Genomic DNA, 144179 nt, shown 5'->3' on the forward strand with positions numbered 1-144179 from the left:
GGTGACGTCATCCTTGTAGAGGCAGATGACAAGGGACGGTCTTTAGGTGGCAACTCTGTTCTTGTCTCCTGGTTGATCTTCATTCCAATCTATGTTTTTTTCTCCCTCTGCAGATCCCTTACTACTTGGTTATATACCATTTTTTCTCTCCACAGCCACCAGCTCAGCTTTTGTGTGTGAAACTTCCAGGGAAATTTCAGAGGAGGGAACTGATGGGGCTCAGGGCCGCCACCCCAAGATATGTCACTCCAGCTTGCAGATTATTTTGAGATGAAAAACATGAAGGCACAAAAGACTCAGGAAGAACCTTTGAACGTCCCCCCTTGCTGCTTGAAAGAGGAAAGTCGCTCCTTCAAAGCCTTCCTATTTTCACACAATAAGCAGAGATACCATTTTGGTATGACTGGGTTTATTAAACTGTGGCAAATGAGACAGCCTTTGGGATGTAGGTAAAGGCACACGAATCGCTTAGTAAGAGAAACAGCCTCACGACCAAAGGTGATCACTGGGTACCAGTTCCTGCCAGTATTTGTCACCGATGCCAGCTGTCACAGAAGCGTGCCTGGAAGCATCTAGTAAAGAGTTGAGTTTGGGAGTTGATAGTAATATTCTATCATTTCCATTGGAAGGAGTTTTCACAACGAGGGGCTGACTTTTAATGGGCCAGTTGCTCGTTCGAGCCGTCAGAGATTGGTTTTAGGGGCCTCTTTGAAGTTGTGCTGAGCCGGCTTAGCCCTCCACCAGGTCACCAGAAAGCCCAGAAAGCTCACGTGAGGAGGCCTGACTGCACCACTGGTCACACAGAGTCCATCCCGGCTTTACCTGGTAATTGGAGAGCCACCTGTGTTGGCTACTTGGCCTCATCCAGAGGAGAAACACACTCTCACATCTTTATGGCAGGAAGCGGTTGTGCAACTTGGAGCCAGGTGCCCACTGAACTGGAGGAGAGGGCACCATCTCCCTTAATGCTTGTATTTCAAAAGGAAGAGGAGGTATTTACGGTGATGCGTTTTCTAAGGTAAATGCCCTGAGGAGAAGGATGGGAGGGGAATCTCTTCCCCATTCTCAACAGGAAGAATTTTAGACTCTTATCTGTCCGTACACAGGGTCCGCTGCGTGTTGGGAACCCGGGCCAGGGGCACAGGGAGCGATCATCATCAAGCGCCTGTTGAATGTGGGTGAAAGGCCAGGGAGCGGGTGCAAAGTGGCCGCACGGCAGTGGGAGCCCTGCGAGGTAGTTGATGGAGAAATTGCAGAAGCCGCGGGCTCCAGGTCGGGGGAGGGTCAGGCTGCTTTTGCTTTGCCGTTGCTGTGAGCCTGGACGAATTAGGTCCGTGGGGACCTCCTCTCTTTCCCCAGCTTGCTGGCTGAGAACTACGCCACCAGCTGACCTTTCATGAGCGAGAGCAGCTAATGCTTAAACTACACTCCCTGCAAGCCGGGCTCTGTTCCAAAGCCTTGCCTGTGTTCACGAATTTAATCCTCAGAACAAACCAGAGATAGGAACTTTTCTACTGGGGATTACAGGGTATACAAAAATGTGCCAGGTATGTTCCCGGACCTTAATTAAAGAATATAGGATGCAAGAGCAAAAATAATCCCTGCCCTGAAAGAGCTACAGGGCAAAAAGTACATGCTACCCTTGTTCTGTGGACCGTGTTATGGAGAATGAAATGAAGTAGATGTAAAGTGCTTGGTAAAGATGTCAAGTACATCAAAAATGCCTGGTAGGGCTTCCCTGGTGGCGCAGTGGTTGAGAGTCCGCCTGCCGATGCAGGGGACACGGGTTCGTGCCCTGGTCCGGGAAGATCCCACGTGCCGCGGAGCGGCTGGGCCCGTGAGCCATGGCCACTGAGCCTGCGCGTCCGGAGCCTGTGCTCTGCAACAGGAGAGGCCACAGCGGTGAGGGGTCCGCGTACCGCAAAAAAAAAAAAAAAAAAAAAAAAAAGTGCTTGGTAACTGGCAGTATCTTATTACTGTTGCTAATATTTCACCGGTTATATCTTCATGCGTATAAATATTACCTCTCCAGCTTGACGTAGACCCTTAAAGGCTGGAGAACTTCCTATCTTACATGCCTCCCGGCCCTACGTCAAGATCTTACACAGAGTAGGTGCTCGATAATTATTCACAGAAGAGGAGAACTGTTGGTTCCTTACAAGTGGAGAGAACTTGCCATCTTCCCACTCAGGCATGGTGTCTTTTGGGGGGTAGAACTTTGACTGAACTTTTTATATCCTCCTCGGTTATTTACTTAGGATTTCTATTTCTTCTTGAGCCTGTATTGATTATGCGGATTTTGCTAGAGAATTGTGACATGTCATTTAGGTTTTCCTCCTTCATGGCATGAAGCTGTATATAGTATTAGCTCTCAGTTTTCCAATCTCTTCTGTAACTGTGGTCTGTTTCTATGTGCTCAGTAAATATTTGTTAACAGTTGATTGATAGTTTTAGATTATGATCGTGGAAGAACTGAGTGCAGTTGGATATCTGCCTCCTGGGGAAGACATCTGGGATTCCCAATTTGGATGGCTGGTGCTATGAGATACTCTCTCTGCCCTGGCCTGGGGGACGGCCCAGTTGGGTTCACGTACGAGAAGCAATTTCTGGCACGGGGGATCACTAATGTCTGGGACAGGGAGCTAAGGGGAGTCGTATTTTCCTATTGTCTAGCATCTTTAGGAGGAGAGATAGTCCTTTCTGGGTATCATACCTGGGCACCACTGGTGTGGTTTTCGGGCTCTCCAAGGCCCACTGGGGTGCCCAAAAGTGCCACATTCATCGTTCATGGTACAGACAACGGAGAGGGCAACCTTGACTTGAGAAGGACGCCAGGACATGACCATCTAGGAGAGAGAGAGAAGGGAGGACTTCCAGGTGTTTTGTCCAAATTCCTTATTCCTTACTCAGATAGCCCAGGTGTCTTGGAAAATATTTTGAGATCCAAGGGAATAGTGAGGTGGGAAGACAAGTGTTGGGGAGACATGGTAGCTGGGCTCAGTGAGGCCCTGTTGTGGGAAGAGACAGGAGGAAGAAGGGGGTGGCTGGCCCTGGGTCATCTGGACCTCTGTGAGTCTTACAGTTTGAAGAACACCCACAGATGACTTTTTATTGAATTATGGAACAAGGATGTTTAGAAAGGATGCCAGAAGAGATTTATTCACCCATCAGACATCCTACTGCTGATTAAGGATATAATAAAATAATGTAAGTGGTCAATCGAACTAACTGTTTGCGTTTGGTGTTGCTTTTTAAAATATTGTAAGTGCAAATTAAATCGAGCTCTCTCCCACCTTGGCTGGTAAGGTGACATGTAAGGCCAAGCCTTATGTCCAGTTGGTTTGACCATCTGCCATTGGACCAGTTGTAAGGCAGCTGAGCCTCTAATGGTGAAGAGGAGAAAAGGGACTGTGGTGGGTGCTCTCCTCACACAGATGTTCAGGCAGGAGGAACCATTTAGCTCTCTGCACAACATCATGGGGGTTGGGGGCGCCCAGCGGTGCCTGGGAACCCCCCTCCCTGCTGCTGTGGCCGCCAGCCTTCCCCATAGACCCGCAGTGACGGCCTCCCCCAGGCTGAGTCCTCCGATTTCTCCTCCTTTGCAGTAGGAAGACACTAATATGTCTCTTTCCAAATCTCTCTGCATGTTCTTCCTGGAAGAGAAACCGATCATTAAATAAATATTATCTCTGGAGCTTGGTTTCATAAGAGCATCTCAGGCTCACAGCACAGAATTTCTACCATCACAAACAATGCTGTGCTTCAGTGGGAAAAGGGTGACAACATTTTTCCATTTCAACAGCCACGTCTTATCTAAACTTATTAAACGGTGAGTGGAACTGTCCTCCGTAGACTTTTCCCAGCTGCGTGAGCGCCAAAGCAAACACCTGGAGTTCAGCCACCTTGCTTGCAGTAGTATAAGGGCCAGAGAGTCTGAATGGAGAAATGGATTTAGAAATAGTCCTTTCTGTATCTGCTTTCACAGCACGTCACTCTACTGACACAGAAACGTCTCCCCAGGCCTGTCCAGGGCCATTCCTGAACTAAGGAGGCACCCACAAAACAAACAGGACACCCAAGAATGTGTCATTTTATTATATTTTTTAATAAATTTATTTATTTTTGGCTGTGTTGGGTCTTCGTTGCTGCGCGCGGGCTTTCTCTAGTTGTGGCGAGCGGGCTTCTCATTGCAGTGGCTTCTCTTGCTGTGGAGCACGGGCTCTAGGCGCATGGGCTTCAGTAGTTGTGGCACTTGGGCCCAGTAGTTGTGGCTCGCGGGCTCAGTAGTTGTGGCGCACGGGCTTAGTTGCTCCGCAGCATGTGGGATCTTCCTGGACCAGGGCTCAGAACCCGTGTCCCCTGCATTGGCAGGCAGATTCTTAACCACTGCGCCACAAGGGAAGTCTTGCCATTTTAAATAAGAATATTGTATGCACTTTTATATGACTCCTGATGAATTTTCCTTGAAAAATGTATTTTCTGGAATAAAACCCATTAAGCCAATTTAATTCCTTAATCAATTTCTATATATTGGTTAAATCATTTTTATTTTTCTAAAATTAATTAATGAAACATTTTCCAGTTTGATTTTTCAAAAGTACTTTTCGTCAGGATAAATTCTTTTCTGTTTAGAGTTTATAATGAAGAGCTGATTAATCAATTAGCTTTTGTCCTTATCAAATTTTCCTGATTATAACTTCTGTCACTGAAAGTTTTCTTTTATGGCCAGATACAAAATTTCCTTTTGTTTTTCTTTGTTTCCCACCCCACCTTGGTCAAATACAGTTTTTAAGGCTTAAATTTTTTTAAATCAATTTTTTATTTTTTAAAATCAATTTTCAGTTGGTGACAAAGTGTGTAAGGTGCAGTTTTAGCCATTGTCTGTGGATAGGCTGTGTAGACTATTGCTACCTGTCATATTCATTATGAGTTGAATAAAACATGTTATCTAATTTGTGTGTGTCATTATATTCAGAATTCCCTGAGTAGTTATCCCTTCATGTAGGAATGAAATAATTAAATTATACATGAAATAAGTGCTGTAAATACAGTACATGTTTACAATGCTAATTTTTAAATAAAAGGAGAGAATATACAAGTCTAGATTTATTGCCTCTGTCACTGGCAATCTGAATTAACAGAATAGGTTAGGGGTCAGCAAGTTTTTTCTGTAAAGGGCCAGGTAATAAATATTTTAGGCTTTGCAGGTCATATGTTCTCTGTAACAACCATTCAAGTCTGCTGTTGTAGCCTGAAAGCAGCCATAGACTGTATGAAATCTACTGAGCATGGTTGTGTTGCAATAAAACTTTATTTACACATGGTCCAGATATGGCCCGTGGGCTTTAGTTTGCCAATCCCTGGAATAGATGTTCATTCTATTTGTTTTATAAAAGTATCCTTTCTTTGCCAAGATTGACCATAGAATACTATAAATAGGGAGGTCCTGGAATACACATTAGAAATGGTTTCTTTTCACCCAGTCATTCAGGATGACAGCTGTTGTTAGAAGACTGTACACATTAGAGAGAGGCATGGACATATATACACTACCAAACGCAAGGTAGATAGCTAGTGGGAAGCAGCCGCATAGCACAGGAAGATCAGCTCGGTGCTTTGTGACCACCTAGAGGGGTGGGATAGGGAGGGTGGGAGGGAGGGAGACGCAAGAGGGAGGGGATATGGGGATATATGTATATGTTTAACTGATTCACTTTGTTATAAAGCAGAAACTAACACACCATTGTAAAGCAATTATACTCCAATAAAGATGTAAAAAAAAAAAAAGAAGAAGAAGAAGTCTGTACACCAACAATGTGTGATTGTCAGAGTCATACCTAGTTTTCTTAGAAGACCTCAACACCCTGCAGTGCTAAATTAAGAACCATAAACCTCCTGGGAATGGATATAGGGAAGGTAACCATATTCCCACCTTATCGAAAGTGAAGGCAGAACGATTGTCCAGACCCTCATCACAGGGTTAATTATATGATAGAATAAAAACTAATAGCAAAGCAAGGTGTGACACTTACCTGGTTATTCATTCAAGGTTTAGAGGCATTAAGCTCATCTGCGCACAGCAGATGAAGTTCTGAACTTAATTGGGAAATTGCTACACTTCATTATACTCTGCATGCTGCCTTAAAATTAAAACCAACCGAAACAAATATGAAACAGAAAACCCATTACAAAGAGGCTGAAATTTGACAGGAAATATACTATACTCAATGGAGTCGAATTTTTAAAGAATGCTCTTCTGGCCTCTGGGTGGGAGTAAAAGTTGTATTTTTTAGGAATGTTTTCAGCTGCACATAACTGTCTAAAAATGCCACTAGTTGGGTCCAGACAAGTAGAGGTTAGAGACGGGCAGTTGTTGGTACTAGTGTAGCAGCTCTATATGTCAATCAAAAGCCCAGGTTTTTTCCATCGCTCTACTCAATCATTCTTGACTTGTTGGCCTTTGGTCCTTACGTTTGTTGTTTCCTGGTTGCAGGATGGCTGCTGTCTCCAGACATTACATCAACATTTGAGGGAGGAAGAAGGGGTAGAGTCTGAGCCAGTGACTCTGCCAATAAAAGGAAAGCAAAAGCACTTCCAGAAGCCCTCAACAGATTTCTGTTTATGTCCCACTGGCCAGAACTCTTTTATTTGGTCACTAACGGTTACAGAGGAGGCTAAGAAAGCGAGTATTTACTTTTCTCAATTTCTACATGGATGTGGACAAAGGAGAAAGGTGTAGGGGGAGAATGTGTTTTGGGGGTGCGTGTTTTTTTGAATTATGGTTTTCTCTGAAAAGTGGTAATAAAGTTTATGCCAAGCACTATTTACAATAGCCAGGTCATGGAAGCAACCTAAATGTCCATCAACAGACGAATGGATAAAGAAGATGTGGTACACATATACAATGGAATATTACTTAGCCATAAAAAGGAATGAGATTGGGTCATTTGTAGAGATGTGGATGGACCTAGAGACTGTCATACAGAGTGAAGTAAGAAAGAGAAAAACAAATATTGTATATAAACGCATATATGTGGAGTCTAGAAAAATGGTACAGGTGAACCGCTTTGCAAGGCAGAAATAGAGACACAGATGTAAAGAACAGACGTATGGACACCAAGGGGGGAAAGCGGGGGAGGGGGTAGGATGAATTGGGAGATTGGGATTGACATATATACACTAATATGTATCAAACAGAGAACTAATGAGAACCCACTGTACTGCACAGGAAACTCCACATCGCCGTACAGTAGAAACTAACACAACATGGTAAAACAACTACACCCCAATTAAAAAAAACAACAACTTTATTACTACTTTTCAAAAGAACATGCGACTGAATTCACTCATTGTATCACCTCATGTTAAAATTGATAGGGACAAACAGCCCACTTCTTATTTATAAAGCTGTAACTGGCGACCAAGAAAAGCCATCAGTTTGGCTATGGTCCAATCACAAAATTTCCCAGATCTCATCATCCCAAATCACCATCTTCTCCACTCCATGGTTTGCTGTGTCTGAAGTGGCAGCCACACTTCTGCCAGACAAAGGCGGCCTGCAGCGGTCTGCAGGGCACGGCCCGGAGCATTCTGAGAGGTCTAAGAGGGCTACACGGGGGAGCAGATTCCTCCTGGGGAAATGGGGGAGCTGGGACTGTTTTGTTGTATTTACCAGAAATCTAAAGCTCATTTGAGCCAACTGAGAAAACTCTTTGTATGTGAGTGTTTATTAGAAAGAAGTGGACTTTCCCCTAAAGAGCCCATGTTACAAATGCAGAGCCCTCTGGTCGGCCCCGGCTCTCCTGATGCAAGGGAGAAGCAATGAGGACTCAGGAGGAGTGGAAACTGTCCTTGTCGTAAATGGAAAACCTTGGACGTAGGACAGCGAGCCCCTCCCCATCCTCTGGTTCCAGTAAATGATGAGTTTAGCGGCCATGGGTCTTGCACAAGGCACGTTCATGGTAAAACAGTCTGGTCCAGGCAGAAACAAATCCCCTGTGAAACAATTAGTTTCTTCCTAGACGCAAAACTGGAAACCCAGTTCCTGTGTCGACCCCTCCTTGTTTCCTTACCTCGTGCTAGCTGGTTCAAGCAGGATTGCCTCACATATATAAAGAAAGCACCTCCTTCTCTCCTGGTTTGGCTCTGTTTCCTTCACAGTAGGAGTCTGTGTGTGTTTGTCCCGTGACTGGCTGGTTGGTCAGGAGCTGGGAAGGTGGGGATTCTGGTTTAGATCAAGCTTCATCTCACAACCACAGAATAGACTTGAGCCACACAGACGTCAGCCCGAGGGGCACCTTCTGACCAGAATGTCACCGCGTCTGCCGACTGTATCCATGGCTGGGTTCCCGGTCCGACTCTGAGAGAAGCCTCCTCCACAGCCAGCGCTCACTTTCATTCAAGTCTTTATTTAGCCACAGATAAACTGTCCCCAACATCCACTGCTGGGATTAAAGCACAAGAAATAGCACCTATTGCAAAGAAGTTGTCCTAAATCTGACTGGGTCAGAAGTCTGTGGTTTGTTGGAAGTGGCTGCTCTTTCCAGGGATAATTTACATTCTTGATAAAATGCTCTAGCAATTTTCTAATTTATTTTAATGAGCTTAAAAGCCTCACTTAGAAAACCCACCCGTCTGATAGTCACCCTTGAAAGTTGATGAAGGGCCTTGAACCAATAAAAGGCAGACGTCCTTTTATTGCGTCCAACCCAACAACGATTCTTTCCTTATTTTTCCCCTGTAACATGTCATCACCAAGAGAGAATTTTCTGCCTTGTTTTAGAGCCCCACTCTCCATGACAAGGCTGAAATGAATTTTGACATGGGTTGCGATCCCTGAGAAGCTGCTTCAAATATACTAAAAGATGTGTGATCGCGTGGCAGGCTCCCTCAGGGCTGAGGGGGGCCCTTGCCAAGCGGAGTTACGCCAGGGCAGGGTTTGCAGAAGCTCCCGGAGCAGCTGGAGGTGACCTGGGTCTGGGGGGGTGGTGGGCACGGCTGAGGCTAGAGATGGGGAGGAGAGCATTTGGTCTGAGGGCTCAGAGGACTGGCCGCCCATCACAGGCAGGAGCTGGTCCAGGCTTGAACTGGGAAACCGGTGAGTCCACAAACAATAAGATGGATAGAGGGGGCAGGACCAGCAGAGCCTGGACCCAGGGAAAGCCTGGAGAAGAGAGGAAGGAACTGGGCGATGTGGTGTCTATTCCCCTCCAGCTGACAGAGAAGCTGGGGTACAGGCCGGGAGACAAAATTCTGGGTGACCCAGGGAGGCGACATGTGCACAGAAGAGACACGGGATGGGCAAACACCAGTCAATATGCCCAGCTCCCCACCACTACACACACCACAACACACACACACCCCCTACTGCACACGTACGTACACACAAAAACATACAAGCACCACACACATACATGTACACACCACACCACACATAAACACCACACACATACACACACCACACTACACCGTACACGCACATACAGTGCATACACACACACCCCACCACACACATCACGTACCACATCACACACACAGACCATCACATACCACACCCCACTCGCACCCAAACGTGTACACACGCGTCACACAATACCCACACACCACTCATATGTACACACATCATACATGTACACACACACACACCCCACATCCTGCTACACACATACAGTGAGGAAACCTTGTGCCGGGCAGCAAGAGTGACCCCGTTACTAGATGGCCTTCCTAGACCTGGGATACTCCATAGGCAAGGGTCCTGGAGCTACTTGGACATCTGGTCAACCTCTGGTGCCACTTGGGGGGATGCGTGCACTGAAGGGGAAAAGCAGCCACCAGGGGCCACACAGGTCATGGTCCTGCCACCCTGCCGGTCCCAGGCACCAGAGAGCTTGGAACACTTAGAGGAAGATGCCCTGGAGCGTGGCTTGTGGGATCTAAGGCTGGCACTGTCGGGAGGCCCCTTCTAGTTCTGTGGTCCCAAGATTCAACTCTTCACACCTCAGTTTTCCCACTGCTGTTGGGCCATTTCGAGACGATGCAGTAAAACCTAGTTACACACATATTTGGAGTTCAGGGCCCCTCCCCCAAATTCACTAGTTTAATAAAAACCTCTGCATTATGATTTGTCTAGATAGCGGATGTCTCCCACCACCTCTTGATACTGTCATTTTTGTGAAACACTTGTGGTCCTTTTGGGAGCTGGGCTAAGACCCATTTCAAGGCGACATCAACAAGCACGATCTACATTTTATCTGTAATGCCCAAACTAAGTGCCTGAGGGCAAGTGGGCTGCCCAGTGGGAGAGCACTCTTCTCAGCCCAGACCCTCCCCTGGGCTGGTGCATCTTTCTCTCAGGGCAGGGAAATCTGTGTGGCCAGGTGAGTTAACAGGTAGATAAGGGACTCCTAGGGCTAGAAGGGTGCTTGTGGTCACTCAGGGCAGAGAGAGGAGTGAGGGGCAGCTCCCAGCCCAGCAGGACAGAGACCTGCCCAGAGGACTATGTTGTCCCTTGGTCCGTCCTGTCTCTGAGAGAGTCGTAGACTGTTAGACGTGGGTCCAGGTTGACCCCGGCCAGTGCAGGTCCGCGCCCCACCAACACTGCTCCCGGGGCCACTCCCACTCATCCTCAAGGCCTTGCCCTGCCTTCTCCTTTCTCAAAGTGAGTCTGCCTGACCGTACAGCCTAGACCAGGCTTCCTGTTCTATCCTCAGGTTGCACACGACTCTCCTTCTTCCTAACATTTATCCCAACTGCAAATAAATCATTATTTATGCAATTACGGATGAATTTTGACACTTTGCAAAACTGTAGGTTTCATGAAGGTGGCGACTGTTTCCAGTTGTCACCTCAGAGATGAGTTCCATTCTTGGCATGTATTCTAATAGGTTTTCCATAAATTGTTGTTGGGCAAATGAACAAAAGTGGTACAAAAAGAATGGGCGTTGGGGTCAGACAGACCTGGATTCCTTCTGGGTGACGTTTAGCAAATAGCTGAGCCTCTTTGGACCTCAGTTTTCTCTCCCTAGGTGGTGAGTAGAGTAAAATTTATACTGCAGCCATGTTGAAAGATTTATATACCTGGCATGCATCCACTGCTCCATAAATATTAATTCTTTCTTCCTTCCCTTTTAGAGTTGAGAATACAGAATAATGCCTCTTCTTTCATTATCACATTTCAATAAAAGAGGAGCTCACTGGACTTCCCTGGCGGTCCAGTGGTTAAGACTTCACCTTCCAGTGTGGGTTCGATCCCTGGTCAGGGAGCTAAGATCCCACGTGCCTCGCGGCCAAGAAAACCAAAACATCAAACAGAAGCAATATTGTAACAAATTCAATAAAGACTTTAAAAATGGTCCACATCAAAAAAAAATCTAAAAGAAAAAAAAAAAAAAGGAGCTCACAGTTGAATCTGCCCACTTCTCCTTCCACTGTCTTCTCAAACCATCTGAGCCTCGTCCCTCCCTCATCTTTCCCTGAGGCCACTCTCCAACTTGCCCATGGCCTCAACCCACCTCCTCTTGGCCTTTGACGAGCGCTAAAGGGTTAGTAAATGATTGATCAAAACTGCTTTGTGTGGACACATCTCAGTCCCAATGACTCTAAGCCATGTGACACCCTGCTCAGAAGACCTCTTTCAGGCTGTAACTCCTCACTTATCAGAACTGCCCCCTGGCCTCTGGAACTCCACCTCAAGCTTCTTGCACTGCCCCCTTGGACCCCTCCTAGGCTGGCTGACTCCTATCCCATTCCCTCTCCCCCTGGATTTCCCTAGCCGCTCCTCTCCTCACTTTGACTCTCCCTGGGTAAAACACCTCCTCCCACTGGCCTTGGATTACGTGCTGGTGGTGCACTTGTCTCCCGCGTCTGTGTCCCCAGCCTGGACCGCCCTCTGGAGCGTCAGAACCGTCTCCCCAGGTGCTCAGCACTGGGTTCCGATAGAAACCTCGGAAGAAACCCATCCAAACTCAAACTCTGAGCAGTCCTTCCCCAGAGCTCTTGTACCTCCCGTGTCCCACTCGGGGGTTATTGGTTTCATCATTCTCTCAGGAGCCTCAGCTTGGAAACGTGATGCCTGTACGTTCTTCGTCTTTCCTCCAGACCTCCTGTGACGGTATCGCTGTTAGAGTGAATTTTTCGAAGCAGAGGTCCAGCCTCATGCCCCCCGCTGTGCTCAGAGGTCTTCGATCCCTCCCCTCCGGGCATCGCCTCTACCCTCCGAAGCGGTCTTCGGGCTCTAACCAGCATCCTTCCTTCCCTGTCACTCACTTTACACAGCCCAGACCCAGGCTGGCATCTTGTGTGTCAACTCCAGCTCCTGCAGACTTTGGCCTGAAACTCTGTGTCTGGGGAATTCTCGCCATCCCCGGGGGGTGGGGGGCGCAGCCCAGGAGCAGCAGGAGTTTGGTTGCCATCACTGCCCCCCGCTTCCAGCCCCTGGGCTGGCTGGTGACCCCCAGACAAGCCCCATGCTTCCCCACCTCTGTTACTGTCATATCTGTCTCTACCCTTGAAAAGCGCTTCTTTAACCTCCAAGCCCAACTTATTTATCCTTCAAGGTTTGACTCAAGTGACAGGGAGACCCCTGAGGCCTTCCCCAGCTTTGAGGGGTTGATCTGTCTCACAATCTGAAAGCATTTTGTGGGCACCTTCCCACCTGTCTGAGTCTAGTTAGCGTCTAATGGTCCCCCAGGTAAATCACAAGCTTCTAGAAGATGTTTTTGCTGGGTTGTGTGTTTCTCCCTGCGCCTGTCAGAGGCCCTCGCGTGGAGTGGGCGCCCAGTGGCTATCTGGACAACGGCTGGGCCGCTCAAGGCCGTCGGGTCAGGCCACCCCCCGGCCGCCTGAGCAGGGCTTTCCCCTTCCCGCTGCGCCCATGAGCCCGCACATTTTTGGAGCCTCTCAGAAGCACACCCCAAGTGGACTCCGGCCCAAGGCTTGGGGCGCTGGCCTCGGGCCATCACATCTGGGGGCCGAGACGCATCACACCACCACACGGGACACTCCTGTGTCCCATAGCGACAGCCTCTGCTCGGGACAACTTCAGTGAATGTGTAACTCGACTGTGTACCGGCTCAGTCTGTCAGAGGCAACAGCGCGCATCGATCTCCCTGGCTTCCTGGACGGAGGCCCAGCATGAGAGTCGCCTGGCCTGGGGTCTGTCCCCCCAGGCGGGCAGCTGCCTGAGGCTCCCACCCCCATGGCCCGGCGCCGTGATGCAACCCCTCCCCCGAGCCTGAGCACAGGGCAGCCTGGGAACGGCACGGTCCCCACCCTTCAGACATAAATAGGGCCTCAGTGGCCCAGCCAGAGGAAGAGGCCACCCCTGTCTTGGGGACGAGAGCAGAAGGTAAGCGGGAGCCTTCTCCACACCTACCCCTCCCCAGCTCTCTCCCTGCGGGGGGCTTGTCCGCTGTGGGAAGAAAGCTGGGGGCTCTGCTGGGGGCAGGGGAAGAGCTGCTGGAAGGCCACCGCTAAACAGCACCCAGGACGCAGGCGCCAGGGGCCAGTGGTGACCTGGGCTGCGGCGGACATTACCGCTGAAGACGCTGAGGCTGTCTCTTCCCCCAGGCCTAGGCAGTCCTTCCTCTGAGCCCACCCTGGGTCTCACCAGGGGACCTGCTCCTGTCAGCGACAGGCAGGCTGGCCGGGTCCTCCGGTCCCTCTGAGCAGGGCTGGGTCCTGCGGGGCTGGCCTGGGAGAAGACTCACTGTGGTCAACAGTCCACTGGGTCCTCTTCTGGCCAGAGGGGCAGCAAGGCTTGTGCAGGCAGTGGAGCTGGGGGGAAGGGCAGGCTCAGTGAGCCCGGGCTGCGTTCGCACAGGGCTCAGGGGAGTGGTGGCCTCGTCTCCTGCAGCTCTGTTGAGGCAGTGCTGGCTCTGGTCCCGGGCTCCCTGAGCCTTGGTTTGCTCATCTATAAAATGGAACCAATGGCAACGCCTGGCCTCCCTTGCTCAGGGACTGTGCTTTAAATTAAGAGTGCTAATACAACCTGAAAGTGCTTCCTAAACTTTAGAATAAACGAAAAAGACACGGTCTTATTATTTTGGCTCACGTGTAGTATAGATTAGTGCTTAAGAGTGTGGACTGTGGAGTCAGGGGCTCTGGGTTTGAATACTAGGTCTGTCTCTTACTGGCTGTGTGACCTTGAGCAAGTCTCTGAACCTCTCTGTTCCTCTGCAAAACAGCACTAACCCATTCATTTAGCCACTACTTGCTGAGTACTTGTTGACACACTTTGGGGAATGTGGGACACATCCGTGAACAAAACAGAGCAAGAGCCTCACTCCTGTGGGATTTGCATTCATTGTTTAGCGTCGCAGTACACGCTAAACAGAAGAAATAAAAGAATAACTCAGTGATACAGAGTGTGGCAGGTGACCAGCGGCATGGGGAAGGGAAAGGAGGGCAGGGGGAGTGAGTCCAGAGCGCCTGGCGTGCCGGGGCCAGTCGCAGCATGAGATCTGGCGGCGGCGAGGCGTGGGCAGGAAGGTAGGGCTGCTGTGAGGGTCAGAGGACGAGCCTTGAAATCGCTACAACAGTGATCCTCCTTATACATGCCTTAGCTGCCGTCCTCACCATTACCCTTACGCACGGGGCCCTGAGAAGTAGGGAAGCCTAGAAGGAGGGGCTGGTGAAGGCGGAGGCCAAGGACGGGTGGGTGGAAGAGAATGGAACCCAAGGAGAGGGCGTCAGGCCAGGCCGGCCGGGTGCCGACTTAGAACCGGGGCTGCGGCCACGGACCACAAGTGAGAGCCAGTGGCAGGCTCGGAAATCACCTGGAACGGTGCTGTGCCCCCAGAACGCCAGCAGGGGGCTGCGATCACCTGCCTGGCCCCCACCCGGGACCCTCAGGCCGGTCGCTGAAGGGGTGCCGCACGCTCCGGCCCCAGCGCTTTCCCCGGCGACCTGACTTGCTGTGGCCTTTTACATCCTTTTACACGAGACGGCAGCCGGCAACTTGGGCCGCCGTACCAGGAGGGCCTATGAAGAGGGGAGAATCTTCTGTCCCTTGTTTCCGTGTCGTGTGGTTCCTCGTGAGAACAGTGGGTTGTGTCAAATGCCTTGGAAGGAGGGGAGGCAGGGGCTGAGACCAGAGGTCAAAGTTCTCTTGGCAACCCGGCGCCTAGAGCAGGGCGAGCACACAACGCGTGGGGGCTGGATGCCACGGGCAGTTGCAGTCAGCACGCCTGGGGCAGGAAAGCACGCTGACCGGCCGTGCATGGGTGTGCAGGAAGCTTCCAGGCCTCGAGGTGACCTGGAGGCGGAGGCGACGTCCCACAGCTCCAAGGAGGCCCAGGCCAGCTCTGGGAGGGCAGTGGGGTGGCGGGGGGGGGGGCGGGGAAGCTGAACAGTAGCCTGGTAGCACAGCACACCCCTTCAGAACCACGAGGGAGGTGTCGGTAAAAATGGCTAGAACTGAATGAAGCCGTACAGGCGGCATTCACCCTCTCAGTGAGAACCATCACAGAATAAACGGGCAGAGCTGCCCAGGGGCCTCCGCTCCCAGGGGTTCGGCCCACTGCCGTGCTCTTGGCCAGAGGTGAGGCTGGGGCAGGGTCGCAGGGCTCTTGAGCCCAAAGGGTGCTGGAGACTGTCCCGCCCGCCCCGGGTGAGCCGTGTCTAGGGAGAGGCTCTAAACCATTGCGGCACATCCGTGTCGCCTGGGAGAACGCGACCCAGACCAGTGAAATCGGGCTGTTGGTGGGTGGGGCTTGGCGGGGTGACAGAGCTCCTCGGGGATTCCACTCGCAGGGAAGAGGGAGCTGGTGTGGGGTTGACGCAGGTGAGGGATGCCTGGGCTTCCCCGGGCTGAGCCCACAGTGCTTCGTCCCAGCTGCGTGTTGAGACCACTGGGAGACTAAAATCCCCTCCCCAGACCCCTCCCCAGGGCCACTTAGCTAGCATCTCTGGTGGGGAGGCCCAGGGCTTCATACTTTCTAAGGCTTCCCGGGTGAGTCCCCTGAGAACCGGGGGAGAGTAAGGTAGGTTGGAATCGGTTGTCTGCTCCAGCCTTGCTGTATGACCTTGGGAACATTTCTCCACACCTTAGAACTCCCCTTTGTGTGTCTGCAAAGGAGGGAAACAGTTCCTTCCTTACGCGATCGTGTAATGGTTAGATAGGATGATCTATGGGAAAGGGCTTTGGTGAACTGTCACGTACCAAATGTAAGGTCTCCTTTCTTAGATTATACACCAGAGCTGGGAAACGAGGGGAACATTCCCCAGGGATACTACACAGCTGGATTGCTCTTGCCAGGCTGATTTATAACACAGGAAGAACCTCTGTGTGTGTTAGTCTTGTACTCCAAGCTGGTGTACCACCTACCCTGGGGCTTGGAGGCCCACAAAGACCTGCCGTCTGCCCCACGTTTTGTTCTCTGGGGAAAACTGATAGCCATAACCATGTGGGCATATCAGTGCCGTGGGCTGCCACGAGTACCACACACCGGGGTCTTAAACAACGGAAATCTATTTTCTCCTTATTCTGGAGGCTGGAAGTCCGAGATCAAGATGTTGGCAGGGGTGGCTTCTTCTGAGGCCTCTCTCCTTGGCCTGCAGGCGGTCGGTCTCCTGGCCGTCTTCTCCTTGTATTTTCGAGCGGTCCTCCCTGTCTGTGTTTTAATCTCCTCTTCGTATAAGGACACCAGTCAGATTGGATTAGGGCCACCCCGATGGCCTCATTTAACCTACACTACTTCTTTAAAGACTCTGTCTCCAAATATAGTCACTTTAAAATATATTTTTTAAAATATTTATTTATTTTTATTTTTTTGTTTTGGCCGCGTCAGGTCTGAGTTGCGGCACGTGGGATCTTTCGTTGCGGCGAGCGGGCTTCTCTCTAGTCACAGTGCGTGGGCTTAGTTGCCCTGCAGCACGTGGGATCTTAGTTCCCCGAGCAGGGATCGAACCTGCGTCCCCTGCACTGAGAGTCGGATTCTTAACCACTGGACCACCAGGGAAGTCCCCAAATATAGTCACACTTTGAGGCACTGGGGGTCAGGACTTTGTTGATGAAAATAATCAATAAACAATCTATATTAGGAATAGAAAACTCTTTGATTTGAGCCAAACTGGGGACTATAGCAGGGAGACATGGATACAGGAAGCGCTTGAATTGGGTTCCACCAGGCAACAAAATAGAGGAGGATTGTAAAGGCAAAAACTGCAAAATTACATAAGCTGTTTGTCAAGAATTAGGATGGGCACTGGCGAGAAGTAAGGGTGTTTGTTTAGCAAGGATCGGTTGGGGTCCAAAAAGGTGCATAGTTAACAAGGGGAGACCTTGAGACCATAAGGCTGCAGCTGGCCCCTGCTAGCTGATAGGATTTTGAGAATGGCTGGTGGTGTCCTTGAGTCTGATAGAGTTCAGAAAATTCAAGTTCTCAGTGATGCAGGAACATGTCTGAAACCACAACCGCAGTGGCCACCCAGCTCCACTTTGGATAAGCCAGAATGACTTCCCCATACCTCAGTATGTAAACATTTCTCCCATCGACTTCAACACTTGGATTTTTACATTTTTGCATAAATATCATGATACTTTTTTACTCAAAGTGTTCCTTTAAAAATAAGTTAAAATGTTTCCAGATTACTCTTCTGTTAAACATGTAATTATGACCAAAGCATCATATCACTAATTAGCACGAGGTAAAAATAATACAAGCCACTCACATATTCTTGAAGAAGAATGCTTGCGATATTTTGTGAAAACATTTGTTTACATTTTTTACTTGACTTCATGAGCCATTTCATATTTTTTCTTTAAAATCTACAAATGTCTTCATACTCAGGCACCCTCACCACTCTAAAATGTAAACAAAACAAAACCCAAACCCAACCCCAAAATAAAACCCCACGAAAGCACGACTCAGCCCATGACAGTGCGGTTTGCACCTGGATCATGTACATAGATATTTTCCGCAGAGCTTTGAACCACTTCCTCTCTGACATTTGTTAAGACATGGAGGGATTTCTCCTGTGCTGACTGGTTGTAGGGAATATGGCTAGAGGGCATTCAATGATCCTCTTTCACCCTTCACAAAATATTTCAGGGTCCGCAAGAGTGAGCACCCCGTCAGAGATGGTTCCTGCTGGCCTGAGCCTGGGGGCCTCCGTCCTTTGCCTCTTGGCCTGGGCTCGCCTGGCCCCTGCAGACCGGGTGTATATACACCCCTTCCACCTCCTTGTTTACAGCAAGAGCAGCTGTGACCAGCTGGAGAAACCCAGGGCGGAGTCGCCCCCAGACCCAACCTTCACACCTGTCCCGATTCAGGCCAAGTCGTCCGCCGTGGACGAGCAGGCCCTGCGGGAGCAGCTGGTTCGAGCCACCCAGCAGCTGGAGGCCGAAGAGCGGCTGCGGGCCGTGAAGGTGGGGGTGTTGCTCAACTTCATGGGCTTCCACATGTACAAGATGCTGAGCGAGACACGGAGCGCGGCCAGCGGGGCTGTGCTCTCCCCGGTGGCTCTCTTTGGCACCCTGACCTCTTTCTACCTGGGGGCCTTGGACCCCACGGCCAGCAGACTACAGGCGTTCCTGGGCGTCCCGGGGGAGGATCAGGGCTGCACCTCCCGGCTGGATGGTCACAAGGTCCTGTCCGCCCTGCAGACCATCCAGGGCCTCCTGGTGGCCCAGGGCGGGGCCGGCAGCCGGGCCAGGCTGCTCCTGTCCACGGTGGTCGGGCTGTTCACGGCCCCTGGCCTGCGCCTGAAGCAGCCATTCGTGCAGGGCCTGTCTTCCATCTCCCCTGTCACCCTCTCCCGCTCGCTAGACTTGTCCACGGACCCAGATCTCGCTGCTGAGAAGATCAACAGGTTCATGCAGGCTGTGACGGGGTGGGAGATGGGCAGGCCCCTGACAGGGGTCAACCCAGACAGCACCCTGCTCTTCAACACTTACGTCCACTTCCAAGGTAAGGCCAGCCCTCGGGGGGGCTCTGCCCCCGGCCGGTGCAGGAGGGTGGCAGGTCTTTGTCTGTACGGACTTCGTGTCCGACGTCTCAGTTCAGCTGAGCAGGGCTGGGCCTGGAGAGGGGCAGGGTAGCAGATGTGGAGAAGGACCTGGGGCCACCCTCACGGAGGACGCAGTTGGTGGATTTTGCAGGAGGAAGAATTGATGGTCAGGGGTCCTGGGGCTGAACTTCGGGGGCCAGGAAAGTGCAGAGCAGCCTGGGGCTGGGGCAGGGGCGAGGCTTTGGTGGGGAAGGGGAGGGGGAGGGGAGGGGAGGGGAAGGGGGTCTGCGGCCCAGCCCTGCCCCACGCCTTCCCTCTCCTGACTCTTCCCTTCCTGTCTCCTGCCGCGTCCCCAGGAAAGATGAAGGGGTTCTCCCTGCTGCCGGGGCTCCAGGAGTTCCGGGTGGACAACACCACCTCCGTGTCGGTCCCTATGCTCTCGGGCATCGGCACCTTCCACTACTGGAGCGACACCCAGAACCACCTCTCCGTGACCCGCGTGCCCCTCAGCGCCAATGCCTGCCTGCTGCTCATCCGGCCGCACCACGCTCCCGACTTGCGGCAGGTGGAGGCCCTCACCTTCCAGTACAACTTCCTGAGCCTGATGAAGAATCTCTCTCCCCGGTACGGCTCCGGGAAACTGCTTGGCCCCTCCTGGGCTGCGCCCCTGGAGTGGGGAGCTGCATGACGGCTCTGCCCGGGCGGTGGGGGGCATGGGTGGCCACTGGCGCGGTGTGGGCCGAGCCCTGGGCGCCCAGCGGGTAGGGTGGCGATGGTGCCTGAGCGCCCTCCACCCACCAGTGCACCCTCCATCCGTGGACCCAGCTCTCTGGGTCCCTCTCTGGGTGCAGGAGAGGTAGGGGAGGAGGCCCGCTTTTCCCCATGCTTCCGTTTACCTGCAGGCTTGGGTGGCCCACGGTCAGTACTCCCTCTGAGGGGACCTTTGCCGTGTGTGATCCGCTGTATTCCAACAGCTTCCTGGGGGCTGACTTTCCAGGAGCCCTGGGACCCCTTCAAGAGCCCTGGGAGTAGGCGGGCTTTCTCGGGGTGCTGCTCTTGACTCCAGGACTCCCCTAGTTTGCTGCCTGGGTCATCTGTTCCTCTTTCCTACTGCGACTGGGGCATCAGACTTGCTTACGTATCAGGCCCAGAGCAGCAGGTCCAGATTCCGAGACAGGCACCAAGGGGCACAGAGGACCTCCTGAGGTCAACTCTTTTTAAGTCATTTTTTAAAAACTGTGGTAAACACATCACATAGACTTTACCACCCGAGCCATTTTATAGTGTGTATCTCTGTGGCATCAATACCTTCACGTTTTTGTGCTACCGACCATCTGTCTCCAGAAACTTTTCATCTTCCCAAACGGAAGCTCTGTCCCCATTAATCACTAACAACTCCTCATTTCCCCTCGCTGCAGCCCCTGGCGACCACCCTTCTACTTGGTCTCTATGAACTCGACTCCTCTGCGTACCTCCTATAAGTGGTATCACATCGTATTTGTCCTTTTGTGTTGGGCTTATTTCACGGAGCATAACATCCTCAAGCCTCATGCATGTTGCATCACGTGTCAGAATGTCCTTCCTCTTTGGGGCTGGGTAGTATTCCAGTGTGGCATCTGCCACAGTCTGTTTATCCAGCCATCCGCTGACGGACACCTGGGTCACTTCCACCTTTTGGCTGTTGTGAATAGCGCTGCTCTGGACATGGGTGTACTGTCAACCCTGTAAGGGTCCGGTGCATCGCTGGAAACATCTATGGGCTCTCAGGGTTGCCCAAGGAAGGCAGAGGTAGTACATGGAGGTGAACTGACTTGAACTAAGTGACATGCCCAGCACAGAGGCTGACATCGTACCTTCTCCCCCTCCCACGGGGAGCTCACCACTGAAAGGTAGTAAGACACGACACGTTATTTTAGAGGACAGCGTTTTAAAATTAACCAACGAGTATGCTTTCAATGCAGCCAACCTAAAAAAGGAGTAGAAAAAAGAATAGACAACTATTCACATCAACCCCCAGAGAGCACCGTTGTTAAATACTGTACATCCCTCCCACAGAATTTCAAAGAAAATGAAGGTTTTTTAAATTGTATTTGTTGCTGAAAATTTTCCCGAGACACCCTAGCTGGGTGAGGCTAGCAAACGCCCCCTCATTCGGGGACACATGCCACCCGGCTTCCCGGGTCTTCCGTGAGTCCGGTGTGGCCTGGGGCCTCACAGCTGGAACTTGGTAACCGTGTGTCATCTCCCCAGGGCCATCCGCCTGACCATGCCCCAGCTGACACTGAAAGGGTCCTACGACCTGCAGGACCTGCTTGCCCAGACCAAGCTGCCCGCCCTGCTGGGCGCTGAGGCAAACCTGGGCAAAATCAGCGATGCCAACCTCAGAGTTGGAAAGGTACGGTGCCGCCGGCGTCTCTGGCTGATGTGGGCTGTGTTCCCAGAGTCAGGAGGCATGGGTGGGAGGGACACAGAGGCGGCCCGGGGGCAGGAGGAGAGAGAGGAGGGCGTGGCCGGGCGGCTGGGGGCCCAGGGTGGCAGAGAAGTGACCGGAGCTCTCTGGGGCTTGCCAGGGACAGCTGGAGAGCAGCAAACCTCTTCCCACCACGTGCTCTGGGCTCTGTCCCACCTGCCCAGCCTCGGGTCCTCCCCAGATCCTACAGCAGGGTCGGGACAGGGACCCGGGGACTAGTGCCTCTAGGCCGGCTGCTGGCCCTGCCACACGGCTCCTGGCTTCAGGGACGCACTTAGCAGCAGATGGACGGTCCTGGGGCACAGGGGGCGATGGACGCCCGCAACCGAGAAATGCCTGCACGCTGGGAGGGAGGGGAGGCCGGGTGGCTCACAGTCCTGGGCCCGGAGCCCTCTGCGCTGAGTTCGCAGAGAGAAGCACCTGCCCGGGACAGCAGGGGAAGGTGGAGACGGGCGGGTTTGGGGGACACTTTGGGGAGGAGCCGTCACACCGTGTGAGTCAGGCCGAGGGAGGGCGGGCAGGCTGGAGAGCGGTCCTCCCCCGGGCCCGGGCCTTCAGGAGCAACCCCCAGGCTCGCTGCTTTGCAGGTGCTGAACAGCGTTCTCTTTGAGCTAAAAGCAGACGAGGGAGAGCAGCCCACGGAGTCTGCACCACTGCCAGCTGGGCCCGAGGTCTTGGAGGTGACCCTGAACAGCCCATTCCTGTTGGCCGTTTTGGAGCGAGACTCGGCTGCTCTGCACTTCCTGGGCCGCGTGTCCAACCCGCTGAGCGCTGCGTGAGGCCCGCTGCCCGTGTGTCACCGCCGGTGTCACCACCCGTCCCCGTTCTCTTCCACGGAGTCCACCTGGGGCCCAGAGCGGCCGCTCCTCCTGGGAAACGCGCGCTGTGTACAATGAGCATCCTTCTCAGGCGGCTGGGGGGATGCAGGGCCATGAGCCCGTGTTCGGTACAGGCCACTGCTCCTGAAAGAGCTTGAACACACCAGCTTGTTTTCGAAACCCAAAATGGTTTCCTTTTTCATCGAGGACAGAAATCGGGCTTTAAAATTAAAACATCCCTTTCTCATTGCCCCAGGCTCACCTTTGGCTTATTGAGTGTGACAATGACCTGCAAGTGGTCCATGATGCGTTCCTTTCTCTGGCTTTCTCAGCTTTTCTTTCCCCTGATACTTGTGGTTTTTGAAAAACACATTACGAAAAACAACACAAGCGTCTGAATGTACGTTAGACTGTAATCCCATGGCTGGCTATCACTGCGGTGTTAATAAATGTCTTGCAACAGTAAGCAAAAATGAAAACCTCTTTCACTCAGCAGCAGCAGCGGGACTAATGTGTGCAAGGCAGCTGACAGGCTGTACCGACAAAAGGGCCTTTTCGGCCTTGGAGCCATGTCTGGACGGGGCTTTCGTGGAAGGCACAGGCTGTCCTCGCCTCATCTGGACAAGTTCCAGGTGCGCAGACCAGCTGCGCGGAGCCCGCTGGGAAGCACCGGGTGGCAGACAGCCAGGCCCTTCCTCCCGGACACGTCCCGGATTGCTGCTTACAGAGGCTGGGCTCGGAAGGTGGAGAGAGAAACCTTCACCCGTGAACGTGGGCACATCCCTCTCCGTCTGCTGAGTGCCTGCCTGTCCCCCACTTTCTAAGTCTCAGGCAGAGCCCGAGAGGGAGGTGGGCCCTCGCAGGCTGGCCCATGCTGCTCGCCCCGAACTGTGAAATGCACGCAGAGCACCTTCAGTCCCTGCCTTCCATGAACACTGAAAGGACTAAGCTGTCTTGAAGTGTGGCCCCTACCCATAAGGGCCAAGGAGCAGGGGAGGGAGCCGGAGGCTCGAGGGCTGGGAGTGGACGGCGTCTTTGCTCTGTTTGTAGGAGCTGCCCCGCCCACCCCAGACTGGGCCCCTGCATCTGCTCCAAGGGCCCGGCTCTTCCGGACGGAACTGTGGCAACGGGGTGGGTGTCTGCTCCTCCGACCACCGAGGCCGGCAGGGGACAGCAGCTCAGCTTCTCTCCCCACACGCCCAAGCCCCCCTCTGTAGTCTAAACACCTCTCCCTAGTTTCAATGTCAGGGGAGACCGCTGTCCTTCCCAGCCGTCTAGTCTGCTGCGCCGGGCACATAAGAGGCATCCCAGAGATGGGTGGCTGGGCAGGAAGCCCAGCTCCAACACTTACGAACTGCTGTGTGCCCCAGATCCAGTTACTTTGCCTCTCTGGGCCTCCCTGCCTTTATTTGTAAAATGGGAAACACCTGAATGAATAACTGAATAACCACCACCAATACGTCAATGGCCCTCAGTCCACACAAAGGCCACGACCTCCCTGTCTGGAAGTCCTGCTCCGCAAAAGTACGGCAGGAAGGGGGTGCCTATCTGTGGGCAGCTGTGGCAGGCTAAACAATGGCACCCAAAGACGCCCAGGTCCCAATCCCTAGAACCTCTGAATGTGACCTTAGATGGCAAAGGGGGCTTTGCAGATATGATTAAAGGTCTTCAGGCGAGAAGGTGATCCTGGATTATCTGCGTGGGCCCTGGGTGCAGTCACAGGCCTCCTTGTAAGAGGGAGGAACAGAGAGACTGGAGGAGGAGAAGGGAGATGTGACACGGGGCCACGGGGCAAGGAGTGAGGACAGCCCCGCGGAGCTGCACAGGAAGGGCAGGGTCCTCCGCTAGCGTCCGGGGGAGCATGGCCCTGGGAGCCTAGGAGAAAGGCAGGCCCGCAGGCCCCGCCCAGACCTCCTGAGTCGGAATCTGTATCTTTGCAGGAGGCCCGGGGATCACCTAGAATTTAGCACTGCTTTAAGCGATGCTCAAAACCTCCCCTCCAAGCACATGCTTCTAGACGGGAACGTGGCCACCACCCGTCAGGACCCACCACTTGGAGTTAGGGTCTCGAGGGGACAGAAGCATCTGCAAATCAGAACCACAACCATCATGGTGTCTTCCGTAATTCCTAAAACAACTTCAGACGAAAAACGGTTTTTATTTTCAAAACAGGTGCTGACTACTGGATTCAGAGCTGCCTTTCAAAACAATCCTCCCAGCACATGCCTTCCTGCATCTGCCAAATATCTGTGAGGGCCGCTGGGTGCCCAGCGTTGGCTGAAGTCGCCTGGATAGACCTGGGGCAGCCGCACCACGGCGGCCAGAGGACGAGGATGCTTGTGCCCTGGCCTTACTTCCAGAAGCAACCGGCAGGACACTAGCGGACTCGCCGCTCTCCGCTCCGGAGCTCTTTCTCAGGTGCGCAGAAGGCTCAGGATGCTGCAATACTCAGGACCGACGTCTTGTGTACCACTTGACACAAAGGATTAATGGGTTAACGGTAGGGGGTTGGTTTCTCTTACACATTTCTGCAGCCAACCGAGCGTCTTCCTGGGGTTGCAAAGTGCTTATCCAGTGACAAGGTCATCATCTGACAACTACAGGTCCCTTCAATCTGACATTCCAGCTGGGCACGAGCCCCGGCCCAAGGACGGCCAGGGAACGCACCTCACGGCCCCCAAGGGATGTCATCAGATCCCAAACCTGTTACCGACTCAACTCCTTAACTTCTGTTTCCTCACCTGCACACTGGGAACAACAGTGCTGGAGTTGGAGGGGCTAATAAACTGTATCCCTGTCCACCACGTCCTGAAACAACCGATAAAGGCAAAGCAGCCGGGGAGATGGGGACAGCGCCAGGGTCTATCGCTGACTGAGACCGGGCCACGTGGCTGCCAAGGCCCCGAGGGGGCCCGCGCGATGCGGAGGCAGTGATGCAGCGCGTGCAGCGCACCCCGTTACGCCGAGCTGCAGGCTCGCCTCCTGGCACGAGGCCGCGCCCCAACTCCCGGGTGTGCGTGCAGCTCCGGGGCGGCGCCGAGGGGCCGGCTCTCCCCGCCCCGGCCCCTGCTGCCCACGGGCCCAGCACCGCACAATGGGGCGCCGGCGCCCCCGGCCAAGCGGGCTCAGCCCCTTAGCGCCAGTCCCTGCCACGGTCTCACTCGCCCTCCTGCGCCTCTGGCCAGCTTCCTAATGTTACGCAGAGTTAGGACGCCCATCCGTCCAAGGGCGGGGCCCTCCCTGCGGGGAGCGGAGGAGGCCAGAGCGCTGCCCAGCTGCGCCCGCTGCCCTCCCGGGGGCTCCCCTCCCCTCCCCCGCCCCTGCTCTGGCTCCGCCGCCCAATCCCCGCTGATGCCTCCCAGGTCTGCTCCCTTAACTCCCGGTCACCCTTCTCCCCCACAGAGCTAACCTTTGACCAGACTGAGCCACGAGGAAACGCAAAGGCAGAGCAGGAGGCGTACCCGCTCTCGCATCGTCGTCGGGCTGAAGGGGCCCGTGCCACGGCCCGGCACGAGCGCTCGCACGCGCGTGTGAACCTGCGAACCGACGAACCAGCCACGCGCTTTCAGTACCTCTTTCCAGCACTCCCAACTCTTCTCCCTCCCCGACACGCAGGCGTCGGTTGCCAGGAAGGTGCGTCAGGTCACCCTCCCCTGGACCAGAACTGCCACGCGCCTGAAGGGAGGCTCTGGGTGGACAGGACCCTGCAGGTGCCAAGAAAAGGGGACGTGTCGTCAGAGGCATGACTGCGGAGGAGCATCTGACTTGTGCGGAATTCACACATTAGAGGTACACAGGCTTTGGCAGACTCTTCTTTTATTTAGGAGACCGATCCCCCCGCTGGTTCTTGCTCCTGACAGAGGCTTGGGTGACCTGCACTCTTCCTGAACGCCTAACGGGGGAGTGGGAGCCACCAGGACTGCGTCTTCCAGAAAGTCAGCAAGTGGGCAGTTACTTGCATCGTGGAGAAGGGCGTTTGCACACAGTATGGTCACCCCTCTGCAGCCGGCCACTTCTAACTGCAGGATCAGGGAGACGACTTTTTATATTCATATATATATTTCCTTCAATCATATTTTAGAAATCAGCTCTGCCACGCTAAGATTTACGATAAAAATAAAATAATTTGCTCTGTAAACTATAGTAGAAAGTTTCAAATGTCTTAGTTAAAAACTATCTTCCATACAACGGAAAAAGGCTTTTGTATTCTGTTTGGGTGAAAGAAAACCCAAATACGCTGCGGTGGGAGGCCGTCCTGGCGCGTTGCTGGGACCCTGTGCAAGCGCTTCTTGGCTGCAGGCCCTGAGAGGACAGAGCCGCTCTCTGCCGTGCAGGCGCCAGGCCCGACTTCCTCTCCCCTGGGCTCCTCCAAGATGCTTAAGGCTGCCCCGCCGTTGCCTGGTCCTTCGCAGCGGCAACAAGCTCTGTAAGAGCTGGAAAGCTTCTTATGTCCTTTGTCCGCAGGCCTATCTTTTCGATCTGCAAAGGCCACGGGGATGAATCAAGTTACTGCGATGTGAGCTAAACGTGGAGAAGACCCTTACAAAGAAGGAAACAAAACACGCACCCTCACCTCACCCTCCATGGAACCAGGAAAGGGCAGCTCCCTAGTGACTGGTAGGATATTTCTTCCTTTCAAATAAATGCAGTAAAAAAAAATTTCCCTATTGTAGAATTTATTTCGGGGGGTCATTCTAAGAAGCCAGTGTTAAGTTATCTCAGTTCATTAAATCAGACTCTCACCAGGATAAGAGCCTCTTTTGCGGACTGGAAGAGAAAATTCACACTAAGAGAAATAATAAAGTGATTTTTTAACTGAAGCATTTTCAAAAAACAACCGGCCTGAGACTTTCATTTCTTAGTGTGTCATCCACGAGCCTTTCTCAGAAGCTGATGCAGTCAGACAGCTTTGCACAGCAGCTGCTGTGGATTATTTCAGTGCCAGAGACGCAGCATGCAGCGTCCCTCCCACCTTAACCCAACAGCTGTCAGGAACTACACGCGCACGCGTGCACAAGCGGACCTGGAAAAACCCAGACGGAGTATCGAGTCTCTGCCGGTGTGCTGTGGCTCGTCTGGGGGCTGGGGTCGAGGACTGCCTTTTCCTTCCTTCCCCGGCCCACAACTCTTTTGCTTGTTTGCTCTTCATGTGTCCATAGCCAACCTTCCTGCCTGTCAAAAGACTTCTAAGTTTCTCTTGAGAAATAAAGAAACAAGGCAATGGACTTCTGCCAGAATGCATCTCTAAATTCACCCGAAAGGGGAAAAATTTAGATTTTTAGTGATGACCCTGAACTGTATGAAAGAGTGACTAGAAAACAAGGCATCTTCTGATGGGAATGTTATGATTCCACTTTTTCTCTAGCAAAAAGGTCTTCCTTGAGGATCTACTGCTATAGAAAACCTAAGCAGTTGACAAAGCCAGTTTCTGAACACCCCAAAGCTCTGACAGTCTGTGAGGACAGAAGGCCGTGCGCGGAATCCACACCTGCCCCTACGTGACGGTACCTACGTGAATGTCCACACGCCGTGACACAAAAATCTGTGTTTTATAGAAAACCTACAAAACGCAGGCAGGGAAGCAAGGAAGCTGTGCTGAAACATTTTTCAAGCACCGCACTGAGAAGTCAACGGCCTGACTCTTCTCCTGAAGTCAAACTAACAAATATCTCAAAAGACCCTCATCTGGCACGGCACGTTCCAGGCAGTGGACCAAAAGGACACCATCTCTGCCCATGGGCACAGCCCCAGTGGCTTCGGGAACATGAATGCCAGCGAGCCAAGAGGATGTCAATTCCCTGGACCTCAAAAAGCCTGTCTTTTCTTTCTCATGTTCCCTAGGGGCCCATCCTCTTCCTTCAAGCGTCTGGGGCCCTGGCCCTCTTTTCCAGCACCGGGAATGGACTCCCGGCTCCTCCCAGCATCTCTGGGCTCAGGTGCACCACCAGCTGGCTGCCAGGCCCTCGGAATGTGGAGTCAGGCCCCCTGGAAGGACGGCGGCGCTCGGGTCACCTGCTCTCCTAAATATGCGACGTCCAAGGCCAACTGCAGCCTGATCTTGTCGTCGTCACTCATGCCGCCGCCACTGGGCCCGGCGGGGGTGGCGGGAGCGGTCCTCCTGGCTTGTTTCAGCCTCTTCAGGCTCTCCTCCATCTTCCTCACGGAGTTCAGGACGTCCGACACGGTCTCATAGTACCTTGAGCACGAGACACACAGACTGGTGAAAGAGACACAACGCCAAACACGCCTGCGAGCTTTGTGGACCAAAACAGGGATTTTTAAGATAAAAATTCAATTCCAGTAAAAAAAAAAAGAAAACAACCAGCCATGGTAAATACTGTTTCTCAAGACTGAAAGAAAAACAGGGTCTTGACTGTCGTCTAGCACTGCATCCTCTCGGAACATAACAACTATGTACATGAATTCCGTCTAAAATTTCAGTCCTGAACACTAAGCGAGAATCACAGGCCAAACTGTCTTTCTCATATAAAGGGTGAACAGCTGCAGCTCGTTCCCCAAATGCAAGGAACAAACTCATTTACCATCAGTTCTAGGAACAGCTCATCTTCCAAAAAGTATTTCAGAACTTTTAAATAAAACTAATTGCCTTTAAATATTTTCAATATAATTTCCAAATTATAAATGAGTTATATTTCAAAATTTTGTTTACAAGCTGGTTATTTGGCATTTGGAATATATTTCCCCACAGAAATAGTATTATAACTCATTGTTACGTTCTAAGTTAACTCACAAATGCTGCTTAACTCATAACTGGTCGAAAGAAACAAAATAGTACTGCAAAATTAATAATTAAAAAAAATCCAACAATAAAATCAAATAATATACTTTCTGACATAACTCAGTGCTGGATTTGGGGAAAAGTAGGGGGAATCGGAAATGAAGAGATGCTCGACCACAGTGATACTGAACACCTCCCCTGTTCTCATTAGTTTTAGGATTTTGACACCCATCCTTCAGCAGTTGTAATTACACTGCACAATGAGTGTTTCCGCTTCCTTGATTACACGGGTCTCCCCAGCGCAAGTCTGCTGATTACGTGGCCTGACTGGAGCCATCATGGACTGACAGAGCTGAAGAGAAAGGACCTGAAAGGAGAAAGCGTGCCTGGACTCGCAGAACATTCCTGCATGAAGTGACGTTAAGGACAGTCCAAGGCAGTGTGCCAGGGGGACTGTGCAATGTACCTGGGCCTCGAAAGGTGTGTGAGCTGGGAGAGGCCAGGCAGAGCCTTGGGTAGGGTGGAGCGAGCACAGTCGGGGAGGGACTGAGTGCCCGCACCCTGCCTTGTCCAGCGATGAGGCCACTGGATGTTCTTACTACCTTATCTACAAGCAGCCTGTGATGGTGCAAGTGATGTCTGACTTAGGGCTTTTCTAAGCAAGTCCAGAATAGTCCGCTTTTAAGTTACTTACTTATGCGTGCTCTCAGAGAGAGCGCCTTCTAACCACTGCTGAATTATGGCTTGTTTGAGCTTATCCTTGTGCCCGCTCTGAAGCTGGTGCAACGGCTTCAGAGCACTGTCCACATAAGAGGAGGCTGTCGTTGGCACCTCCTGGAATAACGTTGGTAGGGGTTAAAGATGAACAGAAAAAAAAAAAAAAGAAGAAAGAGAGTAAGTTACCCAAACCTCACGTTCAAAAGGGCATTACGCAGGTACCAGTTTTGAGACACATACAAGCGTTGTCCACAGAAAGACCCCTGGAGACCAAGAGGGAGCCGTGGAGAGACAGCCGGGGAGGACGATGCCCGGAGCGACTGGACTCAGGCTCCCTAACCTGCTGTCCACACAGATCACCTGGCCACCCCGTTAATTCCGGGTCTGATTCGGTGTGTGTTGCAGGGAGGGGAACGGGGCCAAGTTTTGAGATGGCACATTTCTAACAAGCTCCCACCAGCGACCGTCCGCTGCTGGCCAACAGACCACCACGTGAGAGCTTAGGATCTAGGGTGTCTGACTTTTCTTAGTTTTGGTTTCTTCATCCGTGAGTAAGGACACGGACGCTCACTCTGTACGACTAATGAGGGTATAAAGTCTTTAGCACGGTGTCTGACCTACGATGCAAGCGCTCGGTAAATGTAACACCCCGTTGAAGAGAAAAGGAAAAGTTGCCAGATTCCTAAAGGAAAAGTAATGAATTTGGCAAAATAAAACAGGTCTCTCCCACTTCAGACCAGAAAATCGGGAGATAAGGTACTCTTGCTAGAAATGGGAATTCTGCTGGAGTGTCCCAGATTTTAAAAGGAAAAGGAGAAGAGCCCCAGCGGAGGTGAGCTGGGTCTCAGCTCAGCACTCAGCCCAGCCGCTCGCTGCACCCAGAACATGGGCAGGGCGGGACGAGTAACCCCGACAGCAGCAGACCAGACAGCAGCAGACCAGGCCGCAGGCTCAGCGCACAACAAAGACGCGGCCCCCGCCCAGGCGTGTCTGTAGGAACTCCGGGATGTTCCAAAGGAGCACAATGCTGCAGGAGATTCTCACAGTTCCTGAGAATAATTTCAGTTGTAAATGGCCTAAAATCCAACTATCAAACTGGGAGAAAAGAAAATCTAGAGGGAAAATAAGTGAGAACTGACAAGAATAAAATGAGCATAAATAAACGCATGAAAATGGGAGTTCAAGAGGGAAAATTAAAACGCTGGTAAAAACAAATCCCCCCAAATCCCCATTCTACAAAGTGAGGACACAGAACTCGACTCTGAACACCAGTGTGAGCTTAATTTTTCACCTTATAAATGCCTTTAATATTTTTTAATGCAGCTTTTTTTTATACCTTACCTAGTAAAAGACAGGAGAAAGCAGGTACTTCCAATGACAATATAAAAGAAATAAGGTAAATTCAAATCTTTTCAAGTATAAGATATGAAGACCAAAAGAAGGGTCGGACTTCAAAGTATTTTATTAAAATGCTTTCTCTGAAGATACGGTTTTTCCTTAAGGCCAGAAGTCCGTGCTGTGCAAGTCCAGCTGCCTCAGCTGTGTCTGTGCCACATCTACTGAGGAGCCCCCTTCTCACGGATAGGGTTTCTCTCCAGGAGACGGATTCTCCCCCCGAGCACCTATTTCTGTCCCTCGCCTAACCAATTCCTCCCTCTCTGGCCTTCCTGATATATACTTCCCAACCTCGAAACCCTTTTCAGTGAGGGCACTGACCTTGTTGGTTCTTCGGTACAGCCTGGGAACCTCCAGGGCACTTTTCAGGTGACTGAAGCAAGACTCACTCAAGTCCTGGGTGACTCTGTCACTCAAGGCAGGCACACAGGCAGACAGAGATAGCCGGGAGTCCTCCAGGGCTGCTGCACAGACAGAAGCATGTGTTTAATCACACTATCCAGGCCCAGGGGTGAATTCTATTTTAAACACCGTCAACAGATTTAGAGAGCATACTACACCAAACCAAATCAAATCAAATCATTAGAATTAAACAAAATATCTCATTCAAGGAAGTTATAAACACAGAACAGAATACAGAAACCACCAAGGACTTACAACTAGAGAAGAAAATGGTTAGTTAAAATTTATCCTACGGTCTCTAAAATTCTATTGTAAATTATTTCTTATTCAAAGATTTGCTGAATCTAAAGATTCATTTTTACCTGAGATAGAAGAAAAATTCTTAAAGCCAATCACTTCAAGTTTTGGCCTGATTGTTTCCAAGAGCTCTGGAAGCTGAAATAAATACGCACTTTATATATTCAGTTACTTTTTATAAATCAAAGGAAGAGTCAATTCTTTATGCATCTACGAACTCTAGAATATTATTAATGAACGATAAAACTAAACTCAGAACTTCCAGTGGTTTTCATCAGAAGAAAACAAAATTCCTAATTAATGCTTTCACTATGAAAGAATCCAACAGCATGGAAAATAGCATTTTCACGGCTATTAACAGACCCAGAAAACATGCGAAATCCTTTTCTATTCTGCAGCTCTCCCCAGTACCAAAAAAACACATGGTAAAGACCACGTTTTTGCTCCAAACATACAATATCTGTCCAAGCACCACAAAATATTCAAACTTGAGAAAAGCAGAATTGCATATCACAGCGCTTAAACACATTCATCCCACAAAGTTCTGTTAATGGTAAAAGCAAGAACATGGAATCTATTTGGAGAAAACAGGAAGACGTGTTAATAGGTCAGCACTTTCAAAGTATAACTGAAGATTACATATTACCCTGAAATACTGGGTAAGTGAATTAGAAACGATTAAAATCCAACCACTAAAGGTCATGCCTGCACAGAGTAAGCGGAGCTAACGCAAGAAACGGCGGTGCCTGGCGTGCTGCTAGACTGTGGCGTCACTGCTGAAGGGAAGCCGAGGCTCCGGGCTAGCACATCCTAGGCGGGACTGGCAAGCACGGGGGAGCGAGCACGCCGGGCAGGGAAACGAGAGCAACACCCAGAAGCGAGGTGAACGGACGTGCTCTCAGGGTGCCCTGGGCCCACAGTTCTGAGCCCCGTGAGGCCAGCCGCTGCGAACATTGAAGCCGGTACTTAGAACTCCTCCGGGACACAGGCTCACCTGCTCCTGAAGCCTGTCCAGGTCTGCGACCACGTAAACAAGCTGAGTGCTGGAGACGGGGACGACGGGCTTCGTCTCGGAAGGGCCGCTTCCTCGGTCTTCGCAGTTTCCTTGGGCGACGGAAGGATCTTTGCTGCCAGTTCCCGAAGGCTTTTTAATATCCTTGGCACTTTCATTAGAGATGGGCCTGAGTAAAAGCTGAACAAAAGGGTTTCAACGATTAAATGTGTTTCCACCAGCAAGATACATGCGCACTTATACAGGTCAGTGACTCACCATAAAATGTCAGCTGTCTACAAAGGATCCAGTGAAAGTTTACTCATGACAAACACCACAGCCCTCTCCCCAGGCAGGCGTGGAAAACAGAGAAACAGGACGAACTGCAACCCCCTGTGCATTTCCCCTCCTTAGGTAACAGGCAGAAATGAAACCACAGGCCCCTAAACTAAAGGAAAATTAAGATGTGGAACATCATAGGTTTTAAAAAATTAATTAACTGCTTAAGGTAAATAATGTACGGTATCTGCTTAATAAATTTATCATCATCATAAGGGTAAAAAAATCAAAATCTAAACCTTAATTATGCTTCAAATAACACAAACGACAGAAGTGTTCTTTGCATAATGGATTTTTACTACAAGGGGAAAAAACCTATGAGACATGCACTGGGATCGAGAAAAGAACGGAATATTCTGGATGTGAGAAGAACTGCTGGCTAGCATCTTGCTTGGGCGTGGCGTAGCAGGCCCAGGCCTAACAGAAGTGTACCAACCCGACCGTGCCCAGGAACGGCACGGTCTTCGTGAACAGTTTCATGGAGCACGGTGGTCTCCTGAGACCCCTCTGAGCAGAGAGAGGCAAAGGCGGAGGAGGAAAGGAAGTGCCGTGGAGCGCCCCTGTCTGCCAGGCCCCTGGGTTATCAGTTTGCTGGTCAAACCTCTCTCTACTCCTCACGACAAGCACAGACAGAAGCTGTTTTCCTCCTTTACAGATGAAGAATCTGAGACTCAATTTCCCTAAGACCACGAAATTAGATAAGGAGTGGCAGAGCCAAGGTCTGACGCTGTCACAAGCCTGCGCTCTTTCCGCTGAGACCCTCTGCTCCAGATGACAGAGTGCTTTCCTCTCCACGGATGAGGCCTTCCTCGTGTCGTCTTCCCTAAGCTTCTGCTCACATCTCTTTTACACTCATCACCTTGCCGTGGCCAGGGGGTGCGTCTGTCACTGAGCTGTCCGTGCAACAGGCATCTCTGAGACACGGGCGCAGGGCCTGGCGGGGCTGGGGGCTCGGCAGGGGGCCACACGAGCACTCCCGTGGCTTTACGCACAGTATCTAATAAGCCGTCAGAGGCGTGCGGACGCCGAATGCATCCAACTACTACTTCTGAAATGGAGGGAAGGTAATTAATTTTACTACCTTTTAATCTCAACCACTTGGAGTTTTTACACTTCCAAAGACTAGGTACTAAAGTGCGCATTTTAAAAATCATTTTCATTAGAATCATTTCATTAGAAATTTTCATTTCTGTTTTAGTCTGGAGGCAAAGATCCTGGTTTTCAGAAGGGAAAAGTGAGGTGGCCGGTGAGGGCTTTTCCAAACGACAAACCACTGACCACGTGACAGCAGACGCCCCTCGAGGCCACACGCACGAGTGAAAAGGAAACCCAGAAGCGAAACTGGGTAGCAACTGAGAAGCTGGCCTGCAGTCCCCGCATCAACCTCTCATGACAACACGGCCTTTAAGACTCTCAGCACGTTCGGCTTCACCCATCTTTAATTTGTTTCAGCCTCGATTAGGGATGAGCCACCCGCCAGCCCTCACCTCCTTGACAAACACGGAGTACCGTGCGAGAATCTGCAGAGTGAGTCTCCACAGACGATGCACCAGCAACGGCAAGAACATCTGGTCAGACCAACACCTCTGCAGGCTGCTCCACGTCCTGTGAGAAGCCAAGAGGCAATACGAACTTCCAGCTAGACAAAAAACATACGGTTAAGGAATCTCAGCTGAAGGGCCAACGGCTAAAATCTTCCACGTACACCCCAAGGGTGAAGGCAGCAGCCTTCTTGTCAGCAAAGCTTTAGGGAGGTCCTTCTACTTTTACATGGCTCCCCCTCCCAGGCATCTGACAGGCATTAGACATAAGCGGCGTTCAGAATCGCCAGCCAGCAGACACTTCGTACCAGATCAACAAGCACAAGCTGGAGAGACAGCCACTGGCAAGGGTTTCACCTTCGGTTCTGAATTTGTCCTGTCTTCTCCTTCCCTCCTGAATACGCTATTTCAACACAGGATGTCGATTACATATGGCCATTTTGGGCAAAAACAGCTGGAAACTAACTTTGAGGCTAAAAGAGTGCAGTTTAGATGGAACTTGGCTGCACGAAAGGGAGCAGAAAGCGGAGTGGAGCTGCCCCAAGACCCTTGCGGCTATAGGAACAGCCACCTACTAGGTGAGTGGCTACCGGGCATGGCTACAACGTGACACAGGTGAACGAGGCTGTAGGGATGCAAATGATGCAAACGTGTCTGCAAAGTGTATCCTAACCCCGGTCACCTGCGCACTGTCCCAGGACTGGCCCAAGGGCTCTGGAGGCCCGGGGCAAGGAGCCCCCGCTGTGAGCCATCGCCCCCCACCCCCCCCCCCCCCGCCCAGAGGGAAGGCCACCCTGGTCCTTCACCTCAGCTTCGGAGAGAAGTGGAGCGTGGCCACTTGGCTACAAAAAGGGCTGCTCCCCTAAGCACAGCAGCAGTTACATCCCCTTGACACGTTACACTGAGGAATGAAAATGAGGTCTCCTTCCTGTGTTCTTAAAGCAGCGTTTTTATCATCTCTGCACAGTAAGCAGCTCTATAAACCTTTTTTTTTTTGCGGTACGCGGGCCTCTCACTGCCGTGGCCTCTCCCGTTGCGGAGCACAGGCTCCGGAAGCGCAGGCTCAGCGGCCATGGCTCACGGGGCACGAACCCGTGTCCCCTGCATCGGCAGGCGGACTCTCAACCACTGCACCACCAGGGAAGCCCTATAAACCCTTTTTAAAAAAAGAAGTTAAAGTACACCTTTGGGTCTAACTTACTGGAAGACAGGAAAAGGTGAGCCCCCAGGGTACTGAGGTCCCCAAGATGACTTGGTGAGCCTACTTAACTCAGTGACAGCCTGTCATTTGTCACTTTGAGGAAGTTACCTGGTGCGTCTTCCAGGACATCTGTAAGTGCTGCTTCTAAGGATCCCGCTATTTCTCTAAATCTGAGAGAAAAACAAGAGTGTAAACTGTTGTTTTCTCTGCTGCAGGCGGCTGTCCCACCCATCCTCCCCTCTCCCCACGAAACAGGACCTTCCTCCACTGGCTTGTTGGTGAGGCCAGCACTGTCAAGAGATGCCGCACCAGCCCTGATGCCTGTTCTCCAGACTTTTTTTTACCGAGCAGGAAATAAACGTGTCTCAATTAATCCACTAGGAAGCCATTTCTGGCAAGTCCCACCAGCTATAATCAGGTAATCACTTCAAGGCCGTAAGACTGGTTTTTCCAATCCCCTTACATCAGACCTATCAGAAGAAAGTGAATGTCCCCCAAACTAAGAAATGAGAAAGCTGTATTCTGTGTCTTTGATCGCAGCTTGAGAAAGATCACTGAAGGTAGAGGCAGTTACACCAGAACAGCTCTCTGCCTGGCGCTCCTCGAACATCTGCTGCCCTGCTGCCGGTCTCTCACGTTGCCATGGTAACTGGCCCGCCGGCCCCGAGGCTCAAGATCTGCTTCCTGATGGGTTTTCTTTTTCCTCTGCTGGCCCACTTGTCCCCTCATACCATCCTGTCACAGACTTCTATTTTAATGACTAGTGTGGACACATTTTTATGACTCTGAAATGAAAACTTTGTGTGTGTGTGCGTGTGTATTTCCTTAACTAGCTGCTTACGTAGCATCTTTCTTCCCAACTATATAGCTCTTCCATCTTCATACTTTCTTTACCATACACTCTTCTGTCACCTGCTAGTTCCTTTGCTAGCAATAAATTCTGACACATGCTTCAATTTACTGAAGTCGTAATTCTGGTTTTTGGATAGCACTCACGTGCTTTTTAAAAGCAGTTCAGAGGCTGGTTTTCAGGAGTAAAAGCACTTCACACAAGGAGCAGCCACCCCGTCCGCCACAAAGGTGCGAGTGGCTGACAGCGGAGGACTCTGGACCGCCCTGGCCACTGGAGCTGGCCGGTGCCTGCAGCGTCCCTACACCACAGGGAGGGAAAGGACTCGCCCTCTGCCCCGCGAAGCCTGCGAAAGGCTAGTCTCTCCAAGCAGCAGGGAGAGGCAGAGAGAGAGCAAGTGATAGAAGGCAAGCGGGGAACAGAAGAGAGCGCCGGGGCCCAGCGAAGGAGGCGGTGGCCCCGAGCACAGTGAGGACGGGGAGGGGCTGCCCCGCAGTGGAGGGAGCAAACCAGCACCTGTGTCAGCCTCAGACCCTCAGCCCACCTTTCCTCCAAATCCGCAAAACACGGAAAAGGCCTGACAGCTAACACAGCACCATTTACAACGGGAACACCAGGCCCCAAGGAAGGGAAGGGCCTGTAAACGCGCAGCACATCCACGCTGAGCGCAGCACGAAGAGAGGTCAGCTCGAAGCTCTGCAGCCATGGGAAGAGCAGGTATAGTTCAGTGTAAGGAAAGACACGGGATAAAATTACATGTACGTCTGTGACAATTCTGATAAACACACAAACGACAAAGTGCAAGAAAAATGCAGCAGACCCGACAGCAGTGCATTTCACACAGACGTGCTGACTGCGTGGGACCAGCTGTTGGACCCTTGAAAGGAAAGCTGTCTATGTCACGTGACCCAGCTGTCCCCTTAGCCCCAAGGGCCAGGAGCCCAGCACCAGCCCCTGGCACAGCCTTGCTGAGCAGTAGCTTCCAAGATTGAAGTGATACGTTATACTTCTTAGAAAAGAAACAAAGTGAGATGTTACTTTGGTGGAATTTGAAAAGTTGTGCTGTAGTCTTCATGTGTCTATGGGATGCTATTCTACTCTTGATAGGAGATTTGTAAGAAAGGCAACCCCAAATACAAACACTCCCAAATTCTTACACTTGGGTTTGGGGAGGGTCTGGAGACGCACTTCCCAACGCATGTCTCTACTTCGCGCAGGCACACACTTGCGGAGGGTGGAGGGAAAGGAAGGTACGTTAGTGCCACACGGACTCCATGTCATAAAGGAGCTACACCATGCTCAGCGCGTGCTGAACGTCACAGACACAGAACACACGTGTGACCGTCCTGGGAGCATATAACATTCTAGCGAGATTTCAATTAAAAAAGACCTAACGCTTTGCCTGTGGCATTTAAAGGGCGACCAGCCCAGTTTCCAGGCAGCCACTGATTCGCTACCATTTGAGACCGCTCTGCGCACATGTACATTTAATCTCTTCCTATGAGAAACGGAGTCCTAACCCTACTTTCCGATACTCCTGTAAGAACAAATGAAGCGCAGACACAGTAGGGTACCAGGGGCAGGAGGGGTGCACAAGTGCTCACAGAACGGTGTGTGTGGGCCAGGGCTGCCTTTTTCCTGAAGGTGACGGGGATGCAGGCATAGAGTCAGACCCGGGAGCATCCACCTGTTACTGAGGGTGCAATATTAATACTTCTTCCTAGAAACATGTCAACACACCATCACCCCACTGGCTTTAGGCTTACTTTAAATGACTCTGAGGTGAATCAGGTAACACTACAACTCTGACCCCAGCGGTGTTCGCAAAACATTCTGTCATCCCTCAGAATAAACAATCTAATGCCTGATAAAAATCAACAGAACGGTGTCCCATAAAGTATTACTTGAATTTATTTCTTAAACGGAAAAGCAGATGTATTGAAAGTTATGAAGTTCCACACTTCATAACTCAAGCATAATTTTTTTTAAATTTTACACATTTTAAATAAAACTGTTTACAAAGAGAAGTTAACCAATCCCTTTGAACGCTATGGCTAAAATCTGCTGAAGGTGAAAACGTCTTTCAGGGAACTGGCTGAGTTCCGACAGAGTTTAAGGCTCAATCACCAGCTTTGAGAGAACGTATAATGAGAGGAGAACCTGCCGAGGCCGGGCTGTGCCGCCCCTGCGGGGCCCAGAGCTCCAGGAAACAAGGTGACAGTGCAAGATTACCAAGCAAGGGGCCCTGGGGTCTGGGGAAAACGACTAGAAAAGAGGGGTTCGGAGGCAGTAGACTGGAGTATGGGCTGATGGCATTGGATATCTAAAGCAATCTAACTTTGAACCTGGACTACAAAAGACATGGGACAGTTGAAACATTATTTCTCTACTGCAGTCTTATGCTATAAAGTGATGCTTCACCATTTTAAATTCTTCTCACAAACCAAAAGGGCTTCTTGCCCTGGCTTAGTTTTGATCATCACGTAACGACTACTTCCCATGCAGTCCATGAGTATCTTACACAAAAAAAATCCTTAATTTCCTACCTACAGGATAATGTAACCTTGAAAAATTAAGCATAAAACCCAGTATTGTGTGTAAAAGGGCATCTTACTAACAGTCTGACAGCTACGATTTCACTATCAAAAGATGATTACATACATTCTCAATCATGGCGAGTAATTACAAATCAAGGTATCTAGTTCTTAGTATATCTCCCTCTGTAATTATTCCTTAGAACCCTGGGGAAGGACTGCATCATAATTAATGAAAACATCCAACAATTTAAACAAAAAGCCTGAGTCTTGAAAGAGCATTCTAGCTCAAATGCTCTCGTTAACGCCGTGATCTCACTCAAGAGAAGCTGCACAAATGGCTATTATCACCTATTCTAAGGGAACACATATTGTTAAGAATTTATCCTAAATTTCCCCAAACAGTCTACAGAACCACTTACTGACACAGGTGATATCATTATGACATCTGGAAGAAACGTGTCAGCGTTTTCCAGAATAGAGAGAAAAAATGTCACAAAGTATTATAAAGGAATCCAAAACAATAGGTAGAATTACTATCAATTGCTAAGACGGAATCAGCTACAGAGACTACTTTAAGAGAGAATACTTCTCCCGACTCCCTCTGAGGACAAAAAATGTTCCAGATGAGCAAAACAACAAATGCAGGGTAGGTCTGCTATTTGAAGCAGGTGATGAGAGAGGAAAACGGGGAGAAAGAGCTGCTAGGTGACCCGCTCTTCCTGTCTCTTCAGGACGAACAAGGAAGTAGCACGTGGGAATGAAGCCAGGCCTGGTCTAGCTCACTCTGAGTCTAGTGTTCTCAGCTGTCTAATGACCAAGGAGTAAGACTTATCTTTCTGTCATACAAGCCAGAACTTTGGCAATCACGATACTTCTGTGCACTTCCACTCTACATTTTGTTTCCCAAAGAACAGTATGATGATCAAGAAGGGGCTGTTAGCTGGAGCCAACATACTTAACTGGTGCTCAAATTCTGTTTTAGAAGGGTGGAGGTGGGGGGGGGGGGTAAATTACTGACCTTATTTGAAAATACACAGGCAAGTTCCACTTATTATTGAAGCTGTGATAGGCGGGATGTGCTCTTAATCTTTTTACACTGGCCTGTGATCCACATTGCCGTTCAAATGTTCTTACAAAATCCATACTTATGGTATATTTCTAAAATAAGAACAAACAGGTGGCATTTTCATTTTAAGTGAACTAACCAGAACTGGGATCATATAGCGAAAAAAGCTGTAATCAAGATAAAGATCAACACACAGAATCATAGTTTCTGGATCTGATAAGGACCTTATGGGATCTTCCTTCCAAGGTCCCCGCTTAAAGATCAAGTAATGCCCGAAGTGGTTCTGTGACGTGCTCAAGGTCCTAGGTGGCAAGCCCGTCAGGAGACCCAGGCATCCTAAGTCCAGTGGTCTTTAAGCGACAGCTCTCCCCCATCTTCTAGGGCACCCCTAACCCAGTCCATTGGAATCACAAGAGATTGCAGATTAAGTGGTATAATTTTCATTGCCTCTCCAGAAGAAGAAGAAGTAGAAAATTTTAAAAAGGAAAGAAAGACTCAAACCATGTGAGTAATTACATCCTTTTTATAGATGGCACAGCGTGAAGATTGACAGGAGGAATCTAAAAACACCATTAAGAGCAGAAGCTAACACTTACTTAATATTTATCATCCTCACACAGTGCTTAAAATTGTCTTTCTTACTTTAACCCAGAAAACTGCCCTACCCGGTAACTACTTTTATATCATCCCCTATTTTATAAATGACGCTTCCTCTTCTGCTTAGGCTCAGAGAGAATTTACCCAGAAACAAAGCAAGGAAATGGGGGAAACAGAACCCTCGCCAGTCAGCAGTGCAAAACTGCAGTTGCACATTCCTTCGGCAAGGGCTCTATTCCCCAGTCCCCAGGCTCTGGGGAGGACACTGCAGGACTTCCCATGTACTTCTCATTAAGAGGGACTCTGTTCTGGGTCACCAAACCAATCACCTGAATATGATGATGTCTGTGCTTATGTGGGAATTTTAGTGCAGTAACACTACCACAGGTGTTCAATTTCTTTCAACTGGTTTTGAGCTACACTTACTGAATCCCCTGAGTGTGGTCTACATGTGTGGAGTTGAGACAAAGAAAGGTATTACTCATCCCTTTTGGGATAAAACTATACCCCTGCAATGGGTGTTGAAAAAATACAAAAATATTTTTCTCTTCACAAAAGCATGTCCCATTAAAACTGAAAGCTGAAAGCATTTCTTGCAAGAAATGTTTGTACCCGCAAACGTTAAGTATTGGTTTAGAATTCTAAAGTCGACACTCTAGCAGAAAGCTTCGTTTCTGAGCTGAAAAATCTCCTGAGCCTAACACGATCAAAATGATTCTCTAAAGAGGAATGAAAAGGGTCTTAAACTGCTAATGCTCAAGACCTCATATTGTTCAGTACACTGTACCATGGGCCAGGAGAACAGATCGGTGGTATTTCTGGGATAATAAAGCTCCCAGTTTGTTGTCTTCCCTGTTTTGAAGTCTACCAGGCCCCAGGCTCACCACACTCACCTTGTGCCTCTCTACACTTTAAAATTTAATAGGCAATTTGACCAAGCAGAGTTAGAAAAAGAAGCAAACAGAACTTCTAGAAACGAAAATAAGGGTAAATTGGAAACAGGTGAAAAGGAGTTTAGACAAATCTGAAGAAGGAATCAGTGAACTAGGAGAAAAGTCCCAAGAAATTACCCAGAATGAGCACAAAGAGACAAAAAATTAAAAAGTGAATTCAGGAAACACAAAGGATAAAGTGAGGAAGTCTAATCAAAAGTTCTAGAAGAAAATAATAGAGGAATGAGAGAAAAGCAGAACTGAAGAGTTAATGAATAAAAATGAGACAGAGCTGATTAAAAAACCACCAATCCTCAGATCCAGGAAAGCCAACAAATCCTAAATACGATAAAGAAAAAGAAGCCCACACTAGATTCTCATAATGAAACAGCACACTAGAGTCGCAGGCAAGATTTGGGAGAGACGGCATGATAACTACAAAGAAACAACAGTAACTATTTTCATAACGGAAGTCAAGAGACAATGTTCAAAGTGCAGAGAATTCCACTTCCATCAAAACTACCTTTCAAACACAAAAGGTATAAAGTTATTGTCAGACATACAAACTGAGGGTTTATCACAAAAAAGTGAAACTTATTATCAACAGGCCCTGCTAATAGATGAATTTCAGGAAGAAGGAAAATGATCCAAGAAAAAAGGTCTAACATCCAAGAAGGAACAGGAAGCAAAGGAAATGATAAACACGTGGAATAATTCTGAGAGGAGAACGATGACCACGTAAAACAATAAAAATAACGCCCAATTTGGGGGATAAAAAAAATCAAAATAGAAATAAGACCCTGGAAACAGTAATAGATACTATGGAATGGGGTGACTGGCATCAAAGTCCTCGAAGATCCCTGTGCTGTTTGGGGGGCTGAAGAACACCAGTGAGCTTTAGATTCTGTTAAGTAACCACTAAGGTTACTTAATACATAAAGAAATAAAGGGTAGAACTTCCAAATTAGTAGAGGGGAAAAACAGAATAAATGAGGAAAACAAATCCCCAAAAGTCCAAAATACAGAGAAGGCAGAAAAGGAATGAAAAAAAGAAGGGAGAAAGGAAAAGAAGGAACAAAAATGGGACAAATAGGAAGAACCAAAGAAACCCCAAATATATCAGTCACTACGATCATTGTAAATTTAACAAATTACCTAAGTGAAAGACAAAGATTGTCATGTTGAATAAAACAATCGAAAACCCAAAAATCAAAATCCAGAGCAGGAAGGAGAGGAGAGGCACCGAGGGGCTGAGCAACACGAGTACTGAGCAGGGGAGCTGGGCACGGACTCAGGCCACCTGGCCGAGAGCCTTTATTCTTCTCCAGGACGCTACGTACTGTCTTTAAAAAATGGTACAACGGAAAATTAACATACGAGTCTACTGAAATATCAACCGTGAAGTCTTTTAAATGATGTTTTTTTTTAAAAAAATGAAAATATCGAGGCCTCCTAATCTTTCAAATTATAGAGGACACTTACATATTGCATATTAAAATCCAATCCAATACTTCGTTTTCCTTCAAAACGGTACAGTAGATATCTACAAACTTAATTTTTCATGGAAAACAACTGCAAACAGCCTTGTTTTTAATGGTCCTTAGGATCTTTTTAAAAACTAGAATATTCAGATCTAGTCCCAATTGCATCTAGACTGAATTTTACTTTACATTCTAAAAAATATTCTTAGTCCTTGAAGTTATCAGAGACTATCTATGACTTGAATAAAACAGTGCGTGTTTTAAGGTAAATGCTTGCTACGTAACTCAGACTGTGGTTTTTCCTAAAACCACAGAACCAAGACTGTGCAGAAAAGATACAATTATCCTAAAGTCTCAGGTTAACATCTTCAAGAATCAAGACGATGGAGGAAAAGGTACCTGGTGAAAGGCATCGGGATTCCCAGCATTAAAAAGTGAGGGCAATTTTTCTTCTAATCCTCGTACTATTTCTGGCCAGACAGAATTCACCAAAAAATCATATCCGGGAACAGTATTGCCTTTTTCACTGTAAGATAAGAGGAAAATTTCAGTCAAATACACCAGAATCTTCTACTTCCAAAAAGCAAAATTCCACTGTGGTGCTTTTATTAAAATAAAAGTTCCTCAGGCTAAAATTTATTTCAACCTTTTTAAAAAAACGGTATCTGTCAATTAGTTTGTTCTTAGACCCAAACTTCTATTTCACTCCTTGATCTCATTCTCACCTTGAACCTGACACATCCTCTGTGTCCTGACTCCTACATCTATCTATCAAGTAGTAAGCAAGCTGGGGTCAAGGGTAATGGAAAACTACATCGACTTAACTTGGCACAATTTTCTCCCCTAAAATGGGCTACCATGTTTATACTCTGTCTTGAAAAAGAAGCAGTTTAATACCACAGGAAAAGCAGTCTTTGTGGGACTTCCCTGGTGGCGCAGTGGTTAAGAATCCGCCTGCCAATGCAGGAGACGCGGGTGCGAGCCCTGGTCCAGGAAGATCCCACACGCCGTGGAGCAACTAAGCCCGTGCGCCACAGCACCTGAGCCTGCGCTCTAGAGCCCACGAGCCACAACTACCGAGCCTGTGCGCCGCAACTACTGAAGCCCGCGCGCCTAGAGCCCGTGCTCGGCAACAAGAGAAGCCACCTCAATGAGAAGCCCGCGCACCGCAACAAAGAGTAGCCCCCGCTTGCCGCAACTAGAGAAAGCCCACACGCAGTAACAAAGCCCGAACGCAGACAAAAATAAATAAATTTTTTTAAAAAAAGAAGAATTATGTTACGTCTACTCTGCCTGTGCTCTGTAAATGGAACAATAATGCCTACAGGACAGCACATATATTTAAAAAAAAAAGAAAAGCAGTCTTGTATTCAACCTTAACACCACTCAACTCTAAAGCACTATAAATCACGCTAATTGCCCAATTACTAACAACTTCAGCTATCCCTAAGATTACCCTCAGTTCTAAAGTTCTCTGACTATTTTACGTAAAATCTCGATCACAAATCTTAATACAAAAAACTGATAACGGTAATGTTTTTTGTGTGTTTTTTGCGTGTGCATGCTTTATTCTGCATTTTTAGCCAAAAGGCTGGACTCTGGGTTTCTAATTCACAAACGTAGATGACAGACAACACTGAGATAAAAGCATGCACTTGGGAGCCAGAGTACGTGAGTTCAAATCTTGGGTCATTTACCTTCTCTGTGTTTTGGTTTCTTCATCTTCAAAACAGGGATGATAATGATACGTACCTCACAGGGTCATTATATGGATTAATATTTGTAAAGCATTTAGGATGGTGCCTAGCATACAATGAGTGCTATGTTAATAGTGGTTAAATACACAAGTACATAAACAAAAAAAGCAGGTTCCTTAAGTTTCTCTTGAACTTAAAGACCTGTAAGTAGCTTTAAGCAACACCATCTCACTGATCGGCCCACTTTGACTGCTCCGTTATTGATATGCTCTATATTAAGATAACTGTCTTTAAAACTGATCATCCATGCAATATACGGTCTCATTTTTTTAGTAAAACGGGGAGTTGTGTAGCTAAGTGGGGATAACAAATTGGCATTTAACATTCTGATAAGTATTAAAAATAAACAGTAAAAAGTTTTCATAATTTTCCTGCTTAGCAGAAACTATCAAGACAAATAGCTTATTCAGCTTTACTGTTCAGAAAGAGCTATCAGATAATCTCATTCTATAATAGGTAGGAATTGATGAGAAATTACTGGTGGGATTGGAGGAGGGTCCAGGAGGGAAAGAAGATGCCTGTGTCCCACATACCCAATTCCATGTATCATATCATATACTTTTAATCATAATAAGAAGTAGCTCTATTAAGGTATCGGAAGAAAGAAGGAACAGAATTGAAGATTTTAAAATACAAATGCACATAATCTGAACAACACTGAAGGACAAGATCGCCTCATTCCCAAAGTAAATGTCTAACTAAAGCCCCGAAGAGAAAACTTAAATCTGTGAGATCAACAGTTAGAAAAGCTAACCCACATTCTTCGGAAGATAAATCTTGAACGTCGCTGGTGTCCCCAGCTCTAAAGGGCACCTGGAGGCAGAAGCTGAGCAAGGGAAGGTGAGGAGTGGCGGGACGACGGGGCCTCAAGCAAATGCAGATGGCCCACCAAGGTGCAGTTTAGATTCCTCAGATTTCTGAGGCGTCTGCATGAATTCTGCCACACTGAAAACCATGGAAAAGGGCGCGTGAGGCTCTGTAACTTGACAGTTCAGGACCAAGACTAGGCCTGTCAAATCTAACGACTGGTTGTTTCATAACTGTGGCTTCTTTCAATTTACCCCATGACTTCTATTAAATTCTTACCCCAAATCCAAATCCAACTAAATCTTCATGGTTACTAAGCAAAAGTGGCAAAACAAGGCTTCATCTGAAATCGTGTACTGGAAATAGGGTACTTCACAAGTCAAGCAGCGTATTTGTTCCCCAGATTTTTTTTTCTTTTCAAAGAACAAAAATTCAAGACCAAATATAATGTTCACTCCATGAAGACAGGGACCTCATTTGCCTTTCTAATGCTGTAAATAGGTTAAGTCTTTCATCCTGCAAACACTGGGTAGTTACTGCCTTCAAGACACTGTGCCAGGAGGGAGGTGTGGGCCGTGCGGGAGGGGAGCACACTGTTGAGATGGAAAAAGTGAGAGTGACGTGCAATGGCCTGCAGAGAACAGGATTAAAGGTAGACATCAGGGTAAAAGATGGTCTCTTGAAGGAAGTGGCATCTGAGCTGGGGCTTCACGTGGAGTGACAGGTCAACAAAAAGAGGGATCAGGAAAGGCGGAGGGGACTCCGAGGAAAAACACAGACCCGCCTAGCGTGTGCTGGGGTGGGCAAGTGCAGCTGTGTGCTGGAAAACTGCAGGGCGAGGGTACCACAGAGCAGAGTGCCCCACCCAAGGACCACCGGGGCCAGAGCACAAGGGGCCTTGTGTGCTGATCAAGAAGCCTGCATTTTCCACAATGAGCAATAGGAAGCCACTAAAGACTTAGGAAGACAGGGCATGAATCTCAGCACTGTGGGTAAATGTGCCAGCAGAGGGGCAGACTGAGACACGCGAGCAGGTGGGGAAAACCTGTTACTGTGGACAGAGAAATGACAAAGGCCTGGACCAGGACAGTGGCAGTGGTGGAAGGCAGTGGGGTATTTACAAAACAGAACTGAAAACCATGGAAATCAGACAAAAGGAGGGAAAACTGAAGATGACTTTAACCACAATTAACATCTTATAAAACTTGTTGAATTAAACTGAATTGATATTTATTAACAGATTATGACATTAGGATAATGGAAGGAAACCAACTTTTATTTCAAACCTAGTTTAGGGAACTGACAGTGTAGGAAAGGGCAAAGCATGGGCTGTGGATTCAAGAGAGACACACCATTCTCCTCCGTTCCACCCACTACAGTTTCCTTCTCTGTAAGACGAGGCTAATGGCCCCTGCCCAGCTCAGAGCACTGTGCTCACACACAGACAGGAAAGGGCATCTGAACCCGGTCCACACGAGACAGCAAGAACCAGCAGGGCACGAGCGGCTCCCAGGCGCAGCCCCGGGCCGCGGGAGCTCTGAGAACAGCTGCTCAGACTACCTTGAGGTGGCTCCTCCCGTGACCTCTCGAAGGAGGCGGCAGTGGTGGGGAACGAACTCCAGGAGCTTCCTGTACATGAGCTGAAGATCACTCGGATGAGCATCGGCAATCTGCTCTACAATCACCTAGTAAAAGGAGCATCATTTTTAAAAAAGACAAGTATGAGTTACATACCACAGGGAAAAGAACAAAGAAAACCTGCAAAGTGTGTTTCCTCTCGCCCCCCTCCTCCCCAGCTGACATGTTTCCTAACAGCAACAGCCTCACTCAGAGCTAGTTCCAGGATTCGGGTGCATAGCTCTGACCTGGGGGAGACACAGGCTGGGTGCCAGAGACTGGCCTGAAGCTGAAAAGCCAGACACATTCGCCTGTTTCCCTCCTGAGCTTGAAAACGAAATAAAACGATGATTTCCCATGACAACAGCTCCTTGCTGTCTTGACCGTGGCCTTTTCTTCTAAATACCATTATTCAGATTAGGGGAAGCTTTGAGACAGAGAAAGACGGAAGGGAGTATATTTTATTTTACTTTATTATTATTTTATCTTTTGTGTTAAGGTTGAGAATCAAGAGGCGAATGACAAACATACGAATTTAAATAAAATTAAAATGTGGCCACAGTTTATTTAATATGCCACTGAAACATCAAACGTTTCTTTAATTTAGCACATTAGGTTCAGTTCAATGAAAAACAAAGGCATAAATTAGTAACCATTTTCACTTAGTGATAAAGAAACAGTGTAGGTAATTTGTCTTTTTCACTCCTATAGAGGACAGCTGTGAAATACAACAGGATACAAACAGAGGAAGATGACAGATCATTTATTTTTAGTAATCCTAATGAAAGCTGACTGGACTACTGAAATTAATCCTTAAGTTTCATTTTTATCAATGACATTCAATTTTCCCCATTTATAAATGGGAGACTTTCACCCCAAAGTCATGGTGAGTAGGGCTTTGTACTTACTGGACAGAAAGAGCGTCCACACTGATGTGGCACTGAAGAAAGTCTGCAAACACTGAGGACGGGCCTGTGACTTCCACCAGTTTGAACCAGACAAAGCTGCCATTTTTGCGCGTCGGAAAATGCTGAGTATTGGCAACTTCACATGGTACAATCTGTAATATATTCTGGCTGCTCAAAGGCAGAACGTGCTTACTTCCCAAATTTTAACTGTGTCCTCGTAGGTGAAGGACACTGGATAGCCAAGTTCTGGATTTAAGGTATTACGCTGCTAATTTGCCTATGAAAGCCCTTCATCTGTGAACATTCCCTCCCTCCCACCTTCCTGGCCCACACACTCCTCAGCAGTCTGTGAAGACAGCCCTCCACGCAGACCTTCCACGCTCAGGGCTCTTGGCCCGCTGTCCCACCACGAGGCACTTGAGCTGCGGTGCTGGCATCTGCTTTACTTGTTCCATTCTACCCACCAGACCAGTAGTTGAAAGATTCGTTTTAAAAACTTTATTGGCAAATAATCTACATAGCATAAAACTGACCTAAAAATGTTGATACACACCTTCTCCCTAGGGAAGACCTGCCCCCTACTAAATTAAGATAATCCCTGGGCTACAGCATCACTAGAAAATACGAGAGAGGGTGCCTGACTCCTGCACGCTGGCTGTAACCACCAGGGACCAACCTTTTCTTACAGCTGATGCTGCAGTAACTATGAGACTCTTCACAGAAGGACCTCTGATCCACCCTCACGCCCAGTGAAGCATCCGGGACACAGCAGACGCTCTCTGAACGCCTGCCGAATGGAGGCCTGGGGATGCACAAACCTCATCCACGTATGGTTTCACCAGGACTTGACCAACTAGCGCCTCCGCGTCCCGCGCCTTGTCGATCGTGGCGTAAGTCCGTAAGCAGTGCCGGATCACATCGACACTGGAAGTCCGCAGGCCTTCCAGAAGGAGGCCTTCCAGTGACTGCTGTAACATGGCCGTAATGCCAGCTATACGCTGCAAGAAAAGCAGGTAAGAAAGCAGCTGGAACAATTTCTAAAGACTCAAATATATACATAACAAATCTCTGGCGGCACTAGAAGAGAATATGTGTAAAATTAAAATATTAACATTTTCTGGAGCGTAACAATGAATCTTTCCTCCACCCCACATCTCTTTATAAGTAAATCTTTGCTATATCAAAGGAGGACTTAGACAGAATTGCAGAATGAGAAAAAAAGTTATTTTCCTCTTAAGCTACAGAGTCAATCTGACAAACATCATGAATCTAAAGCCCAGTCGAGAGTTGCGGATAAATTAACTCTGACTACATCATACGGTGTGTCAAGTTACATGAAGTTTAGAATTAATTTTACCCTTATAATTCGGAGAATATGCCTGTGTCTTCACAAAAAATCTACAATGTGTGATACTTAGGGGGCAGGGGTCCAAAAAACAAAAACTGAAGGAAAAAATTCAAAGCTAGTTTCAGAATCCCGCAGATCAACAGTTATCACAGGCATGACAGGCATGCCTTGGAGACACTGCGAGTGTGGCTCCAGGCCACAGTAAATCGAGCAGGACCACAATGAAGCGGGGCACTGGGATTTCCTGGTCTCTCAGTGCACGTAAGAGAAATGTTTACACCATACTGCAGTACGTTGTCTGCAATAGCATTATGTCTAAAAAGACAATTAAAAAATATTTTATTGCTAAAAGATGTTAATCATAATCTGAGCCTTCAGTGAGCTGTAATCATTTTGCTGGTGGAGGGTTTGAAATACTGTGAAAATTGCCAGAATGTGATACAAAGACATGAAGTGAGCAAATGCTGCTGGAATGGCACTGGTAGGCTGACAGATTTGCTTGATGCAGAGCTGCCATAAACCTTCAATTTGTTAAAAAAACAAAACAAAACAAAAACATATCTGTGAAGTGCAATAAAGTGAAGGGCAATAAAATGAGGTATGCCTGTATCAGGTAAAACCAAAATTATTTAGCAAATTCCTAAATACCAAAGTGTGGAAATCTAAAACAACACTTACTGGTCTTATTTTGTCCAAAAGAGGCATGCCTTTGCTTTGAACAGCATGAAACTGTAACTGGTTAAATTCTGTGGCAATTCTCTCCAAAATCTGTCCAGTCAGAAGTGGGCTAGTAGAGACAATTAGAGGAATTTAACTGCTGAAGGTTTTACGTTTCCGAGAGAACACATCACATGGCCAGCAATGCTGATGCTTTAGCCCCACTGTGTTTCCCACAGCCCCCGTTACAAGGTAGCAGCTAGAGCACCCTTCCTGCCATCAGCTTTCACAAGTCACATGCACAGCATGTTCTAGGACAGTGGGCAACTACTTCAGTATAAGCCACTGACGCTGCCTGGCCGCAGCCACAGGGTCCAAGCAAGAAGCAGGAGCTGCACCAGGCCACTGTGGGTGTGACGGGTGTTTCCACCTCCTCCCCCAGGCTCTCCTGTCCATGGCCTTCTTCATCTTTAACCTCCCTTCCCTCTCTTGCCCTATCCTATTATTTACACCTGAATCCCCTTCTACTGCTCTGTCTCACTCTCTCTTCCTCTAAAATACCTCCAGTACTTCTAAAATACCAAACACTGCTGTCTCCTTGATAAAATAAAAGCGGCCCTCTAGCGGCAATACATCAAGTAAGTCAGAAGAGCTCTACATTTTCATGTACCAAAGAGGTGAAAGAGCAGTCGACCTGTATTCTCTGGGTCCTAGTGGAAGGACATTCATTGTGTATCTGCCACAAGTGTAATAAATGCACTTCTTTCCTCTAAAATACACTGCAACAATACCACTCAAAAGGAAGCTGAACAGCAAAAGAAGAAAAATGTAAAGGCACTGAAGCGTCTGCTGGGCTTCTCTTGAGGCATCCTGTATCTAATGGTGACCTATCAGTGAGTGAGGGGAAAAAGTCCACATCACAAGGAAATGAAATGCTGTCCATTTCAGGTCTATCCAGTCCTGGATCTGTAGCATTCAAACTAGTTTAGGGCTTCCCTGGTGGCGCAGTGGTTGAGAGTCCACCTGCCAATGCAAGGGACACGGGTTCGTGGCCCAGTCCGGGAAGATCCCACATGCCGCGGAGCGGCTGGGCCCGTGAGCCATGGCCGCTGAGCCTGCGCGTCCGGAGCCTGTGCTCCGCAACGGGAGAGGCCACAACAGTGAGAGGCCTGCGTACCGCAAAAAAAAAAAAAAAAAAAAAAAAACACACACACAAAAAACTAGTTTAGAGGGAGAGCAATTCCCCTGCAAGACCAACCCAAAAGGTTAATCCCTCTTTCCTGAGTAACCTAGTGTGGATCTATTAATTATAAATTATCTAAACGTTTCTTGTACTAAGAAGCATGCTGTAGTTACCATTCACTTACATTGCCCTGGTTTTCCTCTCTCTACAGCTCAAAGTTGCTGATCTGAATTTTAAAAAGTACTCAAAGGTGATTCTGAGCAAGAAACAGCATAATATCTATTACATTGAAGATGGAACATTGAGGGACTTCCCTGGCGGTCCAGCAGTTAAGACTCTGCGCTTCCACTGCAGGGGGCCACAGTTCGATCCCTGGTTGGGGAACTGAGATACCACATGCCATGCGGTGCGGCCAAAAAGGAGAAAAAAAAAAAAAAAGATGGAACATCGCAAAGGAATAGTATCATAGAAAAAGACATCAGTGAGGAAGGGAGTAGGAACGGACCCAAGTGGAAAGAAAACAGGGAGGCAGGTATGGTGGATGTCGAGTGCAGACAAGTTGGCAGGAGCTGCCAATGCTGCTGAGGGTGAGAGAGACGCGGAGCAGCTCAAGACAAACGGCTCCACCGGACGGGTCAGAAGGGACGGGTCAGAAAGGACGGCAGCGGAGACCCTGGCCAGCGGAGGTAAGGGCAGGAGCGCGAGGACGGGGGGGCTGAAGGGACAGAGACAGCAAGTGCTGACCACTTGTTTGTACATCTTGATTATGAAAGGAAGTAGAGACCCAGGGCAGGAGAATCACTTCCTTTTTGGATGCCGCATTCCTCAATCTATACAACGAGAGATATGGAGCGTACTGCCTTTAAGGTGCTCCCAAATCTAACATTTTGATCCCTAAAATTAAGAAATCCAACATGCCTTTATCGTGTGGTAAGACTTTGGTATAGGTATATTCAATTTGGCTTTGGTTGGCTTTGCAGCAGATTATCCAATATTACTCAGGGAAGAATGTTACGGCTGTCCACGCGACTTTAGGAGAAGCTCTTGTCAGACCCAAATTAGATGTGTGAAGGCCTACGACATGCCGGGTGCGGGCTGCCGAGCTGTCAGACAGCCCTGCCAGCGGAGTTCCTATTAGCCTTACGCTGCCCATGACACAGGGAGCTGAGGTGCCATGACTCAGGCTGCCCAATGGTAGACGCAGCACAAACTTGTGCTCCTCCCAAGGCACCACGGTGCTGGTGTGACCTACTCATTTTCTGAGCCACTCATCCACCTGGCTGATTTAGAATTCACACTAGGAAGGTAGTAAGACGGTCACAGCGTAACAAAGGAAATGGTCATTTTTTTCTAACTTCACAAGGTTTCTTTCCCTTGTTTATAAATTTTAACTAAATGTGTCCTGTACTGTTTCTTAACGCTACAATGCTAGTGCAAGATACATGAATGGTGATACTCTGGGCATGTCTACATAAATTTATGAAAGATAAAAGCCATTCCAAACCTGGAAGGTCAAAGGATTTTGCCAGTGCTTACATAAGGCGATTCCAAAGATAAAAATCTTCCACTGAAAGCACACTCCTCTGACTCCCTGTAAGGTGATGTGTTGGAACAGTGGTCCATCACCACAAAGGTTTTAGAAGGATGTATTATAAACTTGACCATCTCATGCCCTCCACTTTTCATAAGCTACGTTCAAAAACACTGAGCCATAGACTTGCCTTTTCTTCTTTATCAGAAATGCGTTTTAACTAAAAAAAAAAAGTAGCCTGGGTGTGAAGTACTAATTTATGTGATATTTAGTGAAAAATACTTACCTGCTTGCTTCTAGTGCAGATGTTTCTTTAGAATGTTGAGAATTTAAGATTTTTTCAATTTTCTCAACTGATCGAATAACCTGTATAAGCCTCAACACACATATCTATAAAAATAAAAATGAAGCCAAAAAGAAGTTATCATGATGTTTAATCTTAATTATCTTATTTTCCCTTTCTAAATGCAGGGAAATACAAAGCCAAAAGTCACCTTAAAGTGTGTGGAGCACTCTACAGTTTGAATACTTCTACATAACACTGAGTTCCCAAGAACGTAAAACTTAATGTTAGCTGCCCAGAAGAAGCGTATTTCAATATTCTATTACAAGTTAATAGTTAAAAAAAAAAAAAACTAGACTTCTTTTGTTTTCTCATTTCCTGCATTTTTATTTCTTCTTTCTTTTCCCCATCTTAAATGAACCCCTGTATAGGCACTACATTTATTTTCTTATGACCCTTTTCTCATGTTTTAATTTTAGTTTCCGATCATCTTTATCCTATTTACATGTATACGACACAATTATATGCCTAAGCGTCAATTCATTAAAGACATTATTACACAATAAATATTATCGAAGAGGTTGAGGAATATTATAAAAACTCTCATCCTTAAAAGAAAGTCATTCGTTAAACAAACAGTTACTAGAACCTACTGTACAGCACAGGGAACTCTACTCAATGCTCTGTGGTGACCTAAATGGGAAGGAAATCGAAAGAAGATGGATATATGTATAACTAATTCACTCTGCTGCACAGCAGAAACTAACACTACACTGTAAAGCAACTACACTCCAATAAAAATTAATTTAAAAAAAAGACAAAAAAAAAATTAAACAAATAGTTCCTGAGCACCTATTGTGCACCAGACATTCTTCTAGACAGTGAGGACATGGGTGAATAAAACAGGCAAAAATTCCCTGCTCTCACAAAGCTTACAATCTTTTCTAGAAAGGCACTGCATTCTTGAAATCTTTGGACCAAAGCTGATATTTAAAGGAGAATTAAACAGAAGGTTTCAAAATAGGCTTCTTTCCCTTGAGATTTTGAAAAATATGCTAATAAATTTAGAAAACACTGACCGAGCACCAGGCTAGAATCAGAAGACTCAAATGCTAATCCTAACTCTGCCATTACATCCTTAAAGCCAGATAATAAAATTAAAACACAGGACCAGTAAAATGTAAAAGCAGTGCATGCAGAGGTACAGTTAACAAGTGGAAACAAAAGAAGAAATAAACGTGGCAGAATGAGAGCAACACACTAGTTTTTCAACCTGCAGTAGAACACTGGAAGAGTTGGTCTTAGAAAGCCCACTTACTCCCTAATGTCTAAAATTTTAATATTTTCTTTATAGGGGTGCTGAGAAATTAGTTATATGCCTGTTAAACTGTAAAGTGTTTCACGGATACCAGTTATTACTGTTTCTTCTTTTGGAAAAATTGAGGAATGTTAATTTTGTGACCACTTGGGTACATCTAAAATTCTGTCTTACTATTTCAAACAGTTGACATGACATTATAAGTGTAAGTGTATATAGATACATAGAAAAAGGCTTTGAGAAAAACCACTTTCATAGTACTGAAAAGTGTGAGAAGACATGAGGGAAGGGCTTTTAGCTGGCATGAAGCATAAGAAATCTACAGTTTTCTTTAAAAGTTTTAATGCCGTCATGAATAAATTAGCGCACGAGAAGAATACGCGATTTTCTTTGTCTTTTTCTTCTATTAGTTACTTTAGCACACCTCTCTTATTAACAGGACCTTAATCAGCCCAGGAGTGAGAAGACCTGGGCTTCAGCTCTGGCTCGACCCCTCGCGAACTTTGCTGAACACTGATGCCTAAAAATAAGGAGAGACCCCACACTTCCTCTCTGCCAAGGTACCAAGAGAAATAAATCAGACCACATGCGCGGAAGTGCCGTTAACTCCAAGGTGCTACCATGAAGCCATGTGCAACCTACCTTTTTTTTCCTAATGTCCTCTTGTTTAGACATTCGTTCATCTACTGCCCGAATTCCTTCACTGACAGATGACCTAAGACTCTTTAAAAGAATAAAGAAAACATACAGCAGAAACTGTTTTGTGACATTACGAAACTTACACATTTAATTAAATTCCACAGAACTTAATTTTATCTTCGGGCCGGTATTATGCAGATATTGACAAAAATACATAATATCAGATACAACTGCTGTCGAGGGCACTCATGGTTTGGGGGCAAAATGACATATAAAGCCAAGGTTATGGAGGATTAACGGCCGAAGGAATAATAATACATGTACCGTCAATGTCGTTCAAGAAATCATCTGAATCAAAGGAGAGTCTGGCACAGGGGATGGGACTTGAGTCTGACCCTGAGAACCTGTGGAAGCTGACGATGGTGGAGAGGAGGTTATCAGAAGACACAGGTGGGAAGACACAACTGACGGCGCACACTCAGGGTGGGTGAGGCATGCACCCGGGTGCACTGCAGGCTTCATTTTGCAGAGGAGTAGAAATAAACAGGGAGGGGCTGATTTAGGAGGACGTTAGATTCTACACATTTTAGGGAACTAGAGAATCCCGAAGCACTGATATTTCCTGATGAAATGCTGTTTGGGGGATGGCAGGAATCAAGAAGTAAGGAACAGAATGGCCAGGAAAAGCCAGAGGTCATAGGTGGAGAAACATGTCCAGAAGCTAATAAATTAAGCCAAGTATGAAGAATTGAGGCCAAAACGAAGGTAATGGAAACGATCAGAATAAACTAGATAAATCACAAAAGTTTTATAGAGAGGTGAATTCATTCATTCAATAAACATTATGAAATGTCTATTAAATGTCAGCTACCGTGGTAGCCAGTGAGGCTACAATGATGAATTAGACAGAAACAGTCTTATCCCTCAATGATCGTAGAATCTCAGAGCAGCGTCGTGAGTTGAGGTCAAAAAGGCAGGTGAGGTCTGTGGCTGGTGAGGAGAAAGGTGGCTATAAAGACAGCTGCAGAATAAGGGAGGCGACGTGGTACTGGCAGGTGGCAGGGCTGGACTAGAGCCCGGAGGCGTGAGAGCAACCCAGGAAGTTCAAAGCACAGGTCAGCAGAGCGGAGAGAGCGCACAGAGAAGAGTGGGAGGTTACCACAGGCTGAGGCCCAGGAGACGCCAGCCACGAGGCTAGGAGGTGAGGGAGCACCGAGGAGGAGGCAGGAGAGCCACGCAGAAGCTGCCGCGCAGCCCAGCAGCGGGCCACAAACCCCTTTCCTTCCACTCCAAGGAAAAGCACTGTAATGAGCTTTTGTAAAATTCAAAAACATACACTTTCAAACACATCTGCTAGTTCAAGGCACAGCTCAACACTTATCTGTCTTATGAAGTCTTCCCCGCCTACCCCTCCCCTCCTCGGGACTTCTCAGCTCTGACACTCCCATTACCCTGCACTTCCTTCAGTTCTCTCCAGGCAGGGCCTCTTTACCTACGTTACCTATTGAGAGCCTCGCACGTGCCAGGCGCGGTCTCGGGGGCAAGGTGCATGAGGCCACTTGGTCTGGCGTGGTCCAGTGGTGACACACACAGGAAGCGATGGTGCAGTGCATCACAACTAAGGGACAATGGAGGTCGGGGTGCCTAGCACAGACGAGTGGGTGAGGGGAGGGCAGGCCACACGGTCTCCTGTCAGAGGTGATGCCAAAACTCCCGCTCCACTGTTCATCCAGATGGGGTCGCTGTCCTCAAGGCTTACAGGCAGACACTCCCATTCCCACGGGAGAGAGTTTCTCCCAGAAACTAGGCGTTACATGATATTTATATTATCCTTCAGTTACATACAGGGGTTGAACAGCTTTTGTAGACTGGTCCAGGAACCTAACCACATGTAAAACACTGTCTGGGAAAACACTTGTAAAATTACAAATTTTAAACTATACGTCAGCCAGTTCTAAGTTGGAGACCACTTACAGATGGGGGAGGTGGTATTAACAAGTTAAATTTTGAAATACCCTTCTTTTCCGCCCTGACATTTAAAAGTGTCTACTCTTCGACGATCTGTCGTCTTCAAACCAAACACGTTTTCAGTCTGTAATATCACATGCAAAAAGTAGAGAATCATTTTCACCAGTTTTGAAGGTGAGTACTATAATCATGGACCATTAAACCACCACCACAACAACCTAACACATTAAAGGAGTTCTTCTTGGAGAAGGCAAACGAGCGTAACGTGCTTTATACATATAGACTGTTTACCGGCACCTGGGGACTTACCAGAACCTCTTCCCGTAACTGTCCCAAAGGCACAGAAAGCTGGCTGAGGGCTCTGTCCATGCCAACCTAAAGGCAAAATCACGTTGGCACAAGCACGTCAGAGTCAGGAGTGACAGTGAAGCTTCTGTTTAACGAGCAAAGCAGTACTAGACTTAGGTTATTCTTTCCGTACAATCACATATTGCTAATAACTAGATAAATAACAGAAATGCTATCTTACCACAAATATTGCTCACAGAAAGTGAAAAAATCTGTTGATATACATGAAACTATGCAAATAGGCAAAGTCGTAATAAATCAAAGATTCCTCGTGTACAGTTTGCCTCTGGATGAAATTTTAAATGAATTAAAAAAACTTTAACAGGAAAAATCGCTATCTCTGTACTTATGATGTTCAGCCAGCTGATGTGGAAGTCTGATGAGCTATATCTCTCCTAAGTATTATCAGAGCCTTTGAGAAAAATACAAATTAAATAGAATGGAAATAAAATTTTCAGGGTTTCTAATCCTACTGGAACATTTATCTTACTGGTGTACTTCCCAAAAGCAAACACAGCTCGTGATTCTTAATGCTTCCTGAAATTCCCATGGAGATGGCGACTTTCTATACTTCTTTGGATAAACAGATTTAACAAAAAATAAAGTATGAACAAGAAGACTTTTCCCAGTATTGAAACTCAAGCATTTCTGAACAACTTTTCCAAGTAACTGATGCGCTTCTCACAAGCCATTCCTATGTTTTTATAAAACCAGGCCACCTAAAGGTCAATATTGGCCAACGCTTCCTCAACCTATGTCTGGCTAGCACAGTGCCTGAAAGTAAATTAAGCACTTCCTTAAGAACAGTTGGTATCTGCTCTAGCAAATTAGTCTAAACCAGTGAGATTTCGTGGTAATCACTTAGCAACTAACAAAAACAACCACTCTTGAGATGGTTATCCTTTACTATTCACTACTTCTTAATAAGTCATTCAAAATATAATCAAACTAAACTCAAAACAAAAAATGTGTATCAAGAACGTTTAGTTCTTTTATTAATAAGATTAGTAATCTCTCCAAGTTTCTGGGGGAAAAATCAACTAAAAGGTTTCTAAAAACACTCAGCACTTTTAAGAATAAACATGAGTGAGAAAGAGAGTGTGCAGTACGTATGTAAATACACTGACTGGTAGGAACTCTGGATTTAAAGTTTACCAGGTTCGTTGACAGGTTGACGAAGTCTGCATAGTCCTTGTTGATGAGCTCGACCATGGCCGTTTTAAGCAGCTTATAGTAGAGCTCCAGGTCATCTCTCAGTGCTTCCAGCTGGACCCGCTTCCGACAGTCGGACACAAAGTGATCGACATCGAAGTCTTCCTGAAAATAAAACCAGAAAAAAGAATTACTGCAACGATATCACATTTTACACACAGAAATAAAAGGAGAGAAAGAATAAGAGATAAACGCCATTCTACTCATTTGAAAGGCTACTGCCGTTGGGAGAAAGTCCTTTTCAGTACACGTGACATAAAGGTGCTTGTGCACTATCAAGGCGCCAAGAGGGTGGCCCCTGACCAAGAGCATTCTCTCCTGTCGCCTACATTCTACAAGGGATTTAATTTTTTTTAACTACACATGTTAAATAGGCTCCTCACAAAACAGAAATTGCTCCTTTTCCCTTAGTTTTAAAAGTAACAAATGTTCACTGTGAAACTTTCAACCAACAAAGAAATACAGCCATCCCGCAGCACCCACGGGGGCCTGGTTCCAGGACCCCCTAGGACACCAAAATCTGGGGATGCCCAAGTCCCTAACATAAAATGGCGCAGTATTTGCGTATACTTTAAATCATCTCTAGATTACATAATACCTAATAAGATGTAAATGTTATGCAGATAATTGTAAATACAATGTTAATACTATGTAAATAGTTGCTAACTCAGCAAATTCAAGTTTTGCATTTTGAAACTTTCTGGAATTTTTTTTCCCAAATATTTCTGATGCATGGTTGGTCGAATCCACAGATGTGGAACCCAAGGAGAAGGAGGGTGGGCTATAATGACACAAAAGACAGACAGTAAAAAAAAAAAAAAATCACTCAGTCCTGATGCTCTACAGATACGCACTATTAATGTTTTTCTCACTGTTTAACATCATGATTCACATCCTTCCAGAATTTTTTTGACTTTCTCTTTAAAATATAAATTATATTTTAAATTGAGATACAGTTGACATATAACATTATATGGCTTTTAGGTGCACAACATAATGATTCCACATTTGTATCTATTATAAAATGATCACCACAGTAAGTCTAGTTAAAATCCATCACACACCATTACACATTTCCTTTTCTCGCTATGAGAACTTTTAAGATTACAAAGTGAAAAAAGCTAATCTGGAAAGGGTATATCCTATAGGATTCCAACTATATGGCATTCTGGAAAAGGCAAGACTATGGACGCAGTAAAAAGATGAGCGGCTGCCTGGGGTCGGAGGGAGAAAAGGATGGACAGGCAGAGCACAGAGGGGCTTTAGGGCTATTACACACAACACTGTGACTGTACATACAGGTCACTATCCATTGTCAAAACTCATAGAATGTACAACACCAGGAATGAATCTTAATGTAAATTATGCACTTTGGGTGATAATAATTGTACCAACTCTCCGCTGCCTAGGATTTGTTGCTGTTGCTGCTTATCGTAGTTGTTATTGTTTAATGGCTTTTCTAAACAGACTGAAAAAAAAAAAGGTTCACTCCCTTCAACTTTCAAATACACAACACGGTATTAACTACAGTCACCATGCTGTACACCACATGCCCAGGCTTACTTACCTAATTAACTGCAAGTCTGTACCATCTGCCCCCCTTCGCCCATTTTGCCCACTCCCCACCGGCTGCCTCTGGTAACCACCCATGTGAACAGTACCTGTGGGTCCATTTTTTCTTGCTTTGCTTTTTAGATCCCACACGCAAGTGAGACCATGACCATCTTTTCTCTAACTTATGTCACTGAGCACTAATGCCCTCAAGGTCCATCCACGTTGCCACCACAGAGGGCAAGAGTTCTTTCTTTTTCGTGGCTGAATAACATCCCAGTGTGTGTATCAGTTTCTTTATCCATTCATCCATCCATGGACACTTAGGCTGCTTCCACGTCTTGACTATTGCAGATAATACTGCAATGAACACTGGGGACCTACAAGCGTAAACCTCACTGGCCACCAGAGCCAGGTGACCTAAGAGGTGTCCCCAGGCAGCAGCTGCAAAAATCAGGGCGCCAGACCAAGTACACACGTTCCTTTCCAGGAGATACTGTTGAGCGGAGCAAGGAGAGAGAGAGCACAGCCCAGATGTGGGCGAAGTTAGAAGCCTGCCCCTCAGGCCGATGCTTTAAGATAAACAAGCCTCTTTCACAGCAAGTCTGGGCCCTTTTCAGTTGCTGTGTCTGTGTCAGGCCCTGGGGAGGGTAAGTTCATGCTGCCCCTTCAAGAACTGTTTCTCAGGTCACTGTAGCCTCATGGGTCTTCCAGATGCCAGCTCCATCGACTTTCAAAGCTAGATGTTTTGGGGGCTCATCTCCCAGGTGCAAGTCTTGAAAGTAGGGGTGCCAGGGGTGGGGTTCACACCCTTCGCTCCTCGGGGAGCAGCCTGGGATGGGAGTTCCCCGATTGTGGGTCACCACACTGGCGGAGGGGTGTATGGTGAGACTGTGTCTCAGCCTCTCCTACCCACTCTGATGTGGGTTTTTTCTTGTTTGCCAGATGTGCAGGAGTTGCTCAGCTAGTTTTGGGGGGTTTTCTCAGAGGAGGTTGTTCCATTAAGTAGCTGTCGATTTCGTGTGTCCATGCGAGGAGGTGAGTTCAGGATCCTCCTACGTCACCATCTTCAGCGAAACCCCAGACCTCTTCCTGTGTTCACACACACACACTCTTAATAAGCCTTTTCTAAGCTACTTTTCCCCATATAGAGATATAACTCCCATGTCTTTCCATAATACATATAAACTTGTACTGACATTTTATATGGATGTGAGTATTCCACTGAACAGATGTTCAGAATCTTTCAAAACCAACTTCCAAGTACTGGTCTCACAGGTTCGCTATGCCATCTCCCTTTGTAACATTCTGATGCCCCTGGTAGGCAGACATGCATACAGCCAGCAGGTTACTGTCCATTGCACCTATGACTCTGCTACTAGCTGAGCTGTTTAGTCATCAAGAATCAGATGTGATGATTCCCGAACTTGTTAAGGTCACTTGTACTTATCATCAAAATTACAGAATTTTATTAAACATTATATAAACCAACAAAATATAAGTGCAAGAAGATAACTGTTCTCATGAAAACTATGATGCTCTGTGAAGACCCGATGCTGAGAAATTGATAAGACAATTTTTCCTCAATTATGTATCACATGACCATGAACCAGGTAGGGCAGCTGGAAGGAGGGTCATACAAATCCTGAAGGATTCTATACCAGATTCTTTGCAGATGCCTTAGGGTTCTCACCGACTTAAAGGACAATCTAGAAATCGAATCAGCAGACGAATTTTCAGAGAGAAGAGCTTGGCGCCACATCAATGGAGAATAAATGTACACATGTATGAGTGAAAATAGAACGTTAAGGACTCAAGCACCATCCCTCGAGTACTTGTAAAAACTGACTTTCTTAATTAATCACCCAGACACCTGCTCTGATAGTGTCAGATACGAGGACTTCTTACCAAACTGTAATTTCACAGCCACTGAGTGAAAACCATCTGCTTCTTTACCTAGAGCCAGAATTAGCCCAGACATCTTGCTGCTTGAGAGGACCCCAGGTAACACCTTATATTCATAGTTACACAGCAATCGCAGCAAGAACGTGTGGGCAGGCCTCAGCCTGACATCCTGGCCTTGCTATTAACCAGCTGTATGACTGTGCAGAGCACTCTGCTTGCCTCAGGTACATAATCTTTGAAGGTATGAAATTCAGATGGATGAAGTTCAGGTGTGAACTTCATGGTGACATTCTAAATCATATAACTCAACTCTCACAAACAAATGCTATTAGGTAACATTAGCGCTCAACTTGCCATTTATATATTTGTTCTTAAACAAGCGTTGCATTGCACAAGACTAAATTACTTAGAACATCTGTGAATACTGGATTAGGAAGCTTTTGCTATGACAGCAAACAACCCCAAACTCAGTGGTATGTAACAACAGCCACATTTCATTTCTCAGAAATAGTTTTACTTTACACTGTAGATTTCCTAAACATTTAAAAAGAAAGAACTTAAAACCCATACATTTATAGTCAACTGATTTCTTACAAGGGCGCTAAGACCATTCAATGGGGAAAGAAGAGTCTCTTCAACAACTGACGTTAAGACAAGAGAATATCTACACGGAAGAGAATGAATTTGGACACCAACCTCACACCATAAACGAAAATTTAAGTCAAGATAGATCAAAAGACTTCAACAGAAGAGCTAAAACTATAAAACTCTTAGAAGAAAACAGGTGAAAGTCCGTGTGACCTTGAATTAGACAGTCATTTCTTAGATATGACACAAAAAGCATCAAGATAATAGAAAAATTGAACGCGATCAAAATAAGAACTTTTATGTGTCAAAAGACACTATTAAAAAAGTGAAAAGACAACCCACTGAATTGGAGAAAATATCTGCAAGTCATATATGTGATGAGGGTCTAATATCCAGAATATACAAAAACTCTTACAACTCAACAATAAAAAGACAAACAACCCAATTAAAAAATGAGCGAAGGATCTGAACAGACACTTCTCCAAAGAAGACACACAAATGGCCAAAAAGCGCAGAAGGAAGTAACAACAACTGGACCATTTGGCTGTAATGTGGAAGAGTGTGACAGGACAGACTAGAGGCAGCAGGGTCAAGGGGAAGAGACCAAAGCAAGCGTGTTTGAAAGCCAGTGGGGAGAGTGCAGGAGGGCCTGGGCTCCAAGCACGGGCGGAAGGAAGGAAGGAAGGAAAACCCCTCTACGTAACAGGCGAGGAGGAGAAAGAGAACGGGCACAAATACAAGAATGAGCCGTCATCGTCAGCAAGATGAAGGAGTTCCCATTCGATGGCACTATTTTTGCTATAAAACAGGAAGCGAAGTCGTACGCTGGGCTAGAAGGGGAAAGCTACGATTCCAATAGCACTCCTAGGTAAAGGGATCTAATTTATCTCTGTTAGCAGGCCGCTTTCTCTCCCTGATACCAAGATCTTAGGTCCTATTTCATCTGATAGCTGGCTATCAACGCGCGCTAAAGATTTCTGCAAGGTGACGAAGCTAACGGTATGATGTCACCACCACCTCTGCCCCAAGTGATTCTTCCATCTGCCACTCCTGTCTTTTGATCACCTCCATCTTCCACAAATCTGTCCCCTCCTCTTTCTCATTAGATTTCACAAGGACCACTGAAATAACTTTTTAGTAGTCTCTTTTTTTTCTGTGTTCAGAAAGGTAGTTTGCTATTTATTAAGAATTTATTAAATACTTTCCTAAAGGTCTGAGGTACCACTAAGACACTGAGTTAGGACTGAAACACATGTGCAAGAACGGTCCATATCAAAATATTAGCTCATCAGTTCAAATCCAACACAATTTTCCCTTGAGCTGGAACCCGATATCCACCTGAAGGAACCAGTGGCACAGCGCCCTCTAACGCTGCTCCAATGCAACAGACATGCCCACATCATCTGCTTTAACCGTGAAGGCAGCTCATGGAGCACAAGGCCCTCGGTGTAGCACACAGGGCCCCGTCCAACTTGCAACCCTCCCAGCTGCCCTCCTACCTTTGCGGTCTCACTCCTGGCCAGCCTTCCAGCCTCTCTGGACTAGGTCCAGTTTCTCAGCACACACGGTGGTCTTCCTGTGACCATACTCAACAGCCCAAACCATATCTTATGTACCCTTGTACTATCCCGTCTAGACTGCTGGTTGACACAAAGCAGGTGATCAATGAATGACTGTTTATTAAGTGAGCAACTGCTACCACTGTCCTAACAGGCCCTCGTCATGTCTGGCAGACTAATGACACAGTTTCCAACCCAACGACTGGATTTCAAGTAATCTCAACTCTCCTAATGCAAATAGGATATTCCCTAACTTTCCCACAGGAACAAATTACAAAATGTGCTGAATGAGACATAGAGGTAGAAATATAACCCCGACAGCAAGCTCTCCACCCACCATTTCTGCCATGGAACTAAAACTTATAAAATGTCTCTTTGAAGGAAACACAAATTGCAAATAACCTTTATCTCCAGGTCTCACCTAGAAAATCAACATTTAACACAGGAGAGCTGTCCTAGGTATTTTTCTTCTACATGTGAAGTGGTCACATTTATTAGCACTACAAACTGTAGGGCACGTTCAGAGGCTTAGGAGCCGTGAAAGAATAGGGCCATTCCAGCCACCTTCCCAGTTTGCCCTCTCCTTACTGCAGGTTCTACTTTAGAACTTATATTTTGAGGTTTCTGCTTTCTGCTTTCTGCAGCTGCTCTTGCCAAAGGCATTCTGCCATCTCAGAGCAAGAAACATGGTGGGGCTAGCAAGTCCGAAAGAATGCTGGTACTGAGCCTGAAGGAAGCCTTGAAGAAGGCAAAAGTTGGACAAGTTACGTTTTCTGTATTCTGAGACTCCTGAAATCAGAAGTCAGAACAAAGCCCCTGATCTCTGCTTGTGCCTTTTCTTCTTCCAGTGCGCCTCTTCTCATCATGGTCTTTCTTTCTACCCTCGCTCCAGGGCAGCTCTCAGCCAGGGGGTGGAACAAAGCGTTCCTGGATCAGCAAGTTCACTCCGCGGTCCCTTTCACACATCCCTGACAAGTTATGCTCTTCCTTGCCGTGGTTTAGCAGAAACACCACTGTACGAGAACAAGAGTACGTTATTCCTGGGTCTAGACAGCCCCACATACTAAAAATGATATGGCCACACTGGAGAGAATCCAGATGGAAATACTGTTTTTTACCACATTAAAAAAAATTTTTTTATTGGAGTATAGTTGACTTACAATGTTGTGTTAGTTTCAGGTGTACAGCAAAGTGAATCAGTTATACTTATATCCACTCTTTTGGATTCTTTTCCCGTATAGTTCATTACAGAATATTGAGTAGAGTTCCCTGTGCTATACAGTAGGTCCTTATTAGTTACCTATTTTATACACAGTAGTAAGTATATGTCAATCCCAATCTCCCATCTTATCACTTCCCCGGCATGTTTCCCCTTTGGTAACCATAAGTATGCTTTTAAGATCTGTGAGTGTGTTTCTGTTTTGTAAATAAGTTCATTTGTATCATTTTTTAAAATTAGATTCCACATATAAGTGATATCATATGATATTTGTGTTTCTCTGTCTGACTTACTTCACTTAGCATGATAATCTCTAGGTCCATCCATGTTGCTACAAATGGCATTATTTCGTTCTTTTTTAGGAACAGTATAGAGGCGCCTTAAAAAGCTGAATATAGAACTACTATATGATCCAGCAATCCCACTCCTGGGCATGTATCTGAAGAAAACCATAATTTGAAAAGTTATGTGCACCCCAATGTTCACTGCAGCACTATTTACAATAGCCAGGACATGGAAGCAACCTAAATGTCCATCAACACAGGAATGGATAAAGAAGGTGTGGTACATATATACAATGGAATATTACTCAGCCATAAAGAAATGAGATATAAATACTTTTAAAAACCAGAGATGTGATCTGAATGCAAATAACAAAAAGATTGAGAGACTGATGAACCTAAAATGAGAAAAAGCATAGTATGACTTAAAGTCATCAAAAAAGAACAGTAAGGGACTTACACTCACTTCCTTAAAAGTTTAGCGTCTACTGAGCCAAAACGTTTACCTTTTTAACACTGAAAACAGCCACTTAGTGGTATCAAACCCCCCAATCCTTAGATATAAAACATAAATATGTTTCTTGGTAGTTTAAGTACAGACCGAGAGGGTTACACCAAATAGGTATGCAAAGTTCCTCCTAGCTCTGATTCAAATCTTGGATATTTTCAAGGCTGTGCCTGATGAACCTTTATTATCCATAAAATGTTTTCGGTTTATATTGCTATTCTGCTTATGTAAGTTTATGTCCTACAATGACCTGCAGACCAACTTCGAGGTCACCCTATAAAGAGCAGTAGAGCAACTTTAGAAAAGGAGAATAGCTTGCTTTGTTGTATCGCAACAAAATGAGAAAATTCTCATCTTTTAAATATCTCATTCAGAAGCTTTAGACGAACGTTAAGGAAAAACTTTCGATTTAGTGCCTTTTCCCCCCACCTGATCCCTCGGTATGGGCGTGGGTTCGGAGATTTGGTCAATGCATTAGTACTGAGCTTTTAGGTGCAAGGCGCTGGTCAACAAGCGTCTGTCTGGCCAGGGGACTGGCAATCCTACTGCACTGCATGCTAACGGGGTCGGGTAATAATAGGGGCTTTTTATACTTAGCTCAAAACCACTTGCACACAACTTCGAGGCCTTTTCGCTCACTACGCACGATTTCACAGTGGTGCTTTCTCTAGGCTGCCCCGGCCACACCTGAGGCCAAGAGACCCACTGCGAGGAGCAGCGAGGTCCCGCCGGGGGCCGGTCCGGAACAGGCGCGGCCCGAGGAGGCCCCGGAGCGAAAGGAGGGCAGGCCCCCCGCCGCCGGCTCGGGAAGCGGAGCCCCAGCGCGCACCTTCATGAACTCGTCCTTGTCGAAGCAGAGCGTGTCCGGCCCCTTAGGTAGGTTCATCCTACTTTTCTCCATCCCGCCAGCCGCCGCCGCCTCTCAGCGCCGAGACCCGGACGAGGCGAGGAAGCAGGACGCCGCGCGCACGGACTCGGCGGCCGCAGCCAAGGTACAGAAGGCGCCGCTTCCGCCAACATGGCAGAGCCCGCGCCGCGGCCAATCAGCGAGCGCGCCGCGGGCCGGCCTCCGCCCGCCGCCGCCAAGAGGGGCGCCGGGACGGCCGCCGCCGCCGCCGCCGCGCTGCAGGTGCTGCTGCCCCCGTGCGGCGGAGGGCGGCCCTGCAGCTCGGGCCGGCTCCGACCGGGCGGTCTAGGCGGGGGCTGAGCGCTAAGAGCACGGGCTGGAGGACTCCAGGGCTCCCTCTCGACCCGCTGGCAAAAATCGACCTGCAAGCTCTTCCAGGGCGGAGGGAACAACCACGGCCGCAGTCGGCCATTCGGTCCTCAGGTCCAGGGTTGGGCTCAGATCTAGGTGGGCGGTCTGAGTGCAACTTTGGGTCTTTAAGGTTCTTAAAGGAGCGCCTCATCACCTGCCTAGTCGGGACACAGCCGACAAATACATGTGCATACATATTCATTTTTAATGTAAACCAGGAATGGGCAAATTTTTGTGTTTGTGGCCAGTATCGGTGCGATTACATCCCCCTCCCCCATTTCTCAGACTTTCTCCCTCCTCCTGCCCTCGTACATCCCAGTTTTATTTTGACGGTTTCTTTGTGTTTCTCTTTTTCCCATTGTCCCTCCCTCTGGCTGTGAATACCATGATCAAATGATGATGATTCATTTCTCTTTTTTTCTCCTTAAGACCCTGATAACCCTAACCACGAACCTCAGTAAACACTCTTCACCCTGCCACGTCTTTCCTTCCTGCAGCCCGTTGCCTTTATACACCAGGGTGTAGGCTGTTCCTCCCAAGGCTATTTTCTCCTTGGAGATAACGCTAACCCCTAAGAGTCCTTAAAAAGGAGATCAGCTCAGTGCTTCGTGACCACCTAGAGGGATGGGATAGGGAGGGTGGGAGGGAGGCTCCAGAGGGAGGGGATATGGGGATGTGTGTATACATATAGCTGATTCACTTCGTTATACAGCAGAAACTAACACAACATTGTAAAGCAATTATACTCCAATAAAGGTGTATGAAAATGAAAAAAAAGAAATGGCAAGCCTACCGGGGGAAAAAAAAAAAAAGGAGTGGGACAGAGGAAAGCAACACCTTAAGATAAGACACTTGCATTCAAGTTACTCCAAATAGGAAACTGGTGACATTTTTAAAATGTAGGTATAGAATCCAAAACAATATACTCCCTACCACTGGGACTGGCAAGTCTTGTCAAAGGGAATGTTCCCTGCTAATGTCTAGAGAAGCTGATGGATAGGATGAGAGGTGGGATCTATCTGGAAAATCAAAATAAATTACAATCATGAAAAGTACATCCTGCTATTCTTTTTAAAATGTGGAGCCAGAAAGGCTCATTATTTGTTTTTGGTTTGTTTACCTTATTATGAAAATTTTCAAGCGCACACAAAAGTCTGGAGAGCACAGGATACCTCACGCCCTTCCACGTATTCATCACCTTGCTTCAACAATCATCTGTCTTCTCCTACCACGGCACTACCACTCCCGTTTTTTCATCTGGAATGTATTTTGAGACAAATTGCAAACACCACATCATTTCCTGCTCCCCAAATACCTCTGTTTACAAATCAAAGAAAAAGAAGAAAAAAGATACTTCCTTACAAGCCCCCAATGCCATCATCACACCTAATAAAAATCACCAGTTCTAATACTGGCTCTGAGAGGCGTGACTTTTAGCCCAATGCCACGAGGTTACTGAGTGACAGTTGCAAAACCAGAAAGCACAGACTGCAAAGCCCACCCTTAACCAAGGCACCAAGATGGGGGGTTGCGGGGAAGGTGCTGGGTAGACCAAGTAAAAATGTCTGGGAAACCCTGCCTTTTCTAGAACTCTAAATGAACTAGAACTTGAACTCATTCCTTCCTTCATTATAATTGCCTTCTGAAATTGTTCCCAGGCCTTTAGTAAAGAAATGTACCTAAATTTATACAGGCTGGCATGCTAATCATGGGGATGCTGAAGGGATTAGGGGGTAAAGGAGAACAAGGGTCCCTGCTGCTGCCCGCCGTGGTTTTGGACGCATGCAGCAGTGAGCGAGCAGCGGCTTGAAGCGAGACCTTAGTTCCCTGACCAGGGGATTAAACCCTGGTCGCCTGGGTGGAAACCAGGAATCCTAAGCGCTAGACCACGGGGGCCAGCGGCTAGAATTTAAACCCCCAGTCCTTGTCTACCTTGAAAGGAAGAATCTGACAAGGAGACGGAAGGTATAGAGGAAAGTAAAGCGTTTATTAGAAAAGCAGAGTACATGCGGAAAGACGCACGGGCGAACTCAGCGAGAGAGTCAGGAGGGTCATGCCTTTGGGAAGGTTAAATCCTTTCTAAGGGGTCAGTCTTCTGGGTCTTTGCCTTCTTGGCTAATCATCTTGCTTTGACCCCATGGCTACTTTGTCCTGGGACCCTCCCCTAGGTGAGCATGCACCCCTCAGTCAAGAGGATTTCATCACACAGGCGTCTGGCATGGGCAAAGGCAACACTTATTATGGTCTGGCACCCCTGCCTTTTTGACCCCATGAGGCCGTTAGGGCATGGGTAGTGTCTCCCTTGCCTCAAGGACGGGAAATGTGTGATCTCTTGATCTCTTAACAGGCTTTAGCCCCTCTCTCCTCCTGCCATAAAAGTGTCCAATGTCCAGTTACCTACCCTATTCCTGTTGTTGTTTCTTATATCAACGTGCAGATCTTTAAATGCAGACAGGAGCCTGGTCATAAATACGTAGCCAAGAGCCCATTTGTCTCTTGTCTCAGGAAATGTAAATAAGAGGCTGGTAGTGAACAGTAGGCCTGCGGCCCATCTTCTTCTCACCCCAGGAGGTGTGACCTGGAGGCCGGTTGTAAATGACTAGTCTGGAGCCCATCTATCTCCGGCCTCTGCAGGAGTGGCAGGGAAGACCCCTGATGCTAGTGGAGCATCATGGAAAGGACAAAGTGAAGACGGAGATTAAGCCTGAACCTGCCCAGAGGACAGGTGTCACTCAGAGCTGATGTTCAGTTGGTACACATCGTTTCACTCATGCAAATGTGGGTGCGTGGCCTCTGTCTAGAGCCTGCTTCCTGTCCCCTTGCTGCCTTGAGCCCTTCCCAAGATCCCTACTGTGGCCTGGGGAGTCGATTGATGAAGGGTTAAGGCCTAGCTCAGCAGGGGTCCTCTGGCCAGCTTCTGATTGGTTCATTGTCTGTGCTGCTAAACATTTGAATATCATCTTTAGTGAGATAGCTATTTCATAGGAAATAGGAACTGAAAGATTAAATTAAAAGTAGATATAAAGTTCCTAATCAGTGCAAGACATAATAAGCAGTCAGCGTATCCTAATTTTCTTCTCTCATTCTCCTTTATTTAAAAATATTTATTTATTTATTTGGTTGCACTGGGTCTTAGTTGCAGCAGGCAGGCTCTTTAGTTGCGGCTCGAGGGCTCCTTAGTTGTGGCACATGAACTCTTAGTGCGGCATGCATGTGGGATCTAGTTCCCTGACCAGAGATCAAACCCGGGCCCCCTGTCTTGGGAGAATGGAGTCTTAACCACTGTGCCACCAGGGAAGTCCCCTTTTCCCTCATTCTTTGATCTGTACTTTTCGTAAGAGCAGGACTTCAATTTGACACATTTTTCTATCTTCAAGTTTCTCTCTTCTATTCCCTAATTTCACTCCTCTGCCTTTCATTTCATGCTAAAGCTCATGCCTGCTACTCCATTTCTAAGTAAATATTAGCCCCCTTTGACTTTGGATCTCAGGAAAGTTCTTAATTCCCTATTTTCAGTGGCGTCGTGACAGGTCCCCATTTTTCCTTCCCACTCTTCCCTATTTATACTTCTCACACTTTTGGCAGACTTGCCATGGAACACTTAAAACTTGCAAAGAGAAATACTGTGCTCAGGGAATTCATATGAGCATTTTCTCCAGTAATCATCAACGTGCTTTCTTTCTGATCCCTCCTGAACTGTTGTGCTAGAGCAGCGAAAGCTTCCAACAGCAACTGGAGTCATCCTTGTCCACTACCGCAGGAGAGGAGGGTTTCCATTTTTATATGGATCATACGCTTGAACTGAAGGCTACGTATATAGTCTGACACTCTTTCATTCCAAGAGGAAGGCAGGCATGGGCTGGGGCAGGGGCGGGGGTGGAACCAGCATCACGCTCCAGGCCTCCAACCAACTTGGCAAGCTCGCAGCGAGCTCACAGGACCATTTCAACATCTTCTGTATTTGATTGATATCCCACTACGTTCCAGAGTAGATTTGAGGTGGTTTGGTTTGAATCTTAGAATTTCCCATTCTAACTAAGAGACAGATTAATCCTAAGGTATCCCAAATTTAGCCTCATCTCCCTAATCAATTAGTACCCATGTTTGGGTATGGTAGTACTGGAGTATTCTTCCATGTGTATTTTATAACAGACCCAACTAATAAAAGTGGTAAGGCTAATTCTTTTTTTTGTTTTTAACATTATAGGGAAAAACATGAAAGACTTTGAAATAAACGTGGAAGAAAATAGAGTCCAAAGGAAACATAGGTGTTTTCTAGCACACCCTTCTGGGCCGATTCTGTGGGAGTGTTGTGTGCCTTTCTTGTCTTTGAGCTATGGACAATCCTGTAAACTGTAGCTAATTGATATCAATGCAAATTATTCTTATCTGCAGCTATACAAATGAATTTTGTCCATGGGAAGTACAACTGATCCCTTCTTTCCTTTGGAGGAATCCAGTTTTGCATCTATTTGCATCTATAAAAGCAAATTCTTTTAAGCATTCCTGTTTGTTTATGTGTCTACTCTTTGGATTCTCCCTTGGAGTGGTGGTAATGTCTTACTGACTTCCTTGTTAATTAATGAATTAAATAAAATCTTTACAAGTGTTCATTTTATATTTGTATGAAAGTCATAATTTTACCTTCAAAAAAATTTTCCCCTAGCAGCATTTCAAATAATAAGCTGTGATAGGATTCTAGCCAATGAAAGTGCGGAGAAATCAAATCAGGGTGAATTTTAGAATTAACTTCTGTGTGGCCAGCACTGCGCCAGAGGTGGGGAATGAATGAGGCTCCAGACCTGGCATCTGGCCCTGGGAAGCTGTGACCTGCTTTGTCATTGTCATGCATGACCAATGATGTGACTTTCCCACCAGAGTTCCTCCAGGCTCAGTTAACCTTCCTCTTCTGTGCTACCCTCTCCTGTAGTGATCTTAACTATGCCTTTGGTTTCAGCTCCCACCCACAAGGCAGCTCCTCTCCTATTGCCTCCCCACTATCCACTTCTTTCTTCCCCACCATGGCCAAGTAACGGACCACCTACTTGTGCTATTTCACGGTGATGTCCCACCGGTGCCTCAAACTCAGCACGTTCAAACCTTGATTCATCATCTTTTCGGAAAGACCTGCTTATCCTCCTTCATTTTGTTTCTTGATAAATGGCTTCACCAGATGCCAGCTGCATAGGCCAGACACCCAGGAATCATTCACACAACTGAGCCAACCTGCTGTACCACGACCTCAAACGGATGCTCAGCCCTGACTGTAGACTCGCCTGTCTCTCCAGTGGTTTGCTTCCTTTCCAATGGAAATGACCATTTCCCACCTAGGGGTTTGCCTCAACACCTAACCCCACCCCTTCTGAACAACACCCCCTCACTCTCAGCTCATGCCTAGTGTCAACTTTGAGAAAATAAAAGCAAATTAGGCAGGAATTCCCTTATCCTCACCATCAGATAAAATCTATAGCGGCATCTGTACCCATTTTAATCTGTTTTTTTAACATTTATTCAAGAAATATTTATTAAGCACCCACTGTGTGCTGGGTACTGCCCTGAGTGTTGGTAATTCAGGGATGAACAATACGGAAAAGTCCCTGTCATCATGGGTTTACGTTGTAACCAGAGAAATGTACCATAAACAAAGAAAAAGAGGGTGTTTGCTAAAGATAAAGCAGGTTGATGGAGAAGAGCCGTGATAGACTATTATGGGGGAGCATGTTTCCCAGCTGTCACCAGGGGGGCCCTCCTTGTGTTTAGGATTCATTGCTTCCAACCCTTTCAAGGCTTCCACGCCCAGAGTTAGCATCAACATCTCCTTTCTAAGGGAGCATTCCCACCAGCATACAAACCAGCTTCCATCTTTAAAAAAAACCAAAAAGCTTCCTTTGACCCAACATCTTCTCATTCACAGTATAACTTCTAAAATGTTTGCCTATACCTGTGGTTGCCCAACTAGGGTAACATGCACTTGAAAACTCTCTAAAGAATCCTGTGAACACAGCAAAGGAAACTATCAACAAAACAAAAAGACAACCTACAGACTGGGAAAAAATATTTGCAAACTATGCAACTGACAAGGGATTAATTTCCAAAATATAGGAAAAGCTCATACAGTCTCAATAGCAAAAAAAACAAACAACCTAATAAAAATGGGCAGAAGATCTAAATAGACATTTCTCCAAAGATGACATACAGATGGCCAACAGGCACATGAAAAAAATGCTCAACATTGCTAACTATTAGAGAAATGCAAATCAGAGCTGCAAGAGGTATCACCTCACTCCAGACAGAACGGCCATCATTAAAAAGCCTACAATTAATAAATGCTGAAGAGGGTGTGGAGAAAAAGGAACCCTCCTACACCGTTGGTGGGAATGTACAGCCACTATGGAGAACAGTATGGATGTTCTTTTAAAAACTAAAATTAGAGCTACCATATGATCCTGCAATCCCACTCCTGGGCATATGTTCAGAGAAAACTACAATTCAAAAAGATACTTGCACCCCAATGTTCATAGCAGCACTATTTACAATAGCCAAGACATGGAAGTAACCTAAGTGCCCATCGCCAGAGGAATGCATAAAGAAGATGTGGTACAGGGACTTCCCTGGTGGTCCAGTGGCTATCTGTGCTCCCAATGCAGGGGGCCCGAGTTCGATCCCTGGTCAGGGAACTAGATCCCATGTGCTGCAACTAAGAGTTCGCATGCCACAACTAAAGATCCCACATGCCGCAACTGAAGATCCTGTACATGGCAACAAAGATCCCACGTGCTGCAGCTAAGACCCAGGGCAGACAAAAAGAAAAAAAGATGTGGTACATATATACAATGAAATACTACTCAGCCATAAAAAAAAAATAATGCCATTTGCAGCAACATGGATGGACCTAGAGATTATCGTACTAAGTGAAGTCAGACAGAGAAACGCAAATATCATATGATATGATATCACTTATATGTGGCATCTGATAAATGAACTTATTTACAAAACAGAAATAGACCCACAGACATAGAAAAAAAAACCCTTATGGTTAACAAAGGGGAAAAGGGGGGGTGGATATATTAGGAGTTTGGGATGAACACATACCCACTACTATGTATAACATAGATAACCAACAAGGACCTACTGTATAGCACAGGGAACTATACTCAATATTTTTAATAACCTATAAGGAAAAAGAATCTGAAAAAGAATGTATATGTAATATATATGTGTGTGTGCGTGTGTGTATAACTGAATCACTGTTGTACACCTGAAACTTATATGACATTGTAAATCAACTATACTTCAACTGAAAAAGAAAGAATCCTGTGCACAGACCATTTTAAGGGAGTCCATTTCCAGATCCTCTACTCCTCTAATGCTCTTTAGTAAACCTGATATGCCCAAGTCAGACATCACAATTCTCCTTCTCTCACTTTACAAGAGAGCAGTACACCCCCTTCCTTCCAAATCTTATTACAGCGTTTGCCTTGGGGTGACCCCAAATTTGAAATATTGGTTTCATCTCAACTAACCTCCTTCAGTGGTTAATCTTGGTGACTCCCACCCTTAGGGCTTCCTCTCCTTCTAGTTAAGGTTGAAAGTTAGCATTAGAAAGAGGGCATTTGGGCCGATGTTGAAAGGCTGTGAAATCAGAAAAGCAGACTCAGTTTGGGTCAGTGACACTGATTCTTTTCAACTCTATTGTTTTGAGGGATTAAGATGTTTCCAGATACAATAGGAAAAAACCCAAACAAGCATTTCAACTGATTTCTTTCAGATTCAGTGTGGCTTAGTACATGATACAGTAGAAAACTAGGTTGTTGGTATTTTTAAAAACTCAAATTGTAACAGGAAAATTTTATTTCAATTAAGTCAATCCTTTCCTATTTCATTTTTTAATGTTTAATATTTCAACCTCTAATCAATAAGAATATGTAAACTTACGATGAAAAGTTTGTGATGAAAAGTTTCAGGCGTCAACCTAGAACTGTTTGCAGTGGTGCACAGAGTCTCTTAGCAAGCACAGGGAGGCACTCGGGGCTCCAGGCACTCACGTCCCCTTCTCTCCTTAGTGCCCTCTTGTCCTGGGTTTCTCTTCCCACCATCTGGACCTTCATTCTCACCCTTCTTCTCTAACTGGCCTCTACACTCTTAAATACCCTAGAGCTTGATCCTGGGTCTTCTCCTGTAGCCGTGCTCTCTCTGGATCAGGGTTGCACAACCTGGGCACTGTTGACACCTGGGACTGGATTGTTCTTTGTTATGGGGCCATCCTGTGCCCTGTAGGGTGTTGAGCAACGTCCCTGGCCTCCACCCACCAGATGCCTCTAGCACCTTTTCCCTCAGCTATGACATCCCAAAGTGTCTGCACGTGCCCTGCAACAACCCCCCTACCCTCAGCCCCCAGTTTAAGAACCACTGCTCTAGATGATTCCATCCAGTGTCGTTGAGCTCTAGACGATTCCATCCAGTGTCGTTGATTGAAGTACTTTCTATAAACTGAAGTTAGTACTTCAAACCCTAGCCTTTCCTTGGAGCTGAGACCCGTATGCCCCACTGCCCACAGCGCGGCTCCATGTGAATACACAGTAGCCATCTTACCTTCAACATAATTTCTAACCTGCTTCCTCCTGCTCCTGGCCTTCTCCAGTCTCCCTGGTATCCCCACCTGCTTAGTGGCCAAAGCCCCAGCCCCCGGGACGATTCCTCCCTTTCCCTTATCTTGATTTTGCCTCCAAAACAGAACTCAGACTCTGCCACTGCTCTTCATATCCACTGCTCCCGTTCAAATATATTTTAAACTCAGATACTGCCGTCAGGCTCTGGCCCTGCTACCACGCTTACACAGGTGTTTCACAAGGTCACTAATAACCACCACAGGGCCAAATCCAGTGGCCCTGGATCTAATTCTCAGGTCTCATATGACTCCACCTGTCGGTCCTAAACGACAGGCAGTCCATTCATTTAAACTTGCTATACGTGATTATATTGTGTGCATCTGGCGCTTCTGACCCTCCCTTTGTGTCCACTTTGTCCCTTTCAGTCTTCTTTGTTGGTCTTCCTGGCCTTTAAACATCGGTGTGCCCTGGATGAGGGCCTTCAGGTTTAGTTTTCTGTGGTGTTAAAAAACAAAATTCAGCGGAGTAAGTTTTAGAGCTCTTATTGGCTTTATTCAACAATTTGCGAGTCAGACAGCATCCAACCAGGCAGATAGAAAGGAGCTCCGAGGAGCCGTACGAAGTAAGACTTTTATAGGCAGAAGGGAGCGGGAACAAGGAGGTTATTCTAAGTAAAAATGGATCGGTTATTGCAAGGTGGCTTTCCTTTAGGGGAGGGCAGGGGTCTATCGGACAGATGACCTCACTAGTGCTGACCACGCGATTCCTGACTGACTGGTTTAAGATTCCATTTCAGGGAGAGCAGAAGTTGTAATTCCGTTGTTTTGGTTTGGTGACATGGGGCTTAGCATAAGCGACTCCATTTGGGGCCTACTGTCCTGTTTTTAACAGTTACTTCCTAACAAATGACTACAAGCTTCGTAGCTTTGAACAGCAGACGTGTATCGTCTCATAATTTCTGTATGCCAGGAGTCAGGGCACACTTAGCTGGGTCCTCAGCTCAGGGTCTCACTCAAGGCAGAAATGGAGATGTTGCCCAGACTGCATTCTCATTTGAAGGCTCGACTAGGGAAGAGTCTTCTTCCAAACTCACTTGGGGTGTTGGTAGAATTCATTTCCTTGGACTTGTATGATTTGAGGTGGAGGGGACCTTCTTCTGGCTCTTAAGTGGAGACCGTCCTCAGCTCCTAGAGGCTGCCTGCAGTTCTCTGCCACACAGCTCACTCCACAGGTGGTTTGAAACACATCTCTTTGCTTCTTCAAGTCCAGCAAGAGGGCCTCTCCCTCCAATCAGCAAAAACACAGTCTTATATAATAGAATGTAATCACAGAAGTGACAGCCCCTTACCTTGCCAAATTCTACTGGTTAGAAGGAAGTCCTAGACTCTGTCCACTCTCAAAAGACCTATAACAGAAGGGGAGAGTTGTCACAAGGCTGTCTTAGAATGCTCCCTAACACACCTTCTCTGATAGATATGTACATTGCTTTGCTCATTGTCTGGCCCTCCTCTTCAAATGGAACTTCACGGGGGGCAGCAACTTTTTCTTCTCTATTCCATCTCCTGGCACAGGGCAGGTGTTGCATAAAAACTGAAGAATAATTTGTTTCTATTTTTGCCTTCCTTCTATTTGTTCTCTACATAGCAACCAAAGTGATCTTTTAAAATGTGAAATGTATCTTACCACCATCCACTGACCCAGTGTAAACCCTTTCCGTGACCTTTCTTTTCTTCTTTATTCCCTCCCCAAGGGACACCAGAGGGTGCTACCTAGTCCAGGCTGTGGACTTGGTGTCATGGGAGCTACAGAAAAACCTGGCCCCTCTTGTCTGGGGCTATGTCAGGATTTCCTCGGCTTTCTGTTTTTTAACTCGATCCACAGTAAGAAATAAGTTTTACTTTGAGACCCAGTACATGTATTCATATTGTGTGTGTACATGTAGGTAGAGATAGGTATATATATATATTTACACATATACATATATACTTATACTGCAATAGCTAATTGCATGTGTCAACTTGACTGGCCATGGGGTGCCCAGATCAAACGTTATTTCTGGGTGTGTCTGTGAGGGTATTTCTGGATGTGATGAGCATTTGAATCTGTGCACTCAGTAAGGCAGACGGCCCTCCCCAGTGCAAGTGGGCAGCATCTAATCCGTTGAGGGCCTGAACGGAACAAAAGGTGGAGGAAGGAGGCATTCACCCCTTTTCTCCTCACTGCTCAAGCTAAGGCATCTCATCTCATTTTTTCCTGCCCTCAAACTGGGGTTTATAGTGTGGTAAATCCCCTGGTTCTAAAGCCTTTGGGCTCGGACTGAATCACACCGCCAGCTCTCCTGGTCTCTAGCCTGCAGATGGCAGAGCCTGGGACTTCTCAGCCCCCCTACTCGCATGACTCAGTTCCTTATAATAAATCAATCTCTCTGTCTCTCTTTGGTAAATATATATGTGTGTCCATTAATGTCTCTATCTCTAGCTCTCTCTCTATCTATCTAACTGGACCCAAGATTGCAAGATTTGCAGTGAAAACCATGAGAGTAAGTGGTCGATAACGTCCCCTCCCCCCTTTTAAGATGCAATTTATTTAAAGTAAAAAAAACAAAAGCTTATCCATTTTCCCATCCCCTACTCCCTGCTTCTGGTAACCACCAACCTGTTCATCTGTTCTCTGTATCTATGAGTTTGGTTTTCATGTATATATATATAAATATATATATATATATATATACACATATATGTACACACACACATATATATACACACATACATATACATGTATATATATTCCACATATAAAAGGTCGTATGTAATTTGTCTTTGTCTGACCTATTTCACTTAGCATGATGACTTCAAGGTCCACCCACGTTGTTGCAAAAGGTAAGATTTCATTTTTTTTATGGTTGAGTAATATCCCATTGTTTTATAAATATATGACACAATTCCTTATCCATTCTTTCATCCGTGGCCACCCTGGCGGCCCAGGTCACTTCCCCGGTGTTCGTCTGTCCCATCTAATCCATCACAACCGCTGGTGTTTCTCTCCTCCGCACACCTGTCCAGTCTGCCTCTGTGCCACCTCCATGCTGTCACCCAGGGCAGGTCACGTGGAAGCGCGCCGAGGTCATTACAGTAGCGTCGTAACTGCTCGCCCCCGCCGCAGCCTGCGTGACCAAGTCCTCACACTGCATCCACCACACACCAATATGATCGCACACGTTCTGCTGAGAAACCCGCAGCATCTCCCCAGGGCCTGTGGACAGAGCCCAGACTCCGCATGCACTGAGCTGTCTCAGTGTGGCCACACCACCGCTGAGCTGGGGACCGTGGGGCTGACCTCCCTGAAAAGCCTCACGGAGGCCCTGCCTGAAGCGGACCCCTCCCTCTGCACCTCCACTGGACCCAGCATTTTCCCACTCTGGCTGTGCTGGCCTCCCTCACCTGGCCTGCACACTCCTCCCGTCCTGTGGGGTCCAAGACGTGGAGGTCTGTGCAGGTGCTCCCCCAGCCCCCTGTCCCCCCTTACAGCGCAGCGCACATCCCACTTGGGTCTGCACGCCCTCCAGAGGCTTGCCCCTGTACCTCCACAGCTGAGCACAGGGCTAGTAACTAACAGTAAGCACTCAAATATGCTGAATGAATGAATGAAATGAAGACTTGATCCCAAACTCTGATACGAATAAATCAGGCCCGAGAGGTACAAAGAAGGACTAACTGAACAAGATTCTGAGAGGAGAGAAACTAATATTCGTGGAGTACGCAGCACTTTCATGTTATTTCGTCCTTACAACAATCCTTTGAAGTAGGTAGTACTACGTCCACTTCACTAGCAGGAAAACTGAAGAATAAAGACTGAACACCTGTCCCTGGGTTGCAGGGGCCAGCCGTCCCCTTCAGATTTCTTACCTCTCTCCTGTACCCTTAATCCTCACTCCGTGCTTTATTCAGATTTCCTTAGTTTTGACTAATGCCCCTCTTCTGTTCCAGGACCCCATCCAGGACACCACATTGCATTTAGTAGTCATGTCCCCTTGGCCTCCTTTTGGCTGTGACAGTTTCTCAAACTTTCCTTGCTTTAGGTGACTTTGTCAGTTTTTTAAAATTGAAGTATAATTGACCTACAATATTTCATTAGTTCCAGGTGTACACATAGTGATTCAATATTTCTATAAATTACAAAATGATCACCATGATAAGTCTAGTAATCACCTGTCACCATAAAATGTTATACAATTGACTATATTCCCCATGCTGTACACGTCATCCCTGTGACTCATTTATTTTGTAACTAGAAATTTTGTAACTAGAAGATATATATATATCTTCTTTATCCATTCATCTATTGATGGGCACTTAGATTGCTTCCATGTCTTAGCTATTATGAATAATGTTGCAATGAACATTGGGGTGTATATATCTTTTTGAATTAGTGGTCTTTTTTCTTCAGAAAAATACCCAGAAGTGGAATTGTTGCATCATATGGTAGTTCTATTTTTAACTTTTTTGGGGAAACTCCATACTGCTTTCCACAGTGGCTGCACCAATTTACATTCCCACCAACACTGCACAAGTATTCCTTTTCTCCGCATCCTAACCAACACCTGTTATTTGTTGTCTTTTTGCTGATAACCATTCCAACAGGTGTGAGGTGATATCTCATTGTAGTTTTGATTTGCATTCCCCTGATGATTAGTGATGTTGAGCATCTTTTCATGTGTCTGTTCACCATTCATACATCTTCTTTGGAAAAGTGACTTATCAGGTCCTCTGCCCATTTTTTAATGGGGTTGTTTGTTTTTATGATGTTTATTTGTATGTATTGATGTGTATTTTGAATATTAACCCTTTATCAGGAATATGATTTGCAAATATCTTCTCCCTTTCATTAGATGGCCTTTTCATTTTCCCAATACTTAATTGTGCAAAAGCTTTTCAGTTTGATGTAGTCCCATTTGTTTATTTCTGCTTCTGTTTCCCTTGCCTAAGGAGACATATCCAAAAAATATTGCTAAGACTGATGTCAAAGAGCATACTGCCTATGTTTTCTTCTAGGAGTTTAATGGTTTCAGGTCATATGTTTAAGTCTTTAATCCATTTTGAGTTTATTTTTATATAGGGTGAGAGAAAGTGGTCCAGTGTGATTCTTTCACATGTAGTTGTTTGGTTTTCCCAGCACCATTTATTGAAGAGGCTGTCTTTTCCCTGTTATATATTCTTGACTCCTTTGTCATAGATTAATTGACCATTTAAGTGTGTGTTAATTTCTGGCCTCTCTACCTTTTTCCCTTGATCTATGTGTCTGTTTTTATGTCAATACCATACTGTTTTAATTACTATAGCTTTGTGATATAGTTTGAAATCAGGGAGTATGATACCTCCAGCTTTGTTCTTCTTTCTCAAGATTGCTTTTGCTATTAGTGGTCTTTTATGGTTTCATACAATTTTAGGATTTTTTGGTTATATTTCCATGAAAAATGCCATTGAAATTTTGATAAAGATTGCATTTAGGGCTTCCCTGGTGGCGCAGTTGTTGAGAGTCTGCCTGCCAATGCAGGGGACACGGGTTCGTACCCCGGTCCGGGAAGATCCCACATGCCACGGAGTGGCTGGGCCCGTGAGCCATGGCTGCTGAGCCTGTGCGTCCAGAGCCTGTGCTCCGCAATGGGAGAGGCCACAACAGTGAGAGGCCCGTGTACTGCAAAAAAAAAAAAAAAAGATTGCATTTAATCTGTATATTGCTTTGGGTAGCATGAACATTTTAACAATATTAATTTTCCAACCCACGATCATGGAATATCTTTCCATTTATTTGTGTCTTCTTCGGTCTCTTTTGTTAATGTCATGTAGTTATTAAATTTATTCCTACATATTTAATTATTTTTGATGCAATTATAGATGGGATTGTTTCCTTAATTTCTCTTTCTGATAGTTTATTATTGTATTATCTGGTGCCCCAATTCTTGTGGCTGTGTCCTAGGGGACACCACTTTATTTCCTGGCTCTGGAGGCTGGGGGTGCTTGCGTTCCTGGTCCCATGGAACTTTAATAACTGGTGTCACCTGAAAGGCACTCATACCCTTGTCTGGTGCCCTGATTTTATGACTGCTGTCAGGGGACACCTGTACATCTAGCTCTAGTGGATAGCAGGGTTTATACTAATGGGTCACCAGGGCTGAAACCACTGGAGAAAGAGTTCTTAAACAACTATCATCCCCAGGGCACAGCAAGAGGCAGCAGACCCAGGAGCTGGGTCTTTCTTTGAAGGAGGTCTATTAGCTGATCACCATGACTGTGGCCTGAGGGGCAGGATTATAATTAAACACACATTTAGGGGCTTATTGAAATCCTTTCCAGAAACCTTGGGGGGGTGGGTGTTATCTTTGCACTCATTCTCTGCCACACTCCAGAGCACCACTGTCTTCTGGGGGATGGGGCAGAAGCTTTCTATGTGTCTAGTGCCCTGGTTTTTATGTGTCTGGTGCCCCAGTGTTTGTAGCTGCAGCCCAAATGACACCCCTTGATCACCTGGCTCTAGTGGTTAGGTGGGGCTTGCATTCCTTGGGGTCCCACAAGACTGTGGCAATTGAAGAGACAGTTCTTGGCAGGATATGCCCCCAGAGTACTGCACAGACAGTGGAATGAAGCATACTACACAGTTTTTCTGTGAAGGAGGTCTCTTTGCTTATCTTGGAGCTTCAGCTGGAGGGGCAGGCTTCAGATTTGGCACACATTTAGGGACATATGGAGCTGCTCTCCAGGAACATAGTCTGTGGATGCTCTTTTGGTTCCATCTCTCTGCCTTGCCCCAGCTCACCAGTATTACCCAGAAAAGAGATTATATACTCATCTAGAGCCCCAATTTCTGTAACTGCTGCCCAAGGCAGATTGCCTGGCTCCAGTGGCCAATAGGGCTTAAGCCTGTGGTCCCACAAGACTGTATATACTTACATACCTTTAAAAGCTGATGCTTTCTAGTCAGCCTGAATCTAGGTGCTGAGGTCCTCCCGTTTAGGACACTGACAGGTTTAGCACATCCTCAACTACTGGGAGCTATTAAAAATATAATAGGCTGGTTGGAAAAACACAAAGGTTTGAGAGACAACCAAGAGCTGGGGCAGGGTTGAACAACAAGGTTCATCTCTTACATGGTGCCACACTTTCACATCTAGGAGAAGTAACTGTTTCATCTATTGTATAGAAACCAGCACAGAGAGTCAAACAAAGTGAAGAAATAGAGGAATATGTTCCAAATGAAAGAATAAGATAAAACCTCAGAAAAAAACCTTAATGAAATGGAAATAAGTAATTTACCTGATAGAGTTCAAAGTAACAGACATAAAGATGTTGTTCACTGAACTGAGGAGAAGAATGGATGAACACAGTAAGAACTTCAAAAAAGGTATGGAAAATATTTTAAAAATATTAAAATATCTTATTTTAAAAATATTTTAATATTTTTAAATTAATTAAATTAAATTAATATTTTAAAAATATTTTAAAATATCTATCTAATAGAAGTCACAGAGCTGAAGAATACAATAACTTAACTGAAAAATACACTAGAGGGATTCAACAACAGACTAGATGAAGCAGAAGAAAGGATCAGTCAGCTTGAAGATGAGGCAGTGGAACTCACTCAGAGCAGCAAAAAGAAAAAAAATGAAAAACGTGAAGATAGCTAAAGGGATTTATGCAACTACATCAAATGGATTAACATTCACGTCATAGGGCTCCCATAAAAAGAAGAGATAGAGAAAGGGGAAGAAATCTTATTTGAAGAAAAAATGGATGAAAATATTCCCTAAGCTGGGAAAGGAAATGGACATCCAGATCCAGAAAGCCCACAGAGCTCCAAATAAGAGGAATCCAAGGATATCCACACCAAGACACATTATAATGAAAATTTCAAAATTCAAGGAAAAAAAAAGAGGATTAAAAGCAGCCAGGCTATAAGCATATTTTTCAGTAAAAACTTTGCAGGTTAGAAGGGAGTAGCATGAAATATTCAAAGTGCTAAAGGAAAACATTCCATTAAAGAATACTCTACTCAGCAAAGTTATCATTCAGAAATGAAGAATAGATAAATAGTTTTCCAGACAAGCAAAAGCTAAAGGAGTTCATCACCACTAAACTGGTCTTACAAGAAATGTTAAAGATCCTTCATTAAGCTGCAAAGAAAGGATGCTAATTAGTAACAAGAATACATATGAAAGAATAGCCCAAAACCCACCTATATGCTGCCTGTAAGAAACCCATTTAGATGAAAGGACACACAAAGACTGAAAGGGAAATGATGAAAAAAGTTATTCCATGCAAATGGAAACCAAAAGAAAGCTGGAGCAGCTATACTTATACCAGACAAAATGACTTTAAAATAAAAACCGTCATAAGAGACAAAGAAGGGCATTACGTGTTGTAAAGGGGTCAATCCAGCAAAAGGATATGACATTTATAAATATTTTGCAACCAACAGAGGAGCACCTAAATATAAAAAGCAAATATTAATAGACCTAAAGGGAGAGATATACAGCAATATAGTAGGGGACTTTAGTACCCCACTTACACCAATGGATAAATCATCCAGACAGAAAATCAACAAAGAAACTTTGGCCTTAAATGATACATTAGACAAGGTGGACTTAACAGATATTTACAGAACATTCCATCCAAAAGCAACAGAATAAACATTCTTCTCAGATACACATGCAACACTGTCCAAGATAGACCATACGTTAGGCCACAAAACAAGTCTTAATAAATTTAAACTGGAGGATTGAAATCTATCAGGCATCTTTTCCAACCACAACGGTATGAAACTAGAAATCAATTACAAGAAGAAAACTGGAAAATTTATAAATATGTGGAGATTAAACAGCACGCCACTGAATAACCAATGGTTCAAAGAAGAAATCAAAATAGAAATTAAAAAATACATTGAAACAAATGAAAATAGAGATGTGACATACCAAAATATACAGAATGCAGCAAAAGCAGTTCTAAGAGGGAAATTCACAGCAGTAAATGTTTACCTCAAGAAACAAAAAAAGTCTCAAATACAGAAACCCAAAGTTAGTACAAAATAGGAAATAACAAAAATTATTTAGAGCAGAAATAAATGAAATAGAGACTAGAAACATAAAAGATCAATAAAACTAAGAGCTGGTTCTTTGAAAAGATAAACAAAATTTACAAAACTTTAGCTAGACTTACCAAGAAAAAAAGAGAGAGGACTCAAAGTCCAAAACAAAAGAGATGTTACAACGGATACTATGGAAATATAGAAATATAAAGAATCATGAGACTACTATTAACAATCATATCCTGACAAAGTGGACAACCTAGAAGAAATGGAAAAATTCCTAGAAACATAGAACCTACCAAGACTGAATCATGATGAAATAGAAAATCTGAACAGACCTATTAATAGTAAGAAAATTGAGTCAGTAATCAAAAACCTCCCAACAAACAAACAAATGTCCAGGAACAGTTTCACAGGTGAATTCTACCAAACATTTGAAGAAGAATTAATATCAATTGTTTTAGAACTCTTCAAAAAATAGAAAAAGAGGGAAGTCTTCCAAATTCATTTTACAAGGCTCACATTACCCTGATACAAAAAGTAGACACGACTCTTTCCACCAGGTCAGTGGTCGGCAACCGGAAGAGGGCTCTCACCAGAACCTGACCATGCTGGCACTCTGCTCTTGGACTTCCTGGCCTCTAAATCTTTGCTGTCACATATTTCATGGAAAGGCTGATGGCAAAATCCCGAGGGGGAGAATCAGAGGTCCTGAGTTCGAATCCTGGCTTTGCCTTCTGCTTGCTGAGTAACATTGGGTGGGCATTGCATGTAGAAAAACTCTGGCATTGAACTATTAAAAGATTTATTAAATTCAAAATGAGCTGATCTTAGTACCTTTAATGATTGCACATGTTGCAATATGTGGTCCAAAATCTCATTGCTACGTCTTGATCAAAACTTGGAATGAGGATTTACAGCTAATGCTTCATGTATGGAGTCAAAATAGCAGAATAGGAGGACATGCAGTTTGCCTGTCCTCACACGTACATCAAGAATATATCTACAAATGGAACAATTCTCACAGAGCACGTACTGAACACTAGCAGAAGACCTCTGACACCTAAAAGGACAAGAAAAATCCCTGTGCAACTAGGTAGGAGAAAGAAAGAAAAAAAAGAAAAGGGGAAATGGGATGGAACCAGCACCTCTGGGGAGGAGCTGAAGGAGAGGAAAGGTTTCCACATTCAGAAAAGCCCCCTCATGGTGCAAGTATCAGCTGGGACAGAGAGAGACCTTTGGGGGATTAGAGGGGAATGCAGCAACTGGTCTGTGGAAGGCAGGACAGAATAAGACCTATGTGCATGGTCCCTGCTGCAGCCCTGTGCACCCAGCCTGATTCTTGTGTCTCTTGGTGTGAAGGAGGGCTGGGTTCTGGAAAGTGGGGTTTGGAGAGTGGACACAGGGAGGGGTCAGCTGCTGGTGGTGAAGAGACAGCCTGAGAGAACGGGAGTGAGGAGCTCCACAGCCAGGAAGGTATGTGGAGGAAGCCCGGGCCACCATAGAAGCAAGGCGCCATGGTTGAGTGGTGGCCGCCATTGTGATGCCCTTCCCAACCCGCTAGCCCTGGCCCCCATGGGCAATAGCAAGGATGCATGCCTGAGCAGTCTCACCTGCCCCTCAAGCCAAAGCCTCTCCTGTCCACCTAGGCCCCAGGGGGCCTGAGCACTGTCCCCACCAAAGCTCCCTCTGCACAAGCCCAGGTAGGCCCATGAGCAGCCCCCATGAAAGCCTCCTCCAGCTGCTCCAGCCCCGGCAGCCATGCCCATCGATGCCTGCGCCCCTGCCGCCTGCTCAGGCACGTGCGCTCCGGGACGGCTTCAGGAGCAGACGATGGTGGGAGGAACGCACACAGAAGTGGGGCTGACACAGAGGGTCCAGAGACCTACGTCGAGGCCTTGGAGGGCCTCTTGGGGAGGTGGTGGTTAGCTGTAGCTCACCATGGGGTCAAGGACACTGATAGTGGAGGCCCCAGGGAATTTTTGTTGTTGTTGTGTTTTTTTTTGTTTTGTTGTTTTAGTTTTAAATATATTTTTATTTTTCTATTTTTATTTTATTATGTGTTCTTCTTAGCTTGTTTCTTTGTTTTGTATTTTCTTTTTTGCTGTTATCTTTTGTTTTGGTTTCTTTGATGTTTTGTTTCATTTTTATCTTCTTTTTTTGTCATTTTTGTGTGTTTGCTTCCTGTTCTCTTTGCTATTTTTCATTTATTTTTTGTTTTCTTTTTTTGTTGTTGTTAGTTTTGTTTTTATTATTTGTTTTGGTTTGGGGGCCTTTTTTTGGTTGGTTGTTTTCTTGTTTTTTGCTTTCTTTGTTTTTTACTTGTTGTTTTTGTTCTCATTATTTGTCTTGAGTTTTGTTTGTTTTCTTTTCTTTTCTCTTTCTTTTTTTTTTTTCCCCAGATACGGAGTTGTTTTTGAATGTCCTAGTCTTTAATGTATGGCTCCCAAACGGGAAAATAGAGAAAAATGAAGGGAGAAAAGGAAGGGCCCTTAAAATCCCCCAGAAGTCACTTCAGCCAAATGGAGAAGAGCTTGAAGCAGTGAGGGGAGGGCTACCAATGGCTGCCTCTGCCTCTCCTCGAAGCACGCCCTGCTCCAGCCAGGTCAGCCTTCACATCTGTACAGTGGCCTGGCTAACAGCAATGCCCTGTCTTCCACCATATCATCACCTACTGTCACTCAAGGTTTTGAGACAGGTATTGTCCTCCGTGCTTGTCACAGAAAATTCAATTCTATTGCCTTCTCGGCATTTCTTGAACTCTCCTGACAAGCTCTGATGAAAACAAGGTGAAAAGTCGCAAATCCAGCAGAGAAACTTTTTCCAACGGATCTGTTTACTTTAAAAGTCACATAGGGTTACCTTTAAGGGGTCAGATTTCTCATAAAGAAGGGGCCTTGGTTTGGGGCCCCCTCTTCTTGGTGAGGAGTGAAAGCTTACACAGCGGCACCTTGTCCTGGGGCCCGAGGTGTTTGAGGGCGTTCCCCCAGCTTGGCACCCGGTGCTGCAAAGCTCACTTCCATTCCCTCCTTTGCTTCCCACATCCAGGAGGATGTCTCTACATTTTCCATTCTGCTGTAATGTGGCCAATTGTTCCTCCGTCTGGAGATTTGAAATATACAAAAGATCAGAACTTGAAATGTTTACCTGCTACGAAGAAGCTGTCTCCCGTGTCACCTTAAGGAAGTCTTGTGGGAGGGAAGACCCAGCCTTGAAGATGACTTGGCTTCTCCTGAACTGCTTTTTTTTTTTTTTTTTTTTTTTGCGGTACGAGGGCCTCTCACTGTCGTGGCCTCTCCCGTTGCGGATCACAGGCTCCGGACGCGCAGGCTCAGCGGCCATGGCTCACGGGCCCAGCCGCTCCGCGGCATGTGGGATCCTCCCGGGGCACGAACCCGCGTCCCCTGCATCGGCAGGCAGACTCTCAACCACTGCGCCACCAGGGAAGCCCTCCTGAACTGTTTTATTCCACGTGGAAAGTTAGTTCAGATTCTAGTTTGCTTACCCTTCCTCTCCCATTGCTCTGCTAGAACAGAACCTCTGGAGTAAATAAGCCCCAGGGAGAAGATTCGCTGAGTTTCAGGACAATGTTAAGGGTTGGCTAAATAGACCAAGGCAGGAAATAAATGTTTTAACCTCGTAATACTGTGATTGTTTACAAGGGCTTAAATTTGAACTATATAAATAATACATGGATACAGTTTCTTTGTGAAAGACGAAAACATTGCATAAAAGGCTAAGCTCCCCGTCACCACCATTCTCAATCCCAATTCTGCCCCTGCCCTTTCCAAGGGAGTCTTTTATCAGTTTATCAAGTTTCCTTTACAGACCTTCTTCTACGTAGAAACTATAAAGTATTGTTTTACGTGTGTAAGTGTGTTTTTAATGTAAATAGTATGCATTATTTTAATGTTTTACTATTGAATAAATTTGACATGTAACATTGTGTAAGGTTAAGGTGTACAGTGTTACTTTGATACATTTATATATTGTAGTATGGTGGCTGATATAGGGGTATTTATCACATTACATAATTATAGTACAAGAGTACTATGTTTATTATACTGTGCATTAGAGCTCTATGTTTTATCTACTGCTCATTATAAGTTTGTGACCTTAAACAGCATCACTCTAATTCCTCTCCCCACCATCTCCTGGTATCCAGCATTTTACTCTCGGTTCTTTACAGGTTTAACTGTTTTAGATTCCACATATAAGTGATATCATCCACTCCTTGTCTTTCTCCATCTGGCTTATTTCTCTTTGTATAATGCGCTCAAGGCCCATCCATGCTGTCCTAAGGATATCCTCCTTTCTCATGGTTGAATAATATTCCATTGTATATATAACCCACCTCATTTTCATTCATTCATCCGATGATGGGTATTTGGGTTGTTTCCATATCTTGGGCATTGTGAATAATGCTGTGATGAACATGGTCATGCACACATCTCATCAACACCCTGCTTTCGTTTTTTGGAGGGTATACCCGGAGGTGGAGTTGAGGGATTGCATGGTAGATCTTAATATTTTGAGGAACCTCCATACTGTTTTCCTTATCACAGAGGTGCACAAGGAGGAATCAGTTACATTCCCACCAACAGTGTAAAAGAGTTCAGTATGGGGTTTTTTTAATTATTATTTTATTATTATTGCTATGTCTTAGAGGTGGGTCCTTATTAACAAGTGCCTGAGCTCACCTCGTTCTTCTTAACTGTTTTGTTGTGTTCTGTGGCATAGATAAGTCAAAGTTTATTTAGCCATTCCCCTAAAGCCACAGTTATGTGGCTTTCAGGCTGCTGTTTGTTTTTAGCTACTGTAAATAAATGCTGCAAAGACCATCCTTATACAAAGCTCCTTGTGCACCTATGTGATGGTTCATTTCTCTAAGGTTACAAATAATTTGGTTTCTAGCCTCTGGGTCTCCAGGTCTTAGAAGGGCAGGTTGAGTTTAGCTACATGCCATAGAGGGTTTTAAAAATTGCCTCAAAATTGGAGGGAAGGAGAGAGTTACTCTTCAACCTCAGCAAAGCATGGCATTAACCCCCGCAAATATGGCTTTAATATTCTTTCTAATTTCTGTAGCTTGCATGTTAAATATGCATTTCAGGAATAAAAAGTCACAGCCATTTCGTATTTATATGAAACACCTACAAACCAAGACTTTCATCATAATGCAAAGAGCTACTCCGTGAGAATATTGTCTTTTCTTTAACTAAATGAACATTTAATGAACACATGAGAGGACTGAGACGTTCAAGGATCCATCCATTCCTTCGGTCAGGTCCCACCTAGGAGCCTCGGTGGGAATTTGGTCTGAGGACAGATTCCCATATCAGACATTGACTCAGCTGAGGCCAGCCCATCTCAAGGTGCCACCCATTCATTTGTTGACTGCACACAGGAATTTTGCCCAAGGCCATGACTCACAACTGGTCCCAGGTGACCTGAAGTAGATTTCCACAAGTGGCTGGGAAATGGGAGTCTCTCTTTAGGATGTCTCTCCTTGGTCCACTCTTTCTTTCTCACCACACAGAGGCTCGCGCACACACACACACACACCTTGACACAGTCTTAATTTCCTTTCAGCCTGTGATTATTTTTCAATTTAGCATTGATACTGTCCATATGAGACGGTAGCTTGACTTATCTCCAAAGAACCCCAAATGACAGATGGAAACAAAGATAGAAAACACACCCAGGGAGATTCGTTATTCTCTAAAAGCAGGAAAATTGTGGGTTTCAATCATAGCCATGCAGTGGCAGGAACTTGTCCACACCCTCACGTGCCTGCAGTCCCATCTCTAGCCCCGTCTCTCAGGGACTGAGTCTGCATCTCAAGTGCATGAAATTAATTGAACTTATTCATTTGATAAAATTTTGAACTTTCACATTAAAAAGCATAATTTCCCAGTAAAAATTTTAGTTAAATAAGAAGACTTTATTCATTTTTAGAATTTTGATAATTTGGAATGTGAGGGCTATATTTTTTAACCAACAGGAATCCAAAAATAGCTACTTGTGTTGTAAACAGCAGGTATTCATGGGTGTTTGTCACGAGGATGCCTGCAGTTACGTCCCTGGGGCACAGTGGGAAGTGTTGGAAAATTCCTTGGGCTCAAAGAGAAGCACAGGCGACCTTGAGAGAAGAAGAAGAAACATGCTTCTCCCCTGTGTTCTCTACACACTGCAGGGTGCTACCATCCACACAGCTACCAAAGCCAGGCGGCCAGAAACCAGAAGATCTGCTGATTTTTCTCTGTTCGGACCACCCATGTTGTCCCATTGGGGTGGGTTGATTCTACCATCAAATACTGCTCCAGGTCAACCCTCTTTTCTATCACAGCCCCCCGCTACTCTACATCAGCTGTTTCTTCCTGCCCTTAGGACAAGGGCAGTAAACATTCTCGAGCATTGTCTATGTATCAAGCAGTGTGCTTGGTGCAGGGCGTACAAATAGGACATGGCTTTATGTCTTCAAAGATTTATCCTAGAGGGAGAGACAAGCAGTTGAGAACGCTACTCAAGTACTTAATACGTGCCAGGCTCTGTGTTAGGTGCGGGGGCAGGGGGCAGACGGGGGGCAAATAAGACATTTCTCTCCTCTTTTTGTTGTAACAACAAACTCTCCTCCCCAAAGCAAGCAAACACACAAACCTGCAAACACCAAGGAAGGGCGGGGATGCCTCAAAAATACAACTATCCCCAAGATGATTTTCCACCTCCTGACTCTGTGTGTTGGCTTCATTTCCTCCTCATGGCAGCGAAATTCTCTAGAGTTTCACCCTTACACCTCCCTCCCCCAGAAATCATCTTTCTGTGACCCAGTTTGGATCCTGGAGTAGGAGTCCAGGTGGTCCAGCTTGCCTTGTGTGCCCACCCTGGACAAGTGAACTGTGAACCAGGGCAGAGACGTGGGAGCATGGGGGTCCTGGGCAGCCTGGAGGGGCTCCTGGCAGCAGAGGAGACAACAGGGAGGACACAGACACCCACCATGCTGCGGAATCGAGGGGCTAGAATGCCGTATGGGGGGGTACAGTAAGAGAGATATTAAGGATGCCAGGGTAGAGGGTCTGAACCCAGGCAGCAGCTGTAATGGTGGCAGATTCCAAAGGCTTAGGGGATGAGGTCAGTTGGACATGCTGAGCAGTTGTTTCCACAGGACATCCACGTGGAGATCTGGAAAGGTTTGGGCTGAAGCTGAGGAACTGGAGTTATCACAGCCGTCATCGTCAGTTAACAGCTGACTCCACGGGAGTGGATGTAATTGCCAAGAGAACAGGGAAAGTGAAGTAAGTCAGAAAGAGAAAGACAAATACCGCATGTTAACACATATATATGGAATCTAAGAAAAAAAAATGTCATGAAGAACCTAGGGGTAAGATAGGAATAAAGACACAGACCTACTAGAGAATGGACTTGAGGACACGGGGAGGGGGAAGGGTAAGCTGTGACAAAGCGAGAGAGTGGCATGGACATATATACACTACCAAACGTAAAACGGATAGCTAGTGGGAAGCAGCCACATAGCACAGGGAGATCAGCTTGGAGCTTTGTGACCGCCTGGAGGGGTGGGATAGGGAGGGTGGGAGGGAGGGAGACACAAGAGGGGAGAGATATGGGAATATATGTATATGTATAACTGATTCACTTTGGTATAAAGCAGAAACTAACACACCATTGTAAAGCAATTATACTCCAATAAAGATGTAAAAAAAATAAAAAGCAAAAACTATAAGAATACAAGTAAAAAAAAGAGAGAACAGGGAAAGCAGTAAAGGGCTATCACCAGTCAGCCTAGTGTTGGGAGAGTCCAGATCTAATTTCTGTACGAAACCCAGAAAAACTGCTTCCTCGTTATTGCTTCTCGCAGAAAGCAGAACTTTGACATTTTAGTGGCTAATGAGCATTCCCAGATTTCTCCTTCAATCCCTTTATTCAATAAGATAGGTAATTCAATTGAAATGATATGCATTTTAGGAGGCTCCGTAAAGTTATTTTTATTTTGGATGAAAAAAATTTTTTTCAGCCTTAAGCCAGAGCACTGAATCTAGGCTTAAAACAATAAATTCCATGACCTGCTGGAGCCCAGGAATTGGGGGGCAGGGGCCTGGGAGTGATGCCATCATTCACAGTGGGGCACAGGATAAATGTAGGTAGAGTAGGACCCTCTCCAGAGCCCCAGTGAAGGGCTGTGGAGTAGCTAATCTAAGGGAGGTTTAAGCAGGTGGTGGTATAGGAGCGTAGGAGGGACAGGGTGTGTTGGTGACACTTCTTTTGTGCTCCCCCAAGGCTGTGTGACAGTTTAGAATTGGAAAAAAGCTGAAGTGACCGATACTAATCACTACTGTACAAAGGCCGTATTCCCAAGGGCCTCTCCAGGTAATCAACATCTTGTCCCCTGGGGACTAGGGAGCCTTGTGGGTTATACCAGGAAATCTACTGGGCTTCAGTAAAAGGGGAATGATTAAGTTTCAGAGGTTACATCCCAAAGGGCAAACCTTGGCTCTCTCATATGTATGCCCTTCTCAGAAGACCCAGGATTGAACAGGAGAAGCCTCAGGTCAAGGGACAAATTCCCAGTCATCGTACCCACAACCTTGTCTGTGGTCCCCTGGAAGCGGCGTGTAGAATCGCCCGCCAATGCCGTCTCCTAGTCAAGAACTCCCGCCGGGCCAGGTGTGGCCAGCAGTACTTGGTGGTCAATCTTCTCAGCATCCACCTGGATGTAAAATTCCTGTTTTCCAGACGGACGGGCTGCAGGCTGTCACTGTAAAGAGACGTGACAACTTGTTGCAGTCAAGGCGGGCATGTTAAACCACCTGAAGTGACAGGATGATAGCACCCCAATGCTGAGCAGACCCTGTGCCCATAACAGCACCGTGGGGTGTCTCCCTCTGAGACCACGAGCCCCGCCCCTCCCCTTGCTGGGTCTAAAGCTTCTGAAAAGACCAGAGTGAAGGTCTGGCATCTGGATCCTTTGAACTGTCCTAGGGTCTCCCTAGATATGTGGTGATGGAAATGGAAAAATCGAGGGGGGACCATACCTGCCTTCTATTGGGGCTTTAAGTCCATTTCCGAAGGGAGACAAAATGCCTCTGGGGAACGTTCCCTTCACTCCCCACATTTCGATGGGCAGAAGGTGAAAGGAGGCCATGTTGAGCCAGAAGAGGAGCTATTTGTCCAAGACAGAGGAGTCCAGGTGCTGCCGCGTCAAGGGCGACAGGCAGGGAGGGCCAGAGCCCGGCTCCGGTACTTCCAAGCAGGAGCAGAGGCCCCGGTGCCCACCAGCTGTCGAGATTCACCAGCACATCCGTCACCTGGGAGACCAAGAGGCACGGTCCATAGGGGAGGACAGTGTCAGCACAAGTTACACCTGGGGACCGGAGGGGCCCCTCATCCTCTTCTCCTCAGCCATTGTTCTATGCCAAGGGGAGGGGCTGGAGTTGGAGGAAACACCGGTGGGGCCGTGCTGTGACTCCATCACTCAACAAACAGCGATGGAGCGACCTCTACGTGCCACAAAATGTGCCAGGCAGTGGAATATCCTGGTGGCCACCCCCATGGAGTCCCCATGTCGGGGGGAATACTTGCTTCCCAAACAAAATAAACAAGTGCGTTAAATAATGACAAGTCGTGGTAGGCTGTGAAGGAAATAAACAGGGCACAGAGTGGAGAAGGGGGTGGGGTAGTCTTCTTAGACATCTCTGAAGGGTTGTGAAGGAGAGAGAAGGAGAAGGCACTCGCCGTGCAAATGAGAGGTGGGCGGGAGTCGGGAAGGGAGGGTGCAGCAGGTGCAAAGGCCCTGAGTGAGCAGGAAGAAATGGCTGATGAGAGCAAAGGGGGGGGGGTGACTTAGGATGAAGTTGAATAGACAGGGGCCAGATAATGCAGGACCTACGGAGTCAGGGGAAGAAGTTTGGGTTTTATTATAAGGGCAATGCGGTGCCACTGAAGGGTGTCCGGCTGGAGAGAAACTTGGTCGTTCCCTTTCGCTTCCGTATGGTGAATGAAATGGAAAGTAAGGCAAAACTAGGGAGGCTATAGGGCTGGTATAAAAGTGGCCTCATGTTTATAGCTCAGTGACTTAAGACTGCTCACTAAGTCAGCTACACCTGGAAGCTTTCTCTGGTTCCCTGTCCCTGTGTGTTTTACTCTCTGCACTGGTGTTTCTCAAACCTGGCTGATTGGAATTACCTTATGCAGTTTGCAATGTTTACCGACTTTTCCTACCCTTTACCAGTTAAGTCAGAATCACAACCACAGACAAAGCTGACAGATAAATGACAAACTGGAATTTAAAAAAATTGTAACTTACGTTAAGACAAAGGTTTAATTTCATGAATTAGAAAAGTGCATTCTCTTTAGAATCCATAAGAAAAGAATTTTTTTTAACTAATAGATTAAAGCTAGGAGAAGATCATGAAGAAGAAATAGACGTGGCCAGTAAGCTTCAAAAGATGCTCCACTACTCTAGTAATTAGGGAAATGCAAAACAAAATCATAACGAGATGCAATTCTTCACCCACAAAATGGATTTCAAAAAAAGAAAACGACTAATAAGGCTCAGGATTAGTGAGGAGATATAGAAACAGGTGTGCTCAGAACCCGTGGAAGTATAAACTGGCTCGGTATGTTTAAGGAGTGGCAATATTTATTTAAATATAAAGAGTATATGCCGCCGATCCGGTAAATCCAGCAATTCCACTTCGAAGTTTCTCTTCTGGAGAAATAACGTGCATGTGCACTTAAAGGTGTGTGTACGAGTATGGCACTGATAGTGTGGGGTTTTTCTTAAGGGAAACTGACATCTCCATTAAGCGTGAAATAGCTAAATAAATCGTGGAATACTATTCTGCTCAGTTGTTTGAAAAAGGAGATGTTGATCTAAATACACTGGCAAAGAAATATGTCTCGTCTATTCTTCAGTGAAAGAAGCAAGCTTTAGGCTATCGTGTACAGTGGGACCCATTTATGTAATCCTGGAATATTTGTGTGCGTTCTATTATTTTGTGCATTGTTCGCAGTTTACTCCCTTCCTCAAGGTGCTTAGACGGTTGGTAATTTCTTGCTTTAGTGATTTTTGCAGGTAGAAAACAGAGGTCCTTAGAAGTCAACGCATTCAGTGAAGAGATTATACAAGGGCACGGTTTGAAGGTAAGAAAAGAGAGAGAGAGAGAGAATGCCTCCTCAGAGGCAAGAACAAGACAGAGATATCCCTCCAACTAAAAAGCAGCAGGAGGTAGGGGTTTAGGCCCAGAGGGAAACTTGATATTGCCCGCAGGATGGCAAACCTCAGTGAGGGTAGAGCCTGATGTGCCCTGTGGGGCTGGACCCAGGGAACCGGTATCTGTTTGTCAAAGACGCCAGTGTCCCAGCCTCCAGCGAGGCACAGGACCCTGGGAGGCACCGGACCTCAAGGGACCCTGTGGGCTCACACAGCAGCTGGTAACTCCTCGGCTGGCACAGGACCCTGGGATCTTTGTGCCACTCTGGAGTGGGAAAGCCCCGGGGATGGAGGATGGGGGCTGGGATTCAGATTTAACTTGATTAAAATACTAATAAAGGAATCTAGCATTTCATAGGACATCTGATTTGGAAGACTGACGTCTACGTGTTTCCAAATACCTAGAAGAAAGACCAGAGAGGCGTATTTCCACAGTGGTCATCCCCGGGGAGAGGAGGGAAATTGCTGGAAAAGGCAGGCAGGGACTTTCAGTTTCACGCTCACGCCTCTCTGCTGTTTGGATTTTTGACATTGAGCATCTATCACGTTTGCTTTTTACAACGAAGGAGCTTTCCAGTTCTGCGCGATCCCAAGTCCCTCCCACCTCACCACGAGCACGCTGCCTCGTCCCGCAGACCCTCCGGCCCCACCCCGCCTCGGGTCCCCGGATGCCTGCCCCAGCCCTGACTCCTGACCATCTCAGCCCTTCACTGATGACCCACCGCTCTGCAGCCACCACCCACGCTGACCCGGCCGCCCGGCCCAGGGCTCTGGGCCGCTTTCCTCGCCTGCTTTCTGTCCCTGCTGATGCCGAGACAACGTGAACTGTAGCTGCTGCCACCCGACAGCCTTCAGCCTCCAGGAGGCAGCATCCAGTCTCTGCGTTACAGGAAGTTCCCGGACTTGTTTTCACAACGTTTCTCCCCGGTCTAGTCAAATCAGCTCCTTTCTTTCGCTTGGGAAAAAACAACATCTGCACGGGTTTTTCTGGAGAGCAATGGTGGAGAAATAGAGGCTCTGGCGCTTTATATCAGGTCCCCTCTGCCAGAAGTCGTGGCCCTTTGGGGATCTTGGAGTAACTTAAGGAAGGTGATGACGCGTCTGGCTCCAGAATCGGAGGGGATTGTATGATGCCACTTGTTAGGGTGGACATCACTGCACCTGGGGTTTGGATGCCGGAAGAGGCGCTCTGAAGTAGGCCCTGTGTGAAGGAGGAAGCCCGCTTCTCCCAAATGCCACACCTTATGTCCTGCCAAAGGGCAGCTCACTTTGAGCACCGTCACCACCTGCATTGCCGGGCAGCCTGGCGAGAACTCTAGGTGGAGAGAAGGGAGGGCTTGGTGCAATGCTGGGAACTTTGCCTTTTGCTTGAACGTGTTTGTTTTGGGGGGTTCCCTTCTAGCTTCTCCCGGTGAACCCTTTTTACTGGGGATATTCAGCCCAGCCTCTTAGCATTTGAGTTCCTCTTGCAGGAAATCTCCAGGATTACACAGATCCCACATCACCAACCAAGGAAAGGGCCAACATCCTTCACGGAGGGAGTGTCTGGGACGTAATCACGGTGGGGGAGGGGAGCCCAGGGGGTTGTAGCATACTTCAGTCTGGAAAGCTGAAGCCAGACCCGTGCCGCCCGTTTCAGAGGGGGCCGCCCTCGAGAGCATCAGGTGGATTTAAATCTGTCTCTGCCTCTTAGAAGATGTAACCTCCAGGCAGCTCCTTCTCTCTCATAACCTTCCTGAGATAGGTCGCGGGTGTGCTTCCTGTGTCTGAGGATTAATGAAGAGCAAAGAGGCTGCAGGTGCAGGGCAGGTGCTGTGCATGTGCCACTCCCCTTCTCCAGCATCTGGGAAAGCGTTCCTCACCACGTCGACTGGTCTTCCCGATGTACGGCCTGGAGACCTACAGAACACTGACAGAGTCGCTCCAAAGGAAGCAGGGACTCTTCCCTCACACTTTACGGGACAGGATTAAATAAACATGAGTACGTTCGATCCTCAGCCACTGCTGCACGGGACCAAGGTGTCCTCGACCTGTCACAGGGAGACCCCCTATCTGTTGCTCATGGGCCATGTTTTCCCACTGTGTGTCTTTACAGAATTTCTACTTCTTTGATTATAGTATTTAAACAAGAAAGCATCAATTGCTTCCTCTGAGTTCCTGATTAACTAGAAAGATCTCTACATTCATCTCTTTTTTTGTTTTACTGTGGTAAATATATACGACAACATTTTCCAATTTAACTCTTTTTGTGTGCAGTTCGGTGGCATGAAGTACATTTACATTGCTGTGCAGCCGTCGCCACCATCCATCTCCGGAACTTTCTCATCTTCCCAAACTGTAACTACGCACCAGCAACTCCCATTTCCCTGCCAGCCCCTGGCAACCACCATTCTACTTTCTGTTTCTGTGCATTTGACTCTTCCGGGTACCTCACATCAGTGGACTCCTACAGTGTGTGTCCTTTTCTGTCTGGCTTATTTCACTCCAGGTCCATCGGTGTTGGAGCACGTGTCAGAATTTTCCCAGCCACTTTTTCAAGGAGAACTGGTTCTCTGTGTAGTTGTCCACGCAGCTCCCCAGAATTAGCTCTGTTCCCTTCTACGGTGAGGGAAAAGGCGTGGAGAAGGATGACTCATCCACACAGGCCTGCACATCTGTTTCCTGCAGGGCTACTTTTTTCCCAGTTATAGATGGGTTACCTTGGCAACCAATCACTCCTCTAATTTTTTGAAGGTTGCGAACAGATGACCAAGTTACAAGAGCAAAAGGTCTTGAAGACTGAGTTTACGTATCTGGAAGAGAACATTGTCATGATTTTTTTAAAGTGCAAGGTGATTGTGACATTGAGACCTCATACGTGGTCCAAGAACCATGTCTTGAGCCCAGGCACGTTGCTAAGTCCTGGGATACATGGTAAGCAGAATGGGACGTAACATCCATGGAGCCCAGTCTGCAAGGGGAGAGACATTAATCCAGTAATTACAAACACAGGTGACCTCTTGGAAGGAAAAGATCATAATTTTATGACAGCATAGACCAAAGGCACCTGACCTAGACTGGGGCACGAGAAAGGTTCCCCCAAGGAATTATTAATACATCAACCGGGATCTGAATGATTAGTGGGAGTCGAGCCTCTGCTGGAAGGGGAGGGGCGGCCTGAGGTGGCCGAGGAAGTGAGCTGCATGGAGCCTTGACACGACACTCACATCCTGCTAAGAACTCCAAGTCTTCCAGGAACAAAGGACACAGTGCTTTGTCCTCTACAGGTGGAGGCCGAGGTAAGGATGACAGTCGGCTGGGAAATACATTTTTGGGGTTTAGTCTGTCCTGCCCCCTGATTCAGTATGTTCTAGAGGAGGGAGTCTGGGCTGCTTTCAGCCACGGCAGTGATCTGGAGGCACTGGCTAGGCCAGAACCTGGATCAGGGTGGTCATGTCCCCTGATGGTCTGGGGGCCCCTGGGGACACGGAGGAGAGGGCCCAGCTCTAGGGCAGAGGGGAACCAACTAGTAAGAACATGGTCTGGGCCTTAACCATTCGCTGGTGGTTAGGGCTGGGCTCCATTTCAGGGGGGGAGGTGAGACTTCAGTGTAACTAGAAAATCAGAGTAGAAGCTGTCTGCCTGACAGATTGGGTGGACATCGTGGGGACACAGTGCCCCGGCCTCACACTATCATACTTGGGAGTGAGATGAGGCTCCACCACAGAAGTACCCACGGTCACTCTGACTGCTTGGCCAAGAGCGACCCTGGGCCTGGAAGGTGCCCGTCTTGGATTTTTCAGGACTCAGAGATCAGCTAGAAGGAGTGCAGGTTTGATAAAAGGGAGTGGAGGGCAACGTATTTCACAGCCTGGGGCTGTTTGGAGGAAGATCGTCTGGGTTTGTGCGAGAACAACATTGTGGTCAGGGGTCCCTAAGGCCACCCTCAAGTGAGACAGAAGGACCACCCTCGGATAGAGAGTTTGCCAGTGATTCACTAGAAAGACGTAGAGAACTCAGAAAAGCTGTTATACTCACAGTTACAGTTTATTATAGTGAAGGGAGGCAGATGACAACCAGCAAAGGGAAAAGGAGTGAGGGGATGGAATCCAGAAGAAACCAGGCTCAAGGTCCAGGTGTCCTCTCCCCATGAAGTTGTGTAGACACCACTTACTTTTCCCAGCAAAGTGACCCACAACGTGTGTGGGTCACTGACAACTAGGGAAGCTCCCCCAGCCTTGGGGTACAGGGTTCTTATTGGGGTTTTCTCACATAAGCATGGAACGCCCACAGGGCTGAACTTCGTTCTCAGTCTCCAGCTACTTCAGGGCTCAAACGCTTATGGCGTGGCCCAAGGACCCCGCCAGAAATCACACTGTTAGCATAAACTATATGGCAGGGCCCAAAGCTTCAGGTACACAGAAACGGTCTTATCAGGCAGCCTATTCCAAGGAATTGAAGAGGAATGTCCATCGCAAAGGGAGGAAATACGTCCTGGATAATTATCATTAATTCCAAAATTTTGTCTTGTCTCACCCTTGAATACGGGCTCCTTCCGGCCTCCAAAATGCCAATCACAGCTGCCACGTGACCTCTGCCAAGTCCGCTCACCCTCACAGCCTCATCTGGCCTGGAATTGGGCTGAGTTGAGGAGGGGCAGGGAGGCATGAAATCAGCTATGATCACACGTTTGATCCCCTACTTTGAAGTCGCTATGAAACTAGGCTGCCTCTGTAATGATGCACATGGAAATCTGTGGGTTGCTTTCAGGGTTCATCCCAGCATTTGCGGTACACAACACACAGATGGTGTGTGCAAGATATTTTATCCCCCGCTTTGTAATCACTGTCTCACCTCCTCTCCCAGCATACACTCCACTCTCCCCCACCACCAAATCCTGCTTATTTTAGCATTGAGAAAGATTTCTTTATTAAGTTACGGGCCTCACATCTTACCAAACTGCTTCTACTTGCAACTTCTTTAAGGCAGCTAACCTTAAGAGACCAGTTATTTTCCAAAATTTGGTTAATTTTCCAGTTATTAACCAAAGAGACCAGTTATTTTCCCTGCGAATGTTTTAAATATATTTGAACAAAACAAAATGAGTTTTAAATAGAATAAAAAGTAATTTTCACCAACTCTCCTTTACTCTTCCTTTCAACAAAATTTTCCACCATGTACCTCATTATTATAGGAAGCCACTTTGCAGTGAGATAATTTTTTGTAACAAAAATGCCTATGACTTTGCCGCTTACTTTATCCTTTCTCTTAGGTAAAGCTTTCTAGAAATGCAACACCATAATTCACGTGCGCCACTGCAGTTATAGGAGTTTCTGGGTGAAGGCCTTTGGATATACATGAAATCATTTTACCTTTTGAGCCTAAAAGTGAGGCGAGAGGTTAACACTAAGCGGCAGTGACATTTAGCTGGTGCGCACCGGCACGGATGCTGGTCCGTGTCTGTGTGCTTGGTTACTACTCGCGCCTGCTGATGGTTAACTACTTTGAATGTCACGCTGAGCTCCACGTGGGAAGTGTGAGTTTGGGAGGCCCTGAGTCATACCCTATTCAAGTGAAGCGCATTATAAATGGATAACAAGATTTTCTTAACCGAAAGTTAGCAGAACGAAAGGCTTCACTCTGGGTACCATCAGCAGATTCCAGGAGAGTAACAACCCCAGGGAGCTTCATAAAATTAATCTTAGTATTTATGATGGCTTACTTATTTCAGAGTTTTATTTTAGAAACTTTGTTCATCGCTCACAAAAATGTGCATATCCACAGCCTATATTGTGTTGATGAGGATGAAACTCTTCTCCAAGGCACATTGCTAATCGGGGCTTTAAGTTGTTAAGGAAAAAAGGCCGTGGCTATCTCTCCATCTGTCAAGTGAATAATTTCCTATAGGAGCATTTCTCTGCAGGATAGGTAGACGGAAAAGAAAATTCACACTCAAAAGTGTTTGGAATACAGACCCTGGTGCCACTGCCAGCTTCCACGTGCCCATGCCCTGGACCTCTGCAGCCACTTTGCACGTCTGTGCCCTAAATCCCAAGACCAAGAGGGGTCACCTTGGCTGTGACTACCCCTCGTAGAAGAAAAGGGGAGCAGAAGGATGCCAGCAGCCTTCACCACCACTGCAGACACTCCCAGCCGTGGCCGCTGAGGACCCCTGCAGCCTTCACCAATGTGGCTCAGCTGATGGAGCTCCCCAAAGTCTATGCTACTGCACTCCCCTGGAGCCAGAGCCACCACAGCACCTCCTTTAGCTGGAGCTGCTGCACCCCACCCAGCTGGTGCCCTCACACCCACCCATGGAATGCAATAGAGGGCATCTGCAGCAGTCTCGGTCAGGCAGAAGAAACAGTCTGCGAATTCAAAGAGAAACCATGGAAATTATCCAGTCAGGGGAGAAAACAAACAAACAAGAAGAGTGAGAAGAGTAAACACAGCCCATGAGATTTATTGGTACAAAAGAACCAATTGATGCATTTGGGAGTCCCAGAAGGAGGAGAGAGAGAGAAAGGGGGCAAGCTTATTTAAAGAAATAATAGCTAAAACTTCCCAAATCTTGGGAGGGAAATGGACATCCAGATTCGTGATGCTGAAAACGTCCCAAACAGCATCAGTCCAAAGGAGACTACACCAAGACACATTATAACCAAATTGTCAAAAGTCAAGGGTGGAGAGAGAAATTTGAAAGCAATATGAGAAAGGTGACTTGTCACAGATAAGGGAACCACCAGAAGACTATCAGCAGATTTCTCAGCCGAAACCTTGCAGGACAGGAGAGAGTAAGATGATATATTCAAGGTACTGAAAGAAAAAAACTGCCCAACAAGAATACTATACGTGGCAAAATTATCCTTCAAAAATGAAGAAGAGATAACAAAACGACAACAGTTAGTCTTCATCTATCAGCAATTACTTTATATGTAAGTCAATTAAACTCCCCAATCAAAAGTGGCTGAACAGATTAAAACAGATTAAAAATAAAAACAAACAAACAAGCGGAAAAACCCGAGATCCAGTGATATGCTGTTTACTATAGACTTGCTTTAAATTTAAAGACACTCATAGCCTGAAAGACACTCATAGGCTAAATATATAAAACAAATATAGATAGATCCAAAGGCAGAAACTGACAGCAATACAATAATAACAAGGGACTTCGATACTCTATTTACAATACTGGATAGAACACCCAGATAGAAAATCGATAAAGAAACAGCCAACTTGAACAACACTATAAACCAAATGGCCCTAACAGACATATACAGAACTTTCCAAAGAACAGCAGAAGAACACACATTCTTCTCAAGCACACATGAAACATTCTCCAGGACAGATCACACGTTAGGTCACAAAACAAACCCTGACAAATTTAGGAAGCTCTGTATCATTCAAAGTACGTTTTCTGACCACAACAGAATGAAACTAGAAATCAATAACAACAAGAACAGGAGAAAATTCACAAATAGGGGAACTAAACAACACACTCTTGAACAATTGCTGAGTCAAAGAGGAAATCAAAAGGGAATTTTAAAAGTATCTCAAAACAAATGAAAGGGAAAAAACATGTCCCCAGAAGTATGAGATGCAATAAAAACGTTCTCACCACACGTGCACACACATGCAAAATCACCACAATCAAGATAAATAAACACTCCTGAGTTTTCTAGTGCTTCTTTGTAATCTCTCCCCCGCTCCCCTCTCTGGTCTTCCTCCCCATCCCCAGGCAACTACGGGTCTGCTTTGTATCACTATAGTTCAGTTTGCATTTCACATAATCTTATATAAATGAAATAATACGATATGTAATGTTTATGGCTTCTTGGGAAATCACATCTTCATTATCTCTTTATTCCTAGGGCTAAGCACAGACACCCAATCAGTGAGTCAACGAATATTTTAAAGTGCCTACTATGTGCTAGGTTTGGGCCACACTATTCTAGGAACATAACACGTGTTCAAAAAATGCTTGATGAATGATTCTGTGAATTCAGGTAGCATAGCCTCTTTTTTTTCACTAAGACACATTCATATACCATAAAATTAATCTTTTTAAAGTGTACAGGTCAACGGGCTTTAGATTGTTTACAGAGTTGTGCAACCATCACCACAATCTAATTCGAGAACCTTTCCCTCACCCCATACTCATTTGTAGTCATTCCCCATTTCTCCCATTCCTCAGCCCCTGGCAACTACTAATCTACTTTCTCTATACATAGATGTGCTTATTCTGGACATCTCTTATAAATGGTGTTATTACACTATGTAGTCCTTTGCGCCTGGCTTCTTTTGCTCAGCATAATGTTTGCAAGATTCATTCATGTTGCAGCGTATGTCAGGGTTTCCTTCCTTTTTGTGGCTGACTAATATACCACTTCATTTATCTATGGAACAGCTGACAGACATTTGGGTCATTTCCACTTTGGGGCAGTTATGAATCATGATCTCATGAACATTCAAGAATATGTTTTTGTGTGAACATATGTTTTCAATTCTTGGGTATGTACCTAGGAGTGGAATTCCTGGGCCGTATGTTAACTCTGTGTTTAATTTTTTGAGGAAATTCCAGACCATTTCCCAAAGTGGCTGCATCAGTTGACATTCCTAGCAGCAATGTTTGAGGGTTCTAATTTCTCCACAACCTTGTCAACACTTGTTATTGTCTGTGTTTTTTATTCCAGCCATCCTAGTGGGTGTGAGGTGATATCTCATTATGGTTTTTATCTGCATCTCCCTAATGACTAAGGACGTTGAGCATCTTTTCACTTGCTTATTGGCAGCACAGACTCCTATTAATTCATTAATTTATTCATATATTTGAGCCCCAGCTTTGTCAGTTCTGTGTGATCTTCAAAAAGTTACTTAGCTTCTCCGGACTTGGTTTTCTCACCTATAAAGTGGGAATAATAATCTCTGTCTGATGGGATTGTTGAGAGGACCAGAATTAATGTGTGTAAATCTCTTGGCACAAAGTAAGAACTCCATGAAAACAGAACAGATGTGAATCAATATGATGAGGAAGTCAGATGACATTTGAGTATTTGACTAGGTAGAGATGGCAAGAAAGGAGATTCCAACCAGAAAAATGAGTGTGAGCAAAAGGAAAAAGCCAATGGGATGTGTGCGAGGAATTTAAGCAATGCATCCACCTGACTAGGGCAGCAGAGGTCTCGTTCAGGAGGAGAAATGGCAGAGAAAGAAGTAGAAGGATGGATGGGTCCAGACTCTGAGGGCGACAGGGTCAGGGCGAGGAGGGTGCCTCGTTTGATCCCATGACGTGCTGTGCCGCGGTGGTCTGGGCACACGGGGTGAAAGTCAATATTGCCGCGTGCTCGGGACCGTGGAGACCTTGTCAGCATCGTCCTCGCTTGGATAGCCCTGCATAGTCTTACCCCCGGTGTCTCACGCTGTCTCATCTAGGGCAGCACTTCGTAAGGTGGGCCTAGCTGACTCCTCTGAGATGACAGAGCTTCCTCCGGGGCCATGGGCAGGGGGTCCTCACGGGTAGTCCTTCAGGTCCGAGGATGTTTGCAGGAGCCTACTCTGACTCACCTGGTTGGAGGCCAGTGAGGAACAGCACCTTTAGAATTTGACCAAAGGTACCCCTTGGGTCAATCTGCTGGCCGGCCCTGGCTGGACATGGGCTGGGCAGATACAGTCAGGCCCCTTCTGTATCCTTTGTCTGTTTCCCTCCTAACAGGGACCTGACCAGACAAACCCTGCGGGAAGACCTGGTATCACACCTCAGTATGGGTCTAAGCCAGAGAGCTGTTATTTCTCTAGGGGTACCTTCACCCCAAACGACCCTTCCCATTACAACTAGTTAGAGAACTCACAGGCCTCGCAGCTTTCCCAGACCCTGTGAAGATGGATCCAGGAAGACGTCGACCATAAACAGGGCCAGAGACGGGTTTCTCTTCTCCCCGCGTGTTTATAAACAGCCTACAGCACAAGCACCAATTACTGGCGTGGGTCCGTGTGGACGAGGGGGTCAGGTTAGGGGGCAGAGGCAGCAGATCCCCCCATGACCTCTAACTGTCACCATGGGTGCTCCCCAAGCTTCCTTTCAGAAACCACCCAGGACCCACTACTCTCACGTCACAGCAGCAAAGGGCAAGTTCGTGCCCGAGCTTGTCCCTGTGCCCACTTACATTTTTCTGGTTTTAAAACCTGGAGTCCAGCCTGGAATCATACATGTGGCTGCTCTGTTGAAGGGGCTTCCACGGAGTCCACGTCTTCAGAAAATCAAACGTCTTTTTCCACACGGGTGGTAGAAAGTCCAGGACAGGAGATCTGTGGAAACGGAAGACAAAAATGCTCATCTGTCCTGGGCAATGCTGTTGGCAGTGCCAGCTCTATCACGTTTCCCCTGCGGGCCTGGGGGGACTGGGAGACTGTGCCACAGCTCTGGCCCCCGGGGCCGGCTGTCCCCGGGCTCCCCCGAGAGGCAGGCGGGAGGTTGGCATGGACGTGATCGAACGGGACTGACTTCCCTGAGGGCTCGGCCCAACCTCGGGACACGACGTTCCTCTGTCTCCTGGGCTGAGGTCACCTTGGGTTGGAAGCAAGTTCTCCAAAACAAGTTGTTGGCTTCTCACATCATGCAAGAGAGCACGGTGAGTCCAGAACATGCATGTCCTGATGGTAACAGAAACAGGTGCTCACGCATAGGGGAGAAGCAGGGGCTGCGGAAGTGTTGACATTCCAAGTCAGGATCCCTGGTCATCGAGCCTCAGATAGTCCTGTGTTTATCTTTGCCAGGAAGGGACTCACCCCTACGGCTCAGAACACTCAGAATCACACCCTTGATGAAGCCACTGGATGCATGAGGGCACCTTTCCAAGGCGGCCACCACGCACGCCCAGCCCGGAGGGAGAGAGCCGACGCACGTATCCACTGCACACCGACCCCTCGGGTCAGAGGCGCCGACAGCAGCTCCGGCAGCTGTCACGCCCAGGCTGAGTATAGCTACAGCGCCGTCCCTCCACCTGGCGCTTTTCACTCACGCAGAGAGGCATCAGAGTCCCAGGCTCCCCTTTGACGTTCCCCCGGGGGGCCCCCTTGGGTTTGGGGAGCTGGGCCTGGGACGCCCTCTCCTCTCCCCAGGCCCTGTTCACCCCCAGCTACAGTCAGGCTGCCCAGCGCACCTGGCCCTCTCCACGCTCGTTCTGCTGCATTATTTATTCAAACAGGCGAGGCCTATTTATAGCTCCTCTGAAAGGCAGCAGCTGCTCAGTTCCGGGGAAACTGGAACACTGAGACATTCAAGAGTGTTTTCATTCATCTGTCCATGGACACTTAGGTTGCGTCCATGGCCTGGCTATTGTAAATAGAGCTGCAATGAACATCGTGGTACATGACTCTTTTTGAATTATGGTTTTCTCAGGGTATATGCCCAGTAAAGAAGATGTGATACATGTATACAATGGAATATTAGCCATAAAAAGAAACGAAGTTGTGTTATTTGTAGTGAGGGGGATGGACCTAGAGACTGTCATACAGAGTGAAGTAAGTCAGAAAGAGAAAAACAAATACTGTATGCTAACACATATATATGGAATCTAAAAAAAAAGGTTCTGATGAACCTATGGGCAGGACAGGAATAAAGACGTAGAGAATGGACTTGAAGACACGGGGAGGGGGAAGGGTAAACTGGGACAAAGTGAGAGAGTGGCATGGACATATATACACTACCAAACGTAAAACAGATAGCTAGTGGGAAGCAGCCACACAGCACAGGGAGATCAGCTCGGTGGTTTGTGACCGCCTAGAGGGATAGGATAGGGAGGGTTGGAGGGAGGGAGATGCAAGAGGGAGGGAGGAGATATGGGAACATACGTATATGTATAACTGATTCACTTTGATATAAAGCAGAAACTAACACACCATTGTAAAGCAATTATACCCCAATAAAGATGTAAAAGAAAAAAAACAAAAAGAGTGTTTTCAAAAGAAAAAAAAACATCCTCTCACCTACTCAGGAGGTTGCTGTCCCGACGCATCTTCCAAAACTAAGCCTCCCTGGCTGCGCTCCCCAGCCCCTGCTGCTGAGAGTGAGAAAGCTCAGCCCTTCCCAACACCTCCACCCAGAACCTCGCCGTCACTCCGTGAACCCCGCTGGCACTCTCTGAACATGCGTCCACCCGCTTGAAATGGATGGGGCAGAGAGAAACGACTACATAACAAATAGCAAATCAATGACAGTGATTCTGGACGCTCTGTAGCTCTGTTCTCCACAGCATCTCCAAAAACCATTTTATTTTGCTCATTTGTTTTTCAACCATCTTTATTACATGTGTTTTTAAACAGTCCTCCTCAGGCAGCACAAAGTGGCTATCAGATCCATTCCCTGAAATAACACTCTCCTCAACGGAGCAAGCAAGTAGCCAAACCCATTTTATTTTGTTTATTTATTTTTTTAAATATTTATTTATTTGGCTGCACTGTGTCTCAGTTGTGGCATGCGGAATCTTTTGTTGCAGCACGAGAGATCTAGTTTCCCGACCAGGGATGGAACCCGGGCCCCCTGCACTGGGAACGCGGAGTCTTAGCCACTAGACCACCAGGAAGTCCCCAAGCCCATTTTAAATATCGCCTCTTTAATGTTTTAAGTCTCCTGCGAGGAAGTCCAGACACAGTGATTTGCCTGAAATCTCACATATTTGTCTGATGCTTAATGAGAATGCCGTGACTCCAGACAGGTTCTCAGGCAATCAGGGCATTTGGGAGCTGGGTGGCAGAAACCGTGTGCAGAGTTTGGAGACAGGGCAGCTAAGTGAGTCCAGATGGAGAACGTAGGACAGTAGAGCTGTCAGTAGACAGTGTGGGCTCGAGGGGCAGGCCATCCAAGACCTCACCGCAGACTTCGGAGTTACTGGCATGTGATTTCAGGCAAGTTGCATACGTCTCGTAAGCCCAGGGGTCCTCACGACCTCATATCACATTGCTGTGTTACACGAGACAGTCCGGGCCCCGTGCCCGACACGTGGGAAGCATGGATCACGTGTTCGTGGTTACTAGTAGTGCTGCAGATGGGGAAACCGAGGTACTGAGGACCCAAGAGACTCGTCCAAGGCCACACAGCCCCAGGACCAGAACCAGGACCCCCGATTCCCAATCCAGGCTTTACTTTTTACAATTGATTGATTGTGGCACCAGGCTGGTAAGAGGGCTAAACAAGGCGGGTGGCCCAAAGTCCCAGATACCTGTAGCACTCAGGAACTGACGATCAGAAGATACCCGAAAGGGCAAGAACCGTGGAGGGCCTTGGTGACTCAGGCAGTGTTTTGGGTCAGCTCAGGATCTCACATCTCTCCTGTTGTGAGTAAAGCCTGTCCCCAGCTGGCTAATCTGAGGCCTTCGGGGAGGTGGAAGGGGACATTCCTGACTGCAGGAAAAGGAAGGATGCAACTCCAGGCCCCGGGGCCCTGAGAAAAGTGGGCCATCGAGCCAGGCCTTGCCCTCAGAGAGCTAACCAGCTAGAGAGGCCAGGCAAGACAAAACATGAAACCGTGAAAGAACAACGCAAGGCAGACCCTAGTGCCAAGGGGTGTGAGCTCACTGCCCCGAGCAACCAGGGAGGGGAATGAATCTTCATTCACGGCTTCATAAAGACAGGAAGACTTAAGCTAGGCTTTTGTATCAGACAGGACCTAAGAGTTGACAGCAGCTATCAGAACTTCAGCTCAAACCGGCTGGAGCACCAAAGGGGAATGGTTGTATTTTGGGGGATTTTTTTTTTTTTTTGGTGTGGACCATTTTTAAAGTCTTTATTGAATTCGTTACAGTATTGCTTCTGTTTTAGCTTTTTGGCAACAAGGCATGTGAGATCTTAGCTCCCCAGCCAGGGATCAGACCTGCACCCCCTGCATTGGAAGGCAAAGTCTTAACCCCTGGACTCCCAGGAACTCCCAGGGGTATGTTTTTTTTTCTTTTTTTTTTTTTAGGGATCTTCCCGGACTGGGGCACGAACCCACGTCCCCCGCACCGGCAGGCGGACCCCCAACCACTGTGCCACCAGGGAAGCCCCCCCAGGGGTATGTTTTTAAAAGGACAGATAGGACCGTACAGACTTGTTCCATGCGTGAGCCAGGGATGCCCTGTGTGTTGGGCCCCAGGCTGTTCATTTCTTCACTGCAGGCTGAGACCTGTTAGCTCAAAGTCCATCGACACCAAACTCAAATTTTTATACATCTGATTATTTAAAAATAGTCCAAAGGAGCACATTTTTAGCTATTTAGAGATGGCCTGCTTTGCATCCCCCGTGGAATCTCATCCCACATCGCTGGCCATTGGTCCGATAGAACCTATGGTTATAAGACAAACTGCTGAGGCCCTTCATGCTCGCTGAGCCAGAGACACCCTGTGGGGCTGCTAAGCGACGTCACCTAGATATGTGAGCCCCCTCTTCCAACCTGCTCTTTCCCACAATTTCCCTGCCCCACTTCCCTTCTGGGTGGTCCCATGCTTCCTGTCCCACACATCCCCGTCTGTCCGAGCACCACCCAATAAAGCTTGTGCATTACTGCCTCTCCTAATCATACTTTTTTCCTTGATCAACCCCAAAGCCCTCAAGCCCCCTACAAGACTCAGAGAAAACTAAACAAATATATCTAAGGAAGGAAGGAACTAGAGCACTATGGGATACCCCCCAGAGTGACTAAATCAAGACTCTTTTTCTTTTTTTTTTTTTTTTCCGGTACGCGGGCCTCTCCCATTGTGGAGCACAGGCTCCGGACGCACAAGATCAGCGGCCATAGCTCACGGGCCCAGCCGCTCCGCGGCATGTGGGATCCTCCTGGACCGGGGCACGAACCCGCCTCCCCTGCATCGGCAGGCGATCTCTCAACCACTGCACCACCAGGGAAGCCCAAGACTCTTTTTCTTTAATTTTTGCTTCATTTATCGTAGACTGTCTTTCCCCACAAGTGGGAGGCAACGACCTTGCCCTGGGCCAGCAGGGTCAGGGTGTTCTGGTGGCCGGCTCCAGTGAGAGACATGACTGCAGCTGGCGGGGAGGTCCCTCCCAAGGTCTGGAAACAGACGCTGTGAGGGGAAACTGCATGCAAAGGCTTATTGGACAGCTCCTGGGACACACCTGTAAGGACGAAACAAGGCAGGACTGGGCAGTGGTTCCACCTGAGGCTCAGCTGATCCTCCGGGCAGCTCTGGAGCTGAGCGTGTAACCAAGCAGGACCCTGTGGGGCCTTCCTGGACAGAGCACACTGCTCTCACCATGTCCTCCACCTGCCTCTTGTTTGTAGAAAAACTTTAGCCTCTAAGGCCTTCCCTGAGTCCCAAAGAATAAATTTAATCAGAAAAATGAGAAAATGCAAAAATAAAGGGAAATAGTCAAGCAAGACAAAATAATAATCATAGTTATTTAACAAAGCCAAGAATCTTTAGTTCCTCCTGAGTCATGTCCTTTGAGCTGTTTTGCAGACACTGAAACTCCCACCAGGTGGAAGAAGTTAGTTAACTGCTACCCATGAGCACGTTGGAACCAGAGGGTGAAGATGCTGATTCCCTATTACCTCACCACCAATCAGTCAGGTTAAGATCTCTGCCCGTCTGCACCACGATGGTTCAACCTGCTTCCAACCCAGATGCCAGAGGACCATAAAAGGGCAGAAAAGAGGTGGCACTCCAGTTCCAAGAACCCTGCCTACTCCCAGAAAACCAAGGCATATGCCTCCCCCTCATTCATTTTGCCCTTAAAATCTTGTCTTCATCGTTCCCCAGGTGATAAGTTGATTTGTGAGCTGAGTTCCCACTGGCCATTGAATAAAGCTCGCACTGCCTCAGCTTTGCTTTTGGCTTTTGGTTGCACGAACCGGAAAGGTAGAAGAACCTTCCCCACCAAGGCAGGGGACCTCAACCAGGCTAGGACCCAAGTGGGGGTCCGTATGACCTAATTCGATTACAAGAGTTGTCCCAAGCTGAGACAAGGGGGCCAGGCCCCCGTGTCCCCATTGTTCTGGGCCTTTTCTCTAGGGGAGGGTGTAACCTTCAGGTCTCTGAAGCTGAGGGTCATCCCCGGTGAAGGACACAGCCTCTGATATTCCTAGACATCAGGGAAGGGGTTCACTGTCTCTACAGAGGGTACTGGGGCAGGGAACCACAGCACACAGGACTGTCCACCCCTTGCATGGCTCAGACCTACTTGCTTCTTATGATGAATTTGTCCCTTATGGGAACAGCTGCTCCAGAATTTTCAGGGGTCTTGTTTTGACAGAAATTTACAAGAGAAGGTTGTAGGTTGCTCTTGAGGTTATAACTGATACTTACATCCTCTCTTCCTTAACCCATTCTAGATTTAACCCACCCTTGCCCGGGGCCTGTCATGATGACCCAGACCCTCATCCTTGAGGGGCTGAGACCCTGGTTACCATAATCTCCTCAGGCCATTGCTGTGATGGCCCTTTACCATTGAAGCTAGATGTAGAAACACCGAGAGATTCCTGTTGATCACGCGAACGCCAAGCGTGTCTTCCCTGCTCTCTGGTGCAACACCAGTCCTACCTCTTCCTGACAACTGGGATCAACAATCCCTGCCAGGATGGTGACTCTTTCCCTTGCCCTCAGCCCCTAAAGTAATGGAGAGGGGAAGCCCAAACTCCCAAAGTGGTCACTGAGAGTATTGGTAAGTGTGGTTACTCCTATTCAGTCCCAAAGGGACACAACACCACATGGTCATTGATTTACGTTGTATATGCATCCTGGAGGACGATCCCACCCTCACAGGGTGTCATCTACAAGCTGCATCTTTGAGATGCATTCTCTCCCGGGCTGGTGGCTTCTGGGTGATGATGTAACAGGACCAGTGGATTCTTTGTGCCCATGGCCACACTTTCTTTTCTGTAGAGTGAGTCCCTCAGCCTGCGATAACATTTACAGGATCCCTTTGTAAATGGATGGAATAATGGCCAAGGTCCCATGGACAGGAAAGGCAAACCCAGAAGAATGTACGTCCTTCCACTCAAATCAATTGTACCAAGTGGAGAGTTGGTCTCCTCAAGCGATGGTGCTGTGTCAGGGCTCAGTGTTGGCTCCCCCTGCTGGTAGGGCGGACATTTGACAGTAGCGGTATCTAGATGAGACTTGGTGAGTGGAAGCTCTTGCGGTTGAGCCGGTGTATAAACTCCATCTCTGCCGCGGAGCTACTCTGTTCACTCGGCCCTTGTGCCAGCTCTGGAGTGGCTGACTTACACTTGCTGAGTCATGCTGCCTAGCTTGTTGTTTGGAGCCTTTCCCAAGGTGGATACTCTTTAGTGGGCATTAATGGGTGATGTTCTCTTACGGTTCCATCCAGACGTCCCTGTTCTCAACTTTCCAATCCTTCTCTTTCCAGGCCCCGACCAACCAGCCGGGCCACTCACAATTGCCCACGGGTCCCAGTCTATGCTTATTTTGAGCCTCTTCTTTTTCCATAGTTGGGTGGCCAGGTATTGCTGCCTGGATCCCTAGCCCTTCAGAAATTCAGTGGCTACTCAGAGCCACCTCCAAACAGTGCAGCTGCGATCTATCTTTGACAAGCAGACCCATCCGCAAACCAAGCTCAACATCTTGCTTTCCACTGGTCACAAAGGAACCTCCCATCCAGCCATCACTGTGAGCTGGAGGCAAGGCCAGTGCAAAAGTGATGGATGCCATGGAGGTTGGGGCTCCCTGTGCACACAATTTACATGCACCTTCTGACACTCCGTGTGCTTAATCTCAGATGTACCATTTCCACATGGTGATGCACTGTTGCTGAGCCACCTGACCTTACGATTTGGTGTGTCTACAGAAGCCAGTTCAGGATGGGCAGGTCTGGCCATGTGGTCACCTTGATGCTCCATTTATCAAGACCTAATAGAGTGTCTACAGCTGTTTTTTCAAATGGTATGTGATTCTCTGTACAGGTGGCATGGCCTTGCTCCAGAATCTTAGAGGTCTGCCTTGTGATTCTCCTACTGAGGTTACCATCAACTCTACAAGGCATCCTTTCCCACCACAGATAGCTTTGGCATCTGGGTCTTTTGAAGCAGCAGAGCTGCATGTATTTCTGCCTGGGCCTGCTGCAGCACCCTTTTCTGCCCTGGACCCCACTCAGATCTAGTAACCTTCCATGTTACCCAGTAAATTGGTCAGAGCATCCTTCCAGGTATGGAATATGCTGCCTCCAGCTCAAGAGGCCCACCAGGCATTGTACTTACTTAACAGTGGGAGGTATGAGATGTGATCACCTGTCTCTTACTTTGGAGGGCACTGCAATGCGGGAGGGGATGGAATCCCCACACAATTTTTCTCCCACTTTTTGGAGTGAATGACTCATCTCGTCTTCCAATGCCACTTTTTGCTCATCTGGTCTATTTTACATTATGCCATTGATGTAGTGGACCAATGTGATACTCTGTAGAATGTCCAGATGGTCCAGATCTCTCTGGACTACATTCTGACAGACAGCAGGAAAGTTAGGATAGTTCTGGGGCGAGACCATACATGGACACTATTGTCTGTGCCACGTGAGCATGAACAGTTTCTGATCCTTTCCGAATAGATTGGACAAGAACTCACTCAGCAGGTCAATGGCCACATACCACATGCTGGAGGTTAATCTAGCAAAGACATCACATCCAACACAGCAGCTGCAGGTAGCACTGCTACTTGGTTAGGTTTCTGATTACCCACTGTCATTGGCCATGATCCACTGATTTTTGCAGAGGCCAGACTGGTGAGTTTCATTGGGTTATCACAGAACCATCGCTCCTGCGTTCATTATGTTTTTGAACTTAGCTCTAATCCATGGAATGTGGCATTCTTTTTTTACTTATTGCCTTACCATTTGCAGGGGAGGAGTGGTTTAGAGCTTCTCCTTGGCCTTTCCTACTTTAATACCTTATGGCTTGCAGGCCAAAGAGCCAATCTGAGGGTGCTGCCACCTACCAAGAATGTCCATTCCAGTTTTTCATTTAGGAACCAAGAAAATGACCTCCCTGATGGACCCCCTGTAAATCATACCAGGGCCAGGACCCCAGATATCAATGGCAATCCAGACCTTTGAAAGGGCTGGGAATTCCCTTTGCCCTCAATGTACAGTATCCAAGTAAATGGCAGTAGATCGCACTGGGAGAAGGTCTGGTGTGATGGTTAATCTCATATGTCAGCTTGACCATGCTATGGTGCCCAAATCTTTGGTCAAACACCAGTCCAGATGTTACTGTGAAGGTATTTTTTAGACGTGATTATCATTGAAATCAGTAGACTCTGGGTAAAGCAGATGGCCCTCCGTAATGTGGGTGGGCCTCAGCCAATCAATTGAAGGTCCTAAGAGTAATGACCGAGGTTGCGTGAAGAAGAAGAAATTCTCCTCAAGACTGCAACGTCGACTCTTTCCTGAATTTTCAGGCTGCTGGCCTGCCGTATGGATTTCAGACTTGCCAGCCACCGCAACTGCATGAGTGAAATCCATGCAGATGAATTCAGATCTCTCTCCCTCTCCCCCCTATATTACATTGTATTGTATTATGTTATATTATTGATGTATGATATTGTACTGTATTATATTATAGGCTCTGTTTTGTTTCAGCACCTTGATGGATACGTCTGGGTAATTACTATCCAACACATTTGCTGCATTGTTGAAGTGCCCGTCCTCAAAGAGACTTTGTCTCTCCTTCAGTCACTGGGTTCCAGATCTGAGAACTGGCTCGGGCCCCAAAACTGGGCAAAGGATTTTGACTTTCTATCGTGACCGCTGCCTTGGCCTTTCTGATCATCCACCTTGCTTTCTTTCCATTCCGTCAGCTAAGCCACACCCTCGTCAGGTGCCTATTTATCTCACCTCTGAGAAGCCCGTGTTTTATGAACCAGCTCCTTAGCTTGCTGCACGTCAGCTCCCTTGCTGTCATTCAGCCTCGCCCTTCATTGTGATAACTGTGCCCATCTTGCTTCTGATGGATCATTATTACCCTCTGGCCTCTATTATTTCAGGATCCTATCATTCCTTTTGCTACCATCAACCCTGGCAGACAGAGGATGCCTTCTCTGAGCTTCTCAGCAATGCTGGAGCCCCTTCCCAAGGACACCCTTGCGGTCTTGATAAACAGGTGTCCTCCGTGCCTCTCACAGGACAGAGTCAGCTCTGGGTTCTCAGCCTTACGTAGTCTGTCCATCTTAGCACGCCCACGTCTCTCAGCCTTTTGATGCCTTCCTCTACGATCTGTCAAAGAAGTCTTGGCATTTGTTTCGACTCATATGAGCCATCCCTTTTTCCAAACTTTCAAAAATCTAATAGCAGCATATTAGCACAGTTTCCCAGGATCTTTTCCAGGGCACTTAATCCTCTATCACGGGAGAAACTCCCATGCTAATAAACAATCTTTCACTCAACTTTATCTTCTGTCTCCCCTGGACTGAGCACCTTCAAGACACCATGCCATGCATCCACCCTCCCGCTTCTGCAGGAACACGTCAGCCAGACCCAGCTGCTTCTCTGTCCCCCTCTTCCCTTAACAGGCCCAGCACCCCAACAGGAGGGCTGAGTTGGGATTTGACTCCTGTAATCTGTCTGGCTACCAGGATGGGAGGTGGAGTAGACCTTAAGGGAGATAAGCAGTGTCTTAGAAGATACCAACTCACTTGAGGACCCTGCACAATCTCTGAACAAGGGGTAGAGTCATCTTCTAAGAAGGGGAAATGAACCGATTCTACAGGACCAGCTGGCTCAGGGGGGCCTGGGGATTCAAGGCTCTCAAATGTATCTACCCAGAGACCCTCATTCCAAGATTCAGAGGTCTATTCCTTCCCCATTAAGGCCTTGATCTTGGTATAGAAGACCTCCTGGGGGTGGGAACTCAAATGTCTCCGAAGCTCCTCTACTTTTAGGATTCAGTTCTGAGCCTGGCCCTCCACTCCGTCTGCCCTCCTGCTGTAAGAGATTAAGGTTTCCTTAAATGCTGCAAAGAAACTTTTTAACTTTCACATTTTGCCCTGAATTGATGGTTAATCACCCTGACTGTCATTACCTTTCATCAATGAATCAAGGGCACTTAGCAACAACCATCCAATTTCATAGTCCTTATTGCTACCATTGTTTCATCCTGGTGGATCCCGGCCCACTTTGCCACTGGTGAAAATTATAACAGCTGCACCTCTACAGCATGCAGTCCTATCCACATTTCTCCTACCACTGGTGATGGTATCTTTGTGCCAACTCTGCACTCTGAATAATCCAAGTCTACAGTCCCACTGAAATGACTCTAAAGGGTTTACTTCCCTACGACCACTGCTGGTACCAATGGCCATAGATGGGCTTCTCTGGAAAGAGACTCAGAACCAGACCCTGTGCTGAAGATTTTCTGTAGGTGCTCTCAGCAAAGATACCTGGGGGGTGAAGAGGGAAGGGTTGGCAGAGGGAGAAACCACCACCCTGCAGCTGCAACTGAGGCCTCAGGTGACCCTTCAGGGAATTCTGTATCAGTAGGTCATTGTTGCAGGGCAGCCCTGGGAGGGGACATGACCCTGGGCAAGGCTGTTCCCTGTGACTGCAAGGATGCAGCTGTGAGCTGTCAGCAGCTGACATTCGAGCCTCTAAGATATAGATACATGAGCCCTGCAATGGGAGTCTGGGGTGGAAACCACAGTGTCCCCCATACCACTGTTCCATAGAAAGGTGCTTTGCAGGCAGAACAAATAGATGTCCACTATAACCTTAGAGTGGCCAGGATCTGGACAGGTGCAGTGAATGGTGAGCTCACTTCAGATGGGGAAAGTGCACTGACAAAGGCCTAGAAATGGGAATGAGCATGGAATATTCTAGTAAGCAGATAACCCAGAGGATAAAAAGGACGGGGGACGGGGGGGGATCAAAATCTGTTTAGAGTATTTGTAGTAAGAAAAAAGGCATCATCTTGTCAAGGCCTAGGTGGGAAATGTTTCCTCATGCTCTGGATTGTCTTGAAAATCCTGTGAAATTGTAGCTTATGAAACAGTAGGAGTAAAAGAAATAAACCAAGGATTGCCAATTCAGATGTCTACAGGAGCTGACCAGGCAATGTAAGCAAAGCAGCCTGAATCTGACCCTTTCAACACAGTTATACGTTGTATATAATATATGCCCTGCCTCAACTAGCCTATATGAAGTCTTTGAGCAAATTAGAAAATGATCCCCCTTGGGGTGGGTGCAGCCCAGTGCCCAGGGCACAGTGTGGCAGGCCAAGTGAGGGCCCTCTGTCAGCCTGATTCCTGCCCTCTGTGCACGGCACAGATTCCCCAGCCACTAGGCAGCCCTGCTAATACATTCTTCCCCATTCTTCTTCACACAAATGGCTCTTTCCACCTTTAATTCAGAAACGACAGGAGCGACAGATGAACACCAGCTGACACCAGCCTCAGTGCAGGGTGATAACAGAGAGCACTGAGGACTGAGGCAAACTGGCGATGACGTGCCCCTCCATGGGCTTTGTGTTTGTCATGATGTCAAAAATCTAGATTTTTAAAATGTGTTTTTAGTTGTTTGCTAACTTAAAAAAAAAAAAAACAAAAAACATGGTTCAGTCCAAACATAGCATCACTGCTGGCTGTTATGTTCTGTCTGCAGACCATCCTTCTGCAACCTGTCAATTAAACAGTCACCCACCCTCTGCCCCTGCCCACCCCAAGCTGCATTCAGGGACCGAGCTCACAGAAGGAGCCTGGGCTGGGTGTCCCTGCTCAGTAGAACCATCTTTTTGGTTTGGAACTGGAGCTGACAGTTTTTTCTTCAGTTCAAAATAAGTGTGTGTGTGTGTGTGTGTGTGTGTGTGTGTGTGGCAGGGGGGAATCAAATAAGATGAAGATGTTATAGAACAAAGTGTTCCTAGCTCAGACATGGAGAGCAGGGTGCCTGAGAGTTAGAGGGAAACTCTTCTCTAGTGATAGGTAAACGGGTCCAGGCATTTTGTTGAGTGCGTTGAACCAAAGCAGAACCTCCTGGGAATAAAAGGATAGGACTTTTAAATTTTTTTTAATCTAAGAAGAGTTCTCCAGTTAGAGGGCCCCACTGACTACCCCTTCAATTTTCTAATATCAGACCGAGAAGAATGGGAAATCAGCACATTCTCTTTTCTGGATGGCAGCGGGAGGGTGTGTGTGTATCTATCAGCTTAGGAATCAAAGACCAGACTTCCAGAAATACGTTAATCAGAGTTTTTTATTGCAACCAACAGATGACAAGTCTGGCTACCTTAAGCAAAAATGGGATTATTGGAAATACAATAGGGGCGCACGGAATCCACGAGACGCCGGAGGACAAGATTTGGAAAACAGTCAGGAAAAGGAGCCCTGGAGGGCTGGGTAGCAGAGCCACGGCTCAGCTGACTAGCAAAAGCCTCTAGCCTGCTCTTTAAAGTGATTCCTTATGAGCAGCATAGAGTTTTTTCCTAAACCTAACTTGCCAATCTTTTTTTTTTTTAAAGGTGTTGTTTCTTTTTTTTGTTTTTTAATGTATTTATTTATTTATTTGGGGCTGTGTTGGGTCTTCGTTTCTGTGCGAGGGCTTTCTCTAGTTACGGCGAGCGGGGGCCACTCTTCATCGCGGTGCGCGGGCCTCTCACTGTTGCGGCCTCTCTTGCTGCGGAGCACAGGCTCCAGACGCGCGGGCTCAGTAGTTGTGGCTCACGGGCCTAGTCGCTCCGTGGCATGTGGGATCTTCCCAGACCAGGGCTCGAACCCGTGTCCCCTGCCTTGGCAGGCAGATATCAGCTACTGCGCCACCAGGGAAGCCCGCCAATCTTTTTTTTTAAATTGAAGTGTCTAGTGTCTAATTGCTGATGTGTGTGGGATTAAATTTATTACGTTACAATTTTTGTTGCACTTTTTAATATTTCTTTCTCTCTACTTTCTTACCTTCCTTTTCCCCCCCTACCTTTCTAACTTGTATTAATGTGCTGAGTGTAAAGTGAGATCTTATGGTTGTTTCAATTTACATTTCTCTAATTACTATGGTTTACCGTCTCTTCACATGTTTCTTTACCTTTCATGTTTCCTTCAGTTAATTGCCGGTTCATATTCTGTGCTGATTCTTCAACCAGGGTTCTTTCTTTTTCCTTCTGATTTGCCAGTCTCTTGTTTAATCTAGGTATCTTCCCTTGTTGGCTTTAGATACTGCGTGTATCTTCTCCTAATCTGTTGATTTTGTCCATGGCATCCCACCTACATTGACTAGGAATCCTTTCTTTTGGTGCAATCAAACCCACCAATCTTTTTTGCTTTATGGTTTGTACTTTTGAGCTTTTCCCCTCTTAGGCCACTAACATTGTCTTCTATTAATTTTATTTGTAGGGGAGTCCCTAGTTATAATATCAGGTAGTGTTCAGTTTTATTTTCTTCATGTCCCTAGTGAGTTAGTCTGTCCTTTTCCCACTGATTTGTGGCAGCTTTTCTGAAATGTATTACGTTCTCAAGAGTCTGTTTCTGAGCGCTCCTTTCTGCTTCATTTATGCCTTTTGTTTGTTCTTGGGCCAGCAACAGACGATTTCTATTACCATAACTTGTGCCTCGATATCTAGCAGGGCAAGTCACCCCTCTCTTCTTTTTCAAAGTCAACTATATTATTCATGGCCCTTTATTCCTCCACATAAATTTTAGAATAAGTTTATCAAATATATGAAAAGCGTCAGCTTAAATTTTGATTAGGGTTGCAATGAATTTACTGATTTTGGGGGTAGAACTGACCTTTCACATACTCACAAGAGCATAGAAGTTCTGTCTATCTGTGTAGGTTTTGTGAGTTCTTTGTTAAGTGAATCCCCAGACAGTTTATACTTGCTGTGCATGGTCCTTGATTTTTATTATATTCCTTAGTTTCATTTGTTTAAGCATTTTTGTAACTCCATGGATCCTCATCTAATAGTTTTGGGGTATACATTCTTTTACTATTCCTTTAATGAGTATCTTACATTAATACGCACCCTTCATCATCAGAAAATCTACAAACAACAAATACTGGAGAGGGTGTGGAGGAAAGGGAACCCTCCTGCACTGTTGGTGGGAATGTATATTGATACAGCCACTATGGAGAACAGTATGGAGGTTCCTTAAAAAACTAAAAATAGAACTACCATATGACCCAGCAATCCCACTACTGGGCATGTTCCCAGAGAAAACCATAATTCAAAAAGGCACATGCACCCCAGTGTTCATTGCAGCACTATTTACAATAGCCAGGTCATGGAAGCAACCTAAATGCCCATTGACAGATGAATGGATAAGGAAGATGTGGTACATATACACAATGGAATATTACTCAGCCATAAAAAGGAATGAAATTGGGTCATTTGTAGACACATGGACGGACCTAGAGACTGTCATACAGAGTGAAATAAATCAGAAAGAGAAAAACAAATATCATATATTAACACATATATGTGGAATCTAGAAAAATGGTACAGATGAACTGGCTTGCAAGGCAGAAATAGAGTCACAGATGTAGAGAACAAATGTACGGACACCAAAGGAGGAAAGCGGGGGGGTGGGAGACTGGGATTGACATATATACACTAATATGTATAAAATAGATAACTAATAAGAACCTGCTGTATAAAAATAAATAAATAAAATTAAATTTTAAAAAAAGAAAGAAGACAAAAAAAATGCACCTTGACTCATTAAAATATATCATTAATTTTGTCACTTCCTGGATAATGCAAAGACCTTAAAACACTTTAGCTAAACTTATCCCTCTTCTGCTTTCCATGCTACTGTTATTGAGTCTTTTATTTCTATCTCTATATATTGAAATCCTACCAGACATTATTATTGTTAGAGTAATAGTTCATTTTTCTTTATCTACATTCTTTTTCCATTGTTAACGTCTACCCGAGATCACTTGCTTTTGGCCTGAAGACTCCCTTTAATATATCCTTTAGTGTAGGACGACAGTTGGTGACAAATTCTTTCAGTATGTGTCTATGTGTGTGTGTCTTAAAATATCTTTATCTTATTTTTATTTTTAAAAGTTAATTTCACCAAGCTTAGAATTTTAGCTTGGCAGTATTTTCTTTCAGCAATTTGACTAATGACACTGTCTTCTAGTTCCATTATTTTGGGGGAAAAATCAACTGTCAGTCTTACTATTGCCTCTTTCAAGGAAATATATCTTGATTTTTCTATGTGCTTTGAAGACTTTGTCTTTTCTTTTCAGTAGTTTGAGTATGATTTGCCTATGTGTGTCTTTCTTTGTATTTATCCTGCTTGGGTTACACAGAGCTTCTTACCTTAGTGGTTTGATGTTATTCTTCAGCTTGAAAAATCCTTAGCTATTATATCTTAAAACATTTTTTATAGGTCCATTTCCCCTTCTTCTCCTTCTTCCTCTTCCTCGTCGTCTCCCCCTCCCCCTTCCCCTTCCCTTCTCCCTCCCACTCTCCTTCTTCTTCCCATTCTTCTTCTTCTTCCTCCTCCCCTTCTTCTTCCTCTTTCTCTTCCTCTTCTTCTTTTTCTAATTCTTCAACTGAATTTACATATATATTATAAATCATATGACTTTTGTTTCCTTTTCTGTATTTCTAAAATCCACTCATCTTTTCTTACTCCTACCCAGTTATTTTTCTTCTGGTTTGTCTTCCAATTCACTATTTCTCTCTTCAGGTGTGTCTAATCTGCTGTTAAACCTATTCCTTGAATCCTTAATTTTAGTTATTATAATTTTTAGTTATAAAATTTCCATTTTATCCTTTGTAGTTTGCATTTCTCTGGACCAGATTTTCCATACTGTTTTTAACTTCTTGAACATATATATCATAGTTATATTAAAGTCTTATTTTAATGTATCTCCTATGTGACTGTTTCTATTGTGTGATTTTTTTTCTCTTGGCTTTTGGTCTATTCTTATAGCTTTTCACGTCAGGTAGTTTTTAATTGAATGTTCACATTTTGTATGAAAAATATTTTGAGGTGCAATATGCTAGCTTCCATTCACTTGTGCTTGGAACAAGCCGTTGGGCAAGGGGTGGATGACTTTAAAATAATTTTGGACTGAGCTGATTTCAACTTTAGCACTTATGAGAGCTGGTCTATTTCTGATTCACTCTCACTTCTAGTGTCTCACCTGAAAATCTGGGGTGTTCACCATGGTCCCTCTTCCTTGGTGTTGTTAACATCGGATTTTGCCCCAGTCTCAGTCAAAGGCTCTGCTCAGCCTTTCAGTCTCTGAGCGGCAGCTTTACTTGGGGAAAATTAATTGCCTCAATGGAAGGTGCAGCACCAAACATAGGGCTCATCTTTCTGGGTTTCCCTTCTCTCTGGGATCTTGACCCCTCAAGTCCTCACTGCTTTGATCTCTCTTATTCTGGCAATCAAATCTCTTACAAATATTTTTTCCAACTTTTCTGCTCTTTCTCAATGGGAAGATTGGTCTGAAACAAGCTCTCTTCTTTTGCCAGAAGTGGAAGTACCCAGCATATTTTTAACATTAAAAAGAATTACCCCCAAATCAGAAAATATTAGAATATATAATGTGTAGAAGTGTTAACATTGCTTCATAAAACTTTTGTTTCTGTTATGTATTTATTTATGTATCGTGTATCAGGCTGAGAAGTAAAATGTAATTCTTAGCATGAGTCATCATCAAAACAAACTGAAAAAGTCTGTGTTAAGCCATATCAAAACTTGGGTTCTGTGCTTTATAGTCAGTATAATACAAGCACATGCAGTAGCTGGCCTTGGAATAAAAGATTTACCTCCTGACTCAATGTTGACCGAGTTATGTTAAAACAGACAAGACACTTAAGCTCTCTGACCTGTTGGTTTATCTACAAATTGAAGAATTTGGATAAAATGTTCTGTGATATCCATCTTTCTGTCACCTTCTTTAATTCAAAATTTGCTTAGACTCTGTTTCTCAATTTTCTCACCTGTAAATGAAAGTAATGGAAATAATAATAACTCATAAAGATGCGCATTTCTCACACTTTAATGTCTCTGTAGTGAGATGTGCCTTGCAGTTGACAGCATCTCATAAACACGGCCAGCCAGTTGTGACATTGTTGTCATGACCTGTGCATGTGCAAACTTGGTCACAGCTGTTCATAGTCATCACTGTGGTTGATAATGCCTGTATTGGAACTACCCGTGTTGAATTAAATTGCCATTTTTAAAAAATCTTCAGAAAGAGAAAACACTTTCATTTACCACTGAAACCAAAAGTCATCATGCATGGAGAAAAGCCCAGAAAAGAGCAGTGGAGTGTAGATTTGATATTCGTGTATGAGCAGTGGGCTGTATCAAGTTAAGCTGGAAGTATGTTTCTTAGAATCTCTAAACCTGTCAGGTTTCAGGTTAGAAATTACCAAAAGAGGACCCTGCATGACATTTAAAACACAGAAACAAAGGAGCTGCCATCACTGTCAGGTGGCCCTTGTGGTCAGATGCAGTGAGAGGCAGACGCCGAGGGGGCTGCAGATTCCACCCCGCTCTTTGCTTTCCCAGCTCCATTCCTGTCTTTTTCTCCCTGCTGCTCACAAGCTGTCCAATCCAACAGCAGCCCCAGTCCACCACCAGACACTTAGCTCAGCCCTGCGGAAGCAAGAGTACACTCAGAGGTGACAGCTTTCCCAGATTCTGCGGCAGCTCCCTTCCGTAGCCAGCCTACAGCTTCAACCTGTCTGCCTGCACCAGGGTTCAGGTGGGCGGTTTAGTGAATCTTCTCTGATTCCTGTTCCCTCTCTGAGCCCTGGCTTCTTCAGTGTCTCCCAGGTCCGTGCAGGGTCTTATTCCCTGCTTTTTGGTGGTTTTGCTTCCCTGATTGACCCTTGACTGGTACATGTAGCAATCCCATCCCTGCAGTTATGTTCACAATTCTATGGCTTCTTGCAAAGCAACAGCCAAGTGCTTCACAGATCCCAAGAAATGAAGATGCCCACAGTCAAGAAAGCTGTGTTACACTCTGTACTGCGATCCATGCGAAAGGCTTGCCTTTCACTCGCCAAGCAGTACAATGAGAAGTGGGAGAAATTACCAAATCCCTTCAAGGAGATGAATGATATCTCAGAGGACTGAGAGGCTGGTATGACCCCTGTGTGTATCTCCTGAGTCAACCTTTAAGGTAGTGACCATGGCAGCCAGAGAGGGCCAAGCCCTTCGTCCCCGTGTGTGCCTGCTGTTCCCCGCATCAGAATGAAGATCTAACTCCTCTCCTTTTCAGTCTGGGGCCCAGCAGCAGGCAGCCAAAGTGCTGTCCTGGGGCTTCTCGGGTCACAAGATAGGAGCCTCGGACTTCGCCCTGGGTGTTTTCACGCACTCTTGGGATGCCCTCTCTGGCAGCACAGCCGCCATGCTGCGAAGAAGCCCCATCGCGGAGCCATACATAGTGCTCCATTCAAGAGCCCCAGCTGAGTTCCTCACCCGCAGCTCACATCAACTTCCAGGCATGTGAGGGAACCATCTCAAATGTCCAGCCCATCAAACCTTCCGACGCCTTAAGCCCCAGTTGACATCGGAGGGTACCACACGGGACCCCCCGAGGGATAGTCATCCAGGTGAGCAGAGTCAACCCACAGAGCTGGGAGAAACCACCAAATGGTGATTGTAGTAAGCCACTAAGTCTTGGGGTAGTTCGCTTGTTTGCTTCGCAGCAATGGATAAGCAGAACAGTGTCACAGTTTAATTGGCAAGCTTTTGTCTTTCTTTATAACACCAAAAATAATGTGCTTTTTCAATAATCGACATCTTACATGTGATGAAATGTCGTAACAGTCTTCTCACTTCACAAGATTGCTTGGGTAATGAAATCTCTTTACTAATATAATCTATTCTTCTTTCCAGAACTTCTAAAAGTAGGACTACACACCTAAAATCAGTTTCCCGTGTGTTACTCTCTGCCTTTCCCCCCACTCTTTTCCTGCACCTCTCTTCTCAGCTCTCCAGTATAGTTCTAAGGACCCAGTCCCATTCAAGTTTCTGTTCCCCTAATCTCTTCGTCCCTTCACTGCCTCCCTTTTCCGTCTGTAACTTCAGAGGAAAATCACGGTTCCTTCAAAGAACCAGATTTGTCAGGCTTGGACACTCCTTGCTCACACAGCATCTTGGACCCCTTCACGAGACCCCAGGGGTTTCACTCACTCAGGGGTGGGTGCCCCGTGTTCTCCCTTTATGGTTTCTTGTCAAACCACATTAACATCGTCTCTACGGCCAGGGACCTATCCTGCTACTGCCCCCTGCCACTGCCACCAGATCACAACAGTTTTGCCTATTCCCCAGTTCAATTAAAATTAGGCTGTAATTTCCGTCTATAGGTATGGTTTCATCCCGTCACTTTCTTTTAATTTTATTTATTTATACAGACTATTTCTGACAACAGTTTTAGGTTCACAGTAAAATTGAGCAGAAAGTACAGAGATTTCCCATAGACCTCCTGCCCCCCACCAGCCCCCCAGTACCAACATCTCCCACCAGGGTGGTGCCTGTGCTACAGTCAATGAGCTACAATGACACATCTTCATCACCTATGTTGGATATTCTGCAGGTCTTACAAACGTGTAATGACGTGTGTCCATCATTATAGCATCATACAGGATAGATTCACTGCCCTAAAAGTTCTCTATGCTATGCGTGTTTATCCCTCCCTCCCCCCAACACCTGACGACCCCTGATCTTTCTACTGTCTCCATAGTTTTGCCTTTTTCAGAGTGTCATTATAGTTGAAATCATACAGTATGTAGCCTTTCAAGATTGGCTTCTTTCACTCAGTCATATGCATCTAAGCTTTGCCACGTCTTTTCACGGCTTGATGGTTTATTTCTTTTTAGTGCTAAATAGATTCTATTGCCCAGGTATACCAACAGTTTATTAATCCATTCACCTACGGAAGGACATTTGGTTGCTTCCAGGTTTGGGCAATTGTAAATAAAGCTGCTATAAACATGTGTGTGCAGGTTTTTCTGTGGACATAAGTTTTCAACTCATTCAAATAGCAAGGCGCGTGTGACTGCTGGATCATAGCACAGATGTATGTTTGGTTTTGTAGGGTTCCTGTTGTTGCACATCCTCACCACCATCTGGTGTCATCAGTGTTTTGCACTGGGCACAAGCACACAGCTATTTTTAAAAATTTATTTATTGTATTTAATTTTGGCTGTGTTGGTTCTTCGTTGCTGCACGCGGGCTTTCTCTAGTTGTGGCGAGCGGGGGCTACTCTTCGCTGCGGTGCACAGGCTTCTCATTGCTGTGGTTTCTCTTGTTGTGGAGCACGGACTGTAGGTGTGCAGGCTTCAGGCGCCCGGGCTTCAGTAGTTGCTGCACGTGGGCTCGTTAGTTGTGGCTCGCGGGCTCTAGAGCGCAGGCTCAGTAGTCATGGCGCACAGGCTTAGTTGCTCCGCGGCACACGGGATCTTCCCAGACCAGGGATCGAACCCGTGTCCCCTGTATTGGCAGGCGGATTCTTAACCACTGTGCCACCAGGGAAGTCCCAACACACAACTACTTTTAAAAGACCTTTCTACTCCTTGAGCCCTTACAGAATGCACACACAGGCAGTACAAAAATTTTCCTGATGGTCGTATGTGGAGGTATAGATGATTCTGAGTTGTGGGAGTACAGAGGAGAGTGGCATGCTTCACAAGGATCAACTGTGATGCAGAAATTCCCGGTTTTGCGGGATTTTTACCCTGCCAAAGCCCACCCTAAGTGGGAAGCAAAGGTGATGATGTAGTGCTTCCCAATCACAAGTGGCTGAGCCCAGCAGCAGCCGCTGTGGCTTACTGAGAGAGCAGTGCTGGTGGAGTGACCCCGGGGCAGCATCAGCAGAGGGCTCGGACTGTTTCACCAAACCTCCTGCAGACTTGCAAATTCAGTCTCAAGCACTGGGGTCGTTCATCACCGCATAGGGAACTAAGGCATCAGAGGGAAGATAAGCTTCCCCGTTGCTGCTGGCTTCTCTCTCCTTACGAGTCAGGATCCTTGATGCTCAGCACATCCAGTGGGAGGGAGTCTGCTTGCCTTTCTCCTCACTGGCTTTTTTTTGGGGGGGGCGCACCCTGCAGCATGTGGGATCTTAATTCTCTGACAAGCGATGGAACCCATGCCCCTTGCATTGGGAGCACAGAGTTTTAACCACTGGACTGCCAGCGAAGTCGCTGGCTATTCTTAAAGGACTCAAAATTAGGATAAAAATTATATTCGTTGATGCAATTTCTCAAAGGCTCTGATGGTGAGGACAATGCATGTGTTTTGTCTCTTTTTCTTGAACGGAGTTGCATGAAGCATCTTTTGTTTCCTTTAAGCCTAGTTTTTAATCTCCCCACCCACACCTGCTCTGAGCTGCAGGGAGAAGGTTTTCCTACCATCTCACGGCTGTCCTCCCTCTCAGATCCCCCCAGAGAGGCTGCCTGGCCTCGCGTCAGTTAGAGCTGCCACTCAGATGAGCACAGCTGGGCCAGCCTGGTCCAGGTAGCAGAGGAAGGAAGAGGCGAGGTGGGGTCTTCGGGGGGGCCTCCAACCAAGTGGGGCAGAGGTGGGTGTGGGAGTATGGTCACCCTGCTGCTGCCTGTTCCTACACACACACACACACACACACACACACGTGTTGGTGTGCTCGGGCTGCCCTAACGAAGCACCAGAGATGCGGGAGCTGAAACAGCACACATTTACCTCCTCACAGCTCTGGAAGCCAGAGTCCCAGATCGAGGCGTGGGCAGGGGTGGCTTTTCCTGAGGTCTTTGTCTTTGGCTGGCAGATGGCCGTCTTCTTGTTGTGTCTCTTCACACCGTCCTGCCTCTGTGCTTCTCTGTGTCCTAATCTCCTCATCTTATAAGGGCACCAGTCACATTGGATTAGGGCCACGCTGATGACCTCACTTTAACTTTACTACCTGTTTAAGGACCCTGTTTCCAAATACAGTCAGTCACATTCTGAGGGACAGCGGGTTAGGGCTTCAGCATATGAATGTGAGGAGGACATAATTCAGCCCATACCACACTCATGCACGCACACACACGTTTCTGTCCTCAAGGATTTTGATATTGCTGACTCCATGGGAGAAAAAGTAGTTTGGGGGGACTCCTCTGGCAGTTAAGACTTCACCTTCTAATGCAGGGGGTACAGGTTCGATCCTTGGACAGTGAGCTGAGATCCCACATGCCTCGCGGCCAAAAACCAAAACATAGGGACATCCCTGGTGGCGCAGTGGTTAAGAATCCGCCTGCCAATGCAGGGGACACGGGTTCGAGCCCTGGTCCGGGAAGATCCCACACGCTATGAAGCAACTAAGCCCTCAAGCCACAACTATTGAACCCCGGGAGCCTAGAGCCCGTGGTCCGCAGCAAGAGAAGCCACTGCAATGAGAAGCCTGTGCACCACAACAAAGAGTAGCCCCCACTTGCTGCAACTAGAGAAAGCCCGTGTGCAGCAATGAAGACCCAACACAACCAAAAAAGTTTTTAAATAAATTAAAATAAAACAGAAGCAATATTGTAACAAAATCAATAAAGACTTTAAAAATGGTCCACATCAGAAAAAAAATTGTTTTAAAAAAGAAAGAAAAAGTAGTTTTTGAACTGTAGTCTGTCCATGGCACTACTTCAGATGCTCTACTCAGGGGGGCCACAAAATTGCTCTTGACCTCAATTAACTTAAAATCTGCACCTGGCTCTGGTTTTTGCAGGACTATTTTTCATTTTTCCTGTACTTGTGATTCTAAAAGTGAGGGGAATGGAATAGGGCTGCTGTGTACCTATGCTGACGGGGTCTGGGGCAGTATTTCTCACAATGAGGCTGGGCACTGCCTGCCTTGTGATCACCAAGGACGCTTGTTTAAAATAGACTCTTGGGCTTCCCTGGTGGCACAGTGGTTGAGAGTCCACCTGCCGATGCGGGGGACGCAGGTTCGTGCCCCGGTCCGGGAAGATCCCACATGCCGCGGAGCGGCTGGGCCCGTGAGCCATGGCCGCTGAGCCTGCGCGTCCGGAGCCTGTGCTCCGCAGCGGGAGAGGCCACAACAGTGAGAGGCCCACATACCACTAAATAAATAAATAAATAAATAAATAAAATAAAATATATTAAAATACACTCTTATTCCAGCAATAAATGTGAACAAAATATGGGCACACTTAACAATATGGATGAATCTCACCAGCATAACATTGAGCCAAAAAAAAAAAAAAAACGGTCACAGAAGAATACATTCTGTATGATCCAATTTTTAATCTATAATTTTAAAACAAGGCAAAATTAATCTATGATATTGAAGGATATGGACGGGACTGCAGGGCACATGAGGGGCTCACGGTGGTAATCGTCAATTTAGGTGGTGGTTACATGAAAATTTCTCAAAACATGCTTGTGACTCGTGCGCTTTACTGTGTGCATGTTATCCTTGAGCTTTTAAAGGTTTATGGAAGAAAATATCTCCAACATTTTCCCTTTGATTTTTCAAGCCACCATTTCTCTTTGAACCCTATTATCATCAAGCCATGGGTCCATCACTTCTCTTTTCCTTTAGTAAGGTGAAACCTCCTGAAATTTCAAAGAGAATTTTACCATAGACTGTGATATGCCAAACAAATAACAGCAAAAAATATTTTAATAAAAAAAAAAACACAGGCTTACTTAGAACGATGTTGTTTTAACACAGTTTGAGGCTCTCCTGCCCCCATTCATTTAGCCAGTTAGGGGAATGGGGGAGAAGAAGGGGGGAAGAAGAAGAGGAAAGGGGGGCAGGAGGGGAGAGAAAAGCCAGCCTTCTGTAAAGTGGAAGACCCTTCTGTCATGATACATCAGCTTCCCTGTCTAAGTTAGGTTTCTTCACCCAAAGCATGCTTGTGGGACGACAGCTCTCTAAGTTCCTGCCGGATTCCAGGTGATGAGTCACTTCAGGGGTCACCCGTCTTTCTTGTTAGTCTCTGAAATGCCTGGCTTCCCTTAAACTTGATGAAATCTTGCATTTTTGTGGGTCCCTCATGCAGCACCATTTGCCAAGCGTGAGGCTCCGAAGGGCGTTTCCCAGCCCTGGGGAGGGCCAGCGGGGCAGGAGCGCAGCCACACAGCCCTCTCCTCTCCCCAGCTGGGCTTCTGCATCCTGGGGCCACAGGGGTGAGAAGGTCAAATGTGACAGCTCTTGTCTCTCCTGAATAACCTGTACTTATCACCCCAAAGCAGCCAGTCTCCTTCAGAAGACATTCCGTGTAACTGCACTGAATGAATTACTAAGAAAGTCTGCACAGGAGCAAGATGACCATCCTACCCTGAGCAGGACACTGCGAGGCCCTCCCAGGTACAAAGGCCCCTCCTTGTCCCCCGTTTCTTGTTCCTAGGAAAAGGCTTTAGTCTCCTAGGCCTCCCCTAAAATCCTGGCTCAAGCATTAAGGACTGACAGGATGTAAACATGGAGTGACAGAGGCACAGTTAGGCCTGGAGAACCGGTAACAATTTAAACAGTGCATTGGCCATAGAACAGTCACAGAATCTTTAGTTCCTCCCTGAAGGACATAGATAAGTGTCTGATGCACATTCCTGAGTTGTTTTGCAGGTAATAAGACCACCACCAGAGGGAAAAAGCTAACTGCGTGGTGACCAGACTGTAGCCATGGCATAAGCTGCTTCATCTTGGGCAGCACTGAACCTGGGGCCTGCACAATGCCAGGAACTGGCCTTAATGAGGAAATGGGAACAAATTGACCCTGGAATTGAAGATTAAGTGCGTTTAAAACAATCGAGATGGCGCTGACCAGACCCTCACGTGACCAGTTTCAGGATGACTGGCGGAGCTGACGTGCTGCTCTGCACGCGGCACCCCGGCACAGCCTGCAAGCTTTCCTTTAAAAGCTCTTGCCCTCTGATCTGTGACTCAGATGGTAGTCTGCCATCTCCCCAGATTGCCAGCTTCCTGAATAAAACATCTTTCTTGTCCAGCAACTCTTGCCTCTCGAACACTGACTTTTTTTTTTTTTGGCGGTACGCGGGCCTCTCACTGCTGTGGCCTCTCCCGTTGCGGAGCACAGGCTCCGGACACGCAGGCTCAGCGGCCGTGGCTCACGGGCCCAGCCGCTCTGCGGCATGTGGGATCTTCCCGGACCGGGGCACGAACCCGTGTCCCCTGCATCGGCAGGCGGACTCCCAACCACTGCGCCACCAGGGAAGCCCTCGAACGTTGACTTTTGAGTGATGAGCAGCTGAACCTGAGCTCAGTTCAGGCTCCAGCCAGTAACAATAGAGATAATAATAATAACTAAATGATTGTTTAAAACTTTTAAACCACGCTTTCCTTTTAAAACCTTTTTTATTGAATTACAATTACAATATATATAGAAACGTGCATATATCACACGCGTACAGCTTGATACGTTTTACAGCAGAGCCGCCTGCGTAACTGGCACGCACACGGAGAAGCAGAAGCCCATGTGGGCTCGCCCCCTCTCTAGCGCCTCGCCCAGCGTGGGTGGCCCCTCACCGTGAAGCCTTCGAACACCTGGCCCACCTCACCCACTTTTGTATGTGATGTGACCGTGAGTGTCTGGCTCCTTCACTCAGACTGTGTTTGTAAAAGCCACCATGTTCTCTGTGGGTGTAGTTTGTTCATCCTGGACACTGTGGGGATTCCATTATGGGAATAAACCACAAATGATTTATCCATTCTCTTGCTGATGGGCATTTAAGTTGTTTTCAGGTCTGGGCCATTACGAATCATGCTGCTTAGAACATTCTTATATGGTGCACATTCGTATGTATTTCTGCTGGGTCTGCGCCTGTAAATGGGATTTCTGGGTCATGGGGTTGCGTCAGTTCGGCTTCAGTAAATGTTATCAGTCTTCCAATGTGGCTATGCCAGCTGACACTCCACCCAGTGGAGTGTCACATGGGCGTTTCATACTCCAAATCCTGGCCAATGCTTTGTATTTCCACTTCTCTCAATTTAGCCCAAGACAGCTCACTTTTATTAATCACCTACATGCCAGAAGCCATACTAAGTGTATATTGTCTCATTTGACTTTGCAATAATCCTGTGAAGTCCTCCTCGTTTTCACAGTTGCACAAGGGGAGTTCCTCACATGTGTAACCCATGTGGCCAGCGTCTGACCGGTGCCGGCCCATCTCTGGCCTCAGCTCCCGTCTGCTGCAATGCTCTGTCTTGGGTGCACAGAAGGCAACAGCTGATGCCCATGGCCGGCAGCAGGCTTTCCAGGAGCGCGTCCAGAGTTGTACCTGCATCGCTGGGCTCGTTCAGGTTTTCTCTCCAAGGGCCTCAGCTCTTCATGTAACCTGTGTTCAAGCAGTTTAACCACATGAAGAAATGGGCACTGAGGGGACGAACCAAGGGTGTAAAGGGGACCAGCCCCCAGCCTCCTGCGGCTCAGTGACACCTCCTCCAGATGGGCAGGGCGGAGGACTGGAGCCCCTGCATTGGCTAGGAGGGACCAGGGCACTCTGCTGCTGCAGTTGGAGCGTAAGGAAACTCTGACCACTTTAATAAGCTAAGAATGAACTTCCGTGCTTCACTCAGATGAAAACAGATTTAGAGATAAAATACCTGCAAACTGTACATTTTGAGAACAAAACAAAAAAAAAAGGGATAAAGAAGGTGAAGAAGCGGGACTTCCCTGGTGGTACAGCGGTTGGGAGTCGGCCTGCCAATGCAGAGGACACGGGTTCAAGCCCTAGTCTGGGAAGATCCCACATGCCGCGGAGCCACAAAGCCCATGCGCCACAACTACTGAGCCTGCGCTCTAGAGCCCGCAAGCCACAACTACTGAACCTGCATGCCACAACTACTGAAGTCCACACACCACAACTACTGAAGCCCGTGAGCCACAACTACTGGGCCCACGCGCCTAGAGCCCATGCTCCACAACAAGAGAAGCCGCCGCAATGAGAAGCCCGCGCACCGCAACAAAGAGTAGCCCCCGCTCGCCGCAACTAGAGAAAGTCTGCATGCAGCAACGAAGACCCAACGCAGCCAAAAATAAATAAATAAATAAATTTATTAAAAAAGAAGGTGAAGAAGCATTTATAATGCTACCCCCCCCCAAAGTGATAGCTTCTTTAACAGATATATTTGGTATGCTCGTCCAGAGTTTTTTCTATTTTTCTAAATGTGTGTGTATGTGTGTGTATATATGTATATGTACATATCTACATACAGCTCTTGACTTACAATGGGGTTACAAGGGTTAGAGTTATGTATATACGTACGTGTGTGTGTGTATGTGTGTGTGTGTTTTTAAAAAAGTAATATACTGTGCACACTGGTTTATGGATGTGATCCTTTGCATTTTGCTCCTTATACCATGAGCTGGGTTCTCCCTGGAGATGACCAGGGGTTCCCAACATTTTTGATGGGAGCTGTCCCTGCCAGTGGCTTCTGTGTGAGGCCCTGAGTGTGGAGGGTAAGGGGCTGAGGCCACAAAGAAAAGATCCCCTCCTAAGGCACTGAATGCTCTTCCGGTTGGGAGCATCTTGACCTCAGAAGTCGGTGAGCTTCTTCAGGCAAGTGCCACCTAAGTTCAATCCAGTTGCACAGGGAACCAGCCAAGGGGAGGCCCAGACCCCCCGCATGACGGGAGAATCAGGTCATATAAGGCTGGCTCTATCGTAAGGACAGTCTGGACAGCCTGAGCCGCTCCTGCGTGACTCGGGAACAGACAGACCTCTCGTCTTTGCACCACTCATTTAAGCAGCCCCAGGGGAAGCATTCAAGGAGAAGGAGAGGTGTGTCTGGGGGATGCGCCCCCGCCAGGTTCCCAAAGCATGGGGAAAAGGATGAGATTCACTTTGGTTCCCACAGCGGAAGCCAGAGCCTCCTACTGAGGCACCCACAACAAGGGATTCCCTCGAGACAAGGGGCTTTGGTTGCCGGGCACCTAAAAACCTGACAAATCCCCACTGCCAGTGGGCAAACCTCTGTCTTCATATATATGGCCTTTTTTGCTAACCTACGGTGGCATACTTAGCCTTTTTTCCTCACCTTAATTTTTTCTATAATTCATCTATATGAATCGTTATACAATTCTTTTGTGTGAGAGTGCTCATTTATTTTCTTTTAGTTTATTTCTTTTTATTGGAGTATGTTGCTTTACAATGTTGTGTTAGTTTCTGCTGTACCAGGAAGTGAATCAGCTACATGGACACACACATCCCCATATCCCCTCCCTCTGGAGCCTCCCTCCCACACCCCCATCCCACCCATCTAGGTCATCACAGAGCACCGAGCTGAGCTCCCCGAGCTACACAGCAGGTTCCCACTAGCTATTTTACAATTTTCAAAAGCACTCCTCTTCCAGGTTTGTTTTTATTAAATAATGGGAAGAGCAGTTATCTTTATTCATTCCCTGACGATCCCTCCCCACAACCCTGCAAGGTTTATCGCATGAGATGGAGCCGGAAGGGGTGTAAGCGTCAAGGTTATCTGCTGCAATTGTTAGTATAAAAATGTAGTGCGTTCCACATGGTATCTCTGAGCCTTAGTTTCCTCATGTAAAAAAGATGGGCTTGCATGATGCAACGAGTAAGGTATTTCTAGCCTTAAAATTTCATGAATTATATTCAGATTCTAGGTTTTAAAAATGTAGAAGTCTTTGCAGCCACACAACCTTAATTCACTTGCACACAAAAGATGCCTTAGCCCGAGTTTGAAATCTTACTAACAACAACCACAAAAATGTGTTTATCTTCTGTTAGGGCCATTTAATCAGAATGGCTACACGAAGTGTCCTGCTTCTGCCCGTTCTGCTTCCAAACAGCAGTCCCGGACAAACGACAGCTGGCCGGGCTGTATGCTGCACGGAGGGTGCCCGGGCCTTGACGCCAGGAGCAGATACAGTGGCTGGGCAGTGACTGCATCCTGGAAACACTCCCTCTGTCATTTCCTCTCTGCCCACTGTCTCCAGGATTTCTCCTTATCCTCCCTAAAAAAAAGTTAGACTCCCACTCTGTTAACATTTTCTTTTATTTTCTGTTTTCTGATGTCTTGTACACCAGGGCCTTGCTGACTCTGTGGGGAACCGACCTTTCCAGGGTCACCCAATTCCAAGTGATGGAAAATGACTAGCCTGTGAACACGCCCTACATACGCAAACCAACCAATCCAGAGGCCACATCCCACCACCTCCTCTATAGGGCTCTCACTCAGGACCACTGTCCCTCTGTCCTAATCACCCAGGACAGGTACCAGACAACCAGGGGCAGCTCCTATGCCCAGAGCCCTGAAATGATTCAAACTAGCCAATCCTAGCCTGCTGACCCTTCTCACCTGTTCCTTCGCCCGGAAACCACAGTAAAGGCTCTTACCCACGTTTACCCTCTCCCTCTGCCTCCTGGCCACCCTGGAGCTTCCCCATGTATTCTTCTCTCATGGCATGGTGCGTCCTCTCCTCTCAGGAACCATCAACAACAAACTATCTTTTCAGTGGCAATCGTCTCCTGATCTGGTGGCCTTACTACCCCTAAATCATAATAAAACCTATATTAAAACGCCCACAGGGCTTCCCTGGTGGCGCAGTGGTTGAGAGTCCGCCTGCCGATGCGGGGAACACGGGTTCGTGCCCCGGTCCGGGAGGATCCCACGTGCCGCGGAGCGGCTGGGCCCGTGAGCCATGGCCGCTGAGCCTGCGCATCTGGAGCCTGTGCTCCGCAACGGGAGAGGCCACAACAGTGAGAGGCCCGCGTACCGCAAAAACAAACAAACAAAACAAAACCGCCCACAGTGCATTAATCCCCTGAACGCTCCAGCCAACTTTGGCCTCAGCCCTTCAGACCATCGGTCACAGCATTACGGACCGCTTTTGCCCCCACTTCCCTGACTGGCCTACACAAGACGGATGCCTAAGGCTTGCTCTGTTCCCACGATCCTAAAGAGCTTTTGACGCTGACCTCTACGCTTGGCATCACGCGGGCAGGCTCGGCCAAAGCAGTGAACTCAGACTGGCTACAGCTTTGCCGCCGCCGTCTGGAGGGGCGGCCGTCATCCACAGCACGTCAGCCTCTTCCTGGCATTGAATTCCATCATTTCTGCTTCTGCAATGAGGCCAAAGCCCCGTTTCAAGTCTTGGGTAGAATCGTGCCTCCCTATCATTTTTTTGCTTGGAATGATGAGGTGACACTCTCACCCCCCCTTCCTACCTCTGCACTTGGCCCCTTAGGTTTGCAGATCTGGACCCTCCATCAGAGCTGCAAATCCTTACACAGCCCCTCTATTGGGCCCACATTGTTCTTCTGCAAAGGTCCTGAGATCTGCTCAGACAGCACTCAGCATGGTAAAGCAGGGAGTCGCCCCAGGTGGGGTCAGCTCCCTCACACATCTCAAGACCTTCAGGTTGTCAGCAGCACTGAGGACTTACCTTGTTAGGCCATCAATTTGTCCACATCCCTCACAGAAACTTGAAGACCAGGCACAGACCCTACACACCCAACACTCAGAGGACTTGCTCTCCATTTCTACGGCCAAAGGACTTACACCCACCTTGAGACCTGGGTGATGCCACACTGCAGTCGAAGCAGCTCTCTCCTCAGTTTCTGGGCGTCCGTGCACTGAGCCACTAACATTCCACTTTAATGTGTACAGCCCTATACAGTTTGCAGACTTCTCCTATATACGGTCTCATTTCATCCATGGGAAACAACTGGAAAACAATTGCGCAGCAACACAAAGCAATGGTAGATGATGCTACTATCAAAGGTAAGTTTTCTGGCTGAGTTGGGCCAAAAAATGAGAAAGGAAAGGGGGTTTTGATTATTTTCTGAAAAATCAATTAATTCATAATATGAAGGCAGGTTTCTTCAAATGTACCCCAGGTTTTTCTCAAGATCAAAAGTACTGAATTCTTTATATAAAATAGTTATTAGTATTATTATTTCTACCTGCGTAATGCTCTAGAGTGTACAAAGTCATTCCAAGCACATTCTCTTATTCTCACCACAAAACTAATGCAAGGTTGGCTCCTTTTTGTGAAAGAGGAAACAGAAGCTCCGAGAATTAAAGTAGTTAGCTTTCTCAGTGGAGCATTTATTATCAGATTAATTAAAGTGTCCATTCCATTATAAATCGCTGAAAGGAGAAACAAGCTCATTTATGGCTTGACTGTGAAGTTCCAACCTGGCCTCCTTTTCTTTCATTGCTCCTCTGACTCTGGTAAGTTCTGCCCCCCTAGGTGCACCCCTAGGCCCCCTTCCCCACCGCCGTGGACCACACACAGTCTGACACGACCCCAGATGGGAGGGGAGAGAAGGGGTGCACAGAGAAATACATCTCGGGGGCCGGAGACTGGGGGCGTGGTGCGGGCGGTATCGTTTACAGAGTGTGTTCATTCCTTGAAACACAGAGCTCTGAGGAAAACCACAAAAGCTGCAGCTCAGCAGTGAAGCTGGGTGGGAAGGCAAGTCTAGGCTCCCTCCCTGTGGCATCCTTGGAGTGGGCAGCGTGTCACAGGGGTCAGGGCTGTGTACAGAGGGGCACCATGGTGTGTGCACTCACCCGTTGGCCCATTCATCCACTGGTCACCGCTGCCAGCGTCGTGCTGGGGAGATGTGTGGATACGTCACAGTCCCCCTGCCCCAGGCCCTGGAGTGCAGGTGGTAAGGGCCCACGGTGGTGCTCGGGAGGGAAAGCGCGCTGCCAGGTGACCTTGCCTCCTGAGCCCACCAGGATGGGAGCAGAGGGAAAGGGTCAGGCTGCAGTCGTTTCCTGGAGGCCCACTTTTCCTCCCCAGAATCACTCCAATGGCATTTCTGGAAAGATTTGGTGTTTTGGCTTATTTTAATGGAAAATTCCATTTCACGTTGAGACCATTTCGATAGGTAGGTGGACCTTAAGGTGTTTTCGCATTAATATTTGTTCTCTCCCCACCATAGGGCCAAGTCCAGTGCCCTCTGCACCTGTGGCCATGCAGGAACCTGGGTGCTCAGAGGGATTGAGGCCAGATTGGAGAGAAGGTAAGACTCAGTGCAAAATTCACATTCCCCCTGGGAGAAGGGGACGTATAACCGGCCGATTTCACACATCACCCACAGCCTGAGGCCGTGGGGAAGGTGATTAGAAGAGGCGGCTGGTGCATCTCCTGCCCCCTCTCCCTGCTCTCCACCAGCTAAAGGAGAGCAGCTGAGCCTTTGGGAGGCAGCAACTCCCTAAATAGGGAGGAAATTTCACACATACGCTCTGCAGATTTTCAAAAGAAGAAATAATAAAGGACTTGTGATAGCAGGTAGCCTTCCTTGCATTATTTTTCAAAGCCCGCTAGATTTAACCCCTGTGGCTTCTGGGCTGCTCAAATCAACGCATAAACAATAACGTTATTCTAATGCCTGAAGAGGCATTGACCATCCTTTGCGGTGAGGTCACAAAAAATGCTTTTCACTGAAGCTAAGAGGCTTAGCGATTCCTGGTTCAATTTGAATTTAAACAATTAAAGCCATTCTACAATACTAGCTGTTGCTTTACTAGGGCTCCATAACAAAGCACCACAGACCAGGCGGCTTCAACAATAAAAGTTTATTGTCTCACGGTTCTGAAGGCTGAAAGTCCGAGGTCAAGGTGTTAGTTCCTTCTGAGGCCTCTCTCCTTGGCGTGTAGATGGCTGTCTTCTCCCTCTATCCTCACATGGTCCTCCCTCTGTAGGTCTGTATGTCCTAATCTCTTCTTATAAGGACACTGGTCGTATTGGATAAGGGTCCACGCTAAGGAACCCATTTAACTTAATTACCTCTTTAAAGACCTTATCTCCAAATACAGTCACATTCTGAGGTACTGGGGCCGAGAACTTCAACATACGTATTTCGGGAGACGCAGTCCAGCCCATATCACCATACACAGGCCTATCTAGAATTCTGTGTTTCACTGTTTTCATCAACACTCTTTTGTATTATTATTATCATTATCATTATTATTATTATTGCATCTGCAAGGACTTCAAATTATCTTTGGCAACTTAGCTGTATTTTTTTTTTAAGGAAGTGGTATGCCATAACACACTCTTGCACTTTGGGGTTGTTTCCAATTTCTGAAACATAAACATGAGACAAAGCCAACTCAGAGTCCACCGAAGACCGGCAGTGTGGCAGCGGGAACGTTGATCACCGCACCGCCAGGCCCGAGGCGAGCCTGGACTCTGCCAGTTGTCACCGCGCAACCCTGGGCAACTAGGACTTGATCTCAGAGTTGGTCTCCCCCTCTGTAAAATCATCCTTTCCTGAGGCCATTAGGAAGACCAGATGAGATATCTGTAAAGCAATTAAAGCACTCAGGGCAAGGGCTGAAAGCACCTTCCCTCTCGTCTTGCCTACGAACATCTTTGTATGCAGAATTTATCAGTGATTCTTCAAGTTGTCAAAATTCCCTCCAGAACTGCTGAGCCAGACTACGCTACTAACTGCCCTGCCTAGGGACACTCTAGATCATCCCAACACACAGCTCCCAGCACCGCTGATGCTGCAGGTCGAGGACACTAACAGAGCCCTCTGGGTGGCTTGTCTCTGCTCCCCAAGGACCAGCCTCAGCAACGGGGTGGGGGGAGGCTTCAGTAGCTGGGACTGGAATGTGCATAAGTGTCTTCTCTTCCTGAAGGTTTCCCTGCTGGGAACCTACCTGGCTGGGTAGCCAGGGAAGCTCTCAGCTCAGGGAGTGCTGTTGACAGGGCCACCCGGACAGGGAGTCCCCAAGGGGCCCAGGTTTCCCAGAGCAGAGCAGCCCCTTGGCTCCAAAAGCAAGTCAAAACAGCGAAGTGGAAACAGCATCGCCTTTCATGATCCGGCCACTCCTGCCATTCTGTAGATGGAAAGTCACAGGCTCGCTCAAATTCACGGGGAGGGGACAGAGACCCCAACTCACATGGGGGGAGAGCCCAAGAATTTGCAGCCATTTTTCATAAACCACCACAGAGCCCTTGGGCAGATGGAGGGAGACTTGGACCAGGACACGGAGAAAGAAGGGCTGCCGCTATCTTTGCCTTGGGGACTGAGGGGAGGACACTCAGATGTTAATGAGTTCTGACCCCCTTTACTGGGAACTAAATGCATTATTTTATTCCTTCCAAACATATGCAGGATCCTCCACTATTTGGGGCCTTAGTTTCACCATCTGTAAAATGAAGGGGTTGAAATGGACGATCATTAAAATCCTCTTTGACTTTAGGGCTTCCCTGGTGGCGCAGTGGTTGAGAGTCCACCTGCCAATGCAGGGGACATGGGTTCGAGTCCCTGTCCGGGAAGATCCCACGTGCCGCAGAGCGGCCGCGGCCCACGTACCGAAAAAAAAAAAAAAAAATCCTCTTTGACTTTAAAAATCTAAGATTGTGTCAAGACCCACCCCTGTGATTTGCCCAGTGAAAATCTCTTCCGGATTGTTCTAGCTGAACTGGTGTAGCAGCATGGGGACCGCCACTCACAGCCCTTCTCATCTCTGAAATTCATTTCAGTGCCACAGAGATCTCCTTCTACAACCCCTCTCCTTACCACTCCCTCATCAAGTCAATCAGACTTAGACCTCCGGGGTCCCCTTCTGAGGTTCTCCATGCAACTACCCAGCTCTGCTAAAAGGCTCTCCATTCTCTGGTCTTCTGGGGCCAGCCCTTCTGGAAGCACAGGGCGGAGAGATACTGAAGCACCTCCCCGTCCCCCAGGGCAGGTGCGCTACCTGGTGTCAGAAACTATGGTCCACAGGACCCTGCCCCGCCCCGTCTGTTTTTTCTGAGTTTCCCTGATACCGCTGACCCCGAGGGGGCATACCCAGGAGAGTGGAAGTCTTTGATGTTTTAAAAGCACCTGGAAAAATACACCTATTCCATAGGTGACATAGAATGCTTAATAATAGCTCACTTTGTTATTAGATTTGAACATTGTATTTTATCCATTGGCGTCATACTGTCAAACACAAGATTCTGAAAGGCCATTCTGGCTTACTTTTTCTGAGAAAGAAATTCCAGAAAATGGTTCAGGCATGTTTTCCCTCTGAAATAGCGCTGCCTGCGAGCACTTACTGTCCACGTCACTAACGTGACAAGTACACAAATCTGCCGAGCGTTGTAAGTGCTGTCATGTACAGACCAGCTCCTCCCATAGTAGGCGGCGGGGCGCGCGGGGGGGGGGGGTGCTGTCATGTACAGACCAGTTCCTCCCATAGTAGGCGGCGGGGCGCGCGGGGGGGTGGTGCTGTCATGTACAGACCAGCTCCTCCCATAGTAGGCGGCAGGGGGTGGGGGGGGGGCATCAAGCACTGTGACTTGTATAGCTTCTCACTCCAGCTTTCTTCCCTCTCGGGGACCCTCCTCTCCCTCCCCATCCCCCATCAGATCTCGCGCACAGAAGGAGACAGACAGATACATGCCGGACGGCGCTACAGCATCTTGCTGCTCTTGGGGGCCTGTGTCCCTGTCACTCTGCTCTTCCTCTCCTTCTCCCTTGAGGCTTTTCCAGCCCCACCTCTGTCTGCTCTCCTGGGCCTCTGGATGCAAAGGCAGGCAGTCCAGTTCCAGGACCTGGAGTCTCACCAACAGTGTGAGGCAGCCAGGACGTGTGTTTATTTCCTCCTCCACCACCCTCAGCATCCCTCAGCCCGTCTCCAGGCTTCCTTCACTCCGCTGGCCACTTCTGTCTGCACAAGATAACACAGTCAAACGTCGTTTGGGTATGATCCCAACACAATCACCGCAATTCCCCCAGCTCCCAATAGGAAACAACACTGCCTGATTAAACTCAGCCGTTTAAAGTAAAAGCCTCATTAATAGCCAGGGTTGGAAGCCCATTTCACTTGGATAACTGCTTGCCTTATTCTTTTATTTGATTTATTCCTCTGCCCAGCTCCCATTATAAGGTTTCCTCTCCACTTAATTTAGCATCCAAACCAAATGTGTCTGTCTCATTGGACCCGTGCAGCCTGGAGAAGAACCAAGCCTGGAGTCTCCTCCAAACCTCCTTCTTTCCATCCTTTGAACTTTCTCCATTTCTCTCCTGGGAGGAGGGCACCCAGGATATTTTAACCCTGGAGAGAGGAGGAAAACAAAACAAAAGAACAAATAAAGTCTTGTTTTCTACATGGACCTTGAGGGAAATTGTCCAAGACGCATCAAACTCAAGTTTAATTCTTCTCTGGGCCCAGCCGTCTTCCAGGGAACTTCGCTGACACTCGTGGGACTGTTGGGACAATCTTCCCAGGGACAGATGCTGTCGCTGCCTCTCATACTCTAGCCAGATCCACACTGTTGAAATCGTCTCTGCAAGGTCATGGCTGACACGGGTCATCCTGGGCCGAGTACGGAGTTCTTCCCACCTCCCCCTGGATGTCAGGTAGTCTTGAACTTCTTTGGAGAACAGCCCTGCACTGGGCACCACCCTGCATGATGTCTCCCACGTAATCCTGGGTTTCCCAGTTTTCCAGATACAAACACAGTAAAAAATTTAAAGTCACGCTCACACCGCCCCTCTGCTGGTTTGAGAGAGCTATGACTCTCAAAATTATGAGGTGGAGAGGGCAGAGTGCTGCCTCCAATTAAATATGAAGCCCTGGCACGCCTTCCTTCTAGAAGGTTCTGGTTCTCCTTCCCTGGGGCACCTCCCTCCCCAAATCTCCTTAGA

General features: G+C 47.0%; 2 protein-coding genes across 10 annotated transcripts; one reads left to right on the top strand and one right to left on the bottom strand.

Moving 5' to 3' along the window:
• Nucleotides 1-18079: 18079 nt before the first annotated feature.
• AGT (angiotensinogen) lies at nucleotides 18080-22197 on the top strand. Its single transcript, XM_019941599.2, has 4 exons — nucleotides 18080-18908; nucleotides 19305-19572; nucleotides 21199-21343; nucleotides 22006-22197. The coding sequence occupies exons 1-4, from the start codon at nucleotides 18080-18082 to the stop codon at nucleotides 22195-22197; spliced, it is 1434 nt and encodes a 477-aa protein (XP_019797158.2).
• Nucleotides 22198-24374: 2177 nt separating this feature from the next.
• COG2 (component of oligomeric golgi complex 2) lies at nucleotides 24375-67514 on the bottom strand. 9 transcript variants are annotated; one of them, XR_012326682.1, is made up of 19 exons: nucleotides 67338-67514; nucleotides 58841-59002; nucleotides 57647-57712; nucleotides 55373-55453; nucleotides 53416-53519; nucleotides 50437-50545; nucleotides 49229-49408; nucleotides 47446-47570; nucleotides 43721-43847; nucleotides 40264-40403; nucleotides 35967-36028; nucleotides 34604-34755; nucleotides 32781-32978; nucleotides 31852-31924; nucleotides 31409-31551; nucleotides 29670-29809; nucleotides 28249-28432; nucleotides 25809-25940; nucleotides 24375-24708 (listed from the first exon to the last, which is right to left on the bottom strand). XR_012326682.1 is itself a non-coding variant. In XM_033842564.2 (18 exons), the coding sequence occupies exons 1-18, from the start codon at nucleotides 67407-67409 to the stop codon at nucleotides 25875-25877; spliced, it is 2184 nt and encodes a 727-aa protein (XP_033698455.1). In that variant the 5' UTR covers nucleotides 67410-67514; the 3' UTR covers nucleotides 24375-25874. The 9 variants fall into 9 exon arrangements, 6 of the variants coding, with proteins under 6 accessions (XP_033698455.1, XP_033698454.1, XP_033698453.1 ...); XR_004522648.2 differs by having other exon boundaries at nucleotides 25698-25940; XR_012326681.1 differs by having other exon boundaries at nucleotides 24375-24984; nucleotides 25698-25940.
• Nucleotides 67515-144179: the final 76665 nt, after the last annotated feature.

This window comes from Tursiops truncatus, chromosome 16, assembly GCF_011762595.2.
Source record: "Tursiops truncatus isolate mTurTru1 chromosome 16, mTurTru1.mat.Y, whole genome shotgun sequence".
In the NCBI taxonomy this organism is placed as follows: domain Eukaryota; kingdom Metazoa; phylum Chordata; class Mammalia; order Artiodactyla; family Delphinidae; genus Tursiops; species Tursiops truncatus.

Coding starts and splice junctions, on each gene's coding strand:
- AGT (XM_019941599.2), top strand. CDS start 18,080: ATGGTTCCTGCTGGCCTGAGCCTGGGGGCCTCCGTCCTTTGCCTCTTG. Junction 18,909..19,304: donor CACTTACGTCCACTTCCAAG/GTAAGGCCAGCC, acceptor CCGCGTCCCCAG/GAAAGATGAAGGGGTTCTCC. Junction 19,573..21,198: donor ATGAAGAATCTCTCTCCCCG/GTACGGCTCCGG, acceptor TCATCTCCCCAG/GGCCATCCGCCTGACCATGC.
- COG2 (XM_033842562.2), bottom strand. CDS start 67,409: ATGGAGAAAAGTAGGATGAACCTACCTAAGGGGCCGGACACGCTCTGC. Junction 53,520..55,372: donor AGGACATTAGGAAAAAAAAG/GTAGGTTGCACA, acceptor TTATTTTTATAG/ATATGTGTGTTGAGGCTTAT. Junction 49,409..50,436: donor TTTTGGACAAAATAAGACCA/GTAAGTGTTGTT, acceptor CTTTTCTTGCAG/CGTATAGCTGGCATTACGGC.